At 49.6% G+C, this 130,367-nt stretch overlaps 4 protein-coding genes and 1 long non-coding RNA gene across 17 annotated transcripts; 2 read left to right on the top strand and 3 right to left on the bottom strand.

Moving 5' to 3' along the window:
- The first annotated feature begins 3,040 nt into the window (after nucleotides 1-3,040).
- On the top strand, nucleotides 3,041-22,513 carry TTC22 (tetratricopeptide repeat domain 22). 2 transcript variants are annotated; one of them, XM_059136291.1, is made up of 7 exons: nucleotides 3,041-3,762; nucleotides 16,168-16,223; nucleotides 16,421-16,536; nucleotides 16,822-16,940; nucleotides 18,233-18,394; nucleotides 19,989-20,141; nucleotides 20,687-22,513. In XM_059136291.1, the coding sequence occupies exons 1-7, from the start codon at nucleotides 3,196-3,198 to the stop codon at nucleotides 21,221-21,223; spliced, it is 1,710 nt and encodes a 569-aa protein (XP_058992274.1). In that variant the 5' UTR covers nucleotides 3,041-3,195; the 3' UTR covers nucleotides 21,224-22,513. The 2 variants fall into 2 exon arrangements, with proteins under 2 accessions (XP_058992274.1, XP_058992273.1); XM_059136290.1 differs by having other exon boundaries at nucleotides 16,168-16,259.
- On the bottom strand, nucleotides 4,694-7,669 carry LOC131809333 (uncharacterized). Its single transcript, XR_009345128.1, has 3 exons — nucleotides 7,453-7,669; nucleotides 6,350-6,503; nucleotides 4,694-5,573 (listed from the first exon to the last, which is right to left on the bottom strand). It is a non-coding gene; the product is annotated as an uncharacterized LOC131809333 (long non-coding RNA).
- Nucleotides 22,514-34,642: 12,129 nt separating the features above from the next.
- Nucleotides 34,643-43,622, top strand: PARS2 (prolyl-tRNA synthetase 2, mitochondrial). Of its 6 annotated transcripts, none has more exons than XM_059135481.1 (2): nucleotides 34,643-34,697; nucleotides 38,705-43,622. In XM_059135481.1, the coding sequence occupies exon 2, from the start codon at nucleotides 38,733-38,735 to the stop codon at nucleotides 40,158-40,160; it is 1,428 nt and encodes a 475-aa protein (XP_058991464.1). In that variant the 5' UTR covers nucleotides 34,643-34,697; nucleotides 38,705-38,732; the 3' UTR covers nucleotides 40,161-43,622. The 6 variants fall into 6 exon arrangements, with proteins under 6 accessions (XP_058991464.1, XP_058991461.1, XP_058991459.1 ...); XM_059135478.1 differs by having other exon boundaries at nucleotides 34,649-34,701; XM_059135476.1 differs by having other exon boundaries at nucleotides 34,650-34,834.
- Nucleotides 43,623-47,770: 4,148 nt separating this feature from the next.
- TTC4 (tetratricopeptide repeat domain 4) lies at nucleotides 47,771-72,752 on the bottom strand. Of its 2 annotated transcripts, XM_059135483.1 has the most exons (11): nucleotides 72,573-72,752; nucleotides 71,858-71,975; nucleotides 70,944-71,105; nucleotides 67,184-67,261; nucleotides 65,406-65,530; nucleotides 55,540-55,626; nucleotides 53,444-53,510; nucleotides 53,293-53,338; nucleotides 52,582-52,663; nucleotides 51,031-51,113; nucleotides 47,771-48,964 (listed from the first exon to the last, which is right to left on the bottom strand). In XM_059135483.1, the coding sequence occupies exons 1-11, from the start codon at nucleotides 72,681-72,683 to the stop codon at nucleotides 48,862-48,864; spliced, it is 1,062 nt and encodes a 353-aa protein (XP_058991466.1). In that variant the 5' UTR covers nucleotides 72,684-72,752; the 3' UTR covers nucleotides 47,771-48,861. The 2 variants fall into 2 exon arrangements, with proteins under 2 accessions (XP_058991466.1, XP_058991465.1); XM_059135482.1 differs by having other exon boundaries at nucleotides 53,293-53,510; nucleotides 72,573-72,751.
- A 4,603-nt stretch (nucleotides 72,753-77,355) lies between these two features.
- Nucleotides 77,356-127,718, bottom strand: MROH7 (maestro heat like repeat family member 7). 6 transcript variants are annotated; one of them, XM_059137478.1, is made up of 24 exons: nucleotides 127,688-127,718; nucleotides 119,652-119,686; nucleotides 117,582-118,887; nucleotides 112,519-112,592; nucleotides 109,373-109,462; nucleotides 107,724-107,803; nucleotides 107,315-107,444; nucleotides 105,201-105,296; nucleotides 104,591-104,695; nucleotides 104,245-104,380; nucleotides 102,026-102,138; nucleotides 101,534-101,710; nucleotides 100,950-101,104; nucleotides 98,443-98,581; nucleotides 95,029-95,219; nucleotides 90,995-91,132; nucleotides 89,810-89,924; nucleotides 85,451-85,591; nucleotides 84,625-84,804; nucleotides 83,900-84,055; nucleotides 83,511-83,633; nucleotides 80,418-80,520; nucleotides 78,224-78,286; nucleotides 77,356-77,677 (listed from the first exon to the last, which is right to left on the bottom strand). In XM_059137478.1, the coding sequence occupies exons 3-24, from the start codon at nucleotides 118,810-118,812 to the stop codon at nucleotides 77,433-77,435; spliced, it is 3,981 nt and encodes a 1,326-aa protein (XP_058993461.1). In that variant the 5' UTR covers nucleotides 118,813-118,887; nucleotides 119,652-119,686; nucleotides 127,688-127,718; the 3' UTR covers nucleotides 77,356-77,432. The 6 variants fall into 6 exon arrangements, with proteins under 6 accessions (XP_058993461.1, XP_058993459.1, XP_058993462.1 ...); XM_059137476.1 differs by lacking the exon at nucleotides 127,688-127,718 and adding an exon at nucleotides 127,496-127,676; XM_059137479.1 differs by lacking the exon at nucleotides 127,688-127,718 and adding an exon at nucleotides 127,496-127,676 and having other exon boundaries at nucleotides 109,388-109,462.
- Nucleotides 127,719-130,367: the final 2,649 nt, after the last annotated feature.

The raw sequence follows: 130,367 nt of genomic DNA, 5'->3' as shown, positions 1-130,367 counted from the left end.
TGTCCACGAGGATGTCCTGTGCACAGGAGAGGCCCTGTGACCAACACCTCATCTGTCCAAATGTCGTCAGTGGGGCCAGAACCTTCCTGAGGATGCATTGCAGCTTTGCTCCTGGCCTGAACCCCTTGGCTCCAGGACTCATGGAGGGGTGACCATGGAATATAGGCCAAGGTCTGTCGGGCGGGGAATCCTGGCTGCCAGACAGGCCAGAGCAGGCACAGGCAGGGGTGAGTCAGCTCTGCCACAAGGCAGCCGCCCAGCCGCCCACCCACGTCAGCCCAAAGCCTCCCCATCATAGCAACACACTAATCCTAGCAACCAACTCATTCCTTCTTGAAAGCCCCTCCCATGCCATTACACAGAAGAAGAAACCAAGGCTCAGAGAGAGAGAGTAACTTGCGCTGGTCAGTCTAGTGAGGTGTAGGGTCCCACGGCAGATATGGGACTCCTCCGCCGGGCTTGGGAGCTCTCTGGCTGCAAGATGTTCCACCCACCCAGGCTGAGGACCAGCTGTTAAATCAGCGGAGTCAGGTCAAGATTCTCGGGGTTCAGGCCTCCATGATGATGCTGTCCCCGCTGCCTTCAGTCTTGATCCCCTCAATCTCTGGCCCACGCTCTGTACATTTCAGCCATATGGGTGCCCTGAGTCACCCTCTGCACCACAAGCCTCCGGCCTTTCCCTGTGGCCCTGCCTGCCTCTGAAATTCACCTGCAACCTACACTTGCCATCCAGCTCCTACTCACCTTCTCAGAGGCAGATCGGAAGTCAAACCCACCCCTGAGGAGGGCCATTACAAAACGTAACATGAAACAGAAAATAACGGGTATTGTCAAAGATGCAGAGACCTTGGGACCTTTGTGCACTATTGGCGGGAGTGTCAAATGATGTAGCTCTTATGGAAAACAGTATAACAGTTCACAAATCAATCAATCAATCAATAAACATAGGATTGATCTGAGCAAGCAATTCCACTTCTGGGTGTATCTTCAAAAAGAACTGAAAGCAGGGACTCAGATACTTGTATCCCCTTTGTCCATGCTAGCATTATTCCCTAGAGCCAAGGTGCAAACAACCCGAATGTCCACTGAATGCATACACATATGTATGATGAACTATTACTCCCCTTTGAAAAGGAAGGACGTTCTGACACAGGCTACAACATGATGAACCTTGAGGACATTAGGCTAAGTGAAGTAAGCCAGGCACAAACGGACAAATATTATATTATTCTATTTATGTGAGGTCATTAAAGTATTCAAATTCAGAGAGAAATTCAAATTCAGAAAGTGGAACGGTGGTTACCAGTGGCTTGGGGAAGAAAGGAATAGGAGGTTACTGTTTAAGGGGTACAGAGTTTCACTTTGGGGGAGATGCAATAGTTCTGGAGACGGATGGTGGTGATGGCTGCACCACGTGGAAATATTCTTTTTTTAAAAAAGATTTTATTAATTTGAGAGAGAGAGCATGTAAGCAAGGAGGAGGGGCAGAGGGAGAGAGAGAAGCAGGTTCCCTGTTGAGTGGGGAGCCTGATATGGGGCTACATCCCAGAACCTCAGGATCATGACCTGAGCCAAAGGCAGAGGGAGAGAGAGAAGCAGGTTCCCTGTTGAGTGGGGAGCCTGATATGGGGGCTACATCCCAGAACCCCAGAATCATGACCTGAGTCAAAGGCAGAGGCTTAACCAAATGAGCCACCCAGGCACCCCAGCAATGGGAATATTCTTAATGCAAGTGACTGTACACTTAAAAAATGGTTCCAGTGGTCAGTTTTGTGTTAAGAACATGTTGCTGCAATAAAAACAAAGGGGAAAAAAACCCAAGCACTCTGGGAATCTGTCTCTGATGCCCCCAAGAAGGTCAGAGGCCAAGTGTCACTTCACAATCACCAGGAATTTATAACAGTAATTTTTATTAAAAAGTATTAAATTTTATATTGTAAAATTACACATAACACCAGAATGGTAGTTTTAATTTACCTTTTTGTTGCTCAAGTCCATTTTTTCCCAGGTTTACTAATTGGCTCTATTTTCACTTTTGAAAACGCTGGCCTATTTGTCAAGAAGATGGAGGGACAGGGTGTCCGGAGCCCTGCCCAGGTGGAATGAGGGGTGGGTCTCAGAAGCTTGGACTTGCTACACAGCCTAAGCCCTGGAGAATGAGCAGCCTTGCAGCAGGGAGCACAGCCTGGACTTCTAGAGGGAGGGAACCAGTATCAGTCCTCGGAGACTAGCAGGACCACAGGTGCTATACAGGATGGAGAGGGAACCAAGGCGGAGGAGCGGGAGCTGATAGTTACACGGAGTGACATTTACCAGATTTACCCCCAGATATCTACCTTACCCCTGGGGGGAGAGAATGTGACCCTCATGTCACAGATGAGGAAAGCATGAAGTGTGAAATTATGAAGTGACGCACAATTAGGAAGGTCACAGGTTATTAGGGATGAAGAAAAAAGATTAGAACAAGCACATGGAGCCCCAGTCTTTCCCCACGGTGGCCAGCTGCAGAGCAGAGAAGAGTCAGGGCAATCCTAAGTGGGGCAGCCTGATAAATCATGGCCTAAGGAGGCCTAAGGAGAAGTGGCAGGCTCCCCTCGGAGGAAGGGGAGCCCAGGAACTTCGGAGAGGACGGGAGAAGAAGCAAGAGTGAGGGGGTTTCCACAGTCCGTTGGAAGGGCCAGTCCCCACCCTCCCAGTCACTAGCGAGCACACGCAGAGATCGTGGAGGAGCGCCCACGGATGAAAGGGCCTGCCTGGGGTTCAGCCAGCTGGGTTCCAGGCTGCTTGGGCACAGCCCGAGTTCTGTAACCTGGGCAAGTGCTTATTTCCTAAGCCTGATTCCGCATCAGCTGAGCAGAGAGAGTAAAAACAGGTCTTCGCTCTGCACCACGGTTTGAGCGCCCTGCACTTGACAATGCACCTGTATTTCGGGCACACCTGGTTGTGTAATGCAGGTGTCTAAGAGCCGCTGAGCAGCGAAAGCCCGACACGCCCACAGGGCGCTCCCAGGGCGCGACGCTCAAACCCTCCCACCAGAGGGAGGCGCCCCGGGACCCGGAGGCGGCTGGACACTGGGCCTTCGCGTGCTCGCGCTGCCCCTTGCCTTCTGCTCGGGGCTCCCCCGGGGGAGCCTCAGCCACTGCACCCCTGCAACCTCCGGGGCTGGGGCGAAGTCCGGAGAGCGGCGGGGCTGCCATGGCGGAGCCGGAGGCCACGGCCGAGGACCTGGACGCCCTCATCGACGACCTGGACTACCTGCCGGGCCACTTCCACCTAGAGATGCAGCTGAACTTCGAGCCGCGCTCGCCGGCCTCGCTCCGCGCCCGGGACCTGAAGCTGCAGCGGGATGGCTTGCAGCAAGAGCTCGAGCTGGCGGCCGCCCCGCAGCGCCCCGCCGTGCGCCACCTCTTAGGCGCCTTTGCCTTCTACCTCGACGAACTGGGCGAGGCCCGCGAGCGCTTCCTCGAGGTGGCCCGCGAGGACCCGGGCAACCTCAACGCTTGGGCCAACCTGGCGCACGTGTACGGGCGGCTGGGCCAGGAGGAAGAGGAGGAGGCGTGCGCCGGGCGTCTGGCGGACCTCATGGGCCTGGCGGCGGAGCGCGAGGCGGCTGGGGACCCCCAGCTCCGTGCGGCGCGCTGCCTGGCGGAGCAGGGCTACGCGCACGGCTTCGACGTGGGCTGCACCAGCCCGGAGGAGCGAGCGCAGGTGCTGGCCGCCGGCATCGCGCTGTACGACAAGGCGCTGGGCTACGCGCAGCAGGTGGGTGACCCGTCCCCAGGTCGGGAGGGCTGGTGTCATGGCCCCCAGCGTCTTCAGGGACGTGCCCGCACCCAGACTGTCCCCAAACCCTGGCCCTTTGGCTTCCGGAATGCCCTGCCAGGGCGCCTCTCCCAGACTGGCCTGTAGCTTTTCTCTGCTAGGGCGGAGACCTGCTTCCTAGCGGGACAGCCTGCCTAAGTTTCTTTTCTGGCAACGCTGCAAATTCTGAGTTGGCCAGCTCACCTTCTTGTCTTGATTCTCCCAGCAAACACATGCCCATGCGCCTGCGCACACCACCCAAGTAAATGACACACCCAACCCCACAACACAACTTGGGTAGCATTCTTAGCTCCTCTCTCTTCCCCTTACCCCACCTTCCCCATCTGCTTAGACCCCAAATCCCTGTCCATTGGGCCTGCTCATATCTCTAAGATCTAGCCACGCCTCCCCAACCTCCCTCTGCCAGCTCAGCTTCATCCTTTCCTGCCTGACTGGTGTAGTTGCCATCATCCTGCATGGGTCCTTGCCCTCCTGCCTGACCCTTCTGCCTTTTCTTCACCTTGTTCAGTCTTACCGGCCATGTTAGCTGCTTCCACCCCTGGCAGCTCCCCACTGCCTGGCAGATAAGTCTGAGGCTCTCCAGTGGGCACCTGAGACCCTCCATGTTCTTCCGCTCTGCTTTCTCTCTCCCGTGTACTCCCTTCCAGCCATGCTTTGCCACAGCCTTCTTCCCTGTGTTCCCACAGTGGGCAAGTCTCCTTACAGCTCACCTTGCCACTCCCTTGGCCTCCTTCTATGATGCCCTTCTGCTCCATCTTTGACCAGAAGGTTCTCCCCAGTCTTGGGTTTGTCTCAGGAATCCCCTCCTCCAGGAAGCCTCCCCTAACTTCTGCAGGAGGGGTCAGGTGCCTGCCCTAGGCTCCCACAGCACTGCTCACCCTGTCCGTTCACAAATCTGTGTCCTTAGTTCAGCCTTGAGGTCTTTGAGAGCGGGGATAACATCTGTCTGGTTTATCACTGCAAACCCTATACCAGGCACAGTGCCTGGCACACAGTGGTGCTCAATAAATATATCTTGAATACTTGTATGGGCAGAATAGGGCCTTGCACTGAGTAGAAAAACTCCAGGTGTATTGGTTACCTATAGCTGCATAACAGATACCCTCCAAAACTTACGGGCTTAAAACAAGAAACATTTATTGCCTTGTAGTTTTTGTGGACCAAGAATCCAGGCATGGCTGAGCTGGGTGCCTCTGGGCTGTGTTCTCATCTGAAGGCTTGCTCAGTTGCGGGGAACACGTGCTTCCAAGTTCCCTCATGTGGCTGTTGGCAGGATTTCAGTTCCTCACTGGCTGTTGGCCAGAAGCCCCCCTGAGGTCCTGGCCCCATGGACATCCTATCACTTTTGCTATGGTCTGTTCCCTAGAAGGGAGTCAGTCACTAGTTCTAGTTCACACTCAAAGAGATGGCACTACACAAGGACATGAACACCAGGTGGAGATCCCTGGGAGCCATCTCAAAGGTTAACTGCATTGGATGACAGAGGGTGTTTTCCTCCTGTTACAGAAAAGGAAACCACGGTTCAGAGAAATACCATGACTTTTCCGTGAAGGCAGGGTTTAGCTGATAACCACGATGTTTTATAATGGCTTAGATTGGTGATAATTAGATAACAACAAGCCTTCACACAGGACTCCATTCACAAAACTGCTGCACACTCCCTTGGAGCCTTTTCCATCCAAAACCCCTTCCAGCTTCAGAGAGGAAATGTGGAGTGCAGGCCTCAGGGGATGCCGGATGGAGGACACAGACTTGAGTTCAAGAGAGCAGCACAGGGTAGAGGTTAAAACAGGAGACTGTGGGTCAGACACTCCAGATCAAATCCCAACTCCCCCACGCTCTCTCCCCTCCAGCCCATCCTCAGCATCACGGAGCTTCTATTTCCCTCCCTGTAAAATTGGGATAATAATGGTCCCCATGTCCTGGGCTCCCTCCGCCGTCAGAGGAGGGCATTCTTAGTTGGTAGGCTTCATAATAAAGCGCTGACACTTGGAAAGCACTAGGAAAAGAGTGTGCACAGAGCCAGCAAATAGGACATGACGCCCGCCGCTCCTGGGCAGGCCCGGGGAGTCTTCTCTGCCTCAGGGAGGGGGGTTTAGCTATGACCATCCCGTGGAGCCCATAGGGACCCAGGTTTTGTTTAAAAGCCTGAGCCTGAGGCCCTGAATACCTGCTGCCATCAGCAGGAGGCACGGACAGTGTAGTGTGTACTGACTGTGGTCCCAGCCACAGAGGAGGGCATAAAGGGACCTAAGCTAGGAGCCAGGAGGCCTCCTAGGCCTTCCCTTCTGGGCTGTGGTTTCCCCCTATGTGAAATGGAGGCAGAGAGAGGGGGAACTGGATGGTCCACAAAGCCCCTTCGTGCTCTCAGGAAGGCTGGGGGAAGGCTTCCTGGAGGAGGTGAGCATGGAGGCAGAGGTTTATTTAGCCTTAGGGATCAGGCAGGGTCCAGCATCTCTCTCCCTAACACCGGTCAGCCTAGCCATGGTGGGGGCCACCCCCCACCCCGACCTCCCCACCGGCTTACTCTCACCATGACCAACCCCCAGAGGATGGAATGTCAAGCAGAGAGCTGCCCAGGGCTTCAGGGAGGGAACTGATTGCTTCAGGTGGGCAGTGGCCCAGCACCGAGCTCCATGCTCTGTCCTCAGGTCTCTGGTCAACGCAACCTTGGTCAGTGCCTGCGTCACAGGAGAAAGTTGGGGATTTGGAGCTCCCATTTTTCATCTGAGACTTGGAAGAAATCATGACTGCAAAGCACCTGGCACAGAGTAGATGCTCAAGAAATGGCCACGTTGGGGTAACAATGATGATTCCATTGTCGTTAGAGCAGGAGGCTTGGGCTCAATCACCCAGCTCTCACGCTTTTGCAGTGTGGCTTTGGACAAGTCACTTTTCGTCTCTGGTCTTGGCGTCTGCTTCATGAACGTTAACCATAGTGATCTCTGCCTTCGATCAAATCACGGGATGAAAGTGCCCATAAGCTGGAAAATCCTGGGCATGTCTGAGAGGCAGGTGCTCAGCACCTTCACATTTATGGGACACCTACTGTGTGCCAGGCCTTGTCGTTAAGAAGCTCATGGACAAAGGGAGGAGCAAACATTTGTTCTTTTATTTACCCTTGCCGGAGCGCTCCAGATATTGGAGTTTGCAGTCCAAGTTCTGGAGGTAGAATGACAATGACTGAGTTTCAGAGAAGGAACACTTCCTTTCAGCACAAGTGAGTGACAGAGGCTTCCGGAAGAAGCCGGAGTGTACTGGCAGGAACGAGGTGAGGGCACTCCCAGCAGGGGCGTGGTGTGTGTGAAGGTCCTGAGGCAAGGACCTGCAGAGCTGGTGTTAGTGAAGGCTGAATGGCTTAGAAAGAGGGCAGCTAGAAGCCTCCCACGGAAGAACCGAAGCTGGCCCAGGAACTGCTGACTCGGTCTCTGAAATCTGCTTCCCGCCCTCCTCTTCAGCTGCTTCTGACCTCCCAGCAACCAGAAACCACCTCTGCTCCTCCCAACATGCTGTGCTCTCTCATACCTCCCTGCCTGGAAAGTAGACTCCATCCCTCAAAACCCCGCTCAGATGTCACCTCTGCCTTGAAGCCTTCCTTCACACAGCACACACCTTCACACACCATAATACCTGTGAATGTCTTCTGTGCATGTCTTCCAGACTCCATCTCAGTCCCCACAAGAACCTTCTGATCCTGTGTCACAGAAGCGGGAACTGAGGCATAGTTGGGCTCAGTAACTGGCCCAGGGTCACAGAGCTAGTAAGTGGCAGTGGAATCCACCACACCCTGTCTGACAACAAAGCCTTTGCTGTCTCTGTGGAGGTCAGAGAAGGGGGTGGGGTGCACTAAGTGCAGACGGCTGGTGGGTGGTGAGGGATTTTGTGCACGGACCGTGTCCTGGAGATCTAGGGCAGAGGATGCTTCGGGCAACAGGAGGTGGGCTGCTATGTGTGGGAGGGAGAAGGTGGGAAGGAAGGGGGCCAGGGAAGGAGGTGGTAGGACTCCTGCTGAGAGGGTCTGACCCATGGGGGGACAGCCAGGGGTGGGCAGCTCGTGGTCTGGCCCCATCCTGCGCTGTCGCTAGGAGAGATTTTTCTATCTGCCTGGGGCTGGGACTGTCTCGGGCAAGGAGGAGCCCCTGGTACTCAAAGCTGAAGAAGGACTAGAGAACCAGGGCTCGTTGCTAACTGAAATGACCAGGGAAAACCTTGTACAGTTAATAATTCCGCCGGTAACCCAAAAATAAGCCCAGCATGTATGCACGCGCGCGCATGTGTGTAAGGGGGTGTTTGTTACTCCTGTTCTCAGCTCTTCACTCCCTCCTGTTTTTCTTCAAGTCACAACAATGTGAGAAGGCAGGTTGCTCTTATCTGTCATTTCTGTCGTCCTGCCATCACCCCCTTCCCGCAGGTGCGGGCTTGCACACGCAGAGTCATGGGGGAATTTCCTGGTGACAAATCTCAAAGTGGTGGTGGGGGGCGTGTTAGGAGTTTTGGAGGTAGAGAGACTGGGTTAAAATTCTTTCTCCATCACGGTAGTCCAGGTAAGTCATTTTACTTCCCAGAACCTCTGTTTCCTTATCTGCAAAATGGGATTCTAGCATCCATCTCACTGGGTGGCCACGAGGACTGAGAGAACGTGGAAGGCTGTGTCAAGGCCCAGCCTTCTCCCTGTGCCCTGGGCCTCTCTCTAGCCCCCCACCATCCAGTGTCCAGCATAGGGTGGGACACCCAAGAGGTCTTTGTAACTGTTACTAAATTCCATTTCACTGAGTCACTGGACTTTGAGCCTTCAAATCCCTATTTTTTTTTTTTTAAATAAGGTAACTTGAACCTCTGTTTCTTTAAAAAATACCCCTATCCCAAGCTAGCTCCGGTATATTTAATTGTCTCCCCTTTGCCGATACCGGTGACTTGACACACACATGCCCACGCACGCGTGCACTCCCTCAGGCCTGTCCCCCTGCCTATGGTGTGGGGGGATAGCACGAGGGGTGCCAGGCCCAGAGTTCAGAATTTCATATTCATTAGTGCATTTGATCATTGTTCAGACTCACAGACACACTGCCCGTTGAGAAGTGTGATTTGCCCATCATACCAAGGACATGACAGGCTCAGAGAGGGCATCGAGGGCACCATTGGTCAGAAGCCTCAGGGGCCCCTGTGCACACGTGGGTATGCACACACATGCACGCAAGCGTACACACACACACACACACACACACACACCCTCTGTACCGCTGCAGCCATGGGGAAGGCCAGCTCCAGAGCCGGGAGTAAAGAACCTCCCTCCTTACAGAGTTTCGGCCTCCCACGTGGCCCCCCTCTCCCTCAGCCTCTCCCCCCCCCCCCGTCTCCTCCAGCACCACAGCTGCCATGAGACCCGCAGGGCCCCGGGGGATGGGGGGCGGCGCAGTGTGCACGGTGCAGGGCAGATGCACTGATGTGAGTGTGGTCAGAGGGTCTGCATGGGAGTCCACAACCTGGAGGGGATCCCTGCTCTGCTGGCAATGTCCAGGGTGCCCTGGGCCAGCTGCCTAGCCTCTCTGTGTGTCCGTGTCTGTGAAATGGAGACAGTGATGCCTGCCTGACCGGCTTGGGGGAGGTGTAACTGTGCTCACAGACAGAAGGCCCAGCCCCAGAGACATCGATGGTCACGGGCCTCCCATCCTCATGCCCCGATGGGGCTGCCAGGAGCCAGGATGCAAGGGAGCCCCAGGTCTCTCCTTCCCAGAGAGACCCCACTCTGTTTCCTCCAGCCCTTCCTGTGGTCTCCCTCGCCTAGCCCCCAGCCAGGCTTGGGAAGGGAACAATGGCATTGGGGAGGACCCCACTCCCAAGTTGGGAGCCAGGATGGGGTTCCTGCCCCAGCTCTGCCCCAACTCACTGTGGGTTAGTGGGCAAGTCCCCTCCCTCCCTGGGTCTCTGTTTCCTCCCCTGTCAAGTGAGAGCACTGGGCTAAGGTGGCAGCCAGAGTGACTCAGGGACAGGAAGGACTTTGAGAAGCAGAGAAGTGGGGGAAGAAATGAACCTCCTGGGAAACCACAGCTTGCAGAACATGGAGGACAGTATCTTCAGGACTGAAGAGTTGGGAGATCGCTGCAGGGTTTTACCTCCCATAGTGCTTGCAAAGAGACACACGCACGGGCCCCCACAAATCTGAGTGATTTGATTGGGTTCGGTGAGAAAAAAGAGATGGATCACCCTAGACAGTGAGCTAGGTACTGTGCACTCATGTGCTTTTCATAGATGACCTCATCGGGTCCTCTCAGAAATGCTGGGAAACAAGAACCAGTATTAGCCCATTCTACTGATGAGCAAACTGAGGCTAGAGAGGAGTAGTGACTCGCCCAAGGGCACACAGCCAGGAGGGGTTGGCAGGAACTGAACTCAGGTCTCTTGGACTTAAAGCCCAGGCTGGGGGACAGTTTTCCTGGGCTCTGGCTCCAGCCTTCTGAGCCCTTGGAACCACTCACATTTCTGAGTTTGAGGCTGGCTTCTCTCCCTCTGTACCTAGCAACTTTGAGAACTGGGTTTCCCCTCCTCATTGATGTAGGATCCCAGAGTCCAGCCTGCCTTTAGCCTCACCTGGCCCAGCCATCTCTTTTATAGGAGGAAAGAATGTTAAGGGCACACACAGCAGGTACATTTCACCTTCTCAGGCTGCTGGGAGGATCCATTCCGCGAATGTGCTAACTGAGGAACTGAGAACATTCGGGCATCACCGTTATTACTACAGAAGGCAAGAGACTTTTTCTGACCCACCCATCTCTGCTGGTTCCAGGGCTGGGTTTGGACCCAGGACTAGAAAGGGTCCCTCTTCCCTAAGGATAGTGGGGTAGAGAAGTGGCTCCATACAGTTCTGCAAGTCTAGGCAACCAGAGCAGGGAAAGATGACTCTCCTCGGTGACATGACAGACCTAGGATCAGAAGGGCAGTGAGAATGGGAAGCTGTGGTCAGTCTGCTCAAATCTTAAATTCCATGAAGACCATCCAGAGAAGCCAGGACAGGGAGGCAGAGTGGCTTACTACCATGGCACAGCGCCACCCCTTCAAACCCCTCCCACCAGTCACCTTGACCGCCCCCACCAACCTGCCTGTGACACAGGAGGGGAAGTGGGATCATCCCATTTGTGGATGCAGAAACCGAGGCCCAGACTGGGCTGGGGGCCTTTCCAGGAGCCCCGGGGGAGGCAGAGGCAGGAATGGGCCATCCCATCCCTGTTTATCTCGACAACCCCTGTGACAGGAGCTGGGTGAGGGGAGGGAAAACCCTGCCCTTTCTGGTGCACGTCCCACAGGTGGGTGGGGGCGGGGCTCGGTGTGCAGAGCCAGGAGGCTGCTGCCTGTCATCACGAGGACATTCCAGTGAGGACATTCCAGTCATGCAGGAAGAATGCACTCCCAAGGCCTGCCACCTCGTGATTTTGATTTCTGCAGCCTCAGCCCTCACAGGGTCAGCGTGATGAGGTGGAAAGAACAGGGGCGTTGGAGGGAAGCAGATGTGAACTTGAATCCTGGCACTCCCACCCAGGGCTACGAGGCGGGGTGGTGGCTTTTTTATTTTTTTATTTTATTTTTTTTTTATTGGGCTGTTTCCTCACCCAGGAAAGGAGGCAGGTACATTTCACCTTCTCAGGCTGCTGGGAGGATCCATTCCCCGGATGTGCTAACGCCCAATGGAGAGTTCATGCTCTTTGCTCCTTCAAATCCTCCCTCTCCCGAAGGAGAACTGTTCCACTCTCAGGAATCAGAAATGGAGGGTACAACATCATCAGGAGCAACATTCAAATTGCAAGGCAATTATTTTCCAGCAAGGTCTCTCTATAGCCTGTACAGAGGCATAAAAATTCATTACTCATTGGTATACTAAAAGATCTTCTCCTGAAATTCTTGAAAAGAGCCAATTTCCAGGTTTCAGTCTGGGCTTACACAGGCCCTGACATAGTCACATCTCAGTTTTCCCATCTGTGCTAAGAGAGTAACTTTACATTCCACACAGGATGGTCTGAGGACCAAATGGCATCTGTGTGTGTCCACTCTGTAAAGGGTAAACGCTGTGCAAACCCTTGCAGCTGGATGTTGCGGGAAGAACACAAACTTGAAGTCAGAGAAACCTGGCCTGAAGTGTCAGATTAAGTGGGCAAGCCTCTGCCTCTTCAAGCCTTCCTGCTCTCTCAAGTGAGGGAGATAACAAAGCGGCCCCGACCCAGGGAGCAGGGAAATGTCCTGAGAACCCCTTGCCTGAGGGCTGCGCCTTACTCAGTGAGTCCCAGGGTTTGAGGATTTCACTTGAGGGTCAGCGCTGGTGCCTGGGCCTTGCCCAGCTCCCTCCCCCTGATCTGCATATGGAATGGTGACCTAATGTGAGACCCCTTCCAGCCTGTAGCCTGGGCAGGCTCCCTCTCCAGACCCCAGAACCCCCAGTTCGAAGGGTTTTGAAGGACCCAACAAGAGAAAGGGTGGTGTGCTGCCCAGAGCCCACACCCAGCAGCCCCTTGGGGAACATGCCTTCTCTGTTAGAAGCCCTCTCCAGGCCTCCCAGGCTGCCTCCACCACCTTGCCTCTGGGAGCTATCAACTCTGGAAGTGAGAGCCTTGCAGCTCTAAGAGGTTTCAGGGCAATTTTATTCTCTAGGAGAGAGGGGGAACAGCCCCTCCCTTCTCTAGGAGGAAAGAGGGGAACCAGAGGCCTGTTTAATTTAATTTAACGCAGGGTAGCTTGCCAGGTTGCCCCTGGTAACAACCTCAGCTGCTGCTTTAGTTACAACCGGAAGGATTTTTAAAGAGACAGCCCATTTTCCGGCCAGGAGCCTATGGCAGAGGGCATGGTGCCCACCAGCTTCATCATGGGGTTAGAGGATTAAAGCTCATGGCAGGAGAGGCCTCAGGCTAGATCTGTTTGGGCCACTCACTCCAGTCCGAATCTGCAACCCCATAAGCCCTCTTTCAAATGTCACTCTTTGGCAGAATCTGAGGAGGGACTACTTTTGGGATTTGTCACAGAGCGGTCACTCAGCTAGCGACTTTTCTGAAAATCTGTTTTAGCCTTCAAGTTGAAGGGAACCAGGAGATTGGAGTCACCCTGCAATTCAGGCATATTGCCACCAGGTGGTAGTATTGCCCGCGTAGTGCAAACCACAACCAGGCTCTTGAATTACTCAAGGATACCAATGGGTTTTTAGTCCTGATACTAACTAGCGTGTTACTGGGTAAGTTGCTTCACCTCTGTGGTCTCAGTGTTCTCAGAGGGAGAATGAGAGTGATCAAGGAAACAGTGCTGAGGACAAGGCTTGGGGCTAGAATGATGAAGGCATGATTGGGGCGTCAGCTCTCTCTGGTACTAGCTGTGATTTGGGCACATAACTTACTTTCTTGTGGCTTAAATGCCAAACAAGAGGAACAGGGAGATCCCTGAGGATACCACGTGACTCTCCAACACTGGGGGTCTGTGAAGGGGTGAAAGGTGCATGGGACCCACACAGGGAATCCGTGGCCGTAGTAGCACGTGGGTGGGTGCAGGGTGCAGTGGAGAACGGGGTGAGCCAGGACCCCTCTGGGATCCTGAGAGGTCATTGCCCCAGAGGGATATGAAATGAGCCCAATGGACAGCACAGCCTCCTGGACTCCCCCAAGCCTGCTCAGCTCTAACCCAAGCCAGGAGAAAGGGGTCCGACACTTAAGGAGCATGTACCCTGGGCTGGACACTGCCTTCACAATGCCTGCGAGTTCCATATTATTATCCCCTTTGCAGATAAGGACACAGCTTCCGAGAGGTAACTCATCTGTCCGGGGTCACCCGCCTCACATGGTCAGGTCTGTTGGCCATCTGAGCTTCTGCTCGCACTCATGGCCATAGCTCCTTGTCGGAAGACTGAACGAGGCAGCGGTTTCCGTTTCTCTCCACCAGGACTCAGCTTGGCCAACCTCAAAGTGGGTATGTGCCCAGAGGTCACAAGATCATCCCTCTAGACAGCCAGGAAGCCTGAGGCACTTCACACGATCACACACTGACATTACGTCTCGGTCTTTGGCCAGTGTGGCCCACGGTAGTGGCCCCATGACTCTGAGTCCCCCCTTCCTATGTCCCAAGTGCTGTGTAGGTAGAGCAGGTATGGTTATCCTAGCAGCCCATCCTAGGCTTTTGCTTTAGCAAATGTTCGCCACTGAAGTCTTGAGGATGCCATTGGCAACTGCTGCCCTCCACTCCAGACAGCCCTGTCCCCAGCCAAAGCCCTATGTGTATATTCCCACCTATGTGACAGGAGGACTGTCCAAGGTGGTATGAATGTAAAACACACTGGATCTGGGCACTGCCCTTTCTATGGCTTCCCACTGCCCTGCACAAGAATCCCCGGGCCTGAGCCAGGCACTCGGGGGCCCCTCCTGATTCTCCCACCCCTTACAACATGCCGTGCTCCCTCACCTCCAACTGAGCTTAGGCACACGATGTTCCTCCATCTGCTGTCTTCTCTCATGGTGTCCACCTGGACGGTTCCTCCTTGTCCTGGAGAAGCCTGCTCCAGCAAGCCCTCCTCTCGAAGCTCTGTGGGCACTCCTGTATTGTGCAGGGCACTTCCTCCCATAACCCCTGGCTTTCCTTCCGCTTGCACTGTGGTATGATCAGGCTTTTGCCCCAGACTGGGAGCTCCTAAAGGTGGACCGGCCTTTCCTCTCCTGTCCCCATTATGCCCAGACTGGGCCAAACAGAGAAGGTACTGGGTGAATAGTGGCTAAGAAATGTGCTTAGCGGGGACTCCTCTGGGGGCTCTGGCCTGAGCCCTGGGTCAAGACCCTGCCCCGATGGGCAGTCACACCTCTCAGTGGGACTGGACTCCCAGGACCCCCTCTCTCTCTTCTCCCTCCAAGCTCATCCACAGTCTCCCCAGACCACCTGCGGCATAACTTGCGGACATTTTCTCCCCACCACGCCCCACTCACACATTCCATGCTCCATGCACACCAGGTGCACGCCGTGTCTCCACACTAGGCCCTCCATCCGGAATGCCCTTGGCCCCCACCCCACCCTCTGAAATACCACTGCTCTTCAAGACTCACCTGACAGCAGGACCTTCCTCCGCGAGACCCTCTTAGAGTCTTTTGGCTGGGAGTGGCCTCCCCATCCTAGTGCATCTTCCCACATCTCTCTCATGGCCTTGTTCAGACTTGGCCTCTTACTAGTGTTACAGGAAACCTGGTGTGGTAAGCAGAGCATTGGGCTTTGGACCCTCACAAAGGGAGTTCAAGTTCCAGCTCTGACACTTATGTGCTGTGTGACCTTAGGCAAATCCCTTAACCCCTCTGAGCCTCAATATGTTCATCTGTAAAAGGCAAATGATACCTACCCAATAAGTAGTTGAGAGATTGAGAGGGTGGGTGTCGGGATCCTTGCACATGACGGTCACCCAGTCAAGCTCTATTATTTATGCCTGGACCTGTTTTCCTAGCTAGGTTGTGACCCCATTTGGGCCAGGATGCAGGTCCAATTCAGTGCTGCATCCCTATAGCACTCAGCACAGGGCCTCACACCACAGATGCCCAGGAATGCTGGCTGGAGTGCATTCACCCAGATGCTGGGAGTAGGGGTGAAGGAATGATGAGCTCCTGAGCTAAGGAGGCCGTGGTGGGCGGGGGGCGGTGAGTGCAGAATCCAGCCTAGAGATCCATGCCAGGAGACGAATGTGGAGGGAGGGACCAGAGCCCGAAACAGAGCTGCCGATATGCACTAGGGGTTTTATTGGTTTTCATTAAAATTCCTTCCCGAGGCAGCAGCAGCTACTCCCATAAATAACAGCATAAATATTTTATCTGGTGCCCAAGTCAGTCTAAATGCCTGGCGAGGCTGGCAAGAATAACAGTGGGAAAACCGTTCAGGGGGGTCCTGGGCTGCGGCTGAACTCCATCAACAAGCCCAAAAGGGCTTTCTCAGGAAGAAAGGAAGCTGAGGGGTGGCGCTAAAGCGGGGAGAAGTCAGTGGACAGTGGGGGAGAGTGGAGGTGACCGGTGACAGGCGGGCACTGGAATGGGGGTATCCCAGGGCACAGGTTGGGGACCCAGGGAGAGGGGAGCCTAGCTTGGAAAGCAAGATGGAGGGCAGAAGTGTATTCCCCTCCCTCCCCATGATGGGCACCTTACAGAGGGCATTCACATGGATTATCTCATCAAAACCTGTACAGTCAGAAAAGTGAGGTGATTCGCCCCAGGTTACCCGGCCACCAGTGGCAGATCCAGGACCACAACAGAGGCGTACTTCCTGCTTCTTGGGGTTCAGGACAAGTGTGGGAATCTGTGAACAATGGCCTGCGGGCCTCAGTAACAGCACCACGGCCATGCTCTGCTTTCCTAGATCCCCACGGAGGAGAAAAGGGGCTGGTACTTCACCATGACAACGCTCTTCATCAGGTCAGGCTGGGGAGCCAGGGACTGGACAGCGGGAGGGTAAGGTGTGGCCTGGGATCCGGGGAAGAGGTGGCTGAGTCCATGTATGTGGCAAGGGCTCCCCAAGTTCCCCTCCATGCCACTGGCCTGGGGATTGCTCATAGCACCCTGGGGACAGCTGGGATGGGTGCCAGCCACCCACATCCCCTTCTTGGCCACAGGCTAGATGGCATCTTCCTGGAACTGGGCAGCGAGGAGCAGAAGAGGCTGCCCGCCTTCAACCGCACCCTGGCCCTGCTCCGGCAGGTGCTCAAGTCCTCGGACCCCTACCACCAAGGTAGGGCTTCCTGGCTCCCCCTTTACCTGTCATCAGCCGTGCCTGTCACTGTCATTGTCCCCACCTCTAGCATCGTCTTCCTTTGGGGACATCCTGTCTCTCTCTCACCCTCTGTCCCATATACTCATTCGTTCATCTCACAGAATGCAGGCACCTTCCCACCGAACACAGGCACCTTGCACCTTGCTCAGTGATTTCCTGCCACAGACCCTTCCTCTTCGTAGGCCCCCTCCCTTTCTCCACCCCGCTGCTTCCTAGACCCCCTCTCCCACACTTCACCCCCAGCTCTAGCCTGGTGCTACCTCGGGATGCTGCTGGAGAGGAAGGACACCTTCTCCACCACCCCCATGGGTGTCCACGACTGCGGGTACTCGGGAACGGATCCCCTGGACTGCTTTGGCAAGGTATGTCCCTTGGCCACACCCACTCTCCAAACTGGGATGGAGCGTGATCCCCCAGCCTCTGCTCCTGGAACCCGCTGCTTCTCTGGGTGGTGTCCCATCTCCATCCGCCACCGCGTGCCCTCCCCCAAGTGCATGACCTGGATCTCCCTCCTCTCTTCATTTAAAACAACAGTGATATTTGTCACCGTTCCTTTTTGCTAAAGAACCAGACCCTCTCCACACCCAGTCCCCGATCCTGCTTTTCCAGCCATCTTCTAAGCTCTTCACCATGTCTCAGACATACCCAGACTTCTCCCTTTCGGGACATGGTTCTCACTGTCCCTCCCCACCCCCAGTAACATAGTGGAAAGTAGATGGGCTTAGCTGGGGTCTTGTGCCAGCACTGCCTACGGGCCATGGGACCCTATGCAAGTCACTTCCATCTCTGCACCTCATTATGTGTTAATGATGTCGTCTACCTTCTAGGTCATTGAGAGACTCAGAGGAAATAGTGTTTGAAAGAGTTCACTGTAAACTGTAAAGTGCTGTTCAAGCCTCATTCTTGGGCACCTTGTTTATGTGGTAGTTCCCACACTTAGCTCAGTTTTGAAGTCTTTCCTGAAGGCCAGGCACCGTGTGATATCCATTGACCTGTGCACTCAGCACAGTGCCCTGCATGGGGCCCATCCCTCATATTTGCTGGTGGGTAGATTAATGAGCAGGTCCTTGATGAGAGATCTTAAAACAGAATAGAAGCGCTGGTTCATGAGGATTCTGAGAGTTGTGTCTAATTTAACAAACACGAGCCTTCACCCCTCCTTAAGATCCTATCCCATGCCCTGGCACAGAGATGAGTCCCTGCAGGAGTTCACTATCCTGGAGGCAGAAACACACAGGACAGGCAGTGGACAGTAACAGTAGAGAGAGGAGGTGCTATGGCCCCGATAGAAACACTGCTATAGAAGTATGGGGGAGGTAAAAGACTGATTCTGACCCTCATTCCAACAGCCCTGGGAAACTGGGGGAGCATACACTGGATGTGTCTGAGGAAGAGAGGTTTGCCTGGGGTATGCAGGGATTCACTGGACAGGACACATGAACATGGCAGAGAGCATGGGAGTCGGGCTCTTGGGAGTTGAGTGCCCATGAGTTGTCCTCTAAAGTGTTGGATTCCATGGTATGTCCAAACTTACTGGCAGGTGGATTTAGGGAATCAGAGCATTGTAGTGACACGGCCCTATCCAGAGATGGGAGACCTACAGGTCAGGCAAATAACCCAAATAGTTTGCTTTTATCCTTTCTCCCTTCCCTAGGCCATTGAGATAGCCAAGGACCACCCCACCATCCTGAATCGCCTGGCCAAAATCTTCCACTTCCTAGGAAAGCAGGATATGGCCATTGGAACCTGCAACATGGCTCTGGATAGCCTACGGGATCCAGAGCTCAACTGGCAGGCATACTGCACTAGGGCCAAGGTGAGTCAGCCTGCAGGCTCTGCCTCACCCTGCCACCAGGAAATCAGAGAACACAGGCCAGGGGTTAAGACTGTGTTACCAGAGCCCAAAGGTCACAGAGTGAGCCTTCCCCGGCGGAAAGGAACTTAGGAGTCATCGAGACACAAGTTTTGTGTTCTGTAAGGTTGTTGAGTGAAAGAATGAAGGAGGCTCCCACCTGCTACAGGCACCACGCTACAACCACCTGGTCAATGACGTCCAGCCTCTACTCGGTCAGCACTCTGTACAGGCTGACTGACCTTGGTTGAAATCTGGCCCCTCAAGCTATTACTCTGGGACTGGGGACAAGTCACTTCTCTAATACCCCATTCCCTGAACTGTAAGGTATGGGTCATGACTTCTGGCTGGAATGCTCTTCTCCCTGATTGGCTTCCTTCCTCGATTCCTGGAGGTCTTGAAGAAAGGAAGCTTCTAGCACCATCTTACCAAAAATGTCAACTTCTCACCATTTTATGTCCTCTTTCCTTGGTTTACTTTTTCTTCTTAGTGCTTACTACTCCCCAACATACTATTCCTTTACCATGCATATTGTCTTTCTCACTCCCACACTAAAATATATGCTCCGTGGGGGCAGGGGATGTTGTCGTTTTGCTCTCTACTGCATCCTGGGTGCCTGGAACAGTGCTAGCACATTACAGGCTCTCGATCAATATTTGTGGAATGAATGAGGGCATGAGCTGAGCACCTAGCATAGGCTAGATCTTGGCTAGAGTATGTTCTCTCAATCATCATGGGCACTCTCCAAGGAAGAGAGCAGCGTTCTAATTTTTCAAATGTGGAAAATAAGGCTCACAGAGGTTGAACAGCACATGCTATTAAGGGGAGCAGAGAGGGGCTGGAATTCCGCCAAGTCCAACTGGCTCCAAAGCCAGAGCTCCCCCCTCCCCCACCTTATGATGCTCTCTTGGAACCAGAGCCCACCCAGTTGGCTATACAGCATTAAGACCTTCGGCAACAATGAGCCCTTTTTACCTATTTCCTCCTTCTCATGCCTCCCCTTCTGAACCTCTAGATTTTTTTTTAATGCTCCAAGTATGGCGGGAAAAGAGGGGTGGGGATGAAGGTAAGAGTCTGGAATCATTTATAATCTGATGCTTGTACATTGGGGCCACCTTCCATTCCTTCCAAATTGCTTATGTGGACTCTCACAAAATCGGTGCTGCCATCCTATCTAGAATAGCCCCCTCCCCCAGTCCCCTCTAGCCCACCGCCCTGTTTATTTTTTCATAGCCACTTGTCACCACTGCATGCCCAGTATCTAGCACTGGGCCTGGCATAGGATGGGTACTCAGTACATATTTGCTAAAGGAATGAGGGGCTCTTAACTTCATCCAACCCCCTCATTATACAGACAGGGAAACTAAGGCCCAGAAAGATGTCATTAGCTGGCACAGAGCTAGGACCTAGGACTCTGGGGTCCCAGTCTCAGGGGCCTTCTCCACCACAGAACTTCCCTGAGTTGCTGTGGAGAAAAAAAACCGGCATCATTTAAGGTAGAAGGGAGGGCAGAAGCCCTTGCTTGGAGCATCAACCCTGAACTAACTCTCTACGGCAGATCCACCTCAGAGCCTACCTTCACGACCTGGAGCGAGCCAAGATGGGGCTCGGGGGATTGCCTGACAGGGACCACCTGTCCTGTGCCAAGGCCGACCTGGAGGAAGTGGTCAAGGTGTGCCCAAGCCTCAACACCTACCTGGACATCGGCCAGGTAAGGCAGCCTCTTGGCTTGAGTACCCAATGGCTTACTAAAAACCTATTTACTCTCTACCAAGGCAAGCCTGGGCACTGAGGACACAGGGAAAAATATAGCTGTCCACCCCCCACGACCCGATACCCTACCCACGTCCTACAGTCATGGTGCGGATTATAGGAGAAGATGCACATACAGCATTTAGAACAGGGCCAGGCTCTTTCTAAAGCACTCAGGAAGTGAGGGTTATTAGTCTTTATCCAAAGTGCCTTCTGGGCGCAAGGAAATGATTACCAGGAGGTGACAATATCATAATTTTACATGCGATAAGACTGAGGCCTGATAGAGAGTACCTGGCTCAAGATTATATGGCCAAGAGTGGTGAGGCTGGCACTGGAATCGCTATGTATGTCTTTTCCTTTTCCCAGGGCGGGACCAACATTTGTCGAGAACTGTTGGAGGGAGGGTGGGAATGTCCAAGTGGAATTTTTTTTGAAAGCAAGTATGCGAGCAGAATGCCCAGGAAGAAAGGCTCACCGCTCCCCGCCCCACTCCCCGCCCAGGTCTACTACTACATGGGTGTGGATGCTGTGCAGGAGCTGCTGGCGGTGGACGAGGCGGCGCTGAACCAGGCGCTGGTCTTCCTGGCCAAGGCCGGCGAGTCAGAGCTGGGCGCCACGCTGCCCGAGCTGCAGCTGCTGCGCGGCAAGTGCCTGCGCATCAAGGGTGAGGAGGCCAACGCGGCGGCCTGCTTCAAGCGTGCCGTGGAGCTGGACGACGCGGGCTCCAGCCACACCGAGGGCTTCGGTTGCCTGCTTGAGGCGCTGCTGGCGCAGTGGAGGCAGGCGCAGCTGAGCGACGCGGAGCTGGGCCGCGACGTGGACACGTGGTTGCGCCGCGCCCAGGGCAAGTACCCCGAGGCGCGCCTGCGCCAGGAGCTGCAGCGCGTGTGGCGCGGCCACACGGGCGAGGTGCTGGGGCTGGCCCGGGCCTTGGTGGCCCAGGGACGGCCGGCGCTGGTGCGGCTGCTCTTCGAGACCATGGAGCAGGACGGCGACGTCGGGAGTGGGCCTCCGGGCCGCCGCACCTTCTCCCTCTAAAGGGCGACGAAGCCCCGCCCCACCTGCAGCTGACTGGGCGCTCAAAACGGACCTGCCCTGCCATAGGCTGGCTGGTGAGCAGAGCCAATTAGATCCTCCTGCGGGAGTTGGGACGTTGGGACCCGGCGATTGAGACGCGAGGGTCAGGTGGCATGCCCACCGAGCTACAAAGGCATGATTCCGGCGACCAGGGAAGGCTGGAGCAGACGCAAGAGGCCACTGGGAAGCTGCTATATGAAGCACTGAATTGTACAAATACGCAGAAAAAGTAAGATGGATGCAAGATACAGATGGTAACTGTCTCCGTTTTGGCGGCTTTTTAGCCCCGGTGCGCCATCCTTGAGGCCTGAGATCCTGTCTTGGGATTGCCGTGAGCCACATTCTACCCTTATCAAAAGCCGCCTTTACATAAATTGATTGGAGTGGGTCTCCAGGTCCCACAGCCAGAAAAGCCATTCAAGAGCAAGGGAAAGCTGAACGGTGAGCAGGTAAGGGCAAGACAGCCTACACGTGGCCGCGCAGGCCTTTTGCCCACCTGCCCAGCGGTCTTCCAGCAGTCCTCATCTTTGGCCAGCTCGGTCTGAAAGGCCCCCAAAGTCCCTGACCTAAAGCCCATCCAGTAGAATCTTTGCTTCATTTCTCCGTTCTTAGGAGAACCTAGGGGCCCCCTCCCCACCTATCAGCAAGTGCTACCTGCACCTGGTCGTGATCCTTCCACAAAAGAGTGAAGAAAGTTTTGGAATTTTACACTCGTGAACTCGTAGTCATAGAGTCCTAGATATGGAACTTTATTGTCAAAGACTTAGGCTCTAATCGTCAGTAAATCTTAGAAACACCAAGTTGGATTCTTGCGGCCCTACCTACAAGAGCCAATTTAACCTAAAATTCCAGATGAAGATCTTGCCAGACTCTGGGAATGCTCATTGTTCATACCTGCGATGGCAGGACCCCCATAATGGTTTATGATTTATTTTTCATTTTTTTTCCTTTCTTTGGAGAGTTAATACCGATTGCTTTGCTCCTATCCCTGACCCTCAGACGTTACCAGGGAAAGGCCAGCACCCCTGCATTGCTTCTCATATCTCCAGTGACAGATGGAGAACAGACTGAGAAGTGAAGTCCTTAGAGATCATGCACGCCAATCCCATTAGATGAGAATCCTGAGGCCTCCTGGAAGGGGATGACTCACCCAAAGTCCCACCGCCCAGCCTCCCACCCCTGTACTTCAGACTTACTGTCAGCATTTTACAGGTTTGGAAAAATACTAATAAACTGATTAATGCTAAAGCATTAAGGGTTTATATGTTAAGGGTTTTTGTGTCCCACCCAACACGTGGGGGCACAGTGATATCCATCAGGATAATGCTCTAACACCAAAAGTGAAATCTGTGACGTCTGGGCAGTGAGACCACCCCAAAGCCCCCAAACTCCATCTCATGGTTCACCATGGCTCACTGCTGTGGGTGGTGACCTCTCTCTCTTCCTTCCTCTTACCCCCACTGCAGCAGAGTGCCGCAGCTGACTCCACAGCCCTGTCCCCTCCTCCCCCACGTCCTTCAAACCCCACAACTGTGACCTTTACCCTTCCCTAGGCCAGAAAAGCAACTCTTTCTCCTCACACTTCCCCAAACAAACTGAATTCAAGGCAGTTTGCTGGCAAAATTGGGAAGCTGGTGAAGTTTGTCTATGTCCCCAGGCTCCCCAGTGTGCTGCTTTGCCTTACTTTACCTGCCGCCAGTTTGTGTATTTCTGCCTCCATTGCCTCCTACTCCTGTTGAACCTTTCTAGTAAACTCTTTCTGACATTCTCATCCATAACTAACTGTATAATTAACCAACATACACACGCTAGAGTTTCTTTCAGGGGTATCTGCATACTGGCCAAAAGACAAAGAGAGAAAGGAAACCCCATTTTCAGGACCATCTCCTATGTGCAAGGCAATTCATACATGTAAGCTCACTAAATTCCTCATGAGCCCTGAAGAGTAGGCACTATAATCCTCAACTTGCCGGATGAGGACACTGAGCCACTGAACAAGGTCACAGATAAATATGGGAAGGGCCAGGATTTGGACCAGACCTGCCTTTGTTGTGTTCTGCCTTCTGGGACAAAGCCCTTCCTCGAAGATCCATCATCTCTGGTCTAGAGGTAGGCCTGTGATAAACTCCTCCCATCACTTTACCCCTGTTCCCTCCCCAGCGGGTACTGGTCTCCCTGCCCAAAGGGCCTTACCTCTGTGCCTTTGTATGTGCTATTCCTCTGCTGGCTCTTTTTCCTGCAATTTCTGTCCCAAGTGTTTGCCTCAAAAGTGTCTCCTCCAGGGAATCTTGTCAAATCCTTCCAACTGTCATTTTTCACTCTCTTCTATGCAAGGAGTGCTCTCAGGGCTTTGCGACCCACTGTGTTACATTTGTTCTCCTCTCTCTGGGTCATAAGTCAGCTCTGGAATTTTTACAGCAGGAACCGCATCTAATTCAGCCCTATAGCCCTGCTCTGAGCTTGGCACACAAGATACACTCAGGTTTGTTGTTGAGCTGAGTAAACTCACAGGAGTGATATGACTACCTCAGTCCCAAATGGGTGACTCCATTACCACCAGGAGCACAAGGGCTGAGGTTGGGGCCAGGTCTGCAGCTCAAAGACCTGGGAGGCTTGGAGCTCAACCAGAAAGCTTCAGCTGTCTCTCCACCTTCTCTCCACCTTCTCCCAATCCCCAGTTCTGCGACTGGGAAACCGAGGCAAGAGAGCAGGACTTGGGCATGGTAGAGCAACAAACTGATGACAGATGCACACTTGAACCCCAGCCCCAGACCCATTGGCCAGTGCTCTCTCTCCTTTCAGCGCTGTATCCTCTGCCAAGTTTACTTGCAGTAAATCCAGGAAGACTACAGGCTTTCTCTTCATTCACTCAGCAAATACTTACCAGGCACTGGCCAAATGCCAAGAATAGTGCCAAGCTCTGGGGCCACAGTGGAGACCAAAATAGGCCCTTGCTTTCAGGGAGCTCACAGTCTCGGCTGGGCAGAGCAGGTGGCCTTGTGGGCCACACTGGGGACATTGGAAGACAAATGGAAAACTATCAAAAGTTTTAGCTGGCAGCACTGGCTGCCCATCCCCCACCACACCAGTCATACTCATCCTGTGTTAGTGGCCTTTCCCCACTTCCCTGGCTGTTGGATTCCCTGGCCCTTGGCTCCACCTGTTCAGCAAGTCACTGCCAGGTGTGGAAGCCCCCAGGAGGAAGCTAACGGGAGGCTGATCTTGATTTGACTACAGCTTTGAGCCCTGCAGAACACCTCTGTCCACTAGGTGGCCATGAGAACGTCTGTCATATCGCTGAAGCAGCAGGAGCTCCTTAGGGGGGAGTGTTGGAGACTAAGAGCTTTAATGACCCCATCATCGGAGTAATGAAGATGAATCCCACTGGTGCTGCTTGCCCACTCCTTCCTCTGGGTCCAGCAGGCAACATCAGGCAGCTGGAAACTCCCGCTTAGTGTGCGTGAGGAAAGCACGTTAAAGATCGTGAAAACAGATAAGATTTTTCAATGATGGGTTTCTAGAATCTCATGTTGGAAAGAACATTAGCCGTCACTTCTTTCAGCCTCTCCTTCTAGATCAGAGCTCCTCTCATCAGTGAGCATTCTCGAAGGAGTGTTTAAACCGTGTGCATGCCCCTGGAAGACAGACAATTCACTGCCTATTGAGGGAATCATTCCATTTTTCAGCAGATCTTTAGTCTGCGATGTATGTCCTGCTATTGAGTTGAGATGTTCTTTTCCGGGGCGCCTGGGTGGCTCAGCCTGTTAAGCATCTGCCTTCAGCTCAGGTCATGATCCTGGGGTCCAGGGATCGAGTCCCACATCAGGCTCCCTGCTCAGCCGGAGTCTGCTTCTCCCTCTGCCTCTCTCCACGCTGCCCCCTGACCAATCGTGCTCTCTCTTGCTGTATCTTGTCTGTCTCTCTCAAATAAACAAAATCTTTAGAAAGAAAAAGGAAGGAAGGAAAAGAAAAAAACTTTTCTTTTATTACTACTGCCACTATCAAGTTCATCTTCAGGGCCACAAGGAACATACCCTAATAAGGAAGGTGAACTTGAACAACTCACTTTGGTCTGACTACTCTGCCAGTGGGCGGGCTGAGCTGTGACCCAGCCCTCAACTGCTGGCCCCCCGTCCGAGAGCCTGCGCAGAGTGGGTGTTGGCAGCTGAAAGCTGAGCAGAACTGGGCTCCTCCTCATCCCTAATCAGGCCCCAAGGGAGCACCCTGTGCGGATGGTGGTGGCTAGATGCCAAATGAAGTGAAATATCTCCTTTTCTCAGGCTGTTAACTTTTTTTCTTGTTTAAGGAAGGGGAGGATAATGACATTTAGCACTTTACAACTCAGCAGTAAAATGAGCAGATGGAAACAGATCCCCAGCATTGCGGGCGTGCTTCCAGGGAGAAACCCTCCCCGCTCCGTCTCAGGCTGGGATCCGTGGGGCCAGTTCAGCGGCAAGGCTTGCTGATGGACCAAGCATGTACCCGAACAGCCAGCTTCTTCCTGCCCCAGCTCCTCCCTACTCCAGGCTGCCCATGGGTGAACCATGGCAGGCTCACCCTATTCTACCTACTCGGGGCACATTTCCCATCTCCCCAGTGTTGTGAGGAGGAGGACGGGGGCACAGAGGTGAGCGAAAACTCCTCTGGAGAGGTGGAAATGCTCCACCCGGCCTCTAGGCGGCCACAGAAGAACAATTTGACTGAGCTGGGGAAGTTCGACCTGCAAGTCAAAGAAAGTCATTGTCATCATCGCCATCGAAACGACTTAATGAGAACTTGTCATGGGCCATTCTGGCACACATCTCACACACCTCGCCCCATTTAATCCCCACAAGCCCATTAGCCGTTTATCAGCACTGTCTCCATTTTACAGATGAGGAAACTGAGGCTCCGGGAGGCGAGATGACTTTCCTGAGATCGCTCCATACTCCTTGGAATGTAGGCAGGGTGAAGAGTACTAACAAATGGTTCTTTAACTATTTGGGGTCTAGACAACTCTCTCCTCTATCACATATGTTGCTCTATAAACTGAACACTTAAAAAATCTGAACGTGTTTTTCATGTTTGTGTTTCCAAAAATAGTTAATAGCTCGTTGACGGGGCTTGTTCTATTTTGGTGTGTAAATTGTGTCATTAAACTGCAGCTCCGCTATAAGTTTTGTCATCCAGGAAGTAAAAGAAACAAACAGAACCACCCCTACTGTGGTGGAGATCTATTGTTTCGTCTGCCCTGCCTTGCTGGGGACATCTCTTCTCTCCTATCTGGGCTTCTTAGGGGTCCTCCCCAACTCGGAGAGGTGCAGAGGGCTGCCAATCATTATATCCCGCCCTCCCCCCAAGTTGGGCCGATCAGAGTCCTTCCCACAGAGTTTTCCTTCTGGGTGCAACGGGACAGAAGACGCTCTCTGTCTGCTGGAACAGCTATTAACAAGTGTCCCTGTTAGGATTAGGCTTAGCCTGGTCATCAAAAACGTGAAAACAGTACCCTTTTACCAGCTGGCATGTATTTATCTTGCAAGGCCAGCTCAAGCAACACCGCAGTGCCTGCCCATGTTCCATGCTCCCCTCACCCACTAGGTACCCACCCACTAAGACCACCCTACAGCATGCACCTGCCGCTTTCCACCCGGCGAGAAGCTCGGGGCTAGAAGCCTCAGGGAGAAACCTTGAATCAATGGGGAGTGGAAACGGGGATAAAACCCCCAGCCTCATAAGCTGGGTTGGGGTGGGGGGACAGGATAAATCTGAAGCATATTCCACAGTCTCCCTGTGGTCCTGTTGGGGCTGATGCCCCACTGCCCACAGCAGAAAACTGCTAGTCAGTTGCCATACCCTGGATTCACATCCAGCGCCCTCTGCTCTCACTCTCCGCACCCCACCAGTGCTTCCTGGGATCACCTCCCAAATAATCTACTTGACCTAGCATTCTTGCCTCGAGTCATCTTCTGGGGGAGTCTGGCTTTAGACACCTTTAAAGTCCTCCCTCGTCCCAAGAGGAAGACTTTACCACAGCAATATTCCCAGGGCACTTTCTTCACACCTCTGCTGCAGCACATCATGTCCCATCTTGTTGTATTAAGTATGAAATAGGAAGGGATGTGCACTTATTGAGAACCAGATGTGTACCAGTCACGGCACCAGATGTTTGGTGCTCCTCCATTCATTCATTTATTCACTAATTAATTCATTCGACAAATATTTCTTAAGCATTTGCAATGTGTCAGGCAATTATCTAGGCAAAAGGCTGGCAAACCATGGCCCACAGGCCAGATTCAGTCAGCGGCCTGTTTTTATAAATAAAGTTTTATTGGAACACTGCCATGCTCATTGTTCACAAGTCTCTATGGCTGCTTTCATGTTCAAACAACAGAGCTGAGTAGTTGTGACAGAGACCATAGGGCCTTCAAAGCATAAAGTATTTACTGCCTGGGCCTTTACAGAAAGTTTGGTGCCGATTGGTCTAGGCAAATAAAAGAACTAGGTAAGGCATTTACTGTGTAAAATGGTGATCAATGCTGTGAAAGAAAAAAAGCAGGGAGAAAGAGAGGATCGGGAGTGATGGGGGCAGAGGTGGGGATTGCAATGTAAGTGAGGGTGTCAAGGACGTCCTGGCTGTGAGGGTGACATTGGACCAAAGACCTAGAGGAGGGGAAGGAGGGAGCCTTGTGGATGTGGAGGGAAAACGCTGCTGGCTGGAGGAGCTCATAGCAGCGGCGAGCCACACTGAGCTATTAACAATAGCTAATCCTACACTGAGTGCTGTGTACCAGACACCCTTGCAGCACTTCACATACATAATCTCATTTAATTACTTAAAAGTCATCATCTCATTACACATTTAATCTTGCAAAAGAATGATCTGAATGTATTTCTTTTTTTAAGATTTTATTTATCTGAGAGAGGAAGAGCGTGAGTGTCAGTAGGGAGTGGAGGCGGTGTTGGTGGGGGGGAGGCAGAGGGAGAAGCAGGCTCCCAGCTGAGCAGGGAGCCCGACATGGGGTTCAGGGCTCAATTCCAGGACCCTAGGACCATGACCTGAGCCGAAGGCAGATATTCAATGGACTGAGCCACCCCGGCGCCCCTGAATATATTTTTGTTACTAGTGTTCATATGGGACTTTCAGCTTACAAAGTTGTTTTGTAATGTTGTTAACTTGCTTTTCATAACATTTCAAAGAGTTTACTGACCCCATTGTATTATACTCAAAGACCAGAAAGGTCAAGTCCTTTGATCCAGATCACACAGTCAGTAAGTTCCAGAACTGGAAAACAAACAGGCGTATTTAGATCGAGACACCGTCTCCCTCGCTCTGAGCCAACGGCTTCAGAAGGCACAAACTCCAACTCATCCCACTCACCCCTAACCCAAACAGTGCACCAAAGAGAAAGTGGGGGGGGGGACCTGTTGGAAGGAACTCAGTTCCCTCACCCTCCCAGATGACAGTGACCAGAGAGCCTGCTGGAATCACAGCCACACTCACAGAGGTGTGATGATGGTTCACGCTGTCCCAGGACAACTACACTATGCCACAGTCTCGAGCCTGTGTGCCCGTGCTCTGCAGAGGTCACCGTGAGCAGGTACTCGAGAGGGAGTTACTGGGTGACAGATTAACAATTGCTGGTATTTTTTGTTGCAAGTTTAACAAGGCATTTCTATGAATTGATGGAATTATTTAGAAAGACATTAATTTGGCAAATAGGTATTGAGATTTACTGTGTGCAGGAAAGAGCAAAACCTTTCAACATAGTAAGCGGATTTACTGCAGCAGGGCTAGAAATGGACATGACATGTCCCTCCACCCTTTGGGAGCTCATGGGCTAGGTGGGGGTGTGTGTGGGGAAGAGATGCATTTTTTGTATCTGGCCTAGCTACTGACCTAGTTGTGTGTCTGGCACTGTGCCAGCCAGGGCTCCTTCCTCGTCAATAATAAGAATAATAATAGCAAGCCCTGCTGAACCCTGACTCTGCACCAGGCACCGTGCTGAGTCCTTTACATCTTCATCAGACTCCCAGGGAAAGCTGTCACTGCTATTTGAAGGCTGTGGCATGTGAGCCTCAGGGAGGTTGAGTATCCCCCACAGGTACATGGTAAGAAGGCAGCAAAGTGAGGATTGGAACTCAGGTCTGTTTGCCTCACTGTGTGTGCACACTCAGCAGTAACCCCAGAGAGGGAACAGACACAATTTTGAGGGGGTCTCAAGAGAGGGAGAGTCCCGGCCGGTGGGGGCTTCAAGGAAACATCCCTAATGTTACATTACATCCCTAACGTAACATCCCTTGAGCCAAGCCCTGAAGAGCAGGTGCCCAGACAGAGGGGTCCCAGCAGAACAGAAACGGTCTGTTTGGGTGATCGCTCCTGCAAATCTGGTTAGGAGTCGAGGCATGTCTGATACAAATAAGTTGACACTGGGATGCTGTGAGTGTGGAAATCAGGTTTTACGCCAAAAAGACCTGGAAATGATCCTTTCTCCCCCTTTCACTAGTTGTGTTGAATGTGGACAGACTAACCAATCTTTCCAAGCCTTGGTTGCCTCATCTGTAACATGGACATAACAGTGGTACTTGTACCTCACGGGACTATCATGAGATTTAATCAGATACGGTGTAAAGCATTCAATATTGCCCCTGGCTCAGAGAAAATGGTGTATAAATGTGAACGATGATGATTAGTAGTCACACTCTTCAATTCTGAGGATTCTGGATAAAAAAGGGGCCCACTAAAACACCTGGGTGGTTCAGTGGGTTAAGTGTCCCACTCTTGATTTCAGCTCAGGTCATAATCTCAGGGTTGTGAGATCAAGCCTCACATCAGGCTTCACACTCAGTGAGGAGTCTGCTTGAGATTTTCTCTCTCCCTCTTCCTTTGCCCGCCCCCCACTTGCTTGCACACTTCCTCTCTCTTTTTTTTTTAAAGATTTTATTTATTTATTTGACAGACAGAGATCACAAGTAGGCAGAGAAGCAGGTAGAGAGAGAGAGGAGGAAGCAGGCTCCCTGCTGAGCAGAGAGCCCGATGCGGGGCTCGATCCCAGACCCTGGGATCATGAGCTGAGCCGAAGGCAGAGGCTTTAACCCACTGAGCCACCCAGACGCCCCTACTTCCTCTCTTTTAAAATAAATAAAATCTTTTTTTAAAAGTTGGGGGGCTACCTTCCCAGCCTCCTTCTGGTCTTCTCTAATGACCCTAGACTTAGGCATGAAACAAGTGAACAAGTGATACACTCTGGGCCCAAGGAGAAGAGGCCACTGAAGAAAAAAGAGATCAGTGTCGTGCATGGTGGCAGGAGTAGGGAGTCTGAAGGGAATGGGCAGCAGCAGAATGATGGTTCTCTCTTTATGATAGGTGAGGGGAGCTGCAGGGTCTTCTGAGTTGGAATGAATTGAAGGATGAGCCACATGCTTTCCATGACATCTCCCATTGAACCTTCACAATGGCCCTATGTGTGCCTCATGATTCCTGTGTTACTAATGAAGAACCGAGGAAGCAGGAGACCCCCAAGTCACATCTCTAGAAGTGGCTGGCAGAATGCCTAGCCAAGGCTGCCCTGCCCCCCTCCCGTCTAGTCTATCTGGGCTAAGCTGGGCTAACACGCTGGGGGTGGGCTCAGGAGTCCACCTGGTTGTATGTCCCTGGGCCATGGAGTCTCTACCCTCCTCTCCCACCCCTGCCCCGGTCTGGGCCATTGAAGGAGTCACCCATTCCGCCTCTCTCACCATCCTCTTCCTCCCTTCGAGTTCACACCTCACTCAGGCAAGGAAACATGGCGGCCCATGTCCTTCCCTGGTGTAAAGTCCTTCCATTTCCTGCAGGCTGGCTTTTCCCATTGGCCGGCATCTTCAGTTGAGGAAACAGCCATTTTCTTGGAGTGACAATCATTCTTGTTTTCAAATTATAACAAATACATGGAATGCAGGGTGAAACGCAAAATGCCCAGGGACTTTCTCAGAGGAGTTGTTTTGCGCTAAGCCGCAAAATAGATGAGTGTGTGTGTTGGTGGGAAGAGGAGTATCACTCTTCAGGAAAGACCATTCACTGTAGCTCAGAGCTGAACAGAAGCTCACAGATTGGTCCAGAAGGTCCCGGCACACTGGCACCCACAGCCTTCCCAGTTGTGTTTCCACGATGCCTGGGTGTGCTGTGTGCTCCAGCCAGACTATGTTTCAGCCTTCTTCCTTGCAGCTAGTGGTCACCTGCTTTCCCTCTGACTACGTTGTCTTTCTATCTCCCCTGTCATCCTGGGAAGCTCCTAGTTATCCTTTAAGGTCCATTTTTACGTCCCCTCCTCCAAGAAGCCCTCCCTGATTCCATTCTCTCTCTCCTCCCCCATGTAGAACAGTTCTTGCTTTCCTCTCTTCACAACTTCTTACCACAGGATTCTGGGACCATCACTTTGAGAAGCAGACTCTCTGGGAGATTATGAGCAACTTGAGGTCAGGAAGTTTACCATGAACTCTGACTTCACTTGTTCATTCAACATGTACTTAGAGGCACTCTGTGCCAAGCCATGGGCTCTGGATGAGGGAATGATTCAGTGTGTCCTTGGAGTGGGTTTGCCTGAGGAAGAAACTGTCTATCTACCTATATATCTATTCATTCATTCATTCATTCATATATTAAAACAACAATCAAAAAACAAAATGCTTTGCTAATCCCCAATCAGGCCAGGCCCTCTGGTCAAGGTTAAGGATACATAAAAGAGCAAAACCTGTACCTACCACCAGGGAGCTCCCAGTCTGACCAAGGACCAGTGGAAGCAAACTACTAAGTGTGTGGTGTGTCCCCAGGGCTATGGGGCACCAAGGGCAGGTGTGGCGTGTGGGGTCCTTTTGCATTTTTTTTTAAATGACACTGAATGAATGAATGAATTTTTTCTGTGGGTTTTTTTTTCTGTTTTATGGGTTGTGGGGTTCTAATCACGAATGAACTCTATGAATCAAATACCCAATAGATAACTGATCAAGTAATTGATTGAAATGTCACACCAGAAGTTGCTGTGGGAAAAGGGCTAGATTCTGGGTCTCCACCACCCCTGGACTTTCTCAGTGGGGAGCAAATCTACTCTGACCATGGCTGGCTCCAGGCTGCAAAACCTCCTGCAAAAGCATGGTAAAATGCAGCAGTTCTCGGCCTGCCTCCCAAGGGGGTCATAAGCATTAATTAGTTACCATTGGTAAAGTGCTCTGAAGATGTGGGGGTGTATAAACACGGCAAGTCATTAGGCCTTTCCACACTACTATGCTCTACAGCCTGGGAACTGCTAATTGAGAAATAATTAACACCTCAGGGTGCGGAGGATGGATGCCTGGCACTTCCAGGATTGGGAGAGATGTAATAACGTGCATGGGAGCAGGGAGAAATAAGGTTGCCCTGTGGGTCCTGATACTGAAGATTATTCACCTCCTGCCCCCGGAGAGGAGGCGTGGGGAGTGTTGCCTCAGTAAAACCTTTAGGATTGCACTCCTTAGGGAAAGTCTGGACCACAGTGCTGAGCTGCAGAGGCCAAGTGACATTCTTAAAGTAAAAAAGCTCAAGTCCAGCCCAGCTGTGCTTGGCTTCCTAGCTGGGGGGAGGCAGATGCCCCTCGTGGGGTCTACTCAAGCTGTATTTTCTTCCACTCTAGGACCAGCGTGATGACACCTGTCGACACTGCCCCCTGCAACCCAGTGCCCCACCAGGCCGTCCAGTGCCTTTCATGTAGACCCACTGAACTAGCCCAGATTGCAGCTTAGATCATCTGGGGGGGCCACTGACACTAAGGTCCGCCCCAGACTGATATCCAGCATCTCGGGGCAAGAGGACTGAGGCACAGGGTGGGTCCAGTGCAGCTCAGATTGAGAAGAACTACTTTGGCCTGTCAAGCACTTTGTGAGAAGCAGTGGGAGATGAAGATGTAAACCCTCTGACACCCTGTGATTCCCTCATACCAGCTCATTTCCTGATTCCCTCCCCAAGTGCCCTGGTCTCTCAACCTGGCCATTCCACTCCATTCCCACCACCATTCTTGTCTGGGGAAACTCGACTCAGTTTAAAGATCACCTCCTCACTGAAGTCCTCCTTCCCTACCCTCCCACAGGCCTTATTACACTGATCATACAATGTTGCTCCTGGCAGATCTCAGGGTCTGAGAGCGTCTTGGGGCCGGGGTCTTATATTGGGTCTGGTACATTTTAGGCACTCAGTAGACTACAGCTGTTCTTAGTTAACTGAAGTTACATGATATACGCTCCCTCTTCAAGACATGTGTGCTTGTTCCCTGTGTCTAGAACATTCTTCCCCCAGACAGCTGCAAGGCTCTCTCTCACCTAAAGGTCTTTGCCAAAACGTCACTTTTTAGTGAGGCTTTCCCTGATTATCCTTAATTGCAACCACTCTACCTCCAACCCATTCCTTTATCATAGTTAATTTTTTCCTCTATGGATGGTTACAGATGGATCCTGCCTTTTTGCAAAACTTTGGTATTTTGTTTACCATGGATTATTTTTTTACAGTAAACTTAATTAATTGCTTAAAAATACTACTTATTTTGGTTACCAAGTTCCTGTTCCCCTCCTAAATATCCTAAATTTCACTATATTGATTTATTGACTCTTTTCACTAGAATAAAAGCTACCTTGAATGCAGGGAATTTTGTTTCTTTTGTTCACTATTCCCAGTTTCTCCAAGTTGTTGGTACATGGTAGCTGCTCGAAAAAATATTATTTTTATTTATTTATTTTTAAAGATTTTATTTATTTATTTGACAGATGGAGATTGCAAGAAGGCAGAGAGGCAAGTATAGAGAGAGGGGGAAGCTGATTCCCTGCTGAGCAGAGAGCCCGATGCGGGGCTCGATTCCAGGACCCTGAGATCATGACCTGAGCCGGAGGCAGAGGCTTAACCCACTGAGCCACCCAGGCACCCCTTGAAAAAATATTTTTTGAATGAAAGTTTGATTTAGTTTCTTGAAAACTGTCTTGGGCTTTGTAATGAGGGTACTTTTTTCTGCTTAAAAAATTTTAATGTATTTAAATTGAAAACCTGTAAAATCCTAGGGTAGATTCCGAACGGAAAGGCCCTAGCGTTGCCTTGGTTACACCGCCGCCAGCCTTTCCATTCCGGGAGTGGGGAAGGCCCCGGCAGTGGGAGGCAACGCCAGGCTTTTATCATAGAGTTACACCTCCCTAAATCCTAGAGGGCACTTCCGGAACGGTAATTTGCTCTACGCTGACCAAGCCAATCTATGGTCGTGAAGGAGAGCCGAGTTCTTTCTCTTTAGCTAAACTTCCGGAAAACCTCTCACAGGCGTCCGGAGTCGGGTGGGGCTAGTCTCCGTGAGAACGGCTTTGTGATTGGCAAGAAAGGCAGGAGGCGGGGATTGGGGGCGGGCAATTCCCCTTAGCGCAGGCGCGCTGGGCCGGCGTGGCGGGCGCGCGGACAGCGTTGACTGGCACTTCGGTTGGTGAGCGTGGGTGACAGCACGTGCGTCCCTCCTTGGTTTGGGGCGGGGTCGCAGACACCTGAACTCTGGGATAGTGTGTTTCGTCTGTTGTAACACGAGCGCAGACCTTTCTCCCCTGTGGACCTCGGGTCTTGTGAGTGTCACGGTGTTTCCGGAAGTGCCAGCCCTGGAGAGACCCTCTGGGACCGCCTGGTGGCCCGGCCAACCTTCCCATTTTATGTATGGGGAAACTGCGGCCTGGAGACTGAAGTCACTTGACCACGGTCACGTAGCCAGTGAAGGCCGAGCTGGTTCGTAGAACCAGGTCTGGAGCCCCATTGCTTTGATGCTACACGGTCCCAGACGGAAACGGTGGAACTTGCAGGCGAGGACCTAGCCTTCCAGGTGTGCCCCTGTGCTCATCTGCAGTGTCGCTGGTCAGGTGACCCCACATCCTTGAGCTTACCTCGTCTGTGAGTTGAGCGTGATTGCAAACACTGTAGCGCTCCCTATATACCGGGCGCTGTTGGAAGTGCTTTACGCACAGCTTTCCTGATGGGGTTGCAGGGCCATTGTGAGTTAACCTTAAAAGAGGCCTGTGCCTCAAGGACCTGAGTAGCTGCTCTGTAAAAATTTGTTGAATGACTGAATGACTCAGAGGCTCTTTGCCAGAGTGTGAGGTGCAGGACAAGTTATTTCCTATACGGCTTTTGAGGTCTGTAGATAACCTTGAGAATTTTGAAATAGTACTTAATCTTCCGCCTAGGTAAACTGAGGGATCTGAGGATGGAGACACATTGGGGGTGAAGGCAGAGGGTTTATGGCTCTTATTTAAACTATCCAGATAATTGTTGCATTGTACCCCATCGCTTTGCTTTTCCTTCACTAATACCTTTGATCAGCAAATATTAGGCATTGTGCTAGGCCCTGAAATCTGACAATGTAGAAAACATCACGAACTCCTCGTTTAATGGAGGACTAGGACGTGAAGCATTGCTCACTCCCAGTGCCTGGCACACAGAAGTTTCTCAGAGATACTTTTGAAAATTATTCCAGAACAGTAAACAAGGAAGAGGTGTGTGCAATGGGGGCCCAGAGAAGGAAGTGATTCTCTCTTTTTGGAGGGGTTGGAGATGCTTCTTGCAATAAGGAGCTTGAATGTTGCTGTTGCTGGGGTAAAGCTGGCCTCTTCCAGGAGTGATGAGCAGTTTGGGACATGTTAGGGGAGTGATGGGATAAAAAGCTGACAGAGATGTGTTAGGATCAAAATATGAAGAGGCTTTCTATGGAAATACCATCTCGAGAAAATTATGATGGGGAGCCATTGATGGGTTATAAGCAGGGGAGTGATTGGATCATCTTTTAGCTGTAATCTGGAGACAGATTACAAACTTCTTTTTAGCTGTAATCTGGAGACAGGACAGACAGGGTTCAAGAGTCATTCAATCCAGTCACTGATGGACATTTATTGGGTATCCCCTGTGGGCAGGCACCGTGTGTAATGCTACAGATGCAGCTTGGAATAATACAAGCACAGTTACTGCTCACGTGGAGTTTATAATGCTTTTCCCAGTGTAGTCCCTGGACCAACAGTATCAGCATCACCTGGAAACTTGTTAGAACTATAGTTTCCCTGCCCACTCCCCAGGCCTACTGAATCAGAAACTCTGGGCCTGGGGCTCCACAATCAGAGTTTTAATAAGACATCCAGGTGATTCTGATGCTCACTTAAGTTTCACAACCACTGGGCTACTGCATTGGACCAAGCATTTTTGAGGAGCTAACCCAGAAGAGGCAGTAAGCCAGAAAGGAGGGGGTGAACTTGAGAGGAAGGTCGGACAGAGACAGACCTGTCTGCTTTAGGAGGAATCAAGGGGGAAGGAGTTTTTGGTGTGAGCCACTGGCCTGAAGTGGGACCTGAAGTAAGTGAGGAGGTCAGATGGGAACCAAGTGTACGTTTTCAGTCAGTCACATTAGGGCTCTGTGATAGTGCATCGCAACCTGTCTCGGGCCACAGGCCATGTAGGAGATGGTAATATTTGTACCATGCATGGGGGAAATGGATGAGGCTGCCTGAGATGGCAGGGGACCAGCTGGAAGACTCGAGGCCCCTGGGAGCTGGAGGGGGCCGAGCAAGGGTTTCAGGCTCCGGAGCTGAGAGGATAACCCATTGTCCACATACGGCAGGGCAGCTCTTTGTAATGGGAGATACTGAAAGGTAGAGGCTCTCACTGAACTTGGCAGTATAAATCAGGAACCTTAAAAGAGTTCATATGTGTTGACCAGTAATTCCATTCCTGAGAATCTCTCCCAAATGTACCACAAACAAAAGCCTTCTGTTCATTGTAGATTGTATGTAACAGAGAAAATGACAACTCTGTGTAGTAGGAGAATCATTTCTGATATGCTTAATGAAATGCTGTATTGCCATCAGGAATATGAGTGTTTTGTGAAATCCTAGAGAAACACATGTGCTCATTCAGCAGACAGTGTCTAGTAAAGCCCTGCTCCGTGCCGAGTGGCAAGCACGCTCAATAGGGTCCTTGGCCGCACAGAGCTGCATACCCAGGGGAGCACAGGCAGCGGGCTATCTGAGCAGTCAGTCTGAGCGATGGGTGATCAGTAGGGGCTGCTGTGGGAGAAGCTGGGCTTCTGGGCAGGGATGTGGGGCAAGGAAGGCATCCTAGAGGACAGGATGGGGATCCCGAGGCTGGGAGCATAAGCGGTGTTGGTATGCAAGGGGCACAGAGTGTTTAAGAGGGAGCATGGCACATTCTGGAACAGGGAAAGGGCTATTGACAAGGCCAGCAATAAGCTCGAATGTGCGCTGGAAGGGTCAGAAGCTGAGACCTGATTCTGAGGGCAGCAGGAAGTCATTGTACTGGACTTCAGGAAAAGCACTGTTACCATCCATGAGGGATGCATCCCTTGTGGCTGCAGCATGGAGGATGGATTGGAGGAAGGTGGGTTGGAAGCCAGAGGGGAGGCTGTTGCAGTGGCTCATGGTGGAAGACAGCAGTGGCATGGATGGAGCCTGTGGAGGTGGGGAGGAGGAGGGACAGACTGAACAGCAAGCGAAGAGGCAGGAATGACGGGGCCAAGAGGGCTGCTGCGTGGGGGCCATGAGGGGGCAGAGTGGATGGACCCAGGCATCTGGTTTGGGCAAAGGGTGGCTTTTGGGGCCATGGAGAGTGATAGGCTGCACTGGGGGGGCGGGGCTTGGGGGGAAGATGCTGAGCTCCTTCCCAGTGCTGCATTTAGAGTATCTGTGCAGTGTATTCTCTCGGGATACAGTTGGCTAGGTAGGTCTGAAGCTTGAGAGACATGTAGGGAGTGCAGATGTTGACTCCCAAGTCATGAGCGTGAGGCCTGGTGGGGAGTGCTAGGAGGAGGGAAGAGGCACAAGACACTTAAGGAGGAACCGGGCTGAGGGTGTGGGCAGAAGAGACAAGGACTCATCAGCAGCAGTTATGACCAGGCTGAGGGACTGGAGTTGATTTCCTTTTCTTTTTTATTTCTTTCTGGTTTTTTCCCCCAGTTTTCTATAGCAACAATAGCCTGGATTGTACTCATAGAATGTGCCAGATACTGTTCTATTAACTTTGTATAACTCTTCTAAGTCCCCACAATAAACCCGCAAAGGTGGTCCTGCTGTATTACCATTCAGCACATGAGGAAACTGAGCACAGAGGGGTTAGGTCACACATCCTGAGCTACACAGGGTGCAGTAACAAGAAGCACGCCAGGAACCCAGGCTGCCTGATTCCAGAGCCCTTGTGATCCCATGCTGTGGTGTCCCTCCACAGTATGCTGTTATATTTTTATAAATGGGAGAATATTGATTTTTTATTTTAAAAAGAAGTAGGACCTGAATCTGCTAGAAAATTAGAAATGAAAGGGTTTGCATCTGCAAAGTCGGTGGCTGTCTCAGAAGTGTGTTGGAGACCAAACTCATCCGGCTATGTCTCGTCTGGGTGTCAGGACATAGTTAACGCTTATCTCTGCATGGCTCATTTCTCTCCAGGCACAAGTGCTTCTCTGGGCCAGGTGTCATGAAAGGGCTGCTGTCAAGATGCAGAGCACTGCCTGTCCTGGCCACCTGCAGCCACCAGCTCTCTGGGTGTGGTCCTCACAGGTTTTACCACCGTGACCCCGAGACAGGGAAGCGCTTGGTGCTGTCTCGCATGTTCCAGCCCCAGAACCTTCGGGAAGACCAGGTGTTGTCTCTTGAGGGCAGGTCTGGCGACCTGACGTGTAAGAGCCAGCGGCTGATGCTGCAGGTGGGCCTGATCCACCCGGCAGGCCCTGGCAGTTACCACCTCCTGCCGTATACCGTGCGCGCCCTGGAGAAGCTCGAGCGGCTGATAGACCAGGAGATGCAGGCCATCGGAGGGCAGAAGGTCAACATGCCCAGCCTCAGCCCAGCGGAGCTCTGGCGAGCCACCAGCCGCTGGGACCTCATGGGCAAGGAGCTGCTAAGACTCAGAGACAGACACGGCAAGGAGTACTGCTTAGGACCCACTCATGAGGAAGCCATCACAGCCCTAGTCGCCTCCCAGAAGACAGTGTCTTACAAGCAGCTCCCATTCCTGCTGTACCAGGTGACAAGGAAGTTTCGGGATGAGCCCAGGCCCCGCTTCGGTCTTCTCCGCGGCCGGGAGTTTTACATGAAGGACATGTACAGCTTCGACGCCTCCCCAGAGGCCGCCCGGCTTACCTACGGCCTAGTGGGCAAGGCCTATGGCAGCCTGTTCCGCAGACTGGGGCTGCAGTGCGTCAGGGTGCAGGCGGACGTGGGCAGCATCGGGGGCACCACGTCTCACGAGTTCCAGCTGCCGGCTGACATCGGGGAGGACCGGTTTGCTGTGTGTCCTGGCTGCGGCTTCTCGGCCAACATGGAGACGTTGCGCATGTCGCACACCGACTGCCCGGCCTGCCGGGGCCCGCTCACCGAGGCCAGAGGCATCGAGGTGGGGCACACGTTTCACCTGGGCACCAGATACTCCTCCATTTTCAACGCCCAGTTCACCGACGCCCAGGGCAAGCCATGCCTGGCCGAGATGGGCTGCTACGGCCTGGGCATGACGCGGATCCTGGCCGCCGCCATCGAAGTGCTGTCCACAGAGGACTGCATTCGCTGGCCAGGGCTCCTGGCGCCTTATCAGGTGTGCCTCATTCCCCCAAAGAAGGGCAGTAAGGAAGAGGCGGCCGCCGAGCTTGCAGGCCACCTGTACGACCTTATCACAGAGACGCTGCCGCAGCTCCGCGGGGAAGTCCTGCTCGACGACAGGACCCATCGGACTATTGGAAACAGACTGAAAGATGCCAACAAGTTTGGCTACCCCTTTGTGATCATCGCAGGCAAGAGGGCCCTGGAGGACCCGGCACATTTTGAAGTTTGGAGCCAGAACACCGGTGAGGTGGTCTTCCTCACCAGAGAGGGCGTCACGGAATTTCTGAGCCAAGTGCAGGTTGTCTGAAAGCCCCGAGCCACCCCCACCCCATCCTGCAGCCTCCGGTGTTCACTCTCTTCACTCTCGGGCTGCCATTTCCTACACTCCCAGGGCGGGTCTCTCTAGAAACAAGGCAGCTCATGGAAGGAGGGAGCATGCTAAGGAAGCTGACTTTTATCCAGTCCTTTTAGACTGTCTGTATTTCAGGTCTGTGATTCCATTCTCTGGGCTGGCCATGCTGCCAGTTTCCATTTGTCTTCTCTTCTGGTGAGGAGGCAGAGGGGCAAGAAAGAGCTGCTCCTCTCGGCCCTTCAGTGAGTCACTTCCCTTCTCTTGGCCAAGTTTCCCATGCGGAGGGTGAGGGTGGCCAGTGGCCAAGGCCCTCCCAGCTCCGGCAGTCTGACCCCTGGCCTCCTGATGCATTTGAAGAGCAGGCCCACCAGCCCTCCTCCACTGGACATGTCTCTTCCCCTGCTGGGGCCTCAGATTCCCCATCTGTGACATGAGAAAATGGAACTAGATCTGTAAAGTCCTTACAGCTGTCACCAGTGGGTTCATAAGAGGTTCACGACAGGCAGATCTGGTTCCTCTGATCTTCCATAGTCTAAGCTACATGGAAAGTTGATAGAATTAGCTACTGGCCCAAAAAACCACCTCCAGAGACCTGGCCATATTGAGGCGGCATAGCACAGAGATCAGGTTCTGTTGACTGAATGAGCCTTGCCTGTCAGTGAATGGTGGTAACACCTGCCATTTTAACTGTGCAGTGGCTTCCTACCTGGGACTCGTCTGTCCTTTCTTCTACTCTTTCTACACTCCACTCAAAAACAAAAAGAAGCCTACCTTTGGTGGCTGGGAATATGTTTGAAACCATTTCTTCCCCCAGATGTGAGGGATAGCAGGCTTCAGGTATCACAGTGAGCTTGTCCTGGGAGCAGAGTTTGCTCCTCAAGCCACACCAGGGGGCACATATCAAGGTCTCTGCCTGAATTCTCTGGAAAACTAGGATCAGACTTGAGCCATCCCAGCATACTGCAATTCTTGTCTTAGCCAGTTGTCCCACTTGTCAAACAGCTTCCCAGCAGTTTACCGCTACTGCTGTTACTGCTCGAGTAATCCACGCCCAAGCACACACCATCAGGTTTGTTGATGTACATGCCAAGTGCTGATGGGCCCCAGGCCTACCAGTGGTGCTCTGGGCCTGGCATTTGGGCCAGGAGATGTGCATTCCAAGAGCAAACCTAGAAAGGCTGGATTATAAATCAGGGACCTTCCCCTGGGCTGCACTTTGGTCCCACCCAGTTCAGGTTAGGGTCTGGGTGTGGCGTGGGTGTTGTGCATTTTAAAGCTCTGTAAATGATTCTGAAGCGCCTGTGCACAGAGTTGATTCACGGTTCCCAGGCCTGGGCCGTCCCTGAGCGGCTTTGTGGCTGAGAGTTTTGAGTCATTTGCTCTGTACATTATCGGACTGATGGGAGCTCTCTGCTTTTAACGATTTGCTCATTTATTTGTTCAGGGCCTGCCACATACCACTGTGCTGTGAGGCACTGTCGTGTATCATTTTCGTACTCTAAACTGTGCAAGGTGGGTGCTGTTTTTACGGAAGAGGCACCTGAAGCACCTTACTCGAGGGTGTACAGCTCCAAAGTATCAGAGCCAACATCCGAAGACTGACCAACACTGATTCCATTCTCATTACAACTGCATGGCCTCCACCAAGACAAAAGTACTTTCACTAAATAAAACTGAATTATTTATGTCTATCTAATCAAATTAGCCTCAAATAGACAAGCACTTAGAATTTGTGCAAATTGGCATTTAAATATTTTTAAATATTTAATTAATTCTTACTGATGTTTGGTTGATACATGGAGTTACATTCATTTAGGTATGTAACACAGTGATTGAGTAACTACTTTAAGCGATACTCACAGTATACTCCCATCTGTCACCCTACACTATTATAATACCATTGACTATATTCCCTGTGCTGTACCTTTTATCCCTGTGTCCTGTTCGTTCCATAACAGGAAGCCTCTACCTCCCACTCCCCTTTTTGTAATTGTGAATTTGTGCTCCATCAGCTGATTTATGGAAGTTGGAAAGCTAGCCTAATGTAAGCACTTTAAAAAATCAGATTTCAGGGGGCGCCTGGGTGGCTCAGTGGGTTGAGCCTCTGCCTTCAGCTCAGGTCATGATCCCAGGGTCCTGGGATCGAGCCCCACATTGGGCTCTCTGCTTGGCAGGGAGCCTGCTTCCCCCTCTATCTCTGCCTGCCTCTTTACCTGCTTGTGATCTCTGTCTGTCAAATAAATAAATAAAGTCTTTAAAAAAAAATCAGATTTCAGGAATAGAGAACCAATTAACTTTAAAATCTTCATAAATGTGCAAGTTACAGAATAATTCGAGGATGATACAGAATCATGGAAGTTTAGAACAGGAGGACTTGGAGCCCCGCCTGTCCACCCCTCATTTCACAGATGGGAAGCAGGCCTGGAGTGGGAATTAACCTGCCGCACACCATCTGACTGGCAGAACACCTGACTGCAGGCCAAGAGCTTTGTCCCTAAATCAGGCTACCTCTGGTTGATCTTGTTGCAAGAGATGTCTGTGCCAGATCGGCCTCTGGACTACAAAAGCCTTGGACATGTGAAATAGGTACCATCCTTTATTTTCCAAGGGAGAGAAATACAGGGAGTACAGTGACTGGCCCAAGGGCAAGCTGAACGGAAACCCACGTGTCCTGATGACTAAGCCAGGGTGTCTTCTAAGAAGCCAGGGTCAGTACGCTATGGTGGGAAGATCAGAACCTGGAAGAGACATAATCCTAGATCCACTGCCACTTGCCAGGGATGTGACCTTAGACAAATTACTTGCCCTTTATGCATCTCAGCTTCATCTGTAAGATGCGTTCATGGCAGTGCACTTCCCAGGGGGTTGCCTGCATTCACTTAAGTGAAATGCTTAACCCGGTGCACTCAGGAAACACATCCTTCATAAACCGGACGACTTAGGAAAGGCCACCACGGGGAGCTCGGGGTCTGCTGGTAACATATCTCAAGACCTGCATCTAGTTTTCTTGATGTGATGCTTTATAACCTTCCTGCGGAGGGCCACATGCAAGAACTAAGTGACGCCTATAGAATGGCTCCATCTCCTTAGAGGAAAGAAATATTCAGACCATGTACCTTACTTGCTCTCTCCTATTTGGTGGAATTTGCCAATGTTACCTCTTGCCATACTGATGAAAGGGGGATGCTGGCAAAATAACAGGCATAAGATGTATTATCATTGCTCATTCCTTGGGGAGATCTAGAAGCAACTGGCCAGGAAATATTTAGCAGAATTAATACTTGGGGACAAAAGCTGGTGCATAACAAAACCACTGTGTAAATCAAGCCTAGAATGTAAATCAAGGGCTTCATTAATATTCTGTGTTTTAATGGAAGAAACACCTGCTGGGCTATCAATAAAGGCATTTTGCAGAAATCTGTTGAAATTGTCATTTAACTATTTGAGTGCCAGGGAACTTCACAGAGTTCCCACCATCATTTCTACACCAGGATGCCAGAAACCTTTTTAGAATGGATTACTATGCATCCAAGGGCATGTAAGGTTTTGTTTTTAGAATCAGGAAAGGTTTTGTACTGTGGAAAATGGGAAATATTTTTATGTTGTTATTGCAAACTCAGGATATACTTGAAAAAAATCAAGATGCACTTAATGACTTATATCGTAATGACCCACCTTAGATGCTGGAGTCAGACTGTCTAGGCCACTTGATAGCTACATGACCTTGTGTGAGATGCTTCCTCAGTAAAACAGGGACAATGGTGTCAGGCTCACAGCAGGGTAAGTGGCAGCTGCCCTTATACTAGGCCAGTTAGCCCTTTGTATGTAGTTGGGGGGTGCGTGTGGGCCAGCAGAATGGGGTGGTATCTTTTTAGGGTCCCCGTTCAGGTACCACTTTGGTGCAGGGATGCTATCCACTCCTATTAAGCCAACCCCTGAGGCTGCTAATGAGCTTACAGGGTTAAAGCCTAGTTGGTCTTGGCGAAATAAAACTGTAGGCCAGGAGAGTGAGGACGAAGCACTTACTGGTTAATGGTGACTGGGGACATGCCATTTGTAAGGGAAGAACTTGTCACCCAGCCTCAGCCAGAAAGCTTGTGGGCTGACAGGAGCCCTACTGGCAAGGTGTCGAGTGCTATGGGGAGTCATCTGCGGGCTCTGGCAGACTAGACTCTGCGCAGGCTGACAGTTTGAGGACATTGCAGGACACTGAATGTCAAGACTGTACCACAGCAGGGTACTGTACCACAGCACTGGAGTGAACAGGCAAGGGCCACTGGGTCTCACCCCAGCTCTTCAAAGACAGAGACCCAGTCTTGTTACAGAGATCTCCTGAAGGGCTGAGGGGAGTCATGAATCCAAATCCTGGCTCTACTTTTCACTAGCTAGCTAACTTTGGGCAAGTTACCCTCTGTACCACTTTCCTTGTCAGTAAAATGGTACTACTGTAAACTACTTTCCTGCTCCCAGGCAGGGTAAGCCAGTCCACATAAAGCACCCTAGAATGCTGGCGCGCCCTCAGTGCTCAGTAGGTGGCCGGTGTTGTTAGTGAGCCAGGCCGCTACGCTCGCCCCCTCGAATGTGCTCCTTGCCTTTGCTTGAGGGTCCTTCAGCCCATACTCACCACCCTTTCCTGGTCCCTCTCCCAACTTCATGGCCTGTATCCATCATGTGTGGTGGCTTCCACCCTTAATCCACTTAGAACTCACACCCCTTCCTTTGGGCCTTCAGTGATTACTTGTGTGTACCTGCTATGTGCTGAGCAGGTGCTGTGCTGCGTGCTGGCAGTACAGAAGTGCACGGTTCAGGGTCCCTGACTCAGTTTACAAAGGGGGAGGAATCATCCAGTAAGCAGAAAATTAAAATGCAGTGTGGCAAGTGTGGTAATGGTTGTCATGGGACATTGTGGGATGGGACCAGGAAGGTTTCCCGGAGAAGGCAGCAGGCCTGGTTAAGAACTGGATGTTAAACAGGAAAGGGAGGAAGACCCCGGGGGTGGAGGCAAAGGTACAAGTGAAAGTAAGAATGCTCCAGGCAGAGGGAGCAGTGTCCACAGCCAAGAACATGGCAGGATTGGAGAATTAAAAATGTGTCCTATATTGAGAGCTTAGTTTGAGGCAAGCTGTTCCATGGATGTCACATGGATTAATTCATACAATTCTCACAGCACCTGCATGAGGGAGGTGCTATTATGCTGTTTGTTTTGCACATAAGGAAACTGAGGCACAGGGCCTGAGGCCATCAGCTAATGTGTTGCAGGGCTGGAATTGGAAGGCCGATATCTTGGCTCTAGAGGTGTGCTTAGGCCACTGCACCCTCCTGCCCCACAGCTGAATGGAATGTGTCTGGGATGGCTGGGCTAAGGTTGGAGAGAGGAAACCTTAGGGGCAGTTAGGGACCAGACCTTGAAGGGCCCTGAGTGCCACACCAAGAATGTTGAGGGAAGGGAGAGCCACCAAGGGCTCCAAGCAGGGGTGAGGACTTGCTTGTTGTGGCTCTATTTCTCTTCTTTGGAGCAGTTTCCAGTTCAAGGTGAGATTTCTGACATCTATCTACTCAACAGTGACCTTGAGGGCAGAGGCCTTGGAGGCCTTGCTGTTGGTTGGTGCCAATTGGGTTAAATATTTGTAAAGTAAATGGAATAAAAACACAGAAGAGGAGGCAGATTCCCTCTGGAGGGAGCTGCTTGGGTTCAAATCCTGGCTCTGACACTCACTAGTGGTGAGACCATGTGGCCCCATCTCCTTTATAAAATTGGGATCGTAGACCTAAGCCGCATGGTCCTTGTGATGAAGTAAAAGAATCTGGGTACATGGTTTGTCCAGCACCATAACTCCGTGGTGAGTGCCACTTAATTTCTCTACATTCCCTGCCTGCCCTTGTATACCTGCCAATGGTGTTTCAGGGTAGCTTAAAGGGATCTTGCCCCCCCCACCCTAGGTCTCCAGCTGCCACCCCAAATCCACAGAGGTAACCACACAGAAGTTTGATGGTCCCACCTGTGTCCCTGACCCCCGGAAAGCTACATGCCAGCCCTGTGAGGAGGTGTCCCCAGTTCATGGGAAAGACTCCGCCTCAAATCCAGGATGTGGAGAATGCTAATGCCTAGGCCTTGCTCCTCCTTCCCTCTGGTCCTGTTTCCTCATCTGTAAAACGAGGTGGCAGATGGTTGAGTCTTTGTAAGAGCTCTGACTCGGTTCTGCTTGTTTTCCAGGTAGGGGCAGGCCACCTGCTGCTGCCTGGGATCCCCCTGCCTGTAGGGGGGAGAAGGAACAGTTATTATCTGGGCCAGTGGGACACCTGCTCCTAACTTCAACCAGGCTCTAGTCCTAGCCTCCGTGGCCACCTCCTAAGTTTGTGCTCTCCCACTCCCTTAGAGAGGATGGCACAGGTCAGAGAAGGCAGGGTCCATGGGCCAGGGAGGCCAGAAGCCGCCTTGGGGAGGGTGCAAGGCAGGCACATGGGTTTGAGCCCAGAAATGTTGCTGATGCTTGTGTGTGCAGATTTGCTTTTTTTCATTCATTAGTTCCTTTCTTCATTTATTCATCCATCCACTCATCAGCACACACACAGCTCCCTATGTCACACTGACTGTGTGTCTAGTCGGACTAGACACTAAGACAAATCTCCATCTGGCCTCTGCCAACTGAGAGCTTGCCTTCTGGAAGGTTTTGTGCAATGTTTCTCAAACTCAGCATTATTGGTGGTTTGGCAGATGATGCTTCATTGTGGGGGCTGTCCTGTGCACTCCAGACTACTTAGCAACATCCCTGGCCTCTACCCATACATGCCACTAGCATCCCACCAAGTTGTGACAACCAAAAATGTCTCCAGATATTGGCAGGTGTGCCCTGGGGTGCAAGTCACCCCTACTGAGAATGGCTGGTCTGACGCTGCTGATCTGCACAGAGGTGCCGTGGACAAGCCTGTCAGGTGGGTGCCATGACTCCTTTAGAGGGAGGCTCCGAGTAGTCTGTTCTCACGGGCATAGCAGGTCAGCAGCCGCCAAGGTCCCGGCTGTGGTCTGCCATGGTAAGTCGCTCCTCCCCTTTCTGCTTTTACCCACCCTAGCCAGAAGGGCAGGGCTTAAAGCTGATTGATAACTGGGCCAGCCAGAAGGCTATTAAGGAAAGGACTGGGTGGTGGGGATGAAGTCCCAGAACTTGGTTTCTCAGGGGTTTCCAGGAAAGAGCTGAGTAAGCTGTCTGCTTCCCAGATGAGTGAGGTGGCATACCGGGACCCACTCTGCCCCAGGTCAGTGAGGGCGTTGCTCCATGGAACCCTGCACTGGCCGCCAGGGTTGCTGCTAGCAAACTGGCTTCATACAGAGGGCTAGGTTCTTACAAAGATAACCAAGCAGCAAGTCTCTAGCTGGGAAAGCAAATGGCCTGGATACGGCCTAAGCCAGGCGAGAGTCGGGGTGGGACTTCAGCTTCCTGGGCCACAAGCCACATGCAGACACCGCATCTGGAAGGAAAGCTGCGTGGCTCTTTTGTTAATATACCACAGCGAGCTGCCCTCCAAAGACAGTGAAGCACACGCACAAAACCTCAAATTAGTCCATCTGAAGGACAGCAGCTGGTTTCGGTTTAATGATGTATTACTTAGATTTGACACAGTTAATAACCCCCAAATCTCATTTATTTCTCATTCTTGTTACGATCAATGGTTGCAGGTCAGCTCCTTCAGACCTGCACCATGTGTCTTACCATTCTGGCACCCAGGCTGATGGGACAGTTGCCAGCTGGGAGATGTGTTCCCAGGGCAAGAGGAAAAGCATAAACTCATCACCCAATGCTCCCCAACCTCCCATCTAGACGTGTCCACCCCCGTCCCTTTGCCTCCCCCGTGGGATGGGGCGGATACTGCAAGCAGGCCCATGGCTACAGGTAAGGATATAAACTATCCTCTAGGAAGGAGCGAACAGCTGCACACAAAAATACAACCTGTGACAATGACTCAACTGCCAAAAATCCTAAAATGTGAAAACTAGAGAGGAACTCAAGAGTTTACCATCCAAGTCTATCAGTTTTCCCTATTACACAGATCAGGTGAACTGGTAAACTTGTTAGGGGTTTTGCAAGATCCCGGTTTATAGGTCTTTATGGGTGCAGAAACATAAGCCAGCTTTTCTGACCTCATGTCACTCCAAGGATATCTAGTATCCCCACAGAGCAAGCCTCTCTGCTCATAAGACACCTGGAGGCTTGAGTTCCTCAGCCTGAATATCTTAAAATTATTTGTATGGTTTGTGTATACATGTGGTTTGAGGGGTAGCTTTTCTGAAGCATCTAATACCACAAAGGTCCAGCCAGAACCGTGGACCTAGATCCCGAGTCCGTGTCCAACAAAGGCCAGGACTTCCTCAGGTCAGATGCTGTGTTAACTGTACGATGGTCTCTTCAGAGATAGAGGCTGGTGGTAACACAGCTCACAGTGAGTCCAGGCATGTCATGACAGAGATACAGAATCTTGTATCAACAGAAGAGAGTGGAAACCAGCTGGAGCCTGGCACTTTGACTGGAGAGAATGCAGTTTAGGGAAGTCAGCAGCTCTCCCCTACCCCTGTCCCCACGGTGGTGACATAGCTTGAGCTGATTCCAGGCAGAGGTGAATGAAGGAGGAGATCCAGGGAGCCTGGCTCTGCCTGGCTTGGTTACTTTACTTGGTGCACCTTTCTCCCCTGGAGGTAATTCCTACAAAAAGCAGAGGTTCCTACACAGACCAGAAATGCTGGTGTCAGGGCTTTTACAAAGTACCTGCAATGAACACAACAGAAGAACGGGTTAACTGAACTGCAGTCTTAATCATCCATGCACCCACCCAGCCACATTCAAGGTGAACCTTTGGATGTAAGTCAACATTAAAATGTCAGTTTAGCACATTTATTTGTTCGGTTGTTTACATATCTGGCAAATGCATTTGGACCTGTCCTGTAGCATCATGTCTGTGGCTAAACATGAAATCAAACTTTAAGAACATCCATTCATTCATTCCTCCCTCCCTTCATCCTTTCATTCATTCAACAGTGTGTGCCCAGGGTAACTTGGGCCCCTTGCTAAAAACAAACAAAAACCTTCATTCCTGCTTTCAAGTCCTGAGGGAAAGGAGATAAATAATCAATTAGTGATAGCAAAAACAACTGTAGAAGCATTTGTGAGGTACAGCCTTAGGGCATGATTCCCTCTACAGGAAAGGGGAATCAAGAAAAGCTTCCTGGCAGATGCCTTATCCATCTTGACTTTAATTTAGAACAGGAGTAGTGATGAGGCAGGGGGAGCAAAAGCAAGGAGGTACGGGGCACCAGAGCATTTGCTGTTGTTGGGCATAAAGCAGGTATAGTGGGGCAGACTGGAGAGGTGGGCAGGCCTTGGCTTCCCAGACTGAGGAGTGTTAGCATCACCCAATGTGTTTGGGGGGGGGGGGGGGCGGCGGCTGTATCTTAGCTCCACTCAGTTCAAGGTCTTAAGTTGCCAGAATCCTGTCCTGAGCAGCCTCTTACCTATGCCCGTTATTTAAAAAGTAAACATTTTCAACAGCGTTTACATTTTCTGAGAAGCATGAAACTGGCTTTCCTCCACAGATCTACTTTTTAGATTTCTCCCCCAGTTTCTGGAGATGGGGAGAGTGGACCTCAGGCCTTTACAGAACTGTGGTAATAATCTGCTAATAATGGAAAAAATGAATAGCTAAAAATTTGCCTGGAGACAAAGAGATTTAGTGCCAGAAAAAAACACTAAGAAAAGTCATCAATCATATCTGAAGAAATCTACCCCTCCTGCCTGATAAGCCAAAGCAGAAGCATCATGACCAGCTGGACCGCCTACCAAGTCAGTCAACACATCACCAATTCCCATCCGATCTACCTCTGAAATCTCTCGCCAATCTGCCCCTTACCTCATGCCTCATCATCAACTCGTACATGTAAAATCTGTATACTACTCTATAAATTTTACCTACATGTCCTCTGGGGCTCCACATACCACTATCAGGATGAAGTATGCTCCTGAGCAGGGCGTTCAAGCTTTCATGAATGGCCCTAGCCCAGGTCTCCAGCCTCTTCCCCGCCATGCCCAACCACCCTCATGCCCAACACATCGGACTCCTTTAACCTAAATGCAAGAGCATTTGCTTTGCTCAAAGCTTAGGGAAAAAGAATCAAAGAGTCAACTTACAAATCTACTGAGGGGATTCCGTTATGGTCCAGGAATACCCCAAAGGTGAACAAAAAGACAAAAGCCAACTCCAGCTGGGCTGCCACAGGTACTAACTAAGATGCACTCTTATAACAAGACTGGCCTTTACAGTTTACAAAAGCACTTGGACTCCTACTCTCTCACTGGCTCTCAAACACCTGAGAAAAATGCAGGCAAGAATTAGTATTCCTATCCGAAAGATGAGGAAACCTCCCCAGGGAGGCAGTATGTGCTTACAGTCGCACAGCCAGTAAATGATGGCATCTGACTTCACAAACCAATGTTCTTTCCATATAACAATATCAGGAGACACACGCACAATAAGAAACAGGAGTGCCAGGTTTAAGGTCCAACAGCCAGACAGCTTGTCCCGTCTCAGACCAGCCCCATCACTTCTCCCCATCTGAGAGTTTCCTAGCTGCATCGCGACATGCTGAGTCATACTGAAGGCTGTTTGGCCAATGACCTGGGCCAGATGCCATGGTTGCCATCTCACGGTTTTGTGTCTAGGGCGAAAGGGAGGGGCATACAAGGCAACCCATCAGCAGTGGAATGAGACCCTGGCTGTACCGCTGGGATGGCACCTGAGCATCTTCCCTGGTCTGCTCAGCCTCGTGAAGGTGGCTCACCTGGGGTGCTGCAGCACATGCAGCAGCGTGCTCTTGGGAGGCACCCGGTAGAGTTCTGTCCCTGCTCCATCCTCAAAGTAGACCTGCAAGAATAACAGAGGAACAGGAATCAGACACAAATATAGGGCCTCAGCAGCACTATGCATGTTGAGGCCAAGTCTAGGGAAAAGCTAAAAAGATGGCAATGAGTCCTTTATAGAATTGTGGAATATAAAGCACTCAGTCCTCACCCCCCATACTAAGAAAGGTATTATGGGATCCATTTCCAAAGATAGAAAGAAGGCTCAGAGAAGGGGAATAACTCACCAGTAACACCCAGCTAGCAAACAGAGGAGCCAAGATTCAAACTCAGGCCTGTGAGCCTTCCCTTCCCTAGCGATTCAGTCCTAGACCCCTTAGATGTAGAGGCAGCTATGGATGTCCAAAGCAGGGGAAGAGCCCGAGGATGAGAAGGATGATGGCCCTGTGCAGGTGTCGAAGCCCACGCAGGGTGAGGAAGATGTCCATACAGAAGGGCTGGCAGAGAGTGAAGGTGTCAGAGCCTGGTCACTGGAGGGCAGCCTTGCTGGAAGCTGGCCAGCATAAGCCAGGTGATAAGGGTTACCTGGTAGAATGGCTATCCACGATGAGATGTCAGAGCCCATGTGGTTGAGACAAGTATTCTTGTGAGGGGACAGCTGATACAGGGTCTGAGACTTAGATGGTACAAAGCCAATTTCCTAATTTTCAAAGTTGGGATTATGAAGGAAAATATCCTTGTTTGTAGGAAACTGACACTGAAGTATTCAGGGGCAATGTGGCATCAGTTGGCATCTTACTCTCAAATGGTTACTAAAAGAGAAAGTCTTTGTACTGTAAGCTGTGATTTAAAAAAAAAAAAAAAAAAAAAGGTCCCAACAATGGAATAATGGAATACTATTCAGGCTTAAAAAGGAAATTCTGACACAGGCTGCAATACGGATGAAACTTTTAGACATCAAGCGAAGTGAAAAAAGCCAGATACAAAAAGACACAGTAGATGGTTCCACTTAAATGAGGTTCCTAGAGTAGTCTCATTCATAGAGAGAGCAAGTAGAATGGTGGCTGCCAGGGGTTGTAGGGAGGAGAGAATGAAGTTACTGTTTCATGGGTGCAGAGTTTCAGTTTGGGATGATGAAGTGGAGATGAAGAGCGGGAATGGCTGTACAACCACATGAGTGTACTTAATCCTACAGATGCAATGGTTCAAATAGTAGATTTTATGTTCTGTATCATTTGACGCTTTTTTTTTTTTTGAAAGATTTTATTTATTTATTTATTTGAGAGCGGGAGAGTATGTGCAAGCATAAGCAGGGGGAGAAGGAGGTGGAGAAACAGGCTCCCTACCAAGCTGGGAAACCAACATGGGGCTCGATCCCAGGACACTGGGATCATGACCCGAGCAAAAGGCAGATGCTTAACCCACGAAGCCACCCAGACACAATTTTTTTTTAAAAGCAATAGAAACTTGCCCCCCCTACCCCATCCCTGCAAAAAATATCCCATCTAGGAAAAAGGTAAAACATCTCTTACCTCTAAATTATCAGGGCAGTATTTCTGCTCTAAATCCCAAGAGGGCGTTTCACCAAACATCACCATTAGATGATCAATAAACCTAAGGATATAACATGTACTTTCTGAGTATTAATAATTCATGATCTATTTTCCAACATCACAGTCCCTGGACACCCATTCAGATTGCTATCAAAAATGTACAAAATATGAAATGCAGGCCTAAGCCATTTCGAGCCAAAACCATCTGGTTTAAGCCAAAATGTAAATGTGTATTACTTGTCCTATTATGACAATAATTTTCTTTAAACTGACTTAGGCTTAACATTCCTTACAATGAGTAACATTCTAAGCATTAACCCTATGGAATCACACATTAAACTGCTAGTTATATTTTTTCTAATAAATAGACACTTCAATTACTATGCATATACTACCTAGAATGACTTTGTATCTCACTAGAGATATGTGTCACTGTTTGACAAACAGGACTGTAGTGCTCTACTTACTATCCCAGTCAGGATGATGGTGAGACTTGTGTCTGTCATTGCAAAGGTAGTTATAGTTAGTAAAAGGAGAAATCAGCTCCAGGATAGAGAGATTATGCCAAACCAGACTGTTAACCCTCTATTCTCTTCCCTCCTCAACCAAAAATCCACTTGTCCCTCTCCTGAGGGACAGCAAGGAAAGAGCATGTCAGCAAGAACAGAGGGGTCTTGGGCAAGTAAGTACCTGGAGTCCTCGTGAAAAGCAGCGATGAAGTCCGACTGGGCATGCTCTGGGTACAGAAGGAGCACGGGCCAGCTTAACCTGCCCTGCTCATCAACATTCAGCCTGGCTCCGTAAAGGTTCGCCGAGCTGAGCCCACCCAGGAAAAGCTCACCTAGACCTTCAGAGTCTGAATCATCATCCTGATCAGCAACTTCAGAGATTAGCTTGATGTTCCTAGCCTGGATTAAAAACAGAAATATATAAACCTTATTGTGTGGAAGGATGCAAGACCATTTCAACAGCAGGGAAACCACCATACTGTGAGCCCCCCGAAGCTAGCTCTACACAACTCGTCTTCATTACCCCAGAGGCCCGGCACAGCAGGGATAACTCACCTTCACCAGGATTCCACCACATACTGGACCTTGTATCACAGAAAAAAGCTAGACATGGTTCTTGCCCTTAAGACCCCACTCATGGTCTAGTGGGCAAACAGCTATGGATATAAATACAATATAAGGTGAGAGGAAGTGGAGTGCAGAAGTGCAGACCATCAATAATTAATTCTGCCTGGGGGCTGGAGAAGACTGGGGAATGCTGGGCCTTGAGCAATAACTATGAAAGGCAGAGAAGTTGGAGGAGTGGGGAGAGGATGGAAAGGCACTCCACCTCCAAGGAACAGCATATGCAAAGGCAAAGAAAAGATCAAGAGTGTAGCATATTAAAAAATGGCAAGTGTGTTGGTTTAGCTAGGACATGGAATACTAAAAATAATACATATTGACCTAATCTTGACTGTCTCATGGAAATAAAGATAAATCAAACGTCTGAATAGAAGAGTTGTCTCTTTATGTAGGTGTGTGGAGGCTAGCACAAGAGGGGAAAGTTACATGCAATCTAAAATTATTTTTGATGGGGTGCTTGGGTGGCTCAGTGAGTTAAAGCCTCTGCCTTTGGCTCAGGTCATGATCCTAGGGTCCTAGGATCAAGCCCCACGTTGGGCTCTCTGCTTGGCGGAGAGCCTGCTTCCCCCCCACCCTCTCTCTGCCTGCCTCTCTGCCTGCTTGTGATCTCTGTCTGTCAAATAAATGAATAAAATCTTTAAAAAAATAAAAAATAGAATTACTTTTGATACCTCCTAAATCAGGGGCTGGCAAACTTTCCCTTAAAGGGTCAGGGAGAAATATTTTAGGCTTTGTGAGCCAAATGGCCTCTGCTGAAATTAACTACTTGACTCTGCCACCATAGTGTGAAAAAAGCCATAAGTAACATATAAACAAATAGGCAGGGCTGTGATCCACTGGCTCCTGCTTTAAACCATCAGTAGAATATGGTCTGTACATACAACTGTTAGAGTAATTCTTATGTACACTGAAGCTTGAGATGCAGGATCAAACTAAAGGGGAGATGCAGGATCAAATTAAAGGGGAGAGCCAAATCAGGCCTGTATGCAAATGGGCATTCCAATATTCTACATTTTAGAAAATGATCAAATCTCTCACTGTGAGTGGGGATTAGCAGGAGAATCTGTGGAGTATTCCATCCTGCTTAATCTGTTAACAGGAGTTACAGATTGTTATGGGGAGGCACTAGTGGAGTCCATCTTGGTAGTGTGAAGTTCTCAAAGTCAACAAGTAACTTAAATGGTGCATAATCTGACTCAACAAAGAATGAAACCAAGAACCCACTCTCCAAACTCATGGCAGGTGTCTTATCCTTTGTGAAGACCAAGCAAGCCAGAGCTCCACAAATGCCTTGCCGGGTATCCAGTATCCAGGTAAAAATAAGATCTGGCTCAGACTACATCCATTTATAATGCAGGGAAGAAATGAATGGGTCGAATTTTTATTGTTGTTAAAGAAGCAACATCCTAAAAATTCAGATTTTTTCAGGATGCAGTAGCTAAGAGGAAGGACCTGCCTCTGATACACATTAGCTGTGTGAGGTTTCTTCACCTCCCTGAGACCACATCACCACCTAGCAAATCAGAAGCTAGAAGATCTACCTCAGAAGGCCACTGTGAAGACTAAATAATGCTTAGCCCACAGCAACTATCCAGTAAGTACAGCTTACCTGAGATCAACATATATACACAAGCAGGAAGGCTGACTGAACTCAGGGGGTCTGATTCCAGAGCCCCTTCAGCACACTGCTTCACCAAACCAAAGAGAAAATGAACAGACTCATTCAGGTAAAGCATCCCAAGACAGGTTCCTAACAAGCTTGAGGATTAGCAAGACCATATGGGCCTGAGGTTTGAGAACTCACCTCGATGGCCTGAAGTAAAGCCTCATTCTGATTCTGCTCCTTCTTTTCTTTCAGCTTTGCTTTCCTGATATCCCTCTGCTCAGTTCTCTAAAAATGAAATTCAGACCCATCAGTGGCAGGAGCTTGTTACCCCTTCTGTCACCCCAGCCTGCTTCTTAGTCTCCAGTATCTGTCCAACCCAGGTTCCCATGTCAAGCAATATCAACGGCCTGAGTCAGTTCAATTAACATTTTAAGAGAACACACCTAATGCCAGAACTCATGGCAGCAGAAATTTAAAAATGTATAGTTCCCATACACACGTTGCTCAGTCTACTGAGGGGGACAAACAATGAAATACCTGTTATGTATTACCCTGCTGATGTGAATCCAGTACTATAAAATAGAGTGGAGTGACCCTGCTCCACTGAGGAGGTAGGTTTAGATGGACACAGAACATTCCACCAGATGGAGAAAGTCATTCTCAGCAGAGGGACTGACATCAGGGTCTATTAGGTATTTCAACTTCTCTGGAATGGCTGGAGTATAGGAAATACTGGAAAAATCCAGGGTAAGAACTTATCAGAGGCTCTGCCCTTTGCCAATTACAATCCATGAGAGAAAAACATTATCACTCTACTTAATCTGGCAGAAATATAATTTAGATTTCCTTTTCCTGCAAATCTGCCCCAAAGTAGTTGATTCTGCTCTTACCCTCAGGATCATATAGATTAACAGAGGTCAGCAAACTTTTTCTAGAGATTTTTTTGTTTTAGAGACATTTTCTAGAGATTAGTATTTTTAGGCTTTCCAGACCATGTATGCTCTCTGTTGCATATTATCTACCTTCTTTAGTTGTTTATAACTCTTTAAAAATGTGAAAAACATCTTTAGTACACAGAATGTATAAAAACAAGCCACGGGCTGGATTTGGCCTTGGGGTCAGTTTGCTGACTGACCCCAAGTCTGATCTAAACTACAGTACCAACCATCCCTCATCCTTCCCACAAAAGCCTCACAAAGGCTAACACAGATCTTCTATTTCTCATGAAAAAAGTCTACCCTTTCAGGGCGACAATGACTGATAACTCTTGTCCATTCCTCCTCCAATCCAGTCTGCCAACAGAGCTGCAAAACTGCCTTCTGCTGTTGGGAAGTCCGATTACGCTAACCAGAGTACTCCACCCCATTGATACCACTAAAAACCATGTCCAATTCTACCTTCACAGTTGAGCTACATCCAACCGCAGTGTCTGCTCCATACTAGAGAATGATTAAGAACGATACAGACTCTGTCCCTGTTGTTTTACTCTGATTTACACTATACATGTGAGTGACGTGCCTTATGAAGTCTCATATGAAGTTTGGAGTCTTGGCAGCCACATAAAGTAGAATGACCACCAGGTCAGAGGAGCCCTGAACTGCGAAGTCTGCTGCCCTTTTAAAAGAAAATCAATTTTGTTGAGGAATAATTTATATATTTTAAGTGTATAGTTCAATGAGTTTAGACAAGGGTACCCAACCTTGAGTACCCAACATTTCAATCAAGATGGACACTTCTATCCCCTAGAAAGCTCCCATATGCTCCCTCCTATCCCATCACTGATAGGTTTTTTTATTACCAACTAATGTCCCACTGTATGAATATCACACTTTGTTTATCTTCTTCCTGTTGTTGGATAGACACAAGAGTTGTTTCTGGATCACTCTGAATAAAATAGGTTGTGACTGTTCTTATACAAGTCTTTTTATGAGCATCCATTTCTCTTAGCTAAACACCTCCGCACTTCCCACCATCCCCAACCCCTGGCAACCACTAACCTGCTCTCTGTCACTACAGATTTGCCTATTTTGGATATTTGATATATATAGTCATACAATAAGTGATCTTTTATATCTGGCTTCTTTCACTTACCATAAATGTTTCTGAGGTTCATCTACATGCTATCTGTACCATACTTCATTCTCCTTTATGGCTGAATAAAATTCCATTGTATGAACATACCACACTGTATTTATCATCAGTTGATGGACATTTAGATCATTTCTACTTTTCAGCCATTATAAACAGTGTTGCTATGAAAACTAGTGTAGGGGTCTGCTTCTGCCTCCGACTTCTCCCCTCTCATGCTCTCTCATATAAATAAGTAAAATATTTTTTAAAAAGAAAGAAAACTCCTGTGCAAGTATTTATTTTAATACTTTGTTCCAATTTCTTTGGGTATAAACCTAAGAGTAGAGGTGCTGGTTCATATGTTAATTTTGTGGTTAAATTTTTTTTTTTTAAGATTTTTTATTTATTTATCAGAGAGAGAGAGGGGGAGAGAGCGAGCACAGGCAAACAGAATGGCAGGCAGAGGGAGAAGCAGGCTCCTTGCTGAGCAAGGAGCCTGATGTGGGACTCGATCCCAAGACACTGGGATCATGACCTGAGCCAAAGGCAGCTGCTTAACCAACTGAGCCACCCAGGCGTCCCTGTGGTTAATTTTTTGAGGAACCGTTAAAATGTGTGTTTTTTTTTTTAATATTTTATTTATTGAGAGAGAGGGAGAGAAAGCATGAGCAGGAGGAGGGGCAGAGGGAGAAGCAGACTCCCCGATGAGCAGGGAGCCTAATGTGGGGCTCAATCCCAGGCCCCTGGGATCATGTCCTGAGCAGAACGCAGATGCTTAAATGACTGAGACACCCAGGCGCCCCTGTCAAAACTGTTCTCTATAGTGGCTGTCATTTTACATTCTCACCAGCAACATGTGATGGTTTCCATTTCTCCACATCCGTCTCAATATTTGTTATTTTCCTTTGAAAAAAAATTATAACCATCTTAGTATGAAATAGTATCTCACTGTGGTTTTGATTTACATCTCCCTACTAAGAATGTTAAGCATCTTTCATGTGCCTTTTGGCCATTTGTGTATCCTCTGGAGAAACATTTGTTCACATCCTTTGACCATCTAAAAAATGGCATTGTCTTGGGGCGCCTGAGTGGCTCAGTGGGTTAAGCCTCTGCCTTAGGCTCAGTTCATAATCTCAGGGTCCTGGGATTGAGCCCCGCATTAGGCTCTCTGCTCAGCAGGGAGTCTGCTTCCCCCTCTCTCTGCCTGCCTCTCTGCCTACTTGTGATTTCTCTGTCAAATAAATAAAAATAAAATCTTTAAAAAAATAAAAAATAAAAAAAGGTGTTCTTTTAATTATTGAGATATTAAGAGTTCTTTATACATTCTAGATAAAACTCCCAGAACAGATTTATGATGTATAAATACTCTCCCACCCTGTGGGCTGTCTTTTCATTTAATAATGATAGCCTTTGAAGCAGAAGTTTTTACTTTTGATGAAGTCCAGTTTACCTTTTTTGTTTCTTGTGCTTTTTGTTTCATATCTAAGAAACCATGCCTAATCCAAGGCCATGAAGATTAATACCAACATTTTCTTTGAAGAGTTTTATTATAGCTTTGCTCTTCCATTTAGGTCTTTGATCCATTTTGTACGTATACGAGGTAGGGGTCCAAATGCATGCTTTTTGTGCTGATATGGAAGACTATTCTTTCCCCACTGAATGGTCTAGGTACCCTTGATGAAAATCAACTGTCTATAAATATGAGGGTTTATTTCTGAGCTCTCAATTCTACTGCACTAATCTGTAAGTCTATCCCCTTCTGCCAGTACCACGATGTCTTGATTACTATAGCTCTACAGTAACATTTGAAACTGGGAAGTGTGAGTCCTCTATTTTTTTTTTTTTTTTTTTTTAGGATTGTTTTGGCTAAACTGGGTCCCTTGAATTTACATATGAATATTAGAATCAGTTGATCAATATTCTGCAAAGCAGCCAATTGGAAATTTGATGCAGACTGAGTTGAATCTGTATACCAATTTGGGGAGCATTTTCATCTTAACCATATTAAGATCTGATCCATGATGTCTTCCCATATTTTTAGACTTAATTTCTTTCGGCAATGTTTTGTATTTTCAGATTATAAGTCTTATGCTACTACTGTTAAATTTATGCCTAAATATGTTATTCTTTTAGATGCTATTATAAATGGATTTGTTTTCATATTTGAAATGTTCACTAAAAGTCTATAGAATACAACTGGGTCTTGTATATTAATCTATCATACCAGTTTACTAATCTATTAATTCTAATAGGATTTTTTGGTGGATTTCTTAGAATTTTCTATATACAAGATCATATCATTTACACCTAAAGTTTTACTTTTCCTGTCTATTTTTGGAGGATAGGTTTGCTGAATATAGGCTTCTTAGTTGACAATCTTTTTTTCAGCACTCCTAATGTCAACCCATGGCCCTTCAGGTCCCATGGCTTCTGATGAGAAATCAGCTGCTACTTTTGGGGGAGCAGAGGGAGAGGGTCAGAGAAAATCTTAAACAGGCTCCACGTCCAATACAGAGCCCTACACAGGGCTTGATCTCACAACCCTGAGATCACATCCTGAGCCAAAATCAAGAGTTGGGTGCTCAACCTACTGAGCCACCCAGGCATCCCTCAGATGTTACTTTTATTGAGGCTCTCTTGTACGTGAAGAGTCTCTTCTCTCTCGATGCTTTTAACTTCTTTATGTATGACTTTCAACAGTTTATAATGCGTCTGAGTGTAGATTTCTTCAAGTATCTCCTACTTAGAGTTTGTTAAGTTTCTTTGAAGGGTAGATTATTGTTTTTTTAAATCAAATCTGAAAAGTTTTCAGCTATTATCTCTTCATATATACTCTTGTCCCTTTTTCTTTCCCTCTCCTGGGACTCCCATATCTATGATGATACTTGATGGCATCCCACAGGTTCCTCAGTCTCTCTTCATGTTTCTTTTTCTTTTTAAAAAAGATTTATTTATTTATTTACTTTTAAAGAAAGAAAGAAGGAGAGAACATGGGTATGTTGGGAGGGGCAAAGAGAGAGAAAGAGGAAAATCTCAAGGAGACTCCCCTCCGAGTGTAGAGTCTGATATAGGGCTCAATTCCATGACCCTGAGATCATAACCTGAGCTGAAATCAAAAGTCAGATGCCCAACTGACTGAGCCACCCAGACATCCCTCTCCTAATGTTTCTTAATTCTTCTTTCTCTCTTCCTAACACTGGGTAATCACAACTGATCTATCTTCACAGTTCTGTTCTTGAACCCTTACATGAACTTTTCAGTTACTACACTTTTCAACTACAGAACTTCTATTTGATTCTTTTTCAGTTTACTGACAGTCTCTATTTGGTAAGTCATCATTCTCATATTTTTTTAGTTCTTTAGACATTGCTTTCTTTCTTCCTAGAACATATTTCAAAGTGTGGTTTAAAGTCTTTGTCTTGTAAGTCTCATGTCTGGGCTTCCTCAGGGACATTTTCTATTGATTTTTTTTTTCCTGGGTATGGGTCATACTTTCTTACTTCTTTGCAAGTCTTGTAATTTTGTACTGAAAACCAGACATTTAAAATAATACAATGTGGCAACTCTAGAAACTGGATTCTTCCTCTTTCTTCTCCAGTGTCAGATATTGCTGTTGTCACTGTTTACTTTCCTAAACTAATTCTGTAAAGCCTGTATTTGGTTTTACGTAACCAATAAAGTCCTTAAAACACGTAGCTTAGTAGTCAGCTAATGATTGCGCAGATTTCCCTAAATGCCTGAAGCCAAAGTCTCCCACTCTTAGCTGAGGGGCTCTCTTGTGTGTCTTGTGGCACACCTTCAACACTCACCCTAACAATTTACACTTCAGCCTCAGCCTTCACTTACTGCTTCCACAGAGCCTCCAAGTCAGCCAGAGGTCAGAGCTTAGGGCCTTCTTAGATCCTTCCTGAGCACATGCATAGCCCTGGATGCACATGGGACCTTACTCCAGGAATATGCTGGAGCTTTTCAAAGTCCCTGAAGAATCTCATTCCCCCCAGCTTTTCCTTTTAAATATTCTGCTAAGCCTACTGTTTGCCCCGGCATCCACTATCTCAGGCAGCTGCAATTTTAAATAACTGCTTCTGTTTTTGACACATCCCTCCTTCCCAGCCACACTCCCTCCCCCAACAAAAAGCTTTTCATACTGGTATAGCTCCAAGATGAGTTAACTATAATCTGCCTTGTGAGTGAGGTCTTCTAGGAGACCACCCAGATGGTCCAATAATGGCAATTCTCTGGGAATGGGGCTTTGAACAACCTCTTATCTAGTCTGCCTCTTCTGATGGCTGCTGGATTACTCATTTTCACCACGATTCTTTCAAGGCTACTGTGGTACCAGGGAGGGAGGAGAAGGGGACAGGGCAAGTTAAAATGTCACAAAACTTGCTGTGCTTATAAAGGTTCAGCTATTTTTCTAGAATACACACTTCCCAGATTGCTATAAACCTTTGGCTCATTTCAGAGCTCTGAAAAAAGTTAGTGACTCTGAGCATTTTTGCCAGTTTTCCATAGACTTTATGAAATAAAGAATTTTAGATCTTTATTTGGCCATTTTTGCTGATGTCCCTTCTCTCTGCTGATTTATCTACTTGTTCTATCAATTACTGAAAGGGATGTTGACATCCACATCTATTTGTAGATTTGTCTCCCTCAATTTTTTTGCTTATTACATTTTGAAGTTCTGCTATTAGATAATGCATATTTAGAACTGTTAAGTCTTCTTAATAGGCTGACCCTTTTATCATTTAATAAAGCCATGCTTTATTTCTGGTAATGTTCACTGCCTTGATGGCTGTTTTGTTGGATTTTAATATAGCCACCGGAGATCCATTGCTTACACAAGTCAAGCACATAGGAATCCAGCGTCAGTTTATACTCAGATATAGAATAAAACTTACACTCAGCCAGCAATGTCACCCATGCCCAGTGTCAGGCTTCTGGGCCCTGATATCTTTCTTTAACTGTGTGCCTGTATCATGGAATATAAATCAAAACCACAATGAGATATCACCTCACACCAGTTAGAATGGCTAAAATTAACGAATCAGGAAACAACAGATGTTGGCAAGGATGCAGAGAAAGGGGAATCCTCTTGCACTACTGGTTGGTGGGAATGCAAGCTGGTGCAACCACTCTGAAAAACAGTATGGAGGTTCCTCAGAAAGTTGAAAATAGAACTACCCTACGACCCAGTACTTGCACTACTGGGTATTTACCCCAAAGATAGAAATTTCGTGATCCAAAGGGATACCTACACCCCAATGTTTATAGCAGCAATGTCCACAACAGCCAAACTATAGAATGAGCCCAGATATTCAGTTGTTGAAGTGTCCGCCTTTGGCTCAGGTCATGATCCCAGGGTCCTGAGACTGAGTCCTGCACCGGGCTCCCTGCTCAGCAGGGAGCCTACTTCTCCCTCTGCCTGCTGCTCCCCCTGCTATGCTCTCATGTGCACACACGCTTGCCTGCTCACTCTCTTTGACAATAAATCTTTAAAAAGGGGAGGGGGGTCCTAGGTGGCTCTGTTGTTGGACATCTGCCTTTGGCTCAGGGCATGATCCTGGGGTCCTGGGATTGAGCCCCACAACGGGCTCCCTGCTTGACAAGAAGCCTGCTTCTCCCTCTCCTACTCCCTCTGCTTGTGTTCCCCTCTCTCACAATGTCTCTTTCTGTCAAATAAATGAAATCTTTAAAAAAAAGAAGAAGAAGATGTAGTATATATGCAATGGAATACTACTCAGCCATCAAAAAAAAAAAAGAAATCCTGCTGTTTGCAATGATGTGGATGGAACTAGGGGGTATAATGCTAAGTGAAGTAAGTCAATCAGAGAAAGACAATTATCATATGTGTTCATTCATATGTGGAATTTAAGAAACAAAACAGAGGATCGTAAGGGAAGAGAGGAAAAAAGTAAAACAAGACAAAATCAGAGAGGGAGACAAACCATAAGAGACTGTTCATCGCAGTAAACAACTGAGGGCTGCTGGTGGGATGGGGTAACTGGGTGATGGGACATTAAGGAGGGCTTGTGATGTAATGAGCACTGGGTATCATGTAAGACCGCTGAATCACTGACATCTACCTCTGAAACCAATAATACATTATATGTTATTAACTGAATTTAAATTTTAAAAAGATATCTATAGAAACAAGAACCAAAGAACTGCACCTGTGCTACAGGATCCGCAAGCTTTCATTTAGGTCCACTAAGGGTTCTTCTGTGGATTAACTTGGCTATGTCCTTCTTCAGTAGCTCTCTAGACATTCTCTCCTATATATACCACTTTTAGAAATTCTGGCTCACCAGTTATCTAGGCTCAGAATTCTGTTACTGAGCCACGTGAGTCAACAAATTACCTAGTCTTTCTACCATTTTATATGACCAGAGTGACTTCTGACTAAAACCTACCCCTTTGCAGGGAGAGCTGCAGGCTTCCATAGCACTGAAAATTCCCCTTCCCTAGTATAAGCAATGAAGACAGACCTAGACCAGGAATCAGATCTGAAGTCTAGTTCTGGCTTTCTGAATAGACATGTAAGGCAGCACTGCATAGGGACTAAGCACACAGATTCCAGAGCCAGACTGCCTGTTCTGACACCCAGCTTAACCACAGCTATGTGACTCAGGCAGCTTCCTGATCTCTCTGTGTTTAGCTTCCTCACTTCTACAAAGTGAATTAGAATAGTTCCTACCTTACAGGGTTGTTGTATGGTTTAAATGAATTCATGGAAGTGAAGATTTTTAAATAGCACCTTGAAGATACACACAGTGAACACTGTCTAAATGCTGGACGTTAGTTTTGGTACTGCTGGTATTCTCTTGTTATTGTTTTATCATCACTGCTGCTACTATGTACATATGCATTTCATCATGAGTTATACAAATCTTAAAGCTGGGAATTACACGATACTGTAGAAGCTTCGGGGTTTAATTTTTTTTCTTTTTAAAGATTTTATTTATTTATTTGAGAGAGAGACAGTGAGAGAGAGCATGAGAGGCGAGAAGGTCAGAGGGAGAAGCAGACTCCCCATGGAGCTGGGAGCCTGATGCGGGACTCGATCCCTGGACTCCAGGACCGTGACCTGAGCCGGAGGCAGTTGCTTAACCAACTGAGCCACCCAGGCGCCCAATTTTTTTCTTTTTAAAGATTTATTTAAGAGACAGGGTGTGTGTGTGTGTGTGCACGCATGAGCAGGGGCAGAGGGAGGAGACAAGCAGACTCCCTGCTGAGTGGGAAGCCCGACACAGGGCTCAATCCCAGTACCCTAAGATCACTGCCCAAGCCGAAATCAAGAGTCAGACCCTTAACAGACTGAGCCACCTGGGTGCCACTGTTAAAATGTTTCTGTCATCTCCTCTCCTCTCTTTAGAGAGATTTACACAGTGTGCAGACTGTATTATTGCAGCCTTATGCTATTTCTCATTTATTCAAATCACAATAGCTATGGATTTATCAACTCCTTACTGTAAGTCAAGAAATGTGCTAACATACACACACACATTCTCATTTAATCCTTATAAAAACCTTTGAGGCATATATTACATTCACTATTTTCGAAGAGGGGTTTGAGTTTTAGAAATATTAAGGGCTTGCTGATGGTTATGCTTTCTCCTGTCTGGAATGTTCTCCAATCCTTATTCCACTCTCCAGTGGAGTACACTCTCGCTCAGTCTTCAAGAGATTAGACACAGACATCACCTCTTTCAGCAAACCTTCTCTGCTACCAGGACCTCTGCCCTGCCCTTGTCCAGGGCAAAGTTAGATACTATTACTGTATTACTATATATTCTTGCTTGCTTCTGTCACATTGTAACTATTTATTTATGTCTTTGTCTGTGTCCTCCAGAGTTCCAAAGGTAGGGAATAGTTTTGGGTTTTGTTTTTAAAAAAGAAAAAACTGACAATGAGCCAAAAGACACAATTTGGGAAATACTAATAAATCAATGCTAAGTAACAAATGCCAACTGGCTAATGATTTTGCCACCAACCTTCAGCTTGTCTGCTTTAGCTCTCATTTCCAGAAGCTTCTTCTCTCTGGCATCTATCTGCAGCCCTTCATCACACCAGTTAACAGCCTCAGCAAAGTTTTTCAGTTCCAGATGGCATAAGGCACCTGTAGAACCCAGAACCTTTAGAATACGTGGACAATATGCATGGAAAGAGCTCCCCTCGAGCAGGAACCAGCCGCCATCCCCAAACTCCACCAGCTACCAGTCAGCATTCTGAAGAGAAACATGATGTTTAAAGCCCCTTCTACTGCATTCCCCAGACAAGGAAGAATATTTTACTTATCTTAGATCAGAAAGATCTTAGGGCCCATTCAGCTTAAAACTCCTGTAAGCCTCCCTGTCATTAACAACTTTTAAAGTAGGGAAGGCTACAACTTAATGACAAAGTGCACAGGGTTTAGAGTCAGATTTGAGCTGGAAATCTGGCTCTACTCTTTACCAACTAGACATTACATAAAACACTGAGCAACTCTGAGCTTCAGGTTCCTCATCTGCAAATGAGAACAAAGTTCATCTCAGATGATATTTAAATAGAGAGAGAAAACAGAATTGACCTCAACCATTCATCAAAGCAATGGCAAGACCAAAGACATTAGGTCTCTTCTAAAATTGTTCCTAATGGCTTCCAGGTTAACCTGCCTCTCCTCTCACCACTTTTGTTGTTCTCCAGTAAGCCTCTTTAGATTTCCCGCAGAATTTCCAAATATCAGAACTGTAAGGGCTTAGATGTCAAGAGAATCCAACCTCATCTTCCAGACACCCACTGACACTCAGAGTGGGTGTCTTGCCAAGGTCACATGCTGAAGTAAAACTAACAATTCAAGATTTATAGACTCCAGCTTGTTCCAATTCCATAGGACTACAATGACTTTAGTTGCCAATCTTTGAAGATTTAATTTATTTATTTGACAGAGAGATAGCACAAATAGGCAGAGAGGCAGGCAGAGGGAAAAGGAGAAGCAGGCTCTCAGCTGAGCAGGAAGCCTGATGCGGGGCTCGATCCCAGGGCCCTGGGGTCATGACCTGAGCCGAAGGCAGAGGCTTAACCCACTGAGCCACCCAGGAGCCCCAGTTGCCATCTTTGAACAGTACCTTCTTTCCCTACAGCTGAGGGACATGGATCTACCTATACCAGCCCCTAACTATACATACCTAAAAATTCATTAACTTTGGTAAAGCATTTGACTTATGATAAAACAGTCGATCATGGAAGTATAAGGAAGATAAATATGTGGTGGATAAATTAAAGTTTACTAAGCACCTCTGAGCGTCTCAAAGAAAAGGTAAAGTATAAAAGTAATATAAGCACTATTATTACATAGAAAGGTCAGACCACAAAAGAAAATATAATCTGGGAACAGCTCAGCATCAAAGTTATCAGCAAAGATCCCATAACTTATCTTTTAATTAACATGGCATTTGAAGATCTCACCTTTCAAACAGATAATTTGGAAAAAAAAATTAGAATGTGGCTTTTGGAATTACTTTAATTTTATTACTAATTTAAAATGAGGAGTTTCAATTTCTCCACAAATTCTTAAAATATAAAGGGTTTTATTATTCTCTGGGAAATTTTTTTTTAAATGACATGTGATCATTGATAAGGACCAGTAACTTAATATCAAGACTGCAAAAATAGGGTGACTTCAATAGTATCTTAGCACCTTAATATCAAAGCTTAAAATGCCTCAACTTTCAGTGCAATGAGTGGCAACTTTTCCGTAAAGACAATCATACTGTGGTTCTACAATACTTACCTCTTACTATTGCTTTGAGGTGGCAGGGTTTTAGCTTTCTGGCAGCCGTCACATCATTGAGAGCAGAACGAAAATTGCCTAACAGGCACCATTTAGTAAAAGAGAAAACAAGACTGCAGTCAGAATATTTGCAAAATTTCATTTGTAGAGACACAGACATTTCTGTATAGTCTTGGAGAAATATACATCAGAGTGCAACAGTTTTTTAAAAAAATATATAGTTGTGCTCATCAAGTCTAGAAATACTTGTTACACTGGAAGTCCATGGAACTGTAAATGGCTAGCACGCCCATGAAAAGATGCTCAACATCACCAGTGACTGAAGAAATTAAAATTAACATGGAACTGGTAGAAATTAAAAACAGGTAATATCCAGGATGGGTGAAAACATGGGAAAGGGGCACTCTTATGGGTAAATAAAAGAGCAAATTAGCATGCATTTCTGCGTATACTCTGACCCAAAAATATTCTTCTAACAACTCATCCATAAAAATAATTGGACAAACATGCAAGGATAAATGTAAAAGCATGTCAACTGCAGCATTAGTTTTATTTGTGAATTATGAAATGCTGGTGAGACCCTAAATATCCTCAATGCAGTAACAATTAAAGAACTCTGGTAAATCCACACTACTAAATACTATGCAACCATTAAAAAGGGTGATTTATATGTGCACATAAAAGGCATGATAGGATGCCTGTGCAATACTGTTTTAACTGGTTGTTCTACTATAAAGTATCAATATTTTTTGTAAAACAAACCAATCTAAATATACCAACATATGCACACACACATATATATTTGTAAATGCATTTTAAAAAAAAATGTGTAGGGCAACCTGGGAGGCTCAGTCAGTTAAGTGTCTGCCTTCTGCTCAGGGTCCTGGGATGGAGCCCCAAGTCAGGCTCCCTGCTTAATGTGGGGAGTCTGCTTCTCCTTCTCCCTCTGCCCCTCCCCACCTCGTACTCACTCTCTCTTAAATAAAATCTTAAAAAAAAAAAAAAAAAAAAAAAAGTGTGCTATCATACATACTGTATCCAAACTGGAAGGGCATAAAGGAGATTTCCACTTTTAAACATTTGGTATTTTCCCATTACTTTCACTTCTAAAAATCTAGTGCAGAGGTCAGCAAAATTTTTCTGTAAAGGGCCATACAGTAAATACTTCAGGCTTTACAGGCCACATACGGTCTGTTACACATTCTTTCTTTTACAATCCTTTAAAAACATAAGACATTTTTAGCTCACAGGAGGCCAAGGATCCAGATGTGGCCTGGGAGCCAGTTTGCCAAATCTGGCTTTGGCTTTAAGAATAATCAGGATTTGTGGGAAAACTTAACTACCAACTGTGTTCATTACTGCATTATTTTAAAAAACCTAAAAGCAGCTATATACTCAATACCACCTGTGTAAACACTAGTATGTCCAAATGATGCAACTTTATGTAGCTTTTAAAACAATATTCACAAATATTTTTAATGACAGGTTTAACTGATCATGTTATAAAATTAAGTGAAAGGAACTGAATACAAAATTGGAAGGACAGGGACGCCTGGGTGGCTCAGTTGGTTAAGCAGCTGCCTTCGGCTCAGGTCATGATCCCAGCATCCTGGGATCGAGTCCCACATCGGGCTCCTTGCTCCACAGGGAGCCTGCTTCTCCCTCTGACTCTGCCTTCCACTCTTTGTCTGCCTGTGCTCGCTCTTGCTTGCTCTCTCTCTGACAAATAAATAAGTAAAATCTTTAAAAAAAAAAAAAAATTAGAAGGACAGCATGATATTAACTATGGAAAAAAATGTATATAAGAGATCCAAAGACCTCTGGTTAAGGGTGGTGATCGAATATAGGGATTTAACTAAACCTCCACTACTCTCCCCCTTTCCCTCAAAGTGCCATAAACCCACGGAGACAAGAGTAAGAACACAGAGCACATTTTAAAGCTCGAGAACAAAAGGACAATGGTTAGACGAATCAGGCCTAAGAAAACTGAATTCTAAGCCAGCAGAGGGAAAGCCCCAAAGCTGACAAGCTGAACTGCAGAAACTCAAAGGACTAAGGAACTGACAGCACTGGGTACTTCTTGAAGTGCGGGTAAAGGTGACTTCCAGTTAGTGCACTTCAAATCAGACCTGATTCTATACTAATCCTACCACTGTGCAGCCTCAGACAGTTCATTTTACTAAACTGACTGAGTACTCTGCTACAGTTCCATGTTCTACTACCTGGCGATAAAGCTGTTAACCTCACCTACCTTACCTAGTTGCTATGAGGTCAAGAGGAATAACAAATGTGAAAGTGCTCTGTAAGCTGTACCAGTGAGATCTCATTTAAAGAATGACTGTGATGATTATGCCTCTGCTCCTCTGACATCACACACACATGGTTTTCTTGTTGCCAGGTGCTTCTTCTGGTCTGATTAGCCCTACACATGACAGTCTTTAAGTTCCCCAAAGACAGGAACTATGCAGCTGCTGCTCACGGTGCAATGCCTAGCACACAGTAAATGCTTTATATATATTTACTGACTAAGGAAACAAATGAAACTCCTTCCGGAAAAGAACCAGATCTTACTCCTCTCTTCGACACCACTAGCACAGAACAAGAACTCAAGTTCATCTGCTGAAGAAAATGTATTCCTCCAGAAGTTAGAAGAACAGTTTTTAGTCCATGTTCCAGTACTCATCAGAGGGTCCCTCTCTGGACGTATGTAAAATAAGGGGGTTGGTTGGCCCAAATAATCTCTAAAGTTCTATACCACTCTTAGTATTTGGAATTTTATAACGAAACATGCTAAAGGAGACAACAGTTGGAACAGACTACGGTTGGGGAGAAACACTGCTCAAAAGGTGATGAGGCCCAGCAGACTCATCCCAGCTAGACTGCAAGGCTTATTCTCTACCAGCCCTTCAGAGGCCCCAGGTCTCTTTAATAACAAGTGTTTCCCAAAGTCCCGTCTGCAGAAGAGTCCTGCGTGTTAGTAAGTGTTACCTGAAAAGGGGGCTTACAAAACTTAAGAATGAAAGGGTAAAGTTCTTTGCTGCAGGTCATCTTGCATCTTTAACACACTGTGCACTGCAATCTCCAACAAAGCAGCAGCACTGTCCAAAGAATATTTTTCACTTCAGGTCCCAGAGAATACTCTTTGAAAATTCTCCCTTTAATGGGGCGCCTGGATGGCTCAGTGGGTTAAAGCCTCTGCCTTTCGGCTCAGGTCATGATCCCAGGGTCCTGGGATCGAGCCCCACATCGGGCTCTCTGCTCAGCCAGGAGCCTGCTTCTTCCTCTCTCTTTCTCTGTCTGCCTCTCTACATACTTATGGTGTCTGTCAAATAAATATATAAATAAATAATCTTTTAAAAAAAAAGAAGAAAATTCTCCTTTAAGATAGTTTCTCTCACACAAAAGCCTCTTTGCTTGAGTCCTTCTAGCATCCTTCAGAAGAGGGTAAATGGCCAAAACAAAAAACAAAAACACGTTTTTTTAGAGAGAAGCATTTGGGCTAAAAAAAATCTCAGATCATACCAATTCATATATTAAGTATGTCACTCATTTGGTTCAGATAGCAAGAATTACACAATCTCTCTAGTTTCCCTTTTCACCCAGTCTACCTGGAAGATCAGTGTTCAACTAGAGTAATCTAGCTTACCTTTCTGGATTAAGCAGCTTGTTTTGTGACACTCTTAAACTTTGCACTGGCCATAATAATGACTTTTACCATAAGTTAATCCTTTAGAAAGCACCAAATAATAGAATAAATTACCTAGATAGTACTGTGCTGCTGCCCGGTTGGTATAAAGGACAGCATTCAAATCAGGGTCTGTGCATTTCTTCTTTAATCCTTCAGTATACGAAATCACAGCTTTTTTATAGTCTTTTTCTTTAAAGTAATCATTGCCCTCATCCTTATAAGTCTTGGCCTGTTCTGCAAAGAAGAGAATAAATAATCATTTTCCTATTTTTTTTAAGTCTCATTAAAAATATATCCTAAATCATACAATAATGTTACATATGATAAACCAAATTAAAAAAAAATAAAACTCAAAAATTAATCCTATAGGTATCAACATGGAGAAGCAAAGTCATGTGTATTTAATGCTACAATCAATTCCAAGTATCTTACAAGGTAGATTATTAGACACTTGCCAAAAAAATAAATAAATAAAAAGATGCATAAAGAAAAAAAAAGTATATTTATCCTACCGTTTGAAGGACTTTTTTTTTTTTTAATAACTGAAGAAATGGAGGGAAATTACACTTTTGTTTTTGCTTATATTTTATTCCCTGGAATGCAAATTTCCCTCTCTTCACCTTAGTAAGCGCCTATAAAATTGTTAAGAATCAGTTCAAATTTCTAATCCATTGTTAGCCCACTGGTACCTCCCCCTCTTCAGTGTTCCCTCGGCACCTAGTCCATAGCCACATGTGGGCACTTATCACATACACACAGAACAATATGGCTATCCACTGCAGCATGAGACCTTTGAGGGCAATCTTATTCATCCCTTTATCCCCAAAGCCTAGCATTGGGGGGGGGGGGGGGGGGAAGGTGGATAGCGTATGTGGAATAGTGCCCAATGAGCCCAGGCTAACTACTTGTTATCAGAAACTTTCTGACTCGCTCTTTATCTCAATTTAATGGAGACACAAAACAAGTATTAGACTCCTGTAAGATACCTTCTGGAGATCGCTCTTCGTCAAAAATAATGGACTGGAGGCAAGCCAAGTCAGGGTTCTCCTTGGGATCAATTTCAGATGGCGCCTTCTTCATAAACAGGGGGACCTTCTCAAATTCCTGGAGTTGAAGAGAAGAAGGAACTACAGAAATAAGACTGCACAGGGCAGATCCAATTCCATATCTCTCTATCAACGTTTTCTGACTCCTCATGCTCTGCAAGTCATCATTAGCTCGCTCGCTCCCTCTCCACGCCTCAGTTTCCCACGTGTAAGAGGCGAGCGCAGGTAAAGATCTCTAACGATTCTTCTGGGGCTCACAATCTCACGAGGGCGGTGGGAGTCACCACGAACTGAGCGATCTTTAGGTTCCAGACACTTCATCCACCGTATCCCTTCACTCCCGCCGCGATCCCACAAGACTGTGGCTCTAGTTAGGGAAATGTTAACAAATGGGACACGGGCTCAGAGAAGTTAAGTAACTGGGCCAGCAAGTGCTGGAGGCACAGGTCTCACTCCAAAACCCGCCCTCCTAAAGGTACTGGCCGCGAAGACGGCCCCCCAAACCCCGGGTCCTAGTTTCCAACACTCCCAGGTAGAAACCACCTATCCCCGGGCAGGTCCGCGGTGGGGGTCGCGGGCGCGGGAGGCGCCTGCCAGCCAGCCCCGGCGGTCGCGATGACGCAGCCACACACGTGCGGGGCCCCAGGCCGCCCACCTCCTCCCACTGGTCCTCGTGGAAGCCGCCATGGTAAGGCTGGCTCTGGAACTTTTCCAGGAACGAGTCCATGGCATCGTCGCCGGCAGCGTCTGGCTCGGGCACCTCCATGACAACCCCTCCTCAGCCCTGCCGCCACGGTTCCGGCGGCGAGAACTGCCCGTCCACTTCCGGCTGCGCGGGTGCGTTTCCCTCAATCCTCCGGGCCGCGCCCGCCCGTGCGCCTCGGGTTCCGCCCCTTCTAGGGCCCGGCCGAGCGACTCCTCCCCGCCCCGCCCAGTACTTCCCCGGCCCCGCCCTCCCCTCCCTGGAGGCCGCCCCGCCCCCGAGGTTTTGGGGTGGTGGGTTAACCCAGCGTCCCAAAATGCCCCACTATCGCTTCGTTCACTCATTTGTTCAGCTAGTCAATACATGTTTCCCAAGCTCCCTGTGTGTTCAGGCCTATGGTGGTTGCCAAAGCAGATCAAACCCCACTCTCCAGGAGGTGATAAAACCTGGCGATTCACAGACCTGTACCCCTGGGGATAAAAATATATGTTTATAAAAAATAAAAATAATTTTTAAAAAGATAGTGGAAGAGACAGTAAACACAGAAGATACAAGAGCTGTTAGGTGCTAGCAAAAGCTATCGGAGGAAAAGTTTTTATTTATTTTTTAAGATTTATTTTGAGATGGAGAGAAAGAGCGTGCGCGCACAAGTGTGCAGCGGGGAGGGGCAGAAGGAGAGGGTGGTCCCAAGACGAGTCCAGGCTAAGCAGGGAGCCAGGTGAGGGGCTCAACTCAGGATCCTGAGGTCATGACCTGAACTGAAATCAAGAGTTAGAGACCCGGTCTGTCGCGATCGCTCTCTCTCTCTCTCTCCCAAATAAATAAATAAATAATCTTAAAAAAAAAAAAAAAAAAGGTTAGAGACCCAACTGACTGAGCCATCCAGATGTCTCTACTGGGGGGAGGGGTGCGGCTTAAACGCGGTGTACATGCTTTCTAGCAAAGGAGGAATCCCAGAGTGGCCAGGGCCTATCTGGAGAAAAGCCTTCTCTAGGGAATGACAGTGCGCTTCCCCAGGGAGGGGAGCTGAGGCTGGGAGGTGGGGGGTAGCTGGAACAGAATGAGAAAGAGGGTGAGTAGGTGGGGTAGGAGGAATGGTGGGTAGAGATTCTGAGGACTCACGTCTACCTAAGATTGCAGCGGTGCCTTTTGAAGAGTTTCAGGGAAAGGGGCTATGTGATCAGACATTCCTGTTTCTGAGGTTAACCACCTCCCTATCCACCTCCCTATCCACTCCAGCCAAGATGGGAACAGGAGCTCCCCGCCAGCTGCGTCCTCCTAATGGATGCTATAGCCTTGGGGAGCCCACAGCTCGGTCTGGAAGGCAGATAAGCAGCAGACCAATCCAAAGCAGAGCCTTTCACAAGTCTGCACAGTGGAGGCACAGAAGGGTGGGTGTCACCTCCGGGAGTCAGCGAGATTTCACAGACCCCCGTTCTCTGCGGAGCTGAGAGCAGAGATGAGGAAGGTCTTCCCAGATGGATGGGAGCTGGAGGGGAATTCAGCTTTTTAGGCAGCTGTGGGAGCCCCTATCAGAGAAGCATGGTGGTGTGCAAGAGCCTGGCATGCTGGGTACCACAAGAGTCAAGAGGAAAGGCCAGCAAGATCAATGGCAGCCAGAGGGCAGTCGGGCCTTTATCTTGTAGCCTTTATCTTGCAGAGGATGGTGAGCCAGTGATGGACCTAAGGACACATTTGTTTTAGGAAGGCCTGGGTTGTCCATGAAGGACTGATGGGAGGAGCCGGATTGAGAGATTGACAAGGCTGCTGGTGAAAGACCAGAGGAGAGGAGAGATGGGAGGCCCAGTAGTGGAGCTGGCAGGCTTGGTCATGATCGGATCCCAGGGTGAGACAGACAGCAGGGCTAAGTCCGGATGACTCCCAGCCGGCCATAAGTTTTCCAGGGTACCTGTGTCCTGCCCCTTCTAGCCCCCCCATACCCAGCAGAACACCTGGTCCAAGGGTCTCCTCTCATCCAGAGCTGAGCCTCCTTTTCCACACTTCCTCCTCCAGTCTGCTCCCTAATGGTTCCCATTTGCATTCTCCTCTTCATGGTCTTTTCCCTTCTTGGGTACAGAGCCTACAAATCTTTTGGCTTCCATGTTTTGATTCCCATAAAACCCTGAGAGGCAAGAATTCATTTTATAGGTGGTGTTGGGGGAGGCTTAGGAAGTGAGAAATTGACTTGCTGAGTGCTCTTGGACCCTTCCCACTCAACACGACTTGGGGGTCTTGGCCAATTACTGACACTGTCAGCCTCTGTTGTGCTTCGAAGACACCCAGACCCAGAATGTGACAGCTTTCGATTGTCAAAGCCAGCCCAGACCTAGGTTCTGGCCAGTGAAAGCAGCAGTCTCTTTGGGTGGCAAGAGCTCCGACATGGGCGTTGGGAGAACTTTGGGACCCACACTGCTATTCTCTCGTGTGAACTTGGACAAGACCCACTCATCTTCAAGCCCTGTCCTCATCTGTAGAATGTGGCACTAAAGCCAGTCTGCCTTCTTTATAACTCCATATGGCTACTGTGAGACTCCAAGCAGGCCTTGCTTCTGAACATTCCTGGCAATGGAAAAGGTGAGGCACAAGCATCACCCCCATTTCCTGCTCTCTCTTAGGCCCAGAATCCCGATGGTCTCAGCCTACGATTTATTGGCAGATGATTGTGTGGTCAACTTCATAGGCTCCCCATCCGAGCAAGAGCTTAAATGTACTCTACACCTTTGCCCAGGGAATCTCACCTCAGCCTTGTCTGCGAGGAATCCCAAACCTATTTCCACCCTGATTCCCTCTACCCAGCCTCCCACTGTGCCGCCAGGCACCCAGTGGGTGTCTCTACTACTGTGAGATGCCAAGCCTCTCATACTGACCACATCCAGCCTGAACTCCTCTCCCCCTGAACCTGCTTCTGGTCCAGAGGAACGACCTAGTGGAGGGACACACCCTTGACCCAGTCATCCACTCTGAAATGCAGACAGCACCCCCAGCACCTCCCTGTCCCTCCCCCTTCCTCCATTCTATCAACCACCAGGTTCTGAAAATTGCTCTTCTCCATCTCCCAAAGGTCTGGTCCCCCTTTCCATCTGACCCTGCAGTCCAGACTTCCATTCCTCCCCCAAGTCTCCAGCCAAGTCATCCTGTCTGTGCTCTTGTTCACTGCCCCCCCTTTCCTTCCACCACAGAGTGAGCTTTCTTCCCCTCCCTTTTATCATTTATTCCCTTTCATGTTCCAGAGCCCTCCTCTTTACTCCTTCCCACCACTCTGTGTTTTAATGTGTATTTTCAGTTTTTAAGTGTTCTTGCAAAATGTGACTTCTTTCATGCATGCATTTTTTTATGTACTTTTCTCCTCAGCACTAGGTTTTAGGTCCTGTCCGTGGTGCAACACGTCCCCCTTGGCCTCAAACTGCTGCATGGGCTCCACAGTGCCCTTCGCTCCCTAACCGTGGATACCCAGGCCACCTCCTCTCTCAGGCACCGCAAATAACGCTGTGGGAGACTTCCTCGTTCGTCTCTTTGCATGGACCCGTGGGAAGAGCAAACATCCAAGATGTGTACTCATGAGTGGAGTCGCCAGGTCCTGGCGTGCCTAAACTTGGTACGACCGAATAATGACAGGTTTTATCCAGAGGGCTGCACCCCTCCACACTCCCACCAGCCGTGTCTGCGGGGTTCCTGATCCTCTAGAGGAAGGAGCTTTCTAAAGCCAGTGTTTGCCCACATCTCTCCCCAGCTTCACACGACACCATGTCTTCCCGCTGCTCCCTGAGGTCTCCCTCCCTCACACAGCCTCCAAGGCCTTAGGGACCTAGTCCTGGTCCTGATCTCCTCCCCCCTCAAAACACACATTCTAGGATCCTCTGAACCTACATATCAGCAGTTGGCCCTTGGTCCTGTGCACCTTCCTGTCCTCTATATACCCCCACCATGTGGTCATCTTTCCAAGCCCCCTCGTGGCGGGTAGGTGTCTTATCTCTGGGAAAAGCCTTCCCTGACACCCCCACTCCCTGCTAGCCTAGGTACATCTTTGGACTTCACAGCTCCCAGGAGTCCCTTCATCACAGCACTGGGCTGTTGGTGTCTTTCCTGTCTCTGATACTTCTCTGAGACTTCCATTAGACCTGAGCACTTTTGAAAACTCGGGATGGATAATTCTTCACTGTGGGTGCTGTCCTATGCCCTGTGGGATGTTTAGCAGCGTCTCTGGGCTCCACCCGACAGCCACAAATGTCTCCAGATATTGCCAAATATTCCCTGCATGTCAAAATCACCCCTTTTGCAAACCACTGCCTCAGAGTATGAATTACCAGGACCTGGGACTCGTCTTGTTCTCCTCCAGCACTCAGAGCAGGCCTGGTCCAGGTTAGGTGCTCAGTGAATGTGACCCATATAAGGAACAGTTAGTCTCTGAGCAGAGCCCCAAGAGTGGGACTCAGTAGTCAGGGCTCCAGAATGTGCCGATGTCATGGGGTGGGAGAGTCCCTCCTTTTCCTTCCCCTAAAGCCACCCCAATCATGTGGGGGAGGGGGGCAGTGAGACAGGCGGGAGACTTGCTCTGTGGCCTTGAGGCAGCCCCTTCACCTCTTGGAGCCTTGGCTTCCCCATCTATAAAATGTGGACAAAACAGCCTGTGTGAGACTGTAGTTGTTGACCGAGTCAACAGTGAAGGCCACACTCGTCTTGCAGAAGCATCGCATAGAGCCACGGCGTCTCCCTTGAGGGAACACTCACGGGGAGAGGTAAGCCACGTGGCATTTATAGGGGGGATGGCTGTGGCCGTGGCCACCCCTGAGCAGGGCTGGGGGCTCGGGGACATCACTGCTTCAAGGACAACTTCCAGGAGCCCAGGGTCTGCATGATCCAGGAGCGCTGCTGGTGGGAAGTGGGCAGGTTCTCACAGCTGGGGCTCCAGCGGTGTGTGGCAGCCGGGTCGCACACCCATGAGTCCCCGTGCGGCAGCGGCCAGGAGTTTCGCCAGCAGCTGGCCAAGATGTGGTCCTGGGCCTGGGCTGCATAGATGCACACTGATGCTTCTGGGTCGTGTCTCAGGTTTTCCAGAGCTGGGGCATGGGGAGGGAAAGGCTGCTTGTTAGGACCGCGTCCCCACATTGGTCTCACAGCTCATCCTTCTCCTTTCCATGCCTTGGCTCAGGCACTCTGCTCAGTGTCCCTTCATCTCACCTTCCTCCTAGCTTTTCAACCCATTCCTGCCTTTTGAAGCCTGAATCAAAACCTGCCTCCTCCAGGAAGCCTTCTGGGACTGCCCCACCCTCAGGCTCCCATTAGTTTTCCCAGTTACAAAATTAATCTGCCCCATTAAGAGTCTGAACTACTCACCCTGCACTAAATGGTTTGGAGCTTATTTCCTAGTCTGGTTTCCTACATTGTAAACTCTCCTAGGGTGGGGCTGTGTATTCTGTATCTTGGTGACCCCCTAGCACTGCTCGCTGTGGACAAAGACGATCATAGCTGGGCTGAGCTGAAGCCACTTGCTTTGAGATCTATCCCTTCTGTTTCCTGTCACCCACTGTGAGCCCACTCATTCTCTCACTGCCCCCACCCCACCCACCCCCACCGAGCTCTCAAAGACTCAGGGCGTGACTCACCCGCTTTAACTTCATTCAGACGGTCTTCTGTCATTATGCTCTCCATGCAGGGGACCAGGGAGCCTTGAGTGTAATCCAAGACATGAGTGCCTCCACCTCCTGACTCTGACCCCCACCCTCAGACCAGACCTCCTAAAAGAAACTCTTCCACCCTTCTTGGGTCCCACGAATGAGAACATAAAAGGAGAACTTCATTTTGACCCTGGCACAGAGTCTCTAAGAGGGGTCCTGGGAGAGGTGGCAGATCCAGAGGGCATGGGTGGCAACGGGACAGGGACGGGATCTGGGCTGCTGCTGACTCTGACAGTGTGGCCCGAGGTGGTCCCTTACCTAGGCTGGCCCTCAGTGTCCTCATCTGAGACTTGGGAAGGTGCTGCCTCAGCTGCCTTCTACAGTGAGTTTGGGCAGCATCTGTGTGAGGGAACCTGAGTGCAGGTGCTTGGTGGGGCACTGGAGGGCCTGAGACTCTGCTCGTCGGCCACATTGTCTTGCTCCCTGGCTCCCTGCCCACGTGCCTTTCCCAACAGTTCTTGAATGGGACCAGACCAGACCTCCGCCTGCTCTGAGGCTGTTCCCACATTTCTCTGCCTGGCTCATTGCTATCTATCCTTGATTATTCAGCTTAACATAATTACTTCTGCAGGAAATCCTTCCTGACCCTGAGCCCAAACTAAGTTAGGTGCCTCTCTGGGTTCTCAGAACATCGGAGTTTCCCTCACCTGTATATACTGTGATGCATTTTGTGACTTATGAACCTCTCCCACCAGACCTGAGGTCTCAAGCCTAGATACACTCGAGGTGGGGGAGTGGGCAGGGCAGTCCCTGAAGATCTTAAATCACACGCACAATTGTATGCATGTACGCATTCTTCTAGGGAAAGTGTTCATAACTTTCTTCAGGGTTTCACCAACCCCCAAGAGGTTAGGAATCACAGCACCGGGCGGGGGTTCTGGGGGCGAGATGTGTGTGGGAGGACATAGCGTCTCCTCTGCTTGGTTCCCCCCAGCACAGGCCTCTGACTCAGAGAACACACTCAAGTGTTAAACACTAATGCTTTTACACATGATTAATTTGGAGCACGATTTAGAGAAGTCAGCGTCTAGGAAATAATGTCACTCTGTGTGAGAAGCTGCCTGTGAGCAGAACCCCACATTCTGAGGGATGCCCCCAGTCCTGGGCATCGCTCCTCTGTCCCTGCCTGGATCATGTTAACACCACAGTCCCCCCCACCGCCCACCCCTGCCATCCACATCACCTCCGGAAATGTTCTCTGTTTCTCTAGATGAGTCATGGTGCCTGACACAAAAGGGAGTATCAAGCAATGTTTGCTTACTGAACCAATGAATGGGTGCATCAGTGAGTGGACTGATGAAAACCACAAGTGAACTGGAGAAAGGAACCAAAAGAAGCATGGCTTTTCAAAGTGGGGGATGGGAAGGTCATCCTCTCTCCAAGCTCTTGGGCAGTGGGGTCTCTTGGTCCTGGGGAAGAGTGTGTGGTTCTTTGGGGGAGGGGAGGAGAGTCGCTGGGAGGAGATATGCCCGCAAGCCATCAGAAGGGTCTGGGCTGAGGTGGGGGACTCTGACTGAGGGGAATCTAGTTGTTTTCTCTCCCCAGAAAGGCAGAGGTTGGGATTATGGGAAATGTGGAGTGAGCTGATGTGGAGGGAGCACCTTGACTAGCCAGACGTCACATTTTTAAAAAATTGTCTCATCTAATCTGTGAAACTGGAGTCAATCCCCATTTTACAGGTGAGGAAACTGAGACTCAGTGGCAGTAAATGACTCAGTTGGGGTCACACGGAAAGGGGATCATGGAGCTGAGATTCTACTTCACTCTACTGCACAGCTTGGCCCCTCCTGACACAGTCAATGGTAGGCTCCCGTTGGACCTGGACCCATATTGTACTGGGGCGGGAGAAGGCAGGAAGCAGAGTTCCTTTGTGTACAGTTGCCAAGGTTGTGACCTGCACAAGGACTCCAGGCTGGACCCATCCTGTGGCCCACTTCCTAAGCAGGGATTTTGGAGGAGGGAAGACCTTTCCAATATGCACCATGACGGTCTGCTGGCCAAATCTTGAACCCAAGGGAGGCATTTCCCAGGTGCCAGGGGGACTGGCAGCTTCCTTCCAAGTGGAGGAAGCAAAATGGAGAGCAGGCAGAGTCCTAGCAGCAAACTAGCTCTACCAGGTTACCTATGAACATGACTGAGTACTTCCGGAGGGAGGCCCGGGGATTCTTGGCATACTCCAGGCTCTGGCTGAGGAATGTGAAGGCGCTGTCTTGGTGGGTAGTCACCTGAGTCAAAGAGAAAGCCCAAGAGTGCTGGGCCCTCAGAGGGACTGATTGCCCGTCCACTCTTCCCAAACCTAGGAATGGTGACCCTGTCAGGCAGCCAAGCCTCAGCTCCTTGCCTCCTAAACTTCTCTGCCACCCATCCTGGCCTCTGCCTGAGGCCCCCAGAGGCCAGGCCTCCTTTTCTCTTAGTGGATTGCAACATGCTTTCCATGGTCTTCCTGCCTTGGGTGTATCCTCTTCCGTTCACCCCCACGCTGCATCTCAGAGAAAAGTTCTAAAATAAAAAGTCCAGCCAAGCGGGAATGGACATGGCACTCAAGGGACATGATAGATAAGGAGACAGCTCTGATCAGGGTAACGAATTCAAGTAACAGAGCAGTGAAGAATAAACTAGAGAGGTCTTAAAAGTCCTTAAAAGCCAGATAGGAATAAGGCTTACTTAGGCATTAGAAAATAGGAAGCCAGCATCCATTCTTGATAGAGCAATGACAAAGCAATGTTTTTGGGCAAAATGGTCTGACAGTGGTATTCAGGATGAGCTTGATCATGGAGAAATTTGGGGGCAGACAACCTGCTAAAAGGTTGTTGAAGGAGATGAGGAAGAATCTGGTACAATTACTCTCCTATTGACAATCTGCATGTCAGAGAATAAACTATGGGCCTGGCATCAAACCCTTCATGATCATGCTTCTCAGCCTGTTTCCACCAATGCCTCTACCTGCTATGCACACTCTGCTCCGATAGTAGGATATGGCCCCAGCTCTCCCCAGCTCCATGCCTGGTACAAGTGATTGCTCCTGATTGGGGTACCCTTCCCTCTCTTCTTCATCTTTGATAGATCTCTCTCATCCCTTGAGGTTCAGCTCAGAAGCCACCTCATTCCCAAAGCCTTTCACAATTTTCAGAGCAGATCTCACCACTCTTCATGTTTCTACACCACCTTGGCACAGCCCTTGTCATGCATGTCACCTATGGCATTGTGCTGTGATTTTTTTATACCTATCTCCCCTACCGGATCCAGAGCTCCCATGAGAGAAGGGGCCAACTCACTCAGCTCCAACTTCTCAGCATCCTGGACGAAGCCTTGTGTGGCACAGATGCCCAGAAAGTACTGGATGGACGGGTAAATGGATGGATGGTGGATGGATGAATGAATGGGTTACCGCTCCCTCCTTAAAGCTAAGGCTAGCAGTTGACTCTCTCATGAGCAAACCTATTGATGCTGAAAAGCCAAAACAGAGGCTCTAGAAGGGCCTAGCACAGAGGTCATAAGCCGGCAGCCCACAAACCACGAGGAGTTGGCAGAGCCGTGACCAACACAGTGTTTTCAACAAGCTAAATTGATTGCTAATTGATGTCTTATAAAAATCTGGGTCTCTGGCTTTTCCTGTGAAAGCAGAGGAGCTGGCAAGAGCGGCCTACACCATGAGCAGGAGCACCCACCCACTCAGGCTTTCAACAGGGCCTGGCCCTCCAGGCTGACATAGGCCCCACCACTTTCGTGTCACCCACAATCACTCTCCACCCACTGCCTGGTCACAGGGCGGTATTTGAATTAGCGCCCTGGCCAAACACCTCCTCTGGGCCTCTTTTTCCCTCGTGCAAGGATGGTAAAAATAACAGACCCTGGATTGCAGGGGTTTTGAGCCTTACTGACAGTGGTGGTTTCCAGCCCTTTTCTTAAGCCAGGAACCATCTGTTACTCTGCATATTTTCATTCGACTGCTGGGAGGGGTGCAGGCATACCCCACCCAGATCTCCCTTTGAGGTGAAGGGTTTCTCCCCCAACACTGGGGACTGCCTCCGTGGAAGAGAACTGCTGGCCCAAGGTCATGTCCCTTCCCAGGGTGGCTGGTATCCAGTAACAAACAGACACGAGCGTGTAAAGACCTGGCCCCGTCCCCAAATGTGGGGAATCTCACTGCAGGGATGGCTGAGGCTCCCCCAGAGCTACGCTGCGGCTTGACCTCTCTCCCTGCCCCCGCCCTCCCGTCCATAGGTGTCAATCCCAAGGCCATGCTCAAATAACCCTCCTGCATGCTAATCTCTGTCTCCGAGTCTGCGTCCGGGGGTCCCTTGACAGCCAGGGATATAGATAGGACTTATTGCAAAGCTTCCCAAATGGTGCGCAGAGGGACCGGGCTGCCTCCTGCAGCGTGCATTCCATGGGGTATGGGTGGCCTGACCACGGACTCAGCAACCACGGAACATCTTAGCACGGACCACCTCAGAGCCTTTAGTGAGCTGAAGGCATTGCAAACCCCCGAGAGGAAGATGACAAGGCAGTGTTTCCCAAACCTATTCATCTTAGAACCTATTTTCTCCCCTGTGGGGCATTTCCTGTGGGGTGTGTGCCACAGAGAATATACCCTGGGAATTGCAGATGCAGAAAAGCGAACTTTTTGAAGGGAGCTCTTGAAATAGAGATAGAACACAGACAGACTCGTGTTTGAAGCAGATTGCTTTGGTGGCCCAAGGGGGGATGGAATTGGAAGAGGTGAGGTTCAAGGTGGAGAGAACTGGGGGGGTGGCTGGATCGATGGCCCTGCTGGAAGACATCCATGCCCTAAACTAAGGGCAAGGAGCATGGGGACAGGGAGTGAAGAAACAGATGAAGAGACGTTTAGGATATTTAAGATTGATCAAATGTGGAGAGTGAGAGAGACAGAGTCTAGGATAATTCTAGGCTTCTGCTTTGGGGATCTAGAGGGACAGAGCAGAACTGAAATGAGGGGGAGGGCATCAGCTCAGAAGAGGCATGCTGAGCTTCAAGTGCATGTGGGTCAGTGGGGAGGTGTCCAATAAGCCACTGGAGAGGGACACCAGAAGTGACAAGCCAGAAAGGCAGGTGAACATCCAGGAGCCAATTAACGTGTGGGTAAAAGTGGAATTGCCAGTCAGGATGCCCATGCAAAAAGGAAGGAAGAGAAAAAGGGGAAAGCTTTGCCCACCTCTAGCACACTCATCGGGAACAACTTGAAAGCACTCACAAGGTACTTGCATATTTTGGCCACCGTCTGCTGCTGGTTGTCCCAGGACTTCCGGCTATAGGCTCTTTTTGGCAATTCCCATGCCATGAGGCAAGAACAGCGGAACAGGGTCTTTATACATTTCTGGGGGCCAACAGGAAGACAATACCAGAACTAGGGAATTCCAGGACAGTCAGAATATCTTCCAGGAAAAAAAAAAGTGTCATGAAACTGCATTCTGGAGAAATCTATTCCAATTTGAAATGCACAAGTGAAGTCCATCTTGAGGAGGAATTCTGACATGGGTGCCTTTGGAACACAGGCTTGTCCATAATAGATTGTTAGTGACTCTGGCTTGGTTTCCACAGAGGGAGGCTCGGCCACAGGGCCCAGTGCCTATGCACACTCACCTGGCTCACCTTGGCGTTGCCCTCTTGCATGAGCAGCAGCAGGGGCACCAAGGTCCTGATGAGCTGCTGCTCCACAGCTGGGGTGCGGGGCGACCGCAGCTTCTGGACCACCTTGCCATACAGGTTGATGCAGGAAGAGCGCACGTCCTCTCGAGACTGGAGCAGACCCCGAGGCTCAGGCAGGCTCCCTCCTCCAAGAGGCTGCCTGGGCCTCTGAGTCTCACATGGAGGCAGGCGGCTGTCCTCCCACTCATTCTGCGGGGGCCCTCCGGGCACAAGATGCACAGAGATGGGACAGGGCGGAGGCCGTCGGGTGGGGCTGATCCGGGGCCAGTGCCCCCCTCACTGGAGCCTAGGTCTGGAGTTCTGCCCGCTCCCCTTGGCCAGGACCCCCTAAGAGGTACCTTAGTGCCAAATGGGAAAATGCCCCCCTCTGCTGGAAAACACGTGCAGCCTTGAGGTGAGCCAACTGCAATGAGGCAAGGGTCTGGGGAGACTTGATTTCAAAAGAGTCCCCTCAGTGAGAACTGATTGAAGAAGGAGCTTTCTCAATGCAATCCACTTATAAAAAGACATGGGCCCACTGGAAAGAGGTACACGCCCCCGATACCGCTGTGCCCTGCCTTAGCAGGCCACGGGAGGTATTGCAGTCCCCAGCATAGTAAAGGCCACACCCTCCAGAGGCTGCCCCTCAGCCCCCCCAGCCCCCCCATGGGATCCCTTACATCGCTGAAATGGCGCAGCAGGATCTGCAGCATCTCCACATAGACCGAGCTGTCTGTCAGCTTCCGGTCCTGCCCCTTGAAGATGGTCTTGAGGTTGTGGGCTGCCTCCACCACCAGCAGCCCATCCATCCTCTTCAGGCCCTTCACCATGGAGGGCAGAAGGGCCTGCACCTTGGCAGTCTGCGGGGCAGGACCGTTTGGGATGCGGGCGCCAGGTGGAAGACCCAGCCTCTGATTCACTGAGATGACCTTGGTAGGACAGGTGCTCCACCTCCAGGCCTTTGATTATGCCATCCCAGCTGCCTGGAATGCCCTCCCTCAGCCTCTTGCTGTCCCCAAAGTCCTCTTTGGCCTCACTGACTTGGGTCTGGGCAGCCGAGGGCCTCTGTTACCACCCCCTTGCTGGCACAGGTAGAAGACCTGCATTGCTAGTTAGCTTTCTGAACCTACATCCTGTCCCTTCATCCCTCTATGCCATGAGCTGCCACAGTGCCTGGGAGAGGAAAACAAAGCACTTTTTTTTTTTTTTTTTTTTACAATGTTAAGATGCATCAATAATCTGGGCCTCGGTTTCCTAATCTGTAAAATAGGAAAAACTACTACGATCCCCCAACCCCTCCTAGACGTACAGCCTTTATGGTGAAAACAACTGGATTAGAAACTACTTCAATGAGAATAAAGTGTATGGGGAATTATTAAAGGCTATCTGCTTTACAGGCAGGGACAGAAATGGAGTCCAGCATCTGAGAGTCAGTGATAGCCAGGCTCCCTCCTTCTTCCAGCTCAGGGCCAGGCTGGGCCGGGCTCTCCCCTGCCTTCTGCTCACCTTCTCAGTCCTGCGGGCCAAGATAACCAGGCCTCGGATGGACAGCACCTTCATGATGGGGTCCTGGTGGTTCAGGCCTTCTGCCATTCGCCCCAGCGAGTACTCCTCGGGGATCCGCCGCACCTGTTCCATCTGTAGGAGCTGCGGGAGTAACAGGAAGGACTCCCTGAGCCAAGGGGCAGGGTAGCCCCCCACCCTGCTTCCCCAGAGGAGTTGCACTGGATGACCAGGGGCTGAGCATGAGGCATGAATGATGGCTAGCTGGCTAGTGCTGTCCAAGACCAGCCATGTGCATCAGTTTTAAATTTCCTAGTAGCCACATTTAAAGAGCAAGAAAGAAATAGGTGAAGTTAATGGTAGTGATGCCGGACCCAATATATCCAAAGTATTATCATTGCGACTTGTAATCAGTATATCCATTATTGATATATTTTACGCTCTAAAAAAATTTTTTTGAGGACAGTCCTCAAAAAAATTTTTTTGCTAGGACAGTCACTCGTTCCTGTCCCTACCCAGCCGTCTGTGTTGGTGATGCTGAGCTCTGTCCTCTCTACCTGTCTTCCCTCTGCCCACTGTCCTCCATGAGCTCCTCTGCTCAGGATTTTAACTGGTGTCCCCAGCACATAATGCCCAAGTCACCATCTCCAGTCTATGCTGTGGTCCAGAGCTTCTGACCTGGAAAACCAACAGTTTGCCAGACACCTCCACCCGATGTCCATCAGCACCTCATGGCAAGGCGGCACATGTCACTCTCCAGCTCCGAGGCCCTGTGCTCCCCGCTGCCTTTTCACCATCGGGCCCTGCCTGCCTCTGGGGCCTCATCCACTCCATGCCTCTCTACAGCCTACACTCTTATCACCAATCAGCTTCTAACCAAGCTGCGCATTTTTGTGGAATGATCCAGGTTGTTCTGTCCTCTCTGTGCTGGCAGGATGCCCTTCTGCGAGGGCAGGCACCTCCACTAGAGCCCCAGCTCACCTTGCATGGCTCCATCCAAAACCCGGGCCCCCCTGAAGCCGTGTGTGACGATGCCCCCGGACCTCACCGCACTGGGCTGGACTGCCCCTTCTCTGGGCCCCTGGGAGTCCTGAACGTGGAAACCGGAGTGCCCCTGTCTGCCTATGCATCTGCTCCTGCATTGCCCCCGGGGCTTCCTTGGGTTCCTTAAGCGTTACTCCCTGGGTTCCTGTTACCCAACACAAGCTCTGGGGAAAGTATGTGCTTCAGGAACACTTTGGTACAAGAGTTCAGGTCCAACATAAAACATGGTTCCTTTCCTCTTTAGAATTGCCTTTCCTCCTGTGTTCCCATTGCTGGGTCTAGCACCACCACTCCCCCTGCAGTCCTAGCCTAAACCCAGCATCACCCCCATCTCTTTCCTCTTCCCGCCACCCTCCCACCCACAGCAGCCAACTCGTCTTCAGTTCCTGCCTGGTCATCTTCACAAACACTTCTCCCATCTGTTGCCTGGCCTTAGCTCTACTGTGACTACTGAGACCCTGAGTTGCTATGATGAGAAGAGAGAGCTGGGGAGAGGGGCAGAGCCAGGGCCCAGAGGGACAGGAACTGTATAGAAGGGGCTCCACCCACTGCCCTCCCTCTGCCCGACCACACAACTCAAAGTCAGGCCTGCTCTGCACCAGGTTCTGAGCTGCACACTAGATATGCAGAGAAGGGTACTGATGATAATAAATAATAATAATAATAATAATAATAGCAATATAGCTGACTCACAGACAGTACTTCCTAGATGCAGATACTACCCTCGGAGCTTTATGTGAACTCATTTAATCCTCATCAAAACCCAGGTGGCTCAGTCAGTTAAAGCATCCAGCCTCTGATTTCACCTCCGGCCATGATCTCAGGGTTGTGGGATCAAGCCCTGAGTCGGGCTCCAAACTCAGCAGGGAGTCTGCTGGAGATTCTCTCCCTCTGCCCCTCCCCCTGCTCGCATGAGCTCTCTAGCACTCTCTCTCTCTACAATAAATAAATCCTTTTTTTAAAAAACTCTATGAGGTGGGCAATTCATCATCCCCATATTGAAAATGAGGAAACTGAGGCACGGGCAGGTTCCAGGACTTGCCAAGCTCACACAGCTCCCCTGAGTTGCCCAGCCGCTGGAAGCAGCAAGCACACACATTGATGATCACAGCATAGGGGGCTGGGGAGGCGGGGGTTGGGATATGTGAGCTGCATCAAGGTGCCACCCGCAGTGAATGTGGTGGGCCCGGTTCTGGCCGACTGCAGCTCACCTCTCTGGGGAACCGGAGGACTGAACCTGGCTGAGGATACTTGCTCCAGGGCGGAGGGCCACTGCTCAGGGTTCCAGGGGAGTGTTCTGGAAAGGTTAAGCCTAGTACCCCTGACCTTGTGCTGGACATGGGAGCATCCCTTGAGGTTCGTAAAGTGCCGCCACCACCACCATCTCCCTCAAGAACAAGTGGTGGCCACTCACAGAATTAGAGAGAAGTGGCCGACCAGTTGGGTAGACCTAGTCAGAATCTCTCTGGACTCCTTGAGCTGTATGACCTTGAAGCATACCCTCGTCTGTCCTCCTGGAGGTGACACATTCTACTGGTGCCTGCAGGGTCAGGCCAAGTGTTCATCTGGGCACTCACTCACCCACGCGATCCCCACTTCACGACATGGTCCCTCCTCCCCAGACTGTCACTCCAGCTGAAGAAGCAGAAGAGATGCAGGAGATGCCTGGAAGAAAATGCTGCCTCCTGTCCATCTGGCAGCTCAGAGGGCACCTCCTCCAGGAAGCCTTCCTTAGCCTTCTACTCTCCGAGCAGAAAGTGAGCCGGCTACTCTGACCCCACTGCAGACCCTGATGACAGCACAGTCCCCAGCATGACCTTGCCCAGAAGGTCACAAGAGACAGCAAGAGTGGCAGTTAGGAGAGTGGGCTTTACAAATGTCTACCGACAGATGAATGGATAAACAAAATGTGGTAGATACATACAAGGGACTATTATTCAGCTTGAAAAGAAAGAATGAAATTCTGAGCCTTGTTAACAACATGCATGAACTTCAAAGACTAATTATGTAGAGTGAAATAAGCCAGACACAAAAGGACATATTGTATGATTCTGTTTCCTTGAAACCTACAACAGCAAGCTCAGAGCCACAACATAGAATGCTGGTTGCCAGGGGCTGGGGAGGCAGTATTTCATGGATACCAGTTTCAGTTTGAGACAGAGGCTGCACTTGGGAAGGAAGATGAACAGTTCTGTGGATGGTGCTGATGGTGGCACAGTGGTGAAAATGATAACTTTTATGTTATGTGTATTTTTCCACAATTTTTTTCTAAATTAAAGAGAGGGGCGCCTGGGTGGCTCAGTGGTTAAGTGTCTGCCTTTGGCTCAGATCATGATCTCAGGATTCTGGGATTCAGCCCTGCATCAGGCTTCCCGCTTGGTGGAAAGCCTGCTTCTCCTTCTCCCACTTCCCCTGCTTCTGTTTCCTTTCTCGCTGTCTTGCTGCCAATTAAATAAATAAAATCTTTTTTAAAAATAAAATAAAATAGAGAGACAGGGGAGGAAAGAGTAGGTTTGAGAACCCAAGAGTCTGGGTTTGAATCCTGAGTCTGCCACTTACAAGCTGCATGGTCTTGCAAAATTGACTTAAATCAGTGCCTCAGTTTTCCTCCTCTAAAACGGGGGTTGAAATGGCATCTGCATCATATTAAGTGAATCAATATGGGTAAAACTCTAAGAACATGCCTGGAAGAGAGTAAATGCTCAATAAATGTTAGCTATTATTGCTGGCGGGTCTCCTCTTCTGGGTCCGACCCTAACCAACCTTATGATTCATCTCTCCCAGCACCCCCAGTACCCTCCACACACTGAACTCAGCTTAGATGTCACTTCCTCCAGGAAGCCCTCCCTGATGCTCCGGCCACCACCATTACCACCTCAAGTCTCCTATTCTCCCACCATAGCCTGGACTGCCCCCATCAGAGCACAAGTCACTTCATGCACCCCATTTTATAACTGGGGCATCCTCTGGCTTCTCTGCCACACTGAGAATTCCCTGAGGCCTGGGCAGAGTCAATTTCATATTTGTACCTCCAACCTTGCATCTCTAGTCTGGTGCTTGGCACATGGCAGTGCCCACCAAAGGTTGGGGGGTGCCTGGGCATGGGAATCTGGAAAGAGTAGAATGGATGAAGGAGTGGAGAGAGGAGGAGCAAAGGGAGATCCTACGAGGTCTTTATATCCTAGAGCAATCATGCTTGTGAAATTCTCCATTGCTAAGTACTGTTTGTGCAGGAGAAATGACTGATAATGTGAACTGAGGCCTGGGCTCCGAGCAGCGGGGGAAGAGCCTTGCCCAGTGCCCACGCCCGCTTGGTACCTCCACGTAGAAGGCGGTGGCCGTGATCTTGTGCTTTTCGTCGCCTCGCTCCAGGAGCGGGATGAGCAGGTAGAGGATACGGCACAGCTCCTGGCAGGAGTAGTGCACCATGGCCCTGGGGGTGAGGCAGGGTGAGCAGTCCTCAGGCTCTCCAGCCCCAGGGGACCTGCTGGGGGGCTGGGAGGGTCTGGCCTGACACTCTAAACTCTGAGCAAGTCAGGGGCAGCTGGGTTCCTGGGTTCCCAGGATTTCCCATCTGCACAGAATCTCGGAGGCCGTCTAGTTTAACTGCTTTGTTTTACAGCTGGAGAGCCTGAGGCTCAGAGTGGGAAAGCTTGCCCAAGAGCACAGAGCACAGATCCCTACAGCAGAGTAGGTGCTCAATAAATGCAATTGTATTCTGAGACCCCTGGGGGGCGGCAGCATCCTGGGCACTCAAGGTGCAAGGTTAAGGAACAGTGTTCCTGCAGGAGTCACATCGTCAGAATCGAGGTGCCCCTTCCCAACCCCAGGGGAGGCTGTGTATGGGGGCCAGGGAAGACCCCGGTCTGTGTCAGCTGATCATCTCCTAGCCTTGCCACTTCCTGGCTGTGTGACCTTTGATACATAACTGTCCCTCTCTGGGACCTTGGGATCCTGCTGTGCAAAATGCAGGCTGATGATCCCTGTCCCACCAGTCAGCATAATGACCATGAAAGCTAACCTGTGCTACGCTCTTCCCATATACCAGGGGCTGTACCGAGTACTTTAACCCTCATCCTAAGCTCTGGTGATGGGTCCTATTATTATTTCCACATGACTGAGCGTAAAGCTTAGAGAGAGGCAAGAACTTGCCCTGGGTCACACAGCTGAGAGGTGGTGGGCTGGGATCTGGACACAGGCAGACCAGCCCCAAGGCCACACTCTGAAGGCCTTGGCTATACTGCCATGCCTGTATGAGCGTAGGAACTAAGGTCCCCATACAGTGAGAAAAGGGGTGTCGTAAGTAAGCGAAGGGCTGTGCGGTTGCCAGGCACTGTCCCGGCCGCACTCAGTGTCCACGGAGGGTGTGGCCACCCACTGAGGTCGACCATACCCTGCCACTTAGAAGAGGTGCAGGACTGAGGGAAGGGTCTTGCCCAGAGAGAGATGCAAACCCAAACCTCTCTCTCCCCCAACCCCTGCGCCGGGCCATCCCAGCCTCACCTGGCCAGCAGGGACACTCCCCGGTGGTGGTTCTCCGCCTGCTCCATGAGCTCCCAGCCGCCCTGGTCCTCCAGAAAGGTGGCCTCATATGAGCAGCCCATCCTCAGCAGCAAGGTTTTCACCACCTTGACCACCCAGCTGCCAAGACAAGGTGGCTGAGACCTCATGACCCCCGCTCCCCTCCCCCACCACACAGGGGCCGGACCTCCCTCCAGCCTGCCTCTTCCCACACCCCCTCCTGTCAGCTCCCATCTGGTCAGACAAGCTTCTCTGAGACCTGCTGATGCTGAGGTAGCAGTCCTCGGTGTACCCACCAAGAGCGGTTTTTTAAAAAATTGTTAGCTTTGAGAAAGAGTCAACAGAGGCAAAATTCCCCCAAATGGTGTTTTATCCTTCCTTTTCTCCTGAGCCTCTTTCCCTGGAAGGAGAGGTTGGAGCCAGACCTCCCCAGATCTCTGGGGTCTGCCTCTCTCCCCCTTACCTCTCCCCCTCACGCCCATGCCTGGGCAGCTCTCTGGGGGAGAGGTCATCCCTCCTCACTTGCACAGTCTCTTGTTGGCCTGAGGCCTTCACCCTCTTGGGGCACTCAGAGGGATTCCCGGACCTGGATGCCCAGCAGAAGGCCCTGGGCAGTATGGGCAAGGTGGGGGGGCTTTTATAACCTGTGGATGGAGAAGGCTGGAACCCAGTCCTCTGTGCTTTTGAAGCCCCAGCATGGTGCTGGGAAGGAGCAGCCCTGTGCGGATGCCCCACTATGTCCTGGGTACTGGGTGTCCGCAGATGTGTATGTGTACCTATAGGTAAACCTTTAATAAAATGGAAATGGACAGTGTGTGGAATGAAGTTTACGTTTAGACAAAGTTTTCTAGAAACGTCAGCCCTCATGTTTAAAGAGTTTATCACATGTGGACATACGTCAGGAGATACTGAGAGTGGGTGGTCCTCATGATTCAAGACAAAGCAGCAAAGCATTCTGGAAATTGCATAATGTTTGGGAATTCACTTTTAGTTTTGATGTTTTGGGTTTTGTAATAACTAACTGATCCAGTGGGAAAAGTCAAGCTTCTATGAAGACCCGGGCTTTCAGAACCATGCAAGCTTCCTGCTGATTCTTAGAGACACATGCTGTCAGTTACAGTCCTGGACCAGCAAAGTCACACACACATGGAGGGAGAAGGAGGCAGGCTCCCGGTGCTGCCCACCCTGAAAGCCTAGGGCTTGCCCTCCCCAACTCTCCCTCTCCCCAACGATTCCCTTCCCCCCAGAACACTGGCTGAATAGCTAAGCGGAGATGTGCAAGTTTTCATTAGAAGGAAGGTTCTACCTTCCATGCCGAGCATCAGCACCTTGAACTAAGACCGAGTGAGCCAGCTGTGTAATGTTCTGCTCCATGACTTGACCACCCAGTGTCCCCATCTCCAGGAGCACTGGTCACTTTCTCTCTACCTGGCTTCAGACTGTCATAGCTCTTACCCAGACCACATCTACCCGGTGTCGGTGTGTGCAGCTGAGGAACTCGAAATTAGGCTAAAGCTTTTGGACACAGTGCCACATCATTCCTAGGTAGGTGACTCTACTCTTCCACCACGCCCTTGATTGGGTTCCAAGTTTTAACAAAAATGACCCTACCCATCGTCCTTCCTCCCCACCCTACTCCCAAAGATACACCTCTGGAGCCCCAGGTGAGGTCTGTGCTGCTTTGTAAAAAGGCAGAGGTGACAGCATAGGGAGGAAGGCTGTGGGTAGTGGTGCAGGTCCTTTGGCTCCCCGAAACGCCCACTCTGTAGGCTTCACCTTCCCAGAAGGTTCTCAACTTTTCCCAGTGAAGTGGAGCCAGCACTGCCCTGTCCCTGCTGTGGGATGGGGGTGCCAAGGACCCAACAGGGAGCTGCACTGAAGCCTGAGGCTGCCGCAGGGCACAGCAGCTGGACCTTTTGGAGGTGGACACTGGGGTTCTCTCCAGCTCCCCTCCCCAGGCCTTGCTCAGGGAGGTCCTCCAGGTCGAGAGATTGCAGCCTTTATCACTTGATGGTTGAGACCTTTCCACTGTGTGTTCCTCTTCCTCCTCCAGTGCTTCTCTACTTCCCCCTGGTTTTGTTTCCCCTGGAGCCCACCAGCTTCTGGAGTCAGGGCTGCCACCCTCACAAGCACCAGGGAGTCAGAGGTGGTGCTGTGGCCCTGGCATGGGATGTCCCACTGGGACACAGGGTCCTGTTTGGTCCTTACAACACACCTGCAGGGCAGGAATCACTTACCCCATTTCATGGGCAAGCACACCAGGCTGCCAAGAGGTTAAAGTGGTTTACCCAAGGGACAAAGCCTAAATGATGGAACCACACTCAAATCCGAGATGTTCAGACTTCAAGCCCAGCCTCACAATGGCTTGCACTCAGCCCCTCAAAGTGTGCCTCTCTAAGCATTCCACACAATAGAAGCCAAAGAAAAGACTGAGACACTCGACTGCATACAAACTTAAACCCTCTGTATGGCAAAGACCATAAAATAGTTACCACTTAAGTGGAATACATGTGACAAAGAGTTACCATCCTTAATATATAAAAAGCTCTTACAAATTAACAACAACAAAAAAATTCTCAACAGTCCTATATAAAATTGGGCAAATGTTGCTCAAAGAAAAGGAAACACAGGGGCACTGGGTGGCTCAGATGGTTAAGCATCCGACTCTTGGTTTTGGCTCAGGTCGTGACCTCAGGGTTGTGAGACAGGAGTTCCACATGGGGCTCTGTGCTCAGCACAGTCTGCTTGAGATCCGCTCTCTCCCTCTCCCTCCCCTTCTGCTCCTCCCCCGTTCACACATGCACTCACTTTCTCCCTCTCAAATAAATAAAATCTTTATAAAAGGAAAACACATATGGCACTTCAACCTCCACTTCAAGCGTAGTAATAGAAAATGACAGCATTTTTTTTTTTCAACTTTCAGATCAGCGAAGACATAAATATCTTCTGTTCCACTGTGCTGGCCGAGGTGTGGGAGACGGCCATTCTCATGCCCTCCTGGACACAGCAACCCCTGGCAGAGGCCATGTGGCAAACTGAGTGCTTGAGAGGGCACTCTACTTTCCCTTTCATCACTCACTGGTCAAGAATGTTCTCCACCCCTTATCCCTATCCCAGCTCACGATTAAAATGCAGAAGCCCTTCAATGCACCCAGTCTCCTTTCGGGAATTTGTCCTACATTGTACCATCACATGTGTGCGTAAAGACATATAAACGAGCTCATTGCAGCTTTGTCTGTAAGTGCAAAGTACCTAAACCAAGAGGATCCTGGTTAAATAAATTACAGTACATTCCGCTCAAAGGGTATTATGCAGCTGTTCAAAAAAAAAAAAAAATGACACAGATCTCTATGTCTGTTCTTCTAGGACAGAGTATATGCTAAAAGCAAAACTGTAACTGTAAAGGACGTTACTATTGGTATAAAAACAGAAACAGACACGTGTGCTTATCTCTGCATCAACCACCTGTGGAAGGGTATGAAAGAACCTGGTTCTTCTGGGGAGGCTCACTGGGTAAGGAGAGGAAAGGAAACTCACTTTTAATGCCTTTTGAGATCTTTACCCACATGTATGTATTACCTATACGGGTTAATAATGAAAAATAAGATGGTGAGGGGTGCCTGGGTGACTCAGTAGCTAAGCATTCCGCTCTTGATCTCAACTCAGGTCATGATCTCAGGGTCGTGGGTTCAAGGCCTGCATGGAGTCCACGTAAAAAATAAAATAAAATAAAAATAATAAAATAAAATAAAAAGGTGGAACTTGGATACAAATCTAATACAAATGATATGTCTAGGGAGGGAGGATGAAACATGAAATTGTGAGCTCCTTGGGGGAAGGCTTATTTTTTGCTGTCATCCAGCACTGGGCAGGTCTGAAACACAGCACTCCTAAAAATAGGCTTCTGTTTTCTCTTTTAGTCCCAAAGCTAATTCTACCAACTGACTGCCCTCAAGGTTTTAGGAAGGGCCCTTGCTAGTGGCCTCCCCCAGCCAGGGAGAGCAAGACATACGTACCGCACAGGTATGAAGATGGAAGGCGGAGTGTCTTTCCTGGCATCCTTGCAGAAAGCCATGCGGCTGGGAAAGTGGAGCCCGATGTGGTAATGGACCTGAATGAGCAGGGCCAGGAGCAGCTGGGGATAGATACGCCTCACACGACCCACGCAGCTGTTGACCGACAGGAGCTCACACAGGCCGCTGGCTGCCTGGGGGCAGAGGGGAGGCTGGCTGGAGGCTCCTGGCAGGGGTCCGGACAGCTTCTCTAGCAGCTTGGACCTGGATCTTTGCTCTTCTCTCACTCCAATTGGTAGAGTCCAGATCTCTCCACCCACCGTGCCCCCACACACACTCCAACTCCTGGCTCTCTGGGTGAGCCCTAGACCAGCACAGCGGCCTGCCTCTTTGGTGGTGACACGACTGTAGAAGAACTGGATGGAGGGCTCCTCTCTCATCGTGGGTGAGGTGCAGTCTTGATCCCGTTGTGCAGGCGAGGAGACACCTCAGAGGGGTGAAAGCACTTACCGTGGTTGCCCGGCCCTTGGGACAGAGCTGGCACTGAAGCCCAGGCTTTCAGACACCAGCTGCACATGCCTTCCCTCTTCCTCATTCATACATGGGCACAGAGACCATGATGGCGCTCCCATTGTCCCTTCACTTCAGGCCATTAAACCTGGCTGCCCTCACTGCCTCCCCTGCTACCCAACAAACCGGAAGAAACAAATCCCAGCTTGAGTAGGAGCCAGGGAGGCCCAGTCCTCAACTCTGTCACTCCACCCCTACAGGTCACACCCTGCCTTTTCTATCCACGACTGCCCACACCAGCCCCCCCAAATCCTGGGAACTTGGCTTTATTAGCGTTCTGTCCACGACTTTCCCTGGGACCTGACGGGTGCTCACCATCCAACCTCTCCACCTGCCATTCATCTCTGGTCCTGGCCTGGGCCCGCCTCCTGCTCCACCCACCAAGGCCTCTCTCACTGGTAGGAAGACAGTGCAGGGGCAGGGGTGGTGGTGCTGGGGTCACAGACTGGATGGCTCCTTCCCGCCCCACAGTTCCCTGGCCCTCTCGGAGCTTCAGATCCATCCATCCTGTCAAGGGGTGGGGGGCTCACCGGTCCTCTTCCCACCAGCCCCACAGGTGTGGCGGACAGTGAATCAGGGGAGCGGTGAGAGTGCTTTACAAAGAAGTGACCAGGATCTGTGTTCTCATGCTAGCTGACCCAAGGGAAGAGAATTTGTCAAGTGACAGAGCCCACGGCATGTTCCCAGGGAGATAAGAGACAAAATGCGGGCTGGATGAGAACCAGGAGTGGCACTTAAAAATTTGTGCTTTACAGCCTAGGAAACCTTTCCTTTCTTTCTTTTTTTAAAATTTTATTTATTTATTTATTTATTTATTTGAGAGACAGAGATCATAAGTAGGCAGAGAGGCAGGCAGAGAGAGAGGGGGAGCCTGATGCGGGACTTGATCCCAGGACTCTGAGATCATGACCCAAGCTGAAGGCAGAGGCTTAACCCACTGAGCCACCCAGGCACCCCTCGGAAGCTCTTTCACACACACAGTATTTCACTCTTCTGAAAAGGGAAGCTAGACAGGGTGGGACTTATTACCGCCCATTTTACAGATCAATATACCAAGGCTAGAGCAGGGGGAAGTGACTGACCGAGATTATATAGTGAGGCAGTGGCAGAGCTAAGATAAGCCTCTTGGACTCAAAGCCTTTACGTTTTTCAGTAGACCAAAGATAATGATTGTATCCAAAGAACATGGTTGTGCTGTAGAGAAAAGTCTCTAGTGATGGGCCATAGGGCTCTGCTCTTGGCTCAATCTTGGTCACTGTTTATCAATACGAGATAAAAATCTGTCCAGGCTGTATCTGTGCTCAAACTATGCTTCAGCAAAATGCACAGATGAGTGACTCACGAATACAGCAAGACACATTCCTTGAGGAAGGAGAGGATGAAGGACCAAATCAGGGAAGGAATGGAGGCTCATGCCTTATTCGTAGACCTCAGCGCTGGGGGAGAGAGGCAGAGACCCCCAGTGGTGAAGCACAGGATTCAGAGGTAGGAGATCTGGGCTTGACTGCTGGCCTCACCAAGCTCTATGACCTTAGCTAAGTCCTGGGATGTGACTGAGCCACAGTGTCCCCCTCCGTAAAGGGGTTACCACCCATGTCTCCACCAGCCATGTCTTTATTTGCTTCCCTCCACCAGAATATCTTGCTCTCTGCTGAATCCCCAGAACTCATGAGTGTGCCTGGTATATAGTAGGTGCTCAATTATGAATAATGAATAAATAAATCAGTCCAACGGAACTTTTTTTGAGTTTGCGCCAGGTATACGTCAGACATTGGGGATATTATGGTCAGCAAAAGAGGCTCAGGCACTGAATTCATGCATCTCACAGATTACTTAAAGGACCCCACACATTAGTGTCAAATTAAACACAACAGGGTAAACCCCTCCAAGATAAAGCATGTGAAGCAAAGTGTAATATGCACAGATGTGATCAGGTCAGGGAGGTACGGGAGGGCTTCCCTGAGGAGGTGATGCTGGAATTGAGAGCTGAGGGATGAGTAGAAGTTAGGTTAGCAGAGAACAGTTCAGGAGAGGGAACAGCATGTGCAAAGGCCCTGTGACAGAGATAGCATGGTGTGTAAGCATTTCTGACAAAGAACAAGGCTGGATGCATGCAAGTAAGAGGGACCATGGAGTGTGGTAAGGCCCAAGAGGGGTGTGGGGCCTTGCAACATCAGTAGAAATACCGTGTTATTCTCAAGGACAAAGGGAAGCCACTGATGGGATTGAGAAGAGCAGAGGTGTATTCTCAAAGATTTTTTGGCTGCAGTACAGATTGGAGGGGCTGAAGTGGAAGCAGCAAGATGAACAGGGGTGCTGTCCAGAGGGCTAGGGCCAGGGTGACAGTGACAGAGGCAGAGAGAAATCTGTCTTTCTGCCCAGTCACCTCCCTGCAGTCAGAGCCGCCTTTCCCTCTGTGTTCTCAGGTATGAGCTCAGAGCCCCGCAGCAAGCATGTAAACATGTTGCATCACTAAATGAAAGAAGGAGTTACCTCATTTTATCTTCACCACCACCACGTGAGGCAGACTCCCTCATCAGTATCCCATTTACAGACACAGAGGCTGAGCCTCAAGCGGAGAAGTGACTTGCTCAGGTCATAGATTAGTATGGGAATCCAAGCCAGCTCTTAGACCCGGGTCTGCAAGTCCCCCCTCCCTGCCTACTGCCCTCCCTGTAAGTAGCAGCAAGATGCTGTCCAGGGGGTCACAAATAGCAGGCTGGAGACAGACCCACCTGAGCCATACAACTAGCTCTTGGCAGAGCAGGTTGTGCTGAGCTGGGCAGGAGGGCAGGAGCAGGGAGCGCAGGATGGGGTAGTCGTGAGGTAGGCCAGGCAGGGGCTCACCGCAAGGGGCACGATGGAGGTCCGGCCGTTCTTGGTGAAGGGCTTCTCCTTCAGGCTGGTCAGGAGCAGGTCCAGGAGGTCTCGGACGTCACAGCTGGGCTTGCGCAGTATCAGCTGCCTCCACATCTCCGCACCATTGCTGGGGGGTTGGGGGGTGGAGATGGTTAGTGAGGACCAGGGCGCTGGGCCCACCCTGCCTCCCAGTGGTTTGGGGATGGAGAAAGGAAGATACCATCAAAATGGTATCCATGGGTGTCCCAGTGAGGATTGATTCAGAAAACACTCTCTAAGAGGCAGAGGGCTCACAATTCTTCAAAACCCTATTTCCATGTATTGTACCAAGTGCTTTATACTCAATTTATTTGGCAAACATGGAGCATCTTCTGTACCCCAGGCACTAGGCAAATCCCTGGGCGTATAGATGTGAACAAGGTATTCAAGATCCTCAATTCCACTGAATTCTCAAAGGACACTCAAGTTGGGTTGTTATTCCCATTTTACAGATGCGGAGTTGAGGCTCAGAGAGGTGACATCATTAGTCTGAGATATTACAGATAATGAGCTGCAGCGTCAGGAAATGACCAGGTTTGGCGCCTTCAAAGCCAGTAGTCAGTCATTCCTCTATGCCAGGAGACCCCTTAGGGCCTGGACCTTGCATTTGTCACATAATATCAAGGAGTGCAAGGCAGTACTCCAGGCAGAGGAAAGCCTCTGGACCTGCCAGCACCAGACTGTGGGCATTCCTATCAATTGTGGGAAGCCAAAAGCATGGGCAGGCCAGTGGTGCACAAAAGGGTTAACGGAACCCTTTCCCCTCTGCATGAGCATTTGAACCTTCCATTAACTTTCCAGCTCTGTTCCCCTGGAAACCTGATAAAGATAGTATGTCAACTATGTTGCTAGGCAACATTGCTTATGGTGAAAATGACCCAGTTGGTAAATTGCATCTGGGCTGGGAGGGACTATAAATGAGCTATAAGAACCGAAGAGGACGCTGTTGCATGGAGCCTCCCAGGGAGCAGTGACTCTTGGGACTGCGCTTGTCCCCATGGGGACCCCAAAAGCAAAATCTCTAGATCTTTCATAAAAGAGCAATTCTAGGGGCACCTGTGTCGATCAGTGGGTTAAACCCTCTGCCTTCAGCTCAGGTCATGCATAATCTCAGGGTCCTGGGATGGAGCCCCACTTAGGGCGCTCTGCTCAGCCGGGAGCCTGCTTCCCCTCCCCCTCTCTGCCTGCCTCTCTGCCTACTTGTGATCTCTCTGTCAAATAAATAAAATTTGGGGGGGGGGGAGGAGCAAGAGCAATTCTCAGGAGCCATTTCAGCCAGGGCAGTCCTACACCTCTCGCTGGGAGGCCCAAGAGTCCAGCTCTCAAGCCCAGAGGGAAGAATAGGGTGAGGCACGTGAGGCATCCGGGACACTAGATGGAAGGAGGCCACGCTAGCGTGGCACCTGAGAGCCCAGCCTCCTTCCATCTTGTACCGGCTCTGTCTGGCTGGCCCACTGGGCTGCCACAAGGACTTCTGGGAGCAGGAGCCCCTGCCACTGCTGTCCTCCATCCTGAGCGACTCTGATGACAGGTGTGGCCCTGCCAGTCTTGAGTCTGAAGGGTTGGTGATTCCAAGAAACCCTCTGGAGGCTAGTGTGGGCAGAAAGGGTGAAATTCTTCCAGGTGGGAGCACGGGGACCTGACACCCTAGCTCTCACCTTCCCAGCCAGTCTCCCTGGCCTCTATAAATGACACGAGCTCATCACACACCTTGGTGCAATTCTGCGTGAGCTCCCGTATAACTATCTTAAGGTGTGGGCCACGCTCTGGCTGCCCTGTTCTATTCATTCAAAGGTGTGGGAGTGTTTCCTGGGCTGGGAGGCTGGAGCAGTCAGTCTGGTCTCTCTGGCCACAGTCCCCTCTGCCCGTCAGACCACAAGATCCTGAAGGCTGAGAGCAGGAAGCTTGGTCCTGTAGAGTCCAGCCCTGGGCAGGCCCTCAGCTCAGCTTGCTATGTTGCTTGTCACAACCAGCCATCTGGAGTGGGAATCATGCAGGGAATATTTCCCTCTTTTGTCTCTGGGGGGAAATGAAGCCCAGAGAGGACAAGTGAACCACCCAAGACCACACAGTAGCCAGAGGCAGAGTCAGGGCCAACACTCAGACCTCCTTTCTAGGGCCTCCTTAGAGATCTGGGCTCAGAGCTGATCAAATCTGAGTTTAGGTTCTCATCCTGTTGCTTGCTCCCTGGGTACCAAGGACAAGGAACTTCACCTCAGTCTCCCCATCTACAGAGTGGGGTTGTTGTACTAAGGACAGAAGGGATTAATGCTCCACATGGATACCCGGCAGGGCTTCAGAAGTGCTTAATGGCTGTCATAAGCATCTCAGATCATACGGAAAAGGGGAGCTAGGAGGGCCAGGGCCTGCTCTGGGTGGGAGGACAGGTTCCCAGCCCAGGGTGAGGGCTGCTCCAACCCTCGGAGGTGTGATGGCGGGAGCCCCTCCGTGGGTACCTGTCCAGTGGCAGGGGGCACGTGAGCAGGGCCACAACCACCTCGGTCATGAAGGAGCTGGCCAGGAGGGAGACGGGGAGCAGGGCCACCTCGCGGGCCCGTGGTTCCTGGATGTAGTTCAGCTGTGCGTAGATGCCTTGCATGATTTCTGGGATCTGGGGCACAGCCAGAGCAGCCGTGAGCAGCCAGGAGGCCAGTTGGAGAAGCCAAGGCAGGTGTGGGGAGAGTAGGGATAGGGGAGGAGGAAAGAAGTGGGGGTGACAGGATAGAGGGGCAGGGGGGAGGGGAGAGAGAGAGGGCAACAGGAGAGAGATGGGGATTGGGGGGGGGGGGCAGTGCACCTGCTCCTTCCCTGGGAGACAGCCAGCTGTGTCTGCCTTCCCCACTGCCCCCAGATCATTAAGTGAGTTCTTTCTTACCCACAAGTAGGAAGCACCTAGAACTCAGCCACTACCACCCCTACCCTGCTCCAGGGCTTAGGGGTTCCCACACTCCCCACCCTGCCCCTGCCAGACGGTGGGTCCCAAGGGATGAGCAGCCCTGTGGGGACTCCCACCTCAGCCACTTCCCACAGGGAGCCTTACCACCTCCAGCACCCTGTGGCGGTACCATTCCAGCACCGAGCTGAGCGTGACCTCCGAGGCTAGCTGCATCATCTCCCCAGAGTCCTTCCCCCGGGCCTCTGAGCTGCCTTTCAAGCCTTCTAGGGCTGCTAGCAACAGGTCCTTAACCTGCTGGGGTCCCAGGAAGTCTCCAAACTCCTGAAACAGAGGCACAGAGATACAGACCCCACGGACAGGTGGCCAACCCTTTGGGGAGGAGCTAAAAGAGAGGGGAGACATGGCCCCTGCCCCCAGAATGAGCTAGCATCCCTCCGGCACAGCTCTGAACGGGCTCTGAACCGAGGAGGAGGGGGTACTCAGGGTGGGCCCGTGTGGTTGGGGAAGGCTTCCTTAAAGGGACTTGAGCCTGGAGAGATGGAAACATGGGGAGGAGACACTGGGGGGGGGGGGGGCTGGCACTGCCCCTCCCCCATTTCCAGGAAGGCCCAGAGCTGGTGGGCAGTGGGTGGTCACCGCAATCACACGCAGAATATTCTGGCATGGGCTGACAGGGTTGTAGGGCCCCAGGAATCGCTTGTTGCTCTCATAGAGCTCCTCCTTATTGGTCTCTTCCTTATCTCTGGATCCTGCAAGAAGAAAGCCTCAGTGAGGCCCAACCATCCTGTTCTTTTTTCTTAAACTTTCTGCTAAACGCAAATGTAGGAAGTATACAAATCAGAGATAAGCAGCGAGGTATGTTTTTCTGGAACCAGCACCCAGGTCCAGGTAACCAGCTCTTGCGTTGAGAAACACTACGTCATCAGCAGCACCCCAGAGGCCCCCTCTTGGTGCTCCTTCCAGTCCTCTGCCCCCTCACCCCACCTCCTCTGACCCCACTGTTCTAACTCCTAAAGCCACAGGTTCAATTTCTTGCTGTTGGACCTATGTGCCGGCTTTCCCTCAGCGTCATGGGGGTCCCAAGTAGTGGTCCCAAGTAGCGTGAGCTCATTGGTCATGATGTTGCATCGTTTCCCATGGTGTGAATACACTACGGTCTAGGTCTCTCTTCTGCTTCTGATGGACACTGGGGTCACATCCAGCTATTGGTGTTGCTTGGAACATTCTGGTAGGCCTAGCCCATGCCTTTCAGTGAATGGAGGGACACATTTGTTGGTATGGAGGCAGAAGTGTGTTTGCTGGGTGCCAGGGTACGCACGGGTTCAGCCTCAGGGGAAGCTGCCAAATGGTCTTCCAGTCGGGCCGACTATGCACCCCCCACCCCCAGCAGTGCACAAGCGCTCCAGCCCATCCCCCCCCCCACCCCCCGCCATCCCACCAGTGAGCTGTCATGTGGATTTCTGCTGGTCTGGTGGGTGTGTGGTGAACCCTCTTTAAATTGTGGTCCTCCTACCCTGGCCTTCCCAAACCCCCTTTTCTGATGTGTTTTCTTTAGTGCTCGTTATCTGACTTCACTATACGTATCACTTGTTTATTTTGTTTATTGTCTCCTAACAACGAGAAGGGCCCCTGAACAGGAAGGATTATTTAACTTCATCGCTGTTTTCAGTGCCTAGACTAGACCTGGCACAAGGCGGCTTCATATTTCCTGTGGAAGGAAACACATTTCAGGCTCATTTCCTCAGGCCTTTCTGCAGCCTGGCCCAGGTCCCACCTGGATGCCCCAGCGTGTGCAAGCCATAGACATAAGGAAGGGCCATCGAGGCAGAAGGACCCTATGGACCAAGTGTGTGAGTTATTTGTAAAGAAAAGAAGCATGATGGGCGCCTGGGTGGCTCAGTGGGTTAAGACTCTGCCTTCGGCTCAGGTCATGATCTCAGGGTCCTGGGATTGAGCCCCGCATCGGGCTCTCAGCTTGGCAGGGAGCCTGCTTCCTCCTCTTTCTCTCTCTGCCTGCCCCTCTGCCTACTTGTGATCTCTCTCTGTCAAATAAATAAATAAAATCTTTAAAAAAAAAAAAAAAAAAGAAAAAGAAGCATGAGACCTGGAAACAGAGACACCCAAGTTCAAAGCCTAGCTTTGCTGCTCCCTACACTCAGGGGGTCCAGACAAAGCACTTCACCCTTGAAAGTCTGACAGTGTATGTCTGGGGGTCCCCAGACAAAATACAGGATAGCCAGTTAACTGCGATTTCAGATGGCCAGGTCACTCGGCCTCTGGAGCCAGAGTTTAAATAACATGCCAAAGGCCCGTGGGCGGGGTTGGGACCATGCAGAAAGGATGGAGGCAGTTAGCCGCTGCACACCTCTAGGCACAGTGCCAGCCTGGTACCTAGGTCAGCCCGTTTCAAGCCCCCAGCTCCCTAATGCGAGGTCTACAGGCTGCATCCACTCCAGACCCTAACGTGGGAACTGGTCTTTGTTTGTTCACTCAGTAAACATTCACTGAACACCCACCATGTGCCCAGGCCCGGGGCTAGACCATGGGAATGGAGTGGAGATGAAGACATAGCCTTCCCTGCTCTTGGCACATCGTAGAAATGTGACATGAAAGTCACAGATTATACTTGAGAGGAAGAGGAGGGGATCCGATGGACAGATGGCTTAAATCAAAATAGATTTGTTTGTAGCCCCTGTCCTCTGGGTCTGTGTGGACTGAGGCATCGCGCCAGCCCATCGGACCCCATGCTGGGTTCCTCCATCTTCTACCTGTGCCCTTACTGTCAGGGCTCCAGTCCATTCCCAGGCTGAGTATCTGCTCAGAAGCTTGCTGCAGACGTGCTGCCAAGGGCTTACGTTTTTGGAGCTCCAGGATGGTATAGAGGATGATGATGCCGTCCAGGGCCTCCCGGCCGATCTCCTCATCAGGATCCCCGATGCGAAGGATGAGTCTCCCCAGCAGAAGTCCCAGTGCCGGGAACCCCGAGGACATCTGTTTGTATCATAACTTCAAGGACTGAGTCTTATAGGTTCAATAGCACTATACAGTGATTAGTGAAGAGAGCCGGATGGTCTGGCCCTGATAGGAGAGCCCTCTGAAGATGACAAGGGCCACCTGGGAACCCTGGGATAGAGGCACCGGATCCCTTAGAGCCAAGAAGTTTCTTCCTAAGAGTGTCCTCCCCTCCCAGGGGCCACTCACAAAGAAAGGCAGGGTCAGAAGCGTGTGGTTCAACACAGAGACATTGCTGTTCACAGCCCGTGCTCGCTCATGGGCCTTCCCAGAGTTCATCCAGGGCCCCAGGGGCTGTGAGGACAAGGACAAGACTCAGAGATGCAGGCTGGACACCAGCCTTCTGCTGCCTGGGTGGGGAGGTTAGCCTTCACCAGTCAGCAGTCAGCAGGAAGCTTCCAGGAGGGCATAAATGCAACTGTCCATAGCCCCCATCCTCCTCCAGGAGCATAGGGAGGCACGGGGTCCAGAAGTTGAGGCTAGGACTGGAAAACCAGAGGGAGGAGGAGGGACAATAGGGAGAGAGATGGTAGGTGGAGAGTCATGAGGATAGAAGAGAGGGAGGGATGAGAAGAGAAAAGGAACGCTAAGCAGGCGGCTAGAGCAAGAGCAGGAAGCTCTTGAGGGAGAGAGTGAAGGGGCAGGAGTTTGGAATAGGGCCTGTTAAGAGGGACCGGGGAGCAGAACACAGGCACAAGGTGACATCCAGAAGTCCAACCACTCCTGGGCATAGCCTCCCCAGGCTCTGGAGCCCGTTCTCCTTTCCCCTCTGCCCTTGTACTGCTCCCTGCCCCCACACCTCCAAGATGCTCTTCAGCCCGGCAGGAGTGGGATCCTCCACAAAGAGGGCATTGAGCAGTGTCTGCAGAGCTTCCAGGGTCTGACGGTAAAGTGTCTGTGGACAGAAGGAGGACCAAGTCACTAGGAGGCTCCTGGAGCAAACCCAGCCTGCAACCCCTGCTATGGGTCAGGGGAGGAGGGGCATCCAGTCCCATGAGAGCTGTTTTCTGGCCCCATCTCAGACACTAACTTGAGGTGTAGTACTGGACAAATTACTACTCCCGCCATGGGTTACAGTTTCCTTATCAACAAATCAGTGGGGTGCCTGGGTGGCAGAGTCAGTGGCCTGAGTCAAAACCTGTTGACCTGTTATCAGGTTCTGTGCTCCTCCGCATGGAGTCTGCTTGGGATTCTCTCCCTTCCTTTGCCCCTCCCAGGCTCCTTCTCTCTCTCTCTCTCTCAAATAAATAAATAAAATTTTAAAAAATAACAAATTGGTGATTATTATCCCTGCACTCATGCCTTAAAGGAGGAGGAAGAGGAGCCCCAGCATTGACTGAGAATCTATCATGGGCCAGGTCAGTGTGGAGATTCACACAACCATATCCATGTGCCCTCAAAGTGTTTTTCTCATTTTGCAAATGAGCATGCACTTATCCAAGCTGACGCGGTTTCCAGTGGTGAGGAACAAAGGAGAGGCTGGGTGGGCCAGAAAAACAGGAGGGTCGGCCTTTTACTATTGTTCCGGGTGTTTTTACTTGATACTCCTAGACCGAAGTAGACTTTCTAAGTTGCCCCTGCCGGGAGTCATGTCTCCCCTGCCCCGGTTCCCCTTCCCTCAGCCACACCCCAGTCCCAGAATTGTCTTAGGAAGGTGCAGGCGTTACTCATACACAAGGCTACAGAGTGGGTTTGGGCCACTCTGGGAAGACCCTCTGCCCCCTGCATCCTTTCCTTCTGCCAGCTCATCATGTCTGTTTGTCTCCCAGGGTGTCCTCGCCCAGACTTCCCCAGTCTGTGCACACCAGGGTTACACCACAGCCACCAAGCCAGGCCCTGCTTGTCCTGCTACCACCTCCTTCCCGCCCATCCACGGACCCATTACTGTGCGGCACTGACCTCTGGTGTCTAGGCCTGGTACTGCAAGAGGGCTTCCTGCTCTCTTGCCAGGCAGCAAGGATTCCCCCACCTTGTCTCGGTGCACCACCTACCTCCCAGGACCCAGAGTCCTCATGCTGCCAGTGTGGTCTGACTCCTACTGCTCTCTAGACTCGCTTCCCAGCCCTCCTGCCTCAACCTCTGGCTCCAGCCACATTGCCTTTGCAGTCACCCTGTTCTCACAGTCTTCAGGCCACTGCACAGGCTGTTCCCTCTGCCTGGCATGCCCTTCCTTCTGCCCACCCCTCCACCCCAGCTAAGCAGCTCTTCTGTAACCTCTCAGCTGCAGCACCATGACCCTTGACCCCCACCTAGGCCAGGATACCCATCCTAAGTTTGCTTGCAACATTTACCATGAATAAATGTGCATTTATTTGTATGGTTCTTTGACAGTGTCCCTCTCCCCGCCCCCCTCCCTCTACTATATCCCCCAGCCCCTGGTAGTTTGGAGTGGGCACTGTTTATATTTGCTGAATGAAAGGATGAACGAATGTGCCTCCCTCTGGGCTGAAACTCCTCTCCCTAAACCTCTCCCCTGGACCCTACATCCTACACTAAGGGTCACCTCTACCCACTTCTGGGACCACCCTTCCCAGGCTGGAAGACACTCACAGGAGCCCCTTGACGTTCTACCCTCATCCCAGCTAGGCACCACCCCAGCTCAGCCAGTCCTCAGCCCTCCTCCTCCCACTCCCAGCCACCTCCTCTGGCCGCACCAACACAGGCTCACATCCCTCTCTTAGGGCAGAACCCACAAGTGGACAGAGCATCCCAGACGAGCAATTCCTTATTCTGAAGATTCACTCATTCACCGAATATTTATCAAGAGCCTGCTCAGGCCAGGAGAGGCAAGGTCATGCAGCTTGAGTAGGGGTGTGAAGATTCACATCTACCTTCTGCAATGCTCTTTCTCTCCCCGCTAGGAGGTCAGAAATGCACCTTTGTCTAAGGACCTGGACAGCCCTGAGGACTCACCTGTATGGCCTCAGCCTTGGCCTCGTCTTTCTCTTGCATGGCCTGCACGGAGGGGAGGGAGAACACACTCTTCACGCACGTGCTCACCAGCTCTGCTCTTTCTTGCCAGCCCAGGATAGGCTGGGAGTGACTGAAAGCAAGGGGGATGGGGAGGCAGTGAGGGAGGGGCCCTGTGGCCGGAAGCAGGAAGCTAAGGATGAGGGGCAGGGAGGAGGGCACCTAGCAGGAGGCTGGGGCATGGCCTGAGCAAGATGAGGTGGGGAGGAGGGAAGTGGGTGTGCAGGATGGGGCCTGAGGAGAGGAAAAGGCCCAGGAGTGGGTGGGGCACTGAGGACAGGCCCCAGGGGAGAGAGGTGGAGCCCAGGGAAAAAGGGAGAGGGCTGGAGGTCTGGGAGGGGGCTGTGGACACCTCAGCTGGGTCAGGGTCTCCATGGCCTGCCAGCGGACAGTACTTGAGAGGGAATCCAGTGGCTCCTCCTGGATCTGCCTCTGGACAGGGGACCACAGAGGGGTCAATGAGGGAGCAAGTCCACTGCAGACCACCAGGACCGAGGCCGCTGTTCCACACAGGGCGCGGGGCTGTGCCAGCCCCTCAGCCTGGACAGAACTCCCCACCTCCACACCATGCAGGGCCTCCTCTGGGGAGAGCTGGCTCATGGCTCAAACCGGGTCCTGGGCTCAGTTCAAGGCCACCAAATACACACCACACCTTAACCAGCCACACCCCACACACCGGGCCCAGCAAGAACTGCTTCAGCAGCCCCGTGGTAAGGAGGTATATTTAAACCATGGGCTGGCCCAAAGCAAAAAAAGCCACCATGAATGGCTCTGGAAGAGGGTCCACTTGAATTCCTTTAAAATTGTCCTAAGGGCGCCTGGGAATGGCTTAATCAGTTAAGCGGCTGCCTTCAGCTCAGGTCATGATCTCAGGGTGCTGGGATCAAGTCCCCTGTGGGGCTCTCTGCTTGGTGCTGAGTCTGCTTGCCTCTCTCTCTGCCCCTCCCTCAGCTGGTGCGTGCACTCTCTCTCAAATAAATAAATAAAATCTTTAAAAACAAAATAAAGGGCACCTGGGCGGCTCATTGGGTTTGACCTCTGCCTTTGGCTCAGGCCCTGATCCCAGGGTCCTGGGATTGAGCCCCAACATTGGGCTCCTTGCTCAAGGGGGAGCCTACTTCTCCCTCTGCCTCTGCCTGCTGCTCCATCCACCCACCCCACCCTGCCCCCCCCCCCCGCCCCACTCATGCTCTCTCTCTCTCTCAAATAAAATCAAATCTTAAAAATAAATAAAAGGGTGCCTGGGTGGCTGAGTGAGTTGGGCCTCTGCCTTCAGCTCAGGTCATGATCTCAGGGTCCTGGGATAGAGCCCCAAGTCAGTCTCTCTGCTCAGCGGGGAGCCTGCTTCCCTACCCCCACCCCCCACCCCCCGCTGCCTGACTCTATGCCTACTTGTAATATCTCTCTGTCAAGTAAATAAAGAAATAATAAAATAAAAACGTCCAAATAATTACTTCTCACTTTTGATCTCCCATCTACATACAATAGGGGCTCAATTAATGTTGGTTGAATGAAGTTATCAAAGGCAAGGATTTGCTCTCTTTAAAGGACACAAAGCTAAATATAATTTTGGGGACTTCAGCGGCCCAAACCATTCCAGTGGATAACTGGGAAGTGAATGTATTTTGCCAAATAATAAGGAAACTCTTGGAAGTTTCCACACCAGGAGGAGTGTCTGGGACAAGAATGTGTTAAACAGTCACAACTGTTCACAGGGACTTGTGCTCTACAGTGATCTAACCACTGGGTTACATCCTTCCAAGAAGAGAGCCCCCACACAGGCATTATTACCACAGGTACTGAGGAGATGAGAAGAGCCAGGCTCACAGAAGGAAAAGGGGTTGAGCTCCCTCAGCGGGGTGGAGGGCAGTTAGAGGTGGACCGCGGCTCACATCCAAGTGTCCTGCACCCATCTCTGTCCTCCTCCCACCTCAAGCCTTGTCTCGTCCGTTGGGCAGACCAAGACTCCCACCTCCTCCCCACCCAATGCCACAGGCCCACCCAGGGTTCCCACACCATCATCTTCTTCATCACGGTCTTCTTCTCGCCTTCCCCTTCCTGGCGTTTCTGGAGGGCGATGACATTCTCCACCTGGGAGGCAGCAGAGGGCAAAACCACAGGGTGAGAGTCACAAGGACCCCGCCCTCAGGGCTGGCCCGCACATCCCCACCATACAGGGCCAGCTCGTCCCCAGCCTCCAGCCCCCAGCATGCGCTCCAGAGAAATGAGAAACCAAGGTGACACTTGAGGTGGGGTACAGATTCAGGAAGGCTGTGGTGGCAGTGGGGGAGGGGTTGGATAATCCCTGAAGGGCAGCATTTGGAGGAGGACCAGATTTCAGGCCCTGCAAAGCACTCCCCCTCTCTGGTCTCCCTCTCTTGGGGGAGAGGAGGCAGGAGCTGAGGGGACAGAAGAGGTGCTGTCACCTCCTGCCGAAATCCCACCATGAGTGATACCTTTCAAGGGCTTGCTAGTACCCACTCTTAAGGACACATCCTAGTCAGGTCAAGGTGTTTCACCAGCTGAGAGAGGGAATACCTTTACTAATGTCCAATTAATCTATGTGTGCTCATCATCTTAAGGCAGAAGAACAAAACTCATGAAATAGATAAACTAACTTCATCCAGGGAAGAAAGCAAAAGCAAGTGAACCCGACGGGCAGTGTGGTGGGTGCGAGAGGCCACACATTCTTGGCCATCGCAATCAAGAGGACAGAGAGCCCTAGAATCAGGGCTCATCTTAGGGCTTGCTTAGATCAACAGAAGGCCATGAAGTGATGACGTGCCAATTCCTGGCCTAGCCCTTCAGGGAACTGGCCGCCTTTTCCTTCTGGAACCCAGCCACCATGCCACAAGGAAGCAAGGCTAGATATAGGACGATGATGCCATGTGAAAGGTGACATTCCAGCCCCTGCTCCCAGGTAACCTCAGGCTATAGCACAGAGAGCAGAAGAGCCACCTCACTGAGCCCAGAGGGTTTCAGAATTGTCACACAATCCAGCAAGTTCATTTAGCTGAAGAAAACAAAAGCACTCATTCTAAAAGATGTGGGTTCTATGGTTGACTGTGGCATTATTCACACCAGTCAAGATACTGAAGGAACCTGAGTGTCCACTGATAGATGAGTGGATAGAGAAGGTGTGTGAGATCTGTACACACACACACACACACACACACACACTGGAATGTAACTCGGCCATAAAAAAGAATGAGACCTTGCCACTTGCAACCACATGGATAGGCCTAGAGGATATAATGCTAAGTGAAATCAGTCAGACAGAGAAAGACAAATACCACACGACTTCACTTGCATGTGGGACAGGAAAAACAAAACAAATGAACATACAAAACAGATTCATAGATACAGAAAACGTTCGTGGTTGCCAGAGAGAACGGGAGGTGGGGCGGGGCTGGGCAAAACAGGAGAGGGGGATTAAAAGGTACAAACATCCCATTATAAAACAATTAGGACACAGGGATGCAATGTACAGCATAAGGAATACAGCTGATAATATTTTAACAGCTTTGTATGGTGACAGATGGTAGCGAGATTGATCCTGGTGATCTCTCGGTCCTCTATTTAAATGCTGAATCACTATGTGGTACACCTGAAACGAACATAATACTGTACTCACTTATAATATTGTACATGCTTCAGTTAAAAATAAATAAAAATTAAAATTTTTCAAAATTTTCAGGATCAGGAGAAATGGGGCCCCTCAGTCCTTATTCCCCCAGCAGAGTGAACTTTTAGACCACTAAGTTTTGGGGTGGTTTGCTAAATTACAACTGACAACTTAAACTGCCAAAGTGATGATAGAGGGATAGCTAATAGATTGAATGGTCATGGGAGACCTCTCAGAAGAGCCAATGTTTGGGTTGAGTCCTGAATGACAAGAGAGAGGTAACCATTAAAAAAAAGGGGGGGGGAGGTAACCATGTAAAGAACTAGAGGAAATTCTGCCTATTTCCCCAATCTAGAATGTTACTTCACTGTTATATCTCTAGTACCTGAAACAATGCCTTGCACATAGTAGGGACTCAACAAAATGTGTTGACTACCTCTAGTAATAAACTCTATTTATTGCAGGCACTGTGCTCAGTGTTGTGCGTACATTAACACAGGCCTCCACTTCAACTTTATTATGCCCATTTTGTAGCTGTGGAGAAACTTACTGGCAGAAAAGACAAATGCAAAGGCCCTGGGGCAGGAATGAGTATGCCATGTGTGAGAAACCGAGAAAGGCCAGTGTGGCAAGAACAAGATAGACAACCAAGGGAAAGCCATGGGATGAGGATGGATATTCCTAAAATGCCAGACCTCTTATATTAGTCCTGGCGCCCTGTCCCCATGCCCCACCCCGGGGCACTCCAGGGACTGGAGTTTGCCTCTGAAGCAGCCTGAGGGCAGTGCCTCCCTCCCGCTTGGCCTGGCCTGGGTGGATCCCACCGCTGGGCTCCATCCACCCGCCAGTCTCCCTGACTATGGGTGTGTTCACACTCACATCCACCAGTCTGTCCAGTCTGCCCCCACTGGCCTTCACCAAGTCCTGTGGGTGCTAGCTTTCTCTGGCCTCCTGACCCAAAACCTGGGCTGGGGCTGTGTCCTGAAAAGGGTCAATCCTAACCTTTCTTCCCCTTTTAGAGACCCTCTCACAATGGATTCAGTTGCTTAAAAAACCTTTGTTGAGCACCTATAATGTTCCAGACACCATTCTAGATGCTGGGAATAGAGTTGAGAGTAAGACAGACCTGATTCAGGGGGTTCCTGGGTGGCTCAGTTGGTTAAGCGTCTGCCTTTGGCTCGGGTCAGGATCTCGGGGTCCTGAGATCGAGGCCACCTCAGGCTCCCTACTCAGAGGGGTCTGCTTCTCCCTCTCCTTCTGTCTGCTCCTCCCACCCCACTCGTGTGTGTTCCCCTCTCTCTAAAAAAAATCCTTGATTTATGGAGGATACATTGCAGTGTGAGAGGCTAACAAAAACCAAGGTGAACTAGTAAAGCACAGTGTATACCAGATGGTAACGAATCCCATGGAGAAAAGAAGAGCCGGGCAGAGAAACAGGAACCACTGGGGCTGCAGAGTGGAGGAGGAGGAGGCGGAAGGGGTACCCCAGGGAAGTCCACTGGGGCTTGGACAGGAAGCCTACCAGAGCCATCTTGTTGTCATCATCTCTCTTCCCTGGCACCTTCAGCAGGCATGAGGTCACTTCATCGAAGATTCCTGAATGTCACAGTTTCAATGAGGAGACAAGAGGGAAGGTAAAGATCTGGTGCCACAGCCCTGTCTCCCCTCCCCCACTGGCCCCCTCCAATCCTTATGCCCTTAGCTGCCAGACAGAGCTACCTTCCTCAAAAGCCTTCATCAGTGGCACCATAAAGCCACTATTCTTGTTAGCACCCTCAAGTCTCTGCCTGATCTGGGACCCCTGCCCACCTCCCCAGCCTGTGTCCTGCTGCTCTCCTCTCTCTCGCCATGCTCTGGCCTCAGCCCTTCTTCTGGGCCAGGACAATCTTCTCCCTCAGGCCTTTGCACAGATGGTCTCCTCTACCTGGGCGCATCCACTACCACACCCCATTGCACAGCTAGGGCTCCCCTCCTTCAAATTTCTGCCTGTCTGCCACTGCCCGGCAAGGCCTCCCTGACCTTCAGGGTGAAAGAGCTGTTACCACAACATATAATTAAACTCTGATTAATTATATCTGTTTTGTCAGCCCTGGATTTCCTCATCTTTCTTTCTGGTGAAAGAGGCCCTTCTTCTCTGTGGGCTACCCTTTCCCTGGATCTAGGGAAGCTGAATTATGCAAGCACATACATCACCCCTTCTTCAGGTAGGGCTGGGCCTGGAACCCAAGCTTGACCAATAAAAGCATCCCATGCCCCCCGCCACACTGAACAGGACTGATAGACCCCCTATTAAAGAGACTGAGGGGAACCCAAAAGAAAATAGGTCTCTTTCCTTCTGAGGGCCTATGAGTGCCTAGAACTTGTTTCAGGGCCATCTCGGCCACCAGGGCTTCAGGAGGAAGGAGCCAATAGGGAGAAGCAGAGACACCAATAGCTTGCTTCAAGATCTCATCTCCTAGGTTCCCTTTTCCACTAAAAGGTACAAACCTCCTCAGAGAAATGGCTGAGTCTGAGATTTGGGCAAGAACGTGCAGAATGAGCCCGAAAAGTCTGGTAGCAGAAAACAAGAGAGCTCCAAGAATGATGGGGACATGTCATTGGGACGTGAAAGCTCGCTTAAAGGGGATCCCACTGGCCAAAATGGGAATGATTTGAGGATCACGATAAATAGCAGTAGCGACAGATTATAATTCGTTGAATGACCTAAGGAATCATGAGTCTGTACTAATAAGAACAAGTACACAAATAGCTGAAAGTTTGATGGGAAATGGGATGCTTACAGAGTCTCCACGTACCTCTCCACACAACATCTATTACAAACAGAGGGTAGTGCCACTAGCATCTACTGGGGACAGTCCGGGTATCCATCTTACAAAGCACAGACCAGCCGCTCCATACCTACATCCATGCCGCAAAGAATTATCTGACACAAAACATCAGGAGCACCAACGTTGAGAAAGCCTAGCCCCAGGAGATAGGGTATTGAATGGGAAAGGTCACAGGGGACGCTTCTGGGCTGCTGGGGAAGATCTTTGTCTGGTTCTCTGCAGTGGTTACCAGCTTGCATACATATGTAAATGCTCATGGAGCTGTATTTGAGATTCTTAGTACACTTTACATTCTACTGATACAGGCAGGGTCTATTTCCTGAAAACATTTTGTCTTTACAAATGCAAATGGACAAGCCTTGCCTGGGTGGCTCAGCTGGTTGGGCGTTGACTCTTGTTTTCTCTTCACCTCCCATAATGACCTCAGGGTTGTGGGATGACCTCCTACTCAGGCTCCACACTTAGGGGCGGAGTCTGCTTGTCCCTCTCGATCTGCTCCTTCCCGGGCTTACTCTCTCTCTCAAATAAATAAAATCTTTAAAAAATTCAAATGGGCAGAAAGTTCCTATTAAAAAGCAAAGATTGGGGGCGCCTGGGTGGCTCAGTGGGTTAAGCCTCTGCCTTCGGCTAAGGTCATGGTCTCAGAGTCCTGGGATCGAGCCCTGCATCGGGCTCTCTGCTCAGCAGGGAGCCTGCTTCCTCCTCTCTCTCTGTCAGTCTCTCTGCCTACTTGTGAACTCTGTCTGTCAAATAAATAAATAAATACATCTTTAAAAAAAATAAATAAATAAAAATAAAAAGCAAAGATTGGGGGCACCTGGCTGCAATCAGAAGAGCAGGTGACTCTTGATCTCAGGGTCAAATCAAGCCCCACATGGAGTGTAGAGATTACTTAACTACATAAAACTATTTTTTTAAGAGATTTTATTTACTTATTTGACAGAGAGAGAGAGAGTGAGAGAGAAAGCAGGAGTGGGGGGAGGGTCAGAAAGAGAAACAGACTCCCTGCAGAGCAGGAATCCTGACGTGGGACTCGAGCCTGGGACTCTGAGATCATGGCCTGAGGGAGAGGCAGATGCTTAACTGACTGAGCCACCCAGGCACCCAGTAAATAAAGATTAAAAAAAGGAAGAAAAAAAGAAAAGCAAAGATTGACCCTAAATAGCCAAAATAATGTTTTTTAAAGGCTTTTATTTCTTTGTCAAAGATCACCAGTAGGCAGAGAGCCCTATGTGGGGCTCAATCCCAGGACCCTGAGACCATGACCTAAGCCAAAGGCAGAGGCCTAACCCACTGAGCCACCCAGGCGCTCCTAGCCAAAATAATCTTGAAAAAACAAATAAACAAAGGGGAGTCACATCATACTTTCTGATTTCAAAACTTAACTGCAAAGCTATAGTAATCAAGACAGTGTGGTCTTGGCATAAGGGCAGACATATAGACCAATGGAATAAAATAGAAAGCCCAAAAATGAATTTAGTCAATTGATTTTTGACAAGGGTGCCACGATCTTTCAGTGGGGAAAGGATGGCCTTTTCAACAAATGGTTCTGGGAAGACTGGATTTCCACATGTAAAAGGATGAAGTTGGATCCCCACCTCACACTATATATGAAAACTGCCTCAAAGACAAAGATTAAAGGCTAAAACTGTAAAACCTTTCAAAGCAAGCATAGGAGGAAACCTTCACAACACTGAATATGACAATAATTTCATGAATACAACACCAAAAGACAGACAATAAAGCAAAAAATAAACCAGACTTCATCAAAAGTGCACATTTGTGTGCATCAAACAACACTACCAGGGTACCTGGGTGGCTCAGTCAGTTAAGCATCAGACTCTTGATTTCAGCTTGGGTCATGATTACAGGGTTGTGAGCGGCTCAAGACACAGGGCAGGGTCTGCTTATCCCTCTCCCTCCTCTTCTGCCCCCCCTATCCTGCTCATGGACACATGCATGCACTCACTCTCAAATAAATAAATAAATAAATCTTAAAAAAAAAAAAAAAGAACACCATCCAAGAGAAGGAAAAGACAACTCACAGAAGAGGAGAGAATATTTGCAAATCTATATCTGATAAAAACTAGTAGCCAGAATATATAAAGAACTTCTAAAACTCAACAAGAAACAACCAACCAAATTTGAAAAGGGGCAAAAGACTTAAACACCCATTTCTCCAAAGATATACAATAGCAGTCAATAAGCATAGGAAAAGATACTCAACATCAGTCATCATTAGGGAAATGCAAATCAAAGCCTCAATTTGATACCACTTTACAACCTTTAGAATGTCTATTATAAAAGTATTTTCAAAAAAAGGAAAATAACAAGTGCTGACAAGGAGAGATTAATAGTGTAGAAACTGGAACCCTTGAACATTGCTAGTGGAAATGCAAAATAGTACAGCTGCTCTGAGAAGTGGCTTAGCAATTCCTCAAAAAGCTAAAGATAGAATGACCAGATGATCCAGCAAATCCACTGGATTTGGTGTATATCTAAAGGACTTGAAAAGAAGGATTCAAACAGGTACTTGCACACTGATGTTTATAATTGCAGCATTAGTCCCAATAGCCAAAAAGTGGAAAGAACCCAAGCGTCCATCTAAGGGGAAATGGACAAATAAAATGTGGTACAGATCTTGGAATTTTATTCAACCATAAAAAGAAAGTAGTGTACATGGTACAGCATAGATGAATGTAGGGCAAGTGAAATAAACCAGACACAAAAGGTCAAATAATATAAGATTTCACTTCCATGATCTCTCTAGAGTAGGCAAATTCAGAGAAAGAAAGAATATTAGAGTTTAGCAGAGCCTGGAGAGAGAGGGCTGGGGGTTGTTGCTTTATGATATGAGCTTCCATGCTGGGGTTGTAAGTTCAAGCTCTATGTGGGGTGGAGAGATTGCTTAAAAATAAAACCCTTAAAATTTTTTTTTGTTTTTAAATAAAATGTTTATGGAAAAATGAGGGTCAACTAATAGCCTCCAAGGCAAAGTGCGGATGCTATTGTCCTCAGAAGAATTCTGAGAAGAACTTCAAAGAGGAATTCTCATCCTACCAGATACCTATTATACCTTTGTAAATATAGATTTACAAAGCCACGGTATATTTTTAAAAATCACAATATGGTATTGATGCATGAACAAACAAAAATATGTGGAGATATAAATAACTGGGAAAAGATCTTTACAACATCATAAGTCATTAAGGGATTAATTTACAGAACTCCTGTGTATCCCAGCTGAGTGAGGGGCAGGCTCTGGATAGGACTTAAGGCTTCACTTAAGTGAGGACACCAGACACTCAACAGAGGTGAGCTGAGCCTAGAGCCTGCCTGCTCTGTTGGTCAAACTTGAACCTGAGAAGCCAGGTCTGAAATTTAACTGGAAAGAAAGAGGCATACATTTTGAAAGAAATGCGTAGTTAGTTATGTGCCTCATATTTTGGACATAATAATGCATTATGATATGGAGATATTTCAGTTAGGGAAATTGAAGCTCGGAGAGATTAAGTAGCTTGTCCCAAGTCACACAGCAAGCAGAGGCTGAGCGCTGGATTTCTTGTGTTTAATTAATACATTTCATGCTGTCCACTGCAGGTGTTCCTTCCCCCACTGTATGCTGTTCCTTTCCCACTATATGCTGTTCCTTCCTCTTCCCACTCCTCTTCTCTAGCCTCCTTGCCCCCATGAGTCTGAATACAAAATTCTTCCCAGGTAGTGCCCTCTCTGGGGCTGTCACCCCTGCTGTACTCACCCTCTGGGATGCTTTGGAAGGCTTTGGTGTCTTCGTCTGTATTGGTACAGGTGGTGAACCCCAGCGGGAACTGACCTGTCTCAGTGCTGACCATCTCGCCCCAGCTCCCCAGATTCTCATCCAAGGGTATGGTGTGGATGCTGTTGCCCTCAGAGTAATCCTGCTGGCTGCTCAGTGTCAGGGTGGAGGTGTCACTGAAGATGAGGCTGGAGCCCAGGCTGACAGTCTCATTGGAGCCCAGGAGCAGGGTCATGCACGAGGGTGGAGAAAGGGTGGGGTTGGGTCCATGGGTGCTGGAGTGCAGGCTGATACCGTCATTGGGGCCAGGAATCAGGGTCAAGCATGAGGCCTGAGTGATGGTCATGTTCAAGTCAGACCTGGGATTGCCTTTGGAAGCCATGCTGATGGTTCCCTTGGAGCTCGTGTTCCAGGCTGCTCCAAAGGTTCCCTTTACCACAGACCCGGAGATCTTCTGTGACACCACAGTGATGGTCTCGTTGACATCTGGGATCAGGGTCCCACTGGAACCTCGAGCTGCATGCAGGTCTGACTTGGAGGTGTTTCTTGAGCCCGCACCAAGTATCTGTTTGGTGTCTGGGTCCAGAGGAGAGTCTGAGGCTGGAATAAGGAGTGCTTTCGAGCCTGGCCTGGAGACACAGTGGCCCACAACCAGGGCTTCTCTTGAATAGGGCCTTATAAATGGGTCTGCTTCAGGCCTGGAAGGGTTGGAGTTACTCTGACCCAAATCAAAAATCTGGCTTGAGTGGGAGTTAAAGGCCTCCTTAGAATTGGGCCCTGTGTGGCTCCCTGAGCTCAGACCCTGGGTCTCAGTAGAGCTGGGGCTCAGAACGAGGTTTGAGGCTAGACTTATGGCCTTCTGGGAGTTAGGCCTGGAGACATGTTTTGAACTCAGGCCCAGGACTTCACCCGAATGGGAAGTGGTGATCTGGAGGGAGGCGGGACCCACAGCCCAGCTGTCAACAGGCCTGGGGGTGTTACCAGTCACCAGGCCAGGGGACTCCTCTGACACAGGACTCAGACTTGGATTAAGTTTTGGAACAAGGGCTGAGCCAGGATTTGGAGGTGGGCTCGTAACAGGAACGAGGCCCATGTCTGAGTGAGACCCAGAGATGGTACCAGAGCCTACATCTGTGACCTCAGTGATGCTGAGACTAGGTGTCATCTCTGGGCTTTCACGGAGGACAGCACTAGCCCCTGGGCTCAGGGCCATGCCCAGTCTGGCAGTTTTTCAATGCCGCTGCTCCCTTCTCTCCAACAGCCAACTGTTGAGCCCCCTGCAATGCTCCTGGGAGGGAAAAAGGCAAATTCAGCGTGCTTCACGTTCTAAGTCATGCTTAAAACCTTTCCACGGCTCCCCACTATCCTTAGGATGAAAGCCCTTGCAGGACTTCCCAGGTCTGTCATGACCACACCCAGCCCACCTTTCCAGATCCATCTACACAGCCTCACCCCTTGAGCTCTGGGTCCCAGCCAGATCCTCATTCCCCCCCACCTTGTTTCTCTGACCACACCCTGCCTCCTCTCAGCATTCTGCCCACCATGCAATTCTCTTGGCTTGAAACCTCCTCGTGCTGTCCTTTGCCAAGCCCACTCCTCCCAACAAAATATTCATCCTACTTTATTCCAGTGCCCCATTTCATGATCTAGCCTCTGACAGAGGTAGCAAGAACCATGCTCATCTTAGGTCCCTGGGACATCCCCAGCCTCTAGCACCCAGTGGGAAGTCCATAAATACTAGACCAAGGTAGAAAAGGGCAGGGAGGAGCTCCTTTAGGGGTTAGCTAACTTCCAGCCTAAATTTCTAGAATTACTCTGCAGACAGCTGTGGCACTAGATTTTCAAAGCATCCCCTGGCAGAGCTACCCACTGGCCTTGACAGTTTGCTTATTCTGGGGGAGGCAGGTTACCTGGAGGGGGGGCAGGCCACAAGACCAGAGCCGCCTCACACCAGCAATCCAGCTGCGGGGTGAACTCCCCAACCCTCCCCGCACCCTACCCCACTCCCACACTTGGGCTCCACTCCCCGTTGGAACCATTGGGACAGCTCACCTGCATGCATGGTGTTCTTAAGCAGGACTGGGCCCCTGGGAGGAGACAGAAGAAGACCGAGACAGCTCAAGTGTGTTTTCTCAGTGATTGCTGAGCAAAGTCTACAGGCCAGGCATGCACATCTGCTAAGCAAATCTGCCCTACACACACACACACACACACACAGAGTCCTCAAGTTAGATATTAATGTCCCATTATATACTTAAGGAAGTAGAGGTCAAGGAAAGGAATGTCACCCACCCTACCAGCACTCAGGGAAGCCAAGACCCTCTCTTTATGCCTCATACACACCTAACTCCTCCCCAGCTTTTCCCACTGTCTTCAGGACGGTGTCCCTAACTCTCAGCAGGACCTAAAGCAGCCTTCTGTGTCTGGCCTTATTGCCCCTTTCACTTCTCTTACACCTTCATACTCCCTTCCCCACTCCATGCCACCACCACTCAACGCTTTTGTGTTTCTCCAAAGAGCCAGGCTCCCGGGTTCAGTCTGGGTCTTCCAGGATTTGGGCACACCCTTCTCCAGACCCCTTCCCTGGCTAGCACCTATGGCTTCTCCCTTCAAATTTCGACTTAAGAGCCTTCCAGGACCCCCGGAAAGGTGAGGCCCACTGTAAGTTCCCAGGGTATCTTGTCCACTTCTCCCTTGTTGGCGCATAATAATATCTAGTCTCTCCACTAGATAACAAGGTCTCCAAGAGTCTAGCACAGCACCTGGCACACAGGAACTGTTCGGTAAGTAAGCTGCTTGCTTCCTCTTTTTATGTCTTCTTCATTCACTCATTTATTCATTCGCTAGCTCATTTCATCACTCATTCATTTATTATTCATTCACACACTAACTCATTCACTAACTCATTTACTCATTCTGTAAATTTTGCTCTGCATCTTTATAGCTTGGCTTTGGAAAGACCATAGATTTGGAGTCATATGGCTCTGGATTCCGTCCCAGTTCAACTTCTTACTAGTCTGAGTGAGCCTGGGCAGGAGACTTTCCCCATCTGGCCCTCATCCTGCTCATCTCTAACACAGGAAGAATCAAGCCTGCCACCCATGGTGGTGGAGGTTTCAGTGCCCAACACAAAACACACGGGCTACCGAAGGTCCTCTCTAAATGAAAGCTACCTTTCCGTTACTCTTTGCCGGGCACTGCGGGCAGAGAGGCGTAAGGTGCTCAGAGCCCAGTGAGAGCTGCCTTCATTCCAAGCAAGCAGATCATGAATAGTTTCACATCCTGCCTCAGCCCCAGATCTGATTGGACCCTGAAGCTAATGGAATTAAAAAATTCAGGACTCCTGGCCTACACACCCCCTTTCCAAGAGCACTATACTTAATTTGTGTTTACAGTTTTGCCTTCTTTGACTTAAAGAAGAGCTAAAAAAAAAAATCTTCCATTTCCAAAAAACCCTGGCTCTTCCCTTCATCACCCCTCCCACCTGTGGATAAGCGTGTGTGTGTGCACGTGCATACACACACGCACACACCATAGTTATCAAAGAGAGGCGTTCAACCTGGAAAAATATGCACCAGGTGCAGCCTCTGAGGCCATGTGTTGGATTTTCGAAGGCCTCCATGGTTTGGGCTGTGGAAGAGAACAATCCCCATCCCTCTTAACACTCCATCCCTCTAACAGAGCAGGTGTGTAGTACAGGCTCCCTGGGCAGAAAGCTACAGCTCTCAACCCTAGCTGACCCTCCCTCTTGCGTGAGAAATGAACAGATCTCCCCCACTTTTCCCCTCTTCTTTCCCTCATCCTCTTCTTTCATCTTGCAACAGACAGGCAAGGCTTCAGGGCCACCTGACTGGGGCAGCCCAAGTCTTACCCTCCACCAAAGGGACACTGTGCATCGGGAAGAGTGGTGGTTGTTGCCGGGCTTGGGTGGGACACTGCAGAGCCAAAGGAGCTCGGTACTGACTCGGCAGCCACAAGCTACCTACGGGCCTTTGCTTCCCAAGCCCAGGGAGGGCAGAGGAAAGGTATAAAGCAACTAGCTGATCCTATCTAAGACTGAGAATCACTGATGGATTCCCATCCTCTCTCCTCCGTGAACTCTTCCAGGCCTTGAAAAAGGGTTCCTGGAGCTCTCCGGGGGTGTAACTATCAGTGGATCTTCTAGCTCCACATGGAGAACACACTTATCAGCTATATGGGCCTGGAACGTGTTAAGTACTTGTAAGTATGCACCCACACATCTGTGTGTGCACACACGCATCTGACATCATGGCACCTGATGCCTAGAGAATCCAAAACAGAACTTGCCATCTTTCCCCTATATCAGACCTTCCTATTCTCTTCCATTTCTAGAAACTGGCAATGATATCATCCTTGTCTACTCTCTTTCTCACCAGCTGCATCCAATTTTGGCCAAGTTCAGCCAACTCTGGTTCAAGAAAAGCTCCCAAATATCTCCCCCTGTCTCTATCACCCTTTCCAAACCCTAGAGCAGATCCCATTGCCTAAGACCCCTGTATGTAAGGACTGCTCCCAACACACCATTTTCCAAATTGAGCAGCACATATCCTCCTTTAAAATTGCATTCAGCGATGTGGTGCTTACATAAGGCTAGACATACAGATGAATGGAATAGAACTGAGAGTCCAGAAATAAACGTATGCATCCATGGTCAATTAATTTTTGACAAGGATGACAATTCCATTCATTGGAGGTAGAATAGTCTCTTCAACAAACGGTGGTAGGACTACCATGTTTCAATAGGCAGAAAAATGATATTAGACCCCTACCTCACACTATATATAAAAATTAACTCGAAAAGGAATGAAGATGTAAGTGTCAAAGCTAAAATTATAAAACTCTTAGAAGAAAACATGTGAGTAAATCTTCACAACCTTACATCTGGTTTCTTGGATGTGACACCAAAAGCACAAGCAACAAAAGAAAAAAAGTAAAATAGGCATCATCAAAATTAAAACACTTGTGCATCAAAAGACACCATCAAGAGGTGAAAAGACAGCCTGCAGAATGAGAGAAAATATTTATAAGTCATATATTTGATGAGCCCAGTATCCAGAATATAAAAAGAACCTTTTTTTTTTTTTAAAGAGGCTCCATGCCCAGGATGGAGCCCAGCATAGGTCTTGAAATCACAACCCTGAGATCAAGATCTGAGCTGAGATCAAGAGTCGGCCACTTAACCAACTGAGCCACCCAGACACCCCCAGAATATATAAAGAACTCTTAAAACTCAACATCCAAAAGGCAAGCAATCCATTTTTAAAAATAGGTAAATGAGACTTGAATTCAACACTTTTCCAAAGAAGATATACAAATATTTAACAAGCACACAAAAATATGCTCAACATCATTAGTCCTTCGGAAGATGCAAATCAAATCCATGATGGGATATTACTTTATACCCACTATAATTTTTTTTAAGATATTATTTATTTATTTGACAGAGATCACAAGTAGGCAGAGTCAGGCAGAGAGAGGAGGAAGCAGGCTCCCCACTGAGCTGAGAGCCCAATGTGGGACTCGATCCAAGGACCCCGGGATCATGACCCGAGCCGAAGGCAGAGGCCCCAACCCACTGAGCCACCCAGGCGCCCCCCACTATAATTTTTAAAGTGGAAAAGAACAAGGGGCACCTGCTAGCTCAGTCAGCAGAGCATATGGCTCTTGATCTCAGGGTCATGAGTTTGAGCCCCACATTGGGCATGGAGATTACTTTTAAAATAAAAAGTTTTTAAAAAGTTTAAAATTTTTAAAAAGCTTAAAAGTTAAAAAATTTTAATTTAAAATTTAATTTTTAAAAATTAAAAATTAAGTTTAAAATTTTAAAAAAAGAAAATAACAAGTGTTGACAAGGATACAGATAATTGACAGCCTCAAATAGTGCTGATAGGAAGGTAAAATAGTATAGCCTCTGTAAAAACCAGGCTGGTGCTACCTCAAGAAGTTAGGATCCAGCAATTCCACCACTAGCTATGCACTCAAAAGAATTAGAAATGGATGCTCCAACAAAAACTTGTACCAAAATGTCCACAGTAGCACATTCCCAAGAGCCAGAGTGGGGAAACAACCCACATGTCCATGAGCTGGCAAATGGATAAACAAAATGCTTATCCATGCAATGGAATATTATTCAGCCATAAAAAAGAATATACTCGCTAAGGACAAACTGAAAATACCATGTGAAGTGAAAGAAGTCAGACACAAAGGCCACATACTGTATGATTCCATTTGTGTGAAATATCTAGAATAATCAAATCTAGAGAGACTAAAAGCAGATTCAGGCAGACAGAAAGAGGTTGCCAGGGACCAAGGAAAGAGAATGGGAAATGACTGTTTGCTGGGTACAGGCTTACTTTTTGGAGTGACAAAAATGTTTGGGAACTAGATAGTGACGGTGGTTGCACACACCATGAAGGTACTAAATGTCACTAATGGTGAATTTTATGTTACGTACATTATGCCACAATTTTTTTAATGCATGTACCAAGTAACAGGGTATAGACTCACTTTTCCCTGCTCCTCCTTTCCAAATACAACTAAATATCCTGGAAATGATTCAACCGACAACCATAAAAGGACTCTGAAAGCTAGGAAGAAGGCAGTGGACTAGCTAGGAATCTCAGGACTGGACAGATGACACTGGGTGCATTCCTTGGGGTTTTCTTTTCATCTCCTATATATCCCAGACTGGGCACCAGAAAGGCCCACAGACACAGATCTGCCAAGAGTATGTGTGTGCATACACACATACAAAGGGGGAAAAAAAGCCTGTTCCCTGGCCAAAGGACCAGGGTAGGGGAAGCCGAACAAGAGACAGGCCCCCAGTGGGGAGCTCTAATCCCCAGTCTATATCTGGGGCAGCAGCAGACCAATCTACCTGCAGGAGCAGTGTCAGCAGAGCCCTGCCTCTTGGGGCTCTCCACCCAATGGCAAGGAATTTACCAGGTCCCACAGCTCCTGGCCTCCCAGTGACAACAGGTGGCCAAGGGAAGCACCGTCTTACCCCTGCAGGTGGTACCACTGGGAATGAACAAGAACCCCATCAGGGCCAGAAGAACAAGGCATACTAAGCCTCTTAAAACAACCATTGGAACAATAGTCCATAAAGGCAGGCCAGGACCTACATTCTAAACCTTAACAGGTTGATTGCCAGCTAAAATAGATTTAAGTAAGATCAAAAGTCTCTTAACATAATGTCCAAGATATCAAGGACATAATAAAAAATTACCCACCATACCAAAAACCAGGAAAAAATCTCATCTCGAGAAAAAATACCTAATGCCAACATTGAGATGAATCAGATGCTGGAGTCTGCAAGAACTATTTAAAAGCTGTCATTATAAAAATGCTTCACCAGGCAACTATCAATCCTCCTGAAACAAATGAAAGACTAGAAAATTTTAGCAAAGAAATAGAAGTTATGAAAAATACAATAACTGAAATTAAAATAGAAGTTATTTTAAGGACACAACTGAAAAAATTTTAAATTACTAGGCGAGCTCAATAATAGGGTAGAGGGGGCAGAGGACAGAATAAGTGAAATTGAAGACAGCAATGAAATTTACTTAATCTGAGCAAGAGAGAGAATGGACTAAAAAATAGGAAAAGAGCCTCAGGGACCTGTGGTGCAAAACAAAATATCTAACACTCTTAGGGTTCCAGAGGAAGAGAGAGTACTGAAAACATTCAAAGAAGTCATAGCAGAGGGGCACCTGGGTGGCTCAGTCAGTTAAGCACCTGCCTTTGGCTCAGGCCATGATCCTAGGGTCCCAGGATCAAGCCCCCATTGGGATCCCTGGTCAGTAGGGAGTCTGCTTCTCTAATTCTCTGCCTTTCTATCCCTCTGCTTATGCTCTCTCTCTCAAATAAATAAAATCTTTTTTTAAAAAAGTAATAGCTGAAAATGTCCCAAATTTAGTGAAAGACATAAACATACAGATCTAGGGAGCTGAGAAAACCACAAACAGGTTAAACCCAAAGAAGTCCATGCCAAATGCATCAGGATTAAACTCCCCAAAACTAAAAACGATGAAAAAAATCTTCAAAGCAACCAGAGAGTATTACATATCAGAGAACACCAATTGGAATGAGAGGATTTCTCATCTGAAACCAGGGAGGCCAGAGAGAGGTTGCACACATGCTTCCAGTGCTGAAACAAAAAAAAGCTGTCAACCATGAATTCTCGATCAGGCAAAACTATCCCTCAGGAATGAAGGGGAAATAAAGATATTCTAGGACAAAAGAAAAATGCATGCCAACCCAACCATGCCATTCCCCTGTAGAACCCGTCTGTGACTCCTCATGGGTTTTTAGATGATGGGGTGTAGGTAAACCTCATATTTTTTATAAGACAGATTTCTGGGCCTCCACTTGGCACCTCTGAAGGGGCTGAGGAATCCGACTTTTATCAAGCTCTCCCCACTTCCACTCTTCCCCGAAGTGACTGGTACATTGCTGGTGGGTAGGCTGCTGGTGGAGATATCCCTGTCTACAGTGTGATTACTGTGTTTCTTTTGCCAGGATCCTCAGCCCACAGGCCTGCCCTCCCCTCCTGCTCCCTCCATTCCCTTCCCCAACCCCGTATTTGAATCCCTCTCAACTTCTCCCAGTGCCTCAAATGTGCTGGCCTCCTTCTTGACTTGGGGCCTTTGTAAAACGCTTTTTTCTTCCTGTAAACTTCCCCAAGATTAGCCATCTAAACCTCCATCACATCCTTTGTGATGCCAGTTTAGGAGTCCCTCCAGGAAGTCTTCCTGAGACCCTCAAATGTAGGTGGGATCACTCTATTCTGGAGGATCACTCTGTTTATTTGTATGTCTCCACTCTAAAAAAAATGAACTTGTCTATGTCTGGCCATCTTTTTACCCTGTTTTCCCAGCACATGGCACAGTGCCTAACACACAGGGGAGGTTCAGAAACATACATGGAGTAAGGGAATGGATGGATGGATGGATGGATGGATGGATGGATAGATGGTTGGATGGATGGGTGGGTGGATGGATGGGTAGATAGGTAGATGGGTGGTTGGATGGGTGGATGGATGGGTGGGTGGATGGATGGGTGGATAGGTGGATGGGGGAGGGATGGGTGAGTGGGGGATGGATGGGGGAGGGATGGATGGGGGGTGGCTATCTGACAACTCTTTAAGATAGGTATCATTATCCTCACTTACTGGCATGTTAATTCAGACTATTCAGGAATCTAAAGTAATGTTTGCAAAGCCCCAGAAAATGGCAGTCAGAATTCAAATCCAGGTCCTCTCACCTGACAGCTTTTCCTACAACATCCCAGAGATTTCTGAGCCATGAATCACTCAGTAAAGCCACATCTCCCTGTTTCTCACTCCCCATTCCCGTTGCCACTTAGGCCCTACCCTAGCAGAAAAGGCCAACGAAAACAACACAACTCTCCTGATGCCCAGTTAAAATGCACCAGTCCAGGGCTTTGGGGTCAGCTGGACTGGAATTTGAAACCTACTCAGTCTCTCACCAGTGGTGTGAGTGTGGGCAGGTGGCCTCACCATGCTGAGCATCAGTCTTAATACTCAATCCGTAAGATTAGCATAGGGAATAAAATGGGTAATGTACATAGTGAGGATCACAACACCTGACCCCCAGTAGTTCCCCAGTAAATGCTCCTCCCCATCATCCCTCCCACCCCCCACCAGTAAGGATAGGGTGGAAGAACTTGAGATAAAGACCAAGTCTGGCTTCCAGGGTCTCTGCCTTCTTGCCCCCCTCCCCCACCAAGTCCAGTCTACAGCATTCCTTCCGGGGTCTTCTCACCTCCCCCAACTCCCACCCACCGTACTCTCAAAACAAGCCTAAATTTTCTCCACGGGCCTTGAGCTGCTGCTATAAAGTTCAATGTGTTACCTCCACCTGGGGCATCCACATGGTTACAAAAAATTCAGCTTTAAGCCAAAGGTATGAAGTTCTAACTGTGGAGTTACAGCCAGGGGGAGACTTTTACCCAGGAGGGGTGGGGTCAAGGTGGTAAATGCCTTGTGGAGGCTGTTGAGGCTGCCTCCACCCCTGGGACTTTCCCAGAGCCACCCCTCAGCTTACCTAGTCTCCCCCTAGCCCAGGCTGGTGTTATGGTCTTTGTGAGGTCACCATAGCTCAGGAGTTCCCAGCCAATGAGGTTCCTCCTTTTGCCTATACAGTAGCTAGAAGCTGGGAGGTATCCTTTCAAAGAAGAACCCTTTACCACTACTGAGAAATGACCTTACTCAAACAAAGACCAGGTTCCGTGCCCAGCATTCAAGTGCCCCCATCAAAGCCCCTCACCATATGACCTTACGTATTTGTTTATCTTGGGGTGACTGATTCTGAGAAACATTGCAGGTTTGGGGTACAGCATACCTGATAGGGAGGCGTGGGTTGCAGTGCGAAGGGCTTTGGAATCAGGCAGTCCCTGTGGAGGAAACAGGAGACCCACAGAGGGAAAACCCTGGCCCAAGGTCATGACAGTCCCTTATCTCTTCCCTACTCCACCCTGCCTCCTCGCCCCAGGTACAGATACAGTGAGGAGCTGGGTGGGAATGAGGGCCGGGCCGGAAGACCCAGACCCTGAAACCTCGATTCCAGGAGAAGGCAATAAAGGCACTACTACTATGTTGAGTAAGATTACCAATGACTACACTGGCAAATGGCGCTGGGCACCATTTAAAAAGCTGTAGTGAAACTAACCACTAAGCTGTATTCCGGGTTACCCAGGTCGGTCTGGAAATCCTCCTCACCGCCCCCGCCCCAGGTCCCTGCCCCAGGCGTCTCAGTGCTCAACAGTGAATTCCCTCCTGCCAAGTCAGATCTCCTTTCTCTGCTCCCCCCACTCCCCCCGCCCCCGGTTCTGCCCTCTGTGCCCCTGCCCTGCCTGCTCCTGGCTCTGCCCCCCAACCCCTCCACCTTGCTGCCTCAGGGGCCTGGGCCACCTAGAGCTCCTACCACTTGCTTCTTCCACGTGGCCTACCAAGCAGTATGACCAAATTTTCTTTCTCCACAAAATTCTCCTGGGACAGGAACTCCTGTCTTGTCCCAGGAGCCCCTCCTCGTCCATCAGCTGCAGTGACAAGCCTCTTCCTAGAACCCCCTCTGACTCCTCCCTCCTCTCCCCTGACTTTATGCACAAAAGTCCTTCCAACTTTGTCCTGTCCCTCCAACCCCACACCCTCCACTCTGGCTCAGGTCCTCATCCCTGGAAGCCCAGATTTTGGCCAGTCTTCTAAATAGTGTCCACAGGGCCAGCTCTCCCCTGGGCTAGCCGCAGACGCAGCAAGGGAGCCTCCCTGACAACTCATTCCCACACCTTCCATGTCTCCCCCTGCCCACAGGGTACGTCCAAGCTTTTTGGTCTGGTGTCAAGGTCCCTCCATAGTCTGTTCCTGCCTGCCCGATTCTGCTCCCTTTGGAATTTGTTAATTCATACTGTAACATAATATGCATACAGGAAACTGGATGTATCATGCCAATTCTGGTGAATTCTCGCCGAGCGCACCACGTAACCAGCACCCAGACCTAGAAATGGGACATCACCCAGACCCCAGAGACCTATCACTATCCCCCACCAAGGGTATCCACTATCCCAACTTCTAATACCATCATTTAGATTTGCCCGTTTTTGTACTTCGTTAAGTGGAATTGTACAGCGACCCTCTTGTTTCTGGCTTCCTTGGTTGAATACTGTTTGTGAGATTTCATATATTTTTTCATGTGGTAGCTGCTCCTTCCAAATGCTGGCCCCCCTCTGATCTCTTTCTACTTTTTATCTCTTTCCAGAATCTTCAAGTAGTTGTTTTTCGGTTTTCTTTTTAAGTATTTTTTTTTTTAAGTTAAGTAAACTCTACGCCCAATTCGGGGCTTGAACTCACGACTCCAAGAGTCATGTGCTCCACCAAGTGAGCCAGCCAGGTGTCCCCAGGAAGCTGTTTTTTATATTCTGTCCAGAGTTTACCGCCGTTATCTTTGGGATGCTTGTTTGAAAGGAGCTGCTTTGCCATTACTAGAAGTAGAATCTCGCCTTTTAACTTTTTTCTTACTTTTCTTTTCCTTACTCGCCTTAGGATTTCTGAATTGGTCCGCCTTCTCGTACTCTGCTTTTCTCTCTTCTGCTTGGTGAAAGCTACATATTTCATGTCTATTACCCTAGCCCTGTGAACATACACACTTACTGGCAAAGTCTGAAATTAAGTAATAGCGTCATCCACCTCAGGAAAGCCAACCAATAAAAACCGAAAGGACCTTGCAAGAGTTGTAGTCAGCCACCTGCCAACTCTGATGCTATCACCCTTTATTTTAGCCCAGTTCTGCTTTCTAAACCCTGCCAATGAGACCCTATTGTTTTATGTGATCCATGTGGCTTAGGTTTAACCAATACCTTGGTTAATATCTGACATTTTTTTAAACTGAATCTCGGACCCTCCACCTGAAGAACGGCCTTCATTGGGACATCCAGGCAGCTCGGTCATTAGGTGTCTGACTCCTGATTGCGGCTCAGGTTGCGATCTTAGGGTTGTGCTGTCAAGCTCCACGTGGGGCTCTGTGCTCAGCAAAGAATTGGCTTGAGATTCTCTCCCTCTGCCCCTCCCCACACGCACCAGCTTGCTCTCTCTAAAACATACATAATTTTTTTTTTTTTTAAATAGCCTTGGGGCTCCTGGGTAGTTCAGTCGGTTATGCATCTGCCTTCAGCTCAGGTTCTGGGATCAGCCCCACATCAGGCTCCTTGCTCAGTGGGGCATCTGCTGCT

This window comes from Mustela lutreola, chromosome 10, assembly GCF_030435805.1.
Source record: "Mustela lutreola isolate mMusLut2 chromosome 10, mMusLut2.pri, whole genome shotgun sequence".
NCBI classification, from domain to species: Eukaryota; Metazoa; Chordata; class Mammalia; order Carnivora; family Mustelidae; genus Mustela; species Mustela lutreola.
This window is presented reverse-complemented; position numbering and strand designations above follow the sequence as displayed.

What these genes read in the sequence shown, in the direction of transcription:
- TTC22 (XM_059136290.1), top strand. Translation starts at nt 3,196, where the DNA reads ATGGCGGAGCCGGAGGCCACGGCCGAGGACCTGGACGCCCTCATCGAC. An exon ending in CCCTGGACTGCTTTGGCAAG is followed by an intron (nt 16,941 to 18,232) that starts GTATGTCCCTTG and finishes TCCCTTCCCTAG; the next exon opens with GCCATTGAGATAGCCAAGGA. An exon ending in CCTACCTGGACATCGGCCAG is followed by an intron (nt 20,142 to 20,686) that starts GTAAGGCAGCCT and finishes CTCCCCGCCCAG; the next exon opens with GTCTACTACTACATGGGTGT.
- PARS2 (XM_059135481.1), top strand. Translation starts at nt 38,733, where the DNA reads ATGAAAGGGCTGCTGTCAAGATGCAGAGCACTGCCTGTCCTGGCCACC.
- TTC4 (XM_059135482.1), bottom strand. Translation starts at nt 72,683, where the DNA reads ATGGAGGTGCCCGAGCCAGACGCTGCCGGCGACGATGCCATGGACTCG. An exon ending in AGCAGCACAGTACTATCTAG is followed by an intron (nt 67,262 to 70,943) that starts GTAATTTATTCT and finishes GGTGCCTGTTAG; the next exon opens with GCAATTTTCGTTCTGCTCTC. An exon ending in CTTTACTTCAGGCCATCGAG is followed by an intron (nt 53,511 to 55,539) that starts GTGAGTTCTCAA and finishes TTTTTAATCCAG; the next exon opens with GCTAGGAACATCAAGCTAAT.
- MROH7 (XM_059137478.1), bottom strand. Translation starts at nt 118,812, where the DNA reads ATGGCCCTGAGCCCAGGGGCTAGTGCTGTCCTCCGTGAAAGCCCAGAG. An exon ending in ATATTCTGCGTGTGATTGCG is followed by an intron (nt 101,711 to 102,025) that starts GTGACCACCCAC and finishes CCTCTGTTTCAG; the next exon opens with GAGTTTGGAGACTTCCTGGG. An exon ending in GGAGTGTCCCTGCTGGCCAG is followed by an intron (nt 89,925 to 90,994) that starts GTGAGGCTGGGA and finishes CCTCACCCCCAG; the next exon opens with GGCCATGGTGCACTACTCCT.